Source organism: Pelobates fuscus, unplaced genomic scaffold, assembly GCF_036172605.1.
Source record: "Pelobates fuscus isolate aPelFus1 unplaced genomic scaffold, aPelFus1.pri scaffold_24, whole genome shotgun sequence".
Taxonomy (NCBI): domain Eukaryota; kingdom Metazoa; phylum Chordata; class Amphibia; order Anura; family Pelobatidae; genus Pelobates; species Pelobates fuscus.
In genome coordinates, this window is record NW_026961888.1 from 74,157 (window position 1) to 208,030 (window position 133,874).

The window sequence follows — 133,874 nt, forward strand, 5'->3', positions numbered from 1 at the left end:
ATGCATGTATGTAACTGGATGTATGTTTGTCTCTGAATGTCTGTATATATGTCTCTGTATGCATGTATGTAACTGTATGCCTTTATGTCAATGTATGTACGTATGTGTGTGTCTCTGTATGCCTGTATGTCTTTGTATGTATGTATGTATGTGTCTGTATGACGGTATGCCTCTGTATGTGTCTGTATGACGGTATGCCTCTGTATGTATGTATGTGTCTGCATGCCTGTATGTCTCTGTATGTATGTTTCTTTATGCCTGTATGTCTGTATGTATGTGCCTGAATGTCTTTGTATGTATGTTTCTGTATGTGTCTGTATGACGGTATGCCTCTGTATGCATGTATGTCTTTATATGCCTGCATGTCTCTGTATGCATGTATATCTCTGCTTGTATGTCTCTGACTGTATGTGTCTGTATGTCTCTGTATGATTATTTCTGTCTTTGTATGACAGTGTACCTGTATGACTTTGACTGTGTGACTGAAAAATGATGCCTGTGTGCCTGTCGCTTGGGAGGAAAGACACACAGGTGAAGATGCATTTTTTTTTTTTTTTTAATGAGGGTTGGGGGCGCCAAAATGCATCTTCGCCTGTGTAACTAAAAATCCTAGCACCGGCCCTGCCTACAGTCCACTCATAACTTACCACATCGAGATATATTCCTTTACTTAAGAATAAAACACATAATACACACGGCTAATATCACACGCCTCGATTTATCATCATTAAGCCTGATAGGCCACACTTGCTACATGTCTGACAAATCTCGTTTCCCTCAGAAATTCCTTAAACTATGCTACCTAGCACAAGCAGAGGCCCGTAACCCTGTTAAACTCCCCTATATGATCAAATGGGAACGAGAGCTGGGCGTAGAATTTCACACACAAGATTGGCTCACAGCTATTTCATCCACTAAAAGATCCACTAAATGCGTAACTCTATGGGAGGCGTACTTCAAAGTGCTAATGAGATGGTACCTAGTTCCTAACAGACTTACCAAGATTTACCCTACCTCCACACCCACGTGCTGGAGATGCAACAAAGGTACAGGCTCATTCCTACACATTTTTTGGGACTGCCCGAAACTTCAAACCTTTTGGTATTTTGTAAAAAAAATTATACACTCTTTGTATGGCATGCAATTAACTTTAAACCCAGCAGGTTGCTTACTCCACTTGCTACCTGAGTTGCTATGTACCCCTATGAAAGTAGCGATTATCAATATCTTAATAGCTGCTAAATCATGTATTGCTACTCATTGGAAAAGCAACATCTCCCCCTCTCTGCAAGAATTACTTAACAAAGTTAATACTATTTACTGTCATGAGAGAGAATGGGCCAAGAGAGTTGACTTGACCAATTTCAACGAACACTGGGAGAACTGGGAATCCATCTATAACCAATTTACCAAATTGATCTGATGCTCTTCACTACACCAACTACACTCCATAATTATGCATCACACTAGTGTGGCTCTCTAGCCTACTCCTCTTTTCACCCAATAACGCCTTGTTATTTTACACAACTGACACCCCCTACCTCCTATCCCTCTCACAAGTGAAGACGTACGCAACCTTGCAGCTGTGTGCAAACTTGCATTTAATTGAAGTTCTTTGTAAACGAGATACACTAAATGGCCCTATGTAATAGGTTATTGCACCCTCTACCTCTACCTGCTATTTATCCCTACTATTTGTCTCGGCAAAGACGTAAATGTACACACCAATATTATATCTTGCTGTGCTTCTACACATTACATCTTGACTGTGTTTATGATTACATATGTTTCTGTTTATATGTATAAGTTTATATGCATTTGCACAACCATAATTTTGGGTACATGGCCCTTGCAACCAACACACTGTGGTACAGTTTGCCATTACCTCCTATATGGCATAGTTGAAATCTTATCTGACGGTAAATGATGCTTAATCCTATATCTGCAAATATAATTAAGCGACGGTTTATATGCTATGCACACTGTTGTAACAGAATCTCTATGTTTTTATACCCACCTGTAACTAACCTGTAAAAGCGTAATATGACTGTGTCCGATCTCATCAATTATATCATAACGTACCTTTACCCCTTCCCCTTTTTCCTTTCTGTACCCCATTGTATGTTATTTCGAAGAAAATGTTAATAAAAATCAAACATTGAAAAAAAAAAGAAGTAGTGATACACTCCCTCCCACATGAAAGAGCCCGGGCCAAGATGTCTTCACGGCCAAATACTACAAGAGCTTTTCCATCCAGCTCATACCCCCACTCCTAGACGCACTCAACTCCCTACTTAAAGACAATTCCATACCCCCACAGGCATCGGAAGCCACTATTGCACTCTACCCAAACCAGGTAAAGATTTGACCCAATGTGGGAGTTATTGGCCTATCTCACTTAAAAATATTGATTTAAAAAATGTTCACTAAAACACTAGCTAACCGCCTACGCCTCAAGCTCCCAGAGCTAATTCACCCAGACCAGGCTGGATTTATACAAGGCCGAGAAGCTAAAAAATAATATCACCAAACTCATTAATCTCATGCATCACTCTGAACACACAAACACCCAGACACTGTTACTCTCCAGAGATGCCGAAAAGGCTTTCAACAGGGTGGACTGGTCCCTGATGCTTGCCACCCTGGAACAGATGGGCTTTGGCCCAAACTGGCTAAGGTGGATGGGAGCTATATACTCCAGACCAACGGCTAGGCTACTCGTGAACGGCCAACTCTCACTCCCAGTACCCATCTCCAATAGCACCCCTCTTTGTTTCGTCCTGGTCCTGGAGCCATTCCTCCAGGGAGTTAGAGAAAATCCTAACATCAAGGGTTTCAAATTTGGATGGGCAGAACACAAAATATCAGCATTTGCAGATGACATGCTATTCACGGTCTCCGAACCCAGCTCCTCACTCCCTCATATACTGGAGGAGATGTCTCTCTATAGCAAAGTGTTCACCTTTCATGCCACTCTAGGTAAATGTGAACTCCTCCCACTGAAAGTACTAAACTCGACCAAAACACATCTACAATCAAACTTCCCATTCTCCTGGGGAACAGAGCATATAACATATCTGGGGGTAGCACTACCATCCGTTATCTCACGACTATATGAAACCACCCCCCACCCCCCTGCTAATCCAAGCTAGAACCAAAGATCTTACTAAATGGCACACTTCGCAGTTCAGCTGGTTTTGCAGGATAAATATCCTGAAAATTAGTATTCTCCCAAGAATATTATACTTGCTGCAAGTTCTCCCGATCACTCTACCCACAACCTTCTTTGCTGCCATACAAAAACTATTTACGACATTTATTTGGTCCCACAAACGCCCCAGGCTAGCCTATCAGCTGCTCACAAGATCAAAGACGGAGGGGGGTCTGGGGCTGCCAGATGTGGAACGATACCACAGTGCAGTACTATTGGCCAGGATTTATGACTGGACAGGCAAGAACACGACCAAACAATGGGTAGATGTAGAGAATAACATCTTCCGTGTCCCCATACACACAATACCATGGCACAACTCTGGCCAATCCTTCCTTATGCACAAACAACACCCGACCATTACTCCGACACTGAGAATGTGGTCACACATGAGTCATTGGCGGCGGACATATCACCATACCCATCACCGCTATATCCACTGACTCACAATCCGCTCTTCAAGCCTGGTGAATCGGGAGCGGCATACAGATAATATCATACCACAGCATACCTACCTTCACGAGACCTCCTTGACAATGAGGGAGTTAGGCCCCTGTCGTCCCTACACCCGCAGGGAACTCCCACGACCCTTCAAAAATTTCTCTACGATCAACTCATTCACTTTTTGCGGACCAACAAATACCCCCAACAAGGTCACCGAGCACTGACCAAATTCGAACTTACGTGCACCCAATGCACACTCAAAAAGAAACAGGTCAAAACCACATATGCCTACTACAGGACACTAGCCAACCAATCAACCTACTCTACAAAAAACACTGGGAACAAGAACTGCACTTATCTTTCGCAGATAATGACTGGAAGCAAATATTCCTCCTGACACAAAAATCATCCACCAGCTTAGCGACACAAGAAAGTAACTATAAGAAGATAGCTAGATGGCACTACACCCCATCCAAACTCAAACGGGCATTCCCAGGCACGTCCAATAACTGCTGTAGATGACTAGAGGCCATTGGGGACACGGCTCACATCTGGTGGTCATGCACGGTGAACCAAAAGTTCTGGTCACGGATCTCCAGTCTCATACACCTCATATCGGGAACCACCATACCCTACCCACCTTAAACACTCCTATATCTTATATTGCCTCCCTCCATACCAAGGGACACTAGGACCCTAGACATACATCTGCTCAAAGCAGCAAATCTGCTTATCACCCTCCACTGGAAAAAAAAAAATATACATGACCTCCTGGGAACCCTAGTGTAACTTCATGAACACCAGTCAAACAGACCGATAGTGACACCCAGCTGGAGATAATATGAGACCTTGAACTACCAGCGAATCTATTTGAATATCAACACCCTTATTATTTTTGGTCTTCACTTCCCCTCTATGTCGACTACAAGTATTTCTGTTACTGAATGTGAACTTTGTACTAGACATTATGACTAAAGCAGCAATGTTATACACATTTTTGAAGTATCAATTGTTACATTTGCAAGAATTTTAAAATAAACAATTTCTAAAAAAAAAAGGAAAAAGGAAAAAAAGCCGAACAGACACTGCTTGATCCGTTTTAGGTCAGCTTTGGGATTTCTAGGTAGTCTCAGTAAAATCCATTCTGAGTTCTCCTTATAACCGGCAGAAAAAAAAAAAAAAAATATATATATATATATATATATATATATATCTGCGAGCGGTTCAACAGAACACTGCTTGCCGAGACTGGGAGCGACTCCTACCGCACTTCTTATGTGCATATTGGGAGGTGCCGCAGGAACTGCTTTGGACTATTATATGGGAGAAGATTACGAGGACCTCATCACAGTGCATTGGGATGGGGGAATGTGCTAAAACTCTGTGACCACATGGAACAGTTGGCTAAGTTGGTAAAAGAGAACCTCCAAGCTGACAAGGGGTGACAGAAAGTATGGTATGACCGGGGTACCCGACTGCGTAGTTTCCGTGTTGGACAAAAGATTAAACCGGTCTGACATGATTAATTACAGGCGGCATGGCAGGGTCCCTACAAGGTGGTGGAGCATATCTGCAATACCACCTATGTGGTAGCCAGCTGTGCAGATGAGAGAGTAAACTGCTCCTTCCACGTTAATATGCTTAAAGAGTACAAAAAAAGGAAGGACGATGTAACTGCAGTGTGCGCCCCAGCTTCTGAGGATCTAGACAGCCTCGCATTACCTGACTTGCTAGAGGGAGACTCCCAAGTTGACCTTATCGCTCAAGTCAAACTAGGAGACAAACTGACTGATAAAGAAATAGTTCAGGCCCACAAATTATTGAAAGCTAAACGAAAGACCTTCTCCCAAGACCCTGGGTACATCACCCTGGCTGTACACAACGTGGAAATCCCAGGACAAGCACCTATGAGGCAACCACCCCTACCACATTCTCGAGGCAGTCCGGTAAGAGATACGGAAGGATATACAGTAAATGCTGTGACTAGGAGTGATTGAGGCTTCAGACTTGGCTTGTAGTCCTAGTACCGAAGCGGGACGGAACAACACTCTTCTGCGTGGACTACAGGCGACTGAACGATCGGACTCTTACCAACTCTTATCCCATGCCCTGGAGGAACTATTTCATCATATAGCATGGGGACAGTATCTCGCCACAACAGACCTATGCAAGGGCTACTAGCAGATTCACCTGGCCGAGGAGGCTATCCCCAAGTCGGCATTCGTCACCCCGCTTGGCCTATTCCAATATCAGGTCATGCCGTTCTAGATGAAGAATGTCCCAGCCACCTTTCAACGTATGGTGGATAGGTTCCTCAATGGCTTCCAGGAATTTGCACGTGCGTACCTGGACAGCATAGCTATCAATTGTGACTCATAGGAGGAAGATTTCCCATGTAGGGAAGGTTATCGGCCGAATTAGAGCAGCTGGCTTAACTCTGAAGCCAGACAAGTGTCACATTGGTATGGCTGAAGTGCGGTATCTGGGACACAGAGTAGCTGGGAGACTTCTGCCCCTACCCGAGTGGCCACCACACACTGGATAACACAGTTCTACTTCACCCTTTACTAAGTCTTGGCTCGTGTTTTTTTTTAAATTCTTTATTTTATTTGTGCATGAAAAATCACATAAAGCACACAATGCCACAACAGCTAGAGCATGCAGAGCGTCATACATAGATTTACATTGGTTAGGCATTAAAACATAGCACAGTTTTATGGATTATTATCGCATGACAAAGAGTTATATCTAATAATATTATCAATAACAGCGTTAAACTAGGTTATCCAGGTTAGATTGTTATCAGCTATATATATATATCAGAGAATTTACAACATTGAAAACAGGTTAGACTACAATGTTAAACCGGTGAGCTATAAAACCACCTGGTAAGCACGTTAATAGAGGTGAGATATCCCCAGCAGTACCTTTCTACATTAGTAAGCATGTTGGTAGCCTGGCTGTAATCAGGCTAAGTTAAGTAATGACATGCAATTAGCCGGCATAGATGTATCTGTGCCATGGAGTAATAAAACGAAAAAAAAAAAAAACAAATAGATAATGCTGCTTCTATCTATAACAAGCTCGTGTTGGGATAAAGTCACCCTCACAGGCCAGCAGTATGCATAAGGGCTAGTACTCGTGTTCGCCAAGAGGGACAGTTAATGTCCAGGGTGTAGTAGCAGTTTGTGAGTACGTCTCTCAACAGTCATGCTGTCCCAGGGCCGGTCCGACCCTCAGCCTGTTCCCCGTCTGGGAGAGTGCAGCAGGTCTGTGCCAAGGTGCTGGTCATATCGGGTGTTGGGCAGTGCATGATGGGTGACTACCTTCGGGTGGGCCCGCTGAGTCTCCGATTTCTCCGATGTAGGAGCCGCTTTAGAGGCTGTTGGCGGTCCCCGCTGTTTGGTAGGCATGTAAGGGGTACGGATATGAGTGCACCCGCTTGTCAGCTCTGTGTCGGGACGCTTTGTGCGGCTTCCTCCTCCGCTTCCCCGCTTGTGTAGCGCCAGCTTTCCGCCCTGGCTGTGGTGGTTTGTCCCCGTTCTGTGGAGGGCTTGTTGCAGCCGTGGGTCTTGTTTGGCTCTGTTTAGCTTGTTCCCAGTATTGCTCCCAAAAGCGTTCAAATGCCAGGGCAATGGGATCCCTGGAGTCTGGGACACACTTGGTCACGTGTTGGCGGCCATCTTTGCCCACTCCAAGCCGCACTCTTGCTGGGCTCATGTTTGGGTGAGACAGCTATACTCTGTGCAAGAGAGCTTAATCACTAGGACCCTGTTACAGGTTAGGAAAGTTTGGATAGACCCCAGCCAAGCTGCAGCGGGTAGGGGCTATAGCACTACTGGTGTCCCAGTGATAGCTAGGAAGCAAGCTTGGCAGAGGTGCCCAGTCAGGGTACCATGCAGTCCATCAAAGTGTGTCCAGGATTGTGTGTCCATGAATGGAGACCCCATGCTGGGGGTCTGTGTATAAATTCTGTGTGCCTTGCCTGAATAAACCAGATCTACTCCCAGCACTGGCGTACATACCGCGGTCGCAGGGGTTGCAGCTGCGACTGGGCCCGGCCCACCAGGGGGCCCGGCCACCTAGCGACTCGGTATGTACGCCAGTGTGGGCAGACTCTTCTACTGGGGGGACAAGGAGCTGGCCACATCAGGGCCCCCGAGGCCGGCCCTGGTGTTACCGGGCGCGCGCGCGCGAGGGAGCACTCTCCCCTGAGCGCTCTCTGATCAGCTCCCTTGCGCGCCCCGCACTTATGCTGCAGCCGGAATATGAAGTTATATTCTGGCTCCGGCATCAGTAAAAATGTGCGAGGGAGCTGGGCAGAGAGCGCTCAGGGGACAGTGTTCCCTCACGAGCCAGCAGGACCGGCCGCCGGGCAGCCCCTGGACTGGACTGGAAAGGGAGGCTGCGGGATTAAACCAAAAAAAAAAAACACACAAAAAACGTGTGTATGTGTGTTAGTGCTACAGTGTGTGTGTGTGTGTGTGTTAGTGCACATTTTTGTGCCAGTGTGTGTGTTACTGTGTCTGCTAGTGAGTGTCAGTGAGTGTGTTAGTTTTTGTTTGCGTGTGTTACTGTGTGTTAGTTGTGTGTGTCTGTTATTGAGTGTGTGTCTGTTAGTGAGTGTCAGTGTGTGTGTCTGTGTGTGAGTGAGTGTGTGTGTCTGTTACTGAGTGTGCTAGTTTGTGTGTGTCTGTTAGTGAGTCTGTTAGTGAGTCTAGTGAGTCTTAGGTTAGTGAGTCTAGTGAGTCTTAGGTGTCTTAGTGAGTGTGTGTTTGTCAGTGAGAGTGTGTGTTTTATAAGTGAGTGTGTATGTGTCTCTGTCTGTCACTGAGTGTGTCTTTGGCAGTAAATTTGTGTGTCTGTTAGCTAGTGTGTATGCGTCTGTTCGTGAGAGTGTGTGTGTGTTTTAAACCCCTTAAGCACTTACCTTTCTCCAGCGCCGGACTCCCTTGGCGCTGGGGATCCCTCCGCCCCGACCTGCCTCTCAGCTCCCAATGCGCATGCGTGGCAAGAGCCGCGCGCGCATTCAAACCGCCCATAGAAAAGCATTACTCAATGTAATGTCGTGTGTACGCCACTGACTCCCAGCATTACGTTTAGACAAATGTATTTGTGGAAAGCTGTACTAGCTAATACAACGGGAAAGGGAATCCATGAAGGTGATACCCTGGTGGTCCGCCACACAGATCAACATGTTAGCTCCTAATTTGGTGCTAAAATCAGGACAATTTTTGCTGTCATGTTTTTATCATGATTTGAAATAGCATTGAAATGTTTTTGATGTTTTGGAAAAAAGTCCCTAGAGTGCGGAACTCATTGCTGTTGTTTACTGTGCCAGACCTACACCAGGCTTCATAAAGGATTTCCTGGAGAACACAGTGTGTGTGTTTTTTTTTTTTGAAACTTAAAGTTTATTTGTTTTTGTTTTTGTTTTGTTCACTTTTTCGCAAACATTGTGGGAGGGGGTAGGGTACAGAAAGGAAAAAGGGAAGGGTTCAGGTATAGGGATACATCAGTTGGTTTTATTTCAACTGTACAGGTAGTAATATTTCAACTTATTACAGCATTGTTCAGATCGACAGTGATGAGCATTGGTTTTGGTAGCATGGTTGTGTACTGCGGCGTACTTACGAGGTAATGTTTGTTTCTGGTTTGGTGTTATGTTGCTTTGCTCTGCGTCTTGGGGGGTTTTGTGCGTCTGAGGGCGGCTATGCCTTTACCAGTGTATGTACCTCTCCGGTGATTGCGGTCTAATGCTCGATACTCCTCCACGTATCTCTTTTTCTTTATTTATCAAGTAACTATTCAGTAATTATGTGATTTTGGGGACAGTCTCTCACCACACGGGCGTGTGGGGGTAGTTTGAGTCGGTGTCTCATTGGGTGTTGCTGAGCGTCCTAATTTTTCCCCACGTCTCGTGGGCCGTTCGGACGCTCGGGCGTGTGCCAAGCTGTGCCGTTGCCATTAGTTCATATGACCAGTTTTGATCAACCTGTTTCACCAGCTCGGTTATCGTTGGCGTGGTGGTTTTTTTCCAGAGCCTAGATATTAGTAGGTGGGCAGAAATCAGAGTGTGATATATAGTGATTTTAATATGTTTTGGGATGCCCCCTGGTATCATGAATAATAGGCATTCCTGTGGCTGGTCCAACCTTGTGTCAGGCAGTAATTTTTGGAGTAAATGAGTCACCGCTTCCCACAGTGGGCTTATTTTGTCACAGGACCACCAGACGTGGAGCATCGTGCCCACCGCCCTTCCGCATCTCCAGCATACATTGCTGGTGTGGGGCCATATTTTATGTAGCTTCGCTGGTACTAGGTACCATCGATACATGATTTTGCGTTGCAATTCTAGGTGGGTGGCGCAGGCAGTGAGCCCACGATGTGCCGAGTACGCCCTGTCCCACTCATCATTAGAAAATGTTTGGCCTATTTCCCCGTGCCATTCTCTTTTTATGTGCTCTAGTGTGTGTGTTTGTGCGGAGACTAGTTTTTGATACCCCCAAGACATTGTCTTTTTGAGAGGCGCCGCTCCCACGCATTGCCTTTCAAATATCGTCATTTCTTTACTGTCGCTGATACCTGTTTGGTGTTTCAGTTTGTCTGCTACATATGATTTGAGTTGTAGGTAGGAGAATGTGGTCTTGGTGGGCAGTGTGTATTCCTTCTGGATGTCTAGCAGTGTTTTTAGTTTTCCCCTGTCTATAACTTGGTATATGTGGTGTATACCCCCTTTCTTCCATGTTTCCCATGCGAATGTGGGGATTTCGATGCCTATTGTTTGTATTGGCGTGGCCATAGATAGTTTAGGGCTCGACATCATTTTATGTTTCATTGTGTCCCACATTCTTAACAGGTTCTGTGTGCTGGGTAGTAGGGCCTCACGTGTGTGCTTAGGGCATCTATGTAACCATAATATAGCTTTGAGGTCTTGTTGAGGTGCCCAGTGGGATTCTATTGTTACCCATTGTGGGGTTTGGGTCGGGAGGTTTATTTGTGCTATGTTATGGAGGTATGCTGCTCTACAGTACGCCGTTAGATTTGGCAGGCCCAACCCCCCTTTGCTCACTGGTTGTTGCAACGTTCCCGCTGCTACCCGTACCTTTTTTCCTTCCCATATGAATGTGTTAAGGGAATGTTGCATATTTTTTAGGAACTTTTTCGGGAAATGTTCGGGAGCAGCAGGAAATGTTACAAAGCATCCACTTATTGAAACAATGTTTTCAGCCGAGAGGCCAGGCTATTAAGGCTGCGTTAACTCATCCAGCAGCACAGACAACAGAGCTGTAGCGCCGCTAGGATTTGAACGCTCATAGTAGGTTTCACCCGGCATGTCCTCCAGACAGCGGGAGAGGGGGGAATCCTGAGAGTGAGCGACATGTAGAGATGCCCCGCTTAACAAAAGAGGACCTGTACACTATATACACTTGCCCCAATTGGTATTAATTTGCTGCTGCGTTTATCATAGACATGCATGGCAGCCATTGATTTTAACTAGTTCTATAGCTGGAATGTTGGACAGGATATGGACTGCAAATGGGACTCAGTCAGTGCTGTGACAGAAGCGCCCTAATATTTTAGCTTGCCTATGAGCTGCCAGCGTGGTGTGTGTGTGTGTGTGTGTGTAGATACAGGGAACGGTTTGCGCGCAGCAGAACAATTAATCGGCTCTTTGTGGAGAACGTGGGTGGCTCTTAAAAGAGCCTTTGTGTTTGGTAGGTGAGGGAGGCAGGTGCAGCAGCTGTCCGCTTTACTTGCTCTTGGGCTTGTGGCTCTCGGTCTTCTTGGGCAGCAGCACAGCCTGGATGTTAGGCAGGACACCTCCCTGGGCGATAGTCACTCCTCCCAGCAGTTTGTTGAGCTCTTCATCGTTACGGACAGCGAGCTGGAGATGGCGGGGAATGATGCGGGTCTTTTTGTTGTCTCTAGCGGCATTCCCTGCCAGCTCCAGAATCTCAGCGGTCAGGTACTCCAGCACTGCAGCCAGATAGACGGGGGCACCGGCTCCCACACGCTCTGCATAATTGCCCTTCCTCAGCAAACGGTGGACTCTGCCGACTGGGAACTGAAGTCCCGCTCGGGATGAGCGAGTCTTCGCCTTTGCACGGGTCTTTCCACCTTGCTTTCCGCGGCCAGACATGTTTGTTCTTGATTGAATGCAAGAAGATGAAAACTCCTCCCCTACCACAGGCTATTTATAAACACACTGTGCTCTGTGATTGGATGACTTTACAAGCAGCCAATTAGAGACACGTTATACAGGGAACCAATCTATTGCTGGAGCTAGTGTTAAACAGCCGCTTCCTTACGTCATCTGACTTTAGCAACCAATCGCAGGAAGGGAAGCGGAAGGGCCTCATTTACATGGTCCGCCTATAAATAGAACCGCCGGAGCAAGCAGCTTGCTATTCGCTCGCGAGCTAACAGCGTTAATCATGCCTGATCCAGCAAAGTCCGCACCAGCCCCCAAGAAAGGCTCCAAAAAAGCCGTCACCAAGACTCAGAAGAAAGATGGCAAGAAGCGTAGAAAGAGCAGGAAGGAGAGCTATGCCATCTACGTGTACAAGGTGCTGAAGCAGGTCCATCCCGACACCGGCATCTCCTCCAAGGCAATGGGGATCATGAACTCCTTTGTCAATGATATCTTTGAGCGCATCGCAGGAGAAGCTTCTCGCCTGGCTCACTACAACAAGCGCTCCACCATCACCTCCCGGGAGATCCAGACTGCCGTGCGCCTGCTACTACCCGGAGAGCTGGCAAAGCACGCCGTGTCTGAGGGCACCAAGGCTGTCACAAAGTACACCAGCGCCAAGTAAATGTCCGCCTCCCTGACCACCCGCTAACACAAAGGCTCTTTTAAGAGCCACCCACACTGTCTCTCTCAGAGCTGGCATCACACCCATGCATCAACTCTACAGCTTACTTGCTGCCCACCACAAGCTCACGCAAACGTGTAGCTTTCCTTTCACTTAACCCTTTCCATGCTGTCCTGTAACTCTGAAGATCTCGAGCTGCTCGTGTTTGCACATTTTAGACACTTGTATCACTCACATGCTGATTTAGCCACCTAATGCTCAGTTTGCTCCGCTCTATTACTTTCAAGTCTACCTAGATACCGGACTTGATCTTAGAAGATATTCGTTGGGCGGCTGTATATCTAGTAACTGTAGATTAGGGACAGGCTTCTTATTCAGGGTAGCGCTTGAAGTCGCATTAGGGATATTATAAAAGCTGCTACTGTAGGAGATCTTATACCTAATACTTTACCAAATGGCTACATGGCCAGGGATTTCACTCGATAAGTGTATCCGTTTCTTTCTCTTTTGTTATAGCCTATTGAAACAATGTTTCACTTCATCCTGATACTGTCTATTACTATGTTGCAACTCATAGGAACTTTTTCGGGATGGGTATTTGCAATGTACGAAAGAGATATTGAATTTTGGGTATAAGTGTCATTTTTACCGCAGCTATGCGGCCTGTCCAGGATAGAAACTTTCCCTTCCATTTTTGTATGGTGTCCATGATCACTGTTCGGAGACTTTCGTAGTTTAGTTTAAATAGTCGTGCTGGGTTTCTGGGAATCTTAAGTCCCAGAAACGACACGTAGTCGTCCCTCCAGTCCAGTTGAAATGCCATTTTCAGCCTGTCCACTAGGTCACTATCCAAATTTATCCCCAAAGCTTGCGTCTTAGTGACATTTAACTTGTAGTACGAGACTGCCCCATACTCATGTATTTGTGCCATCAGGTTTGGTAAGGATATTAACGGTTGTGTAATTGTTACCAGGATATCATCCGCGAAGAGGTTTAATTTGTACTCTCTCTCTCCCAGGGTTATTCCCCGTATGGATCGGTCTGCTCTTATGGCTGCTGCCAGTGGTTCCAGCGCTAGAATGTATAGTAACGGGGATAAGGGACATCCCTGTCTCGACCCATTAGTTATCGTAATTTGTTTAGACATGAATCCAGCATTCAGTACCCTTGCCGTGGGACGGGAATACAGTGCTTTTACTGCACTCAAAAACCCCTGGGGGAATTTGTATTTGCGGAGCACAGCTTCCAGAAACGGCCAGGCAAGCCGATCAAAAGCTTTTTCGGCATCCAGGGAGAGTAGAACACCCCCTCCCCGGATCCGAAGCAGGCTGTGCACAAGGTCCACTACCTTCCTTGTGTTGTCGGATCCCTGTCTACCCGTGGTGAAGCCCACTTGGTCGTCATGTATCAGTGTGGGGATGATGTGGGTGAGCCTGGTGGCTTGGACTTTAGCATATAACTTGGTGTCAGTATTGAGCAGCGATATCGGTCTAAAGTTTTGGCTACACGTGGGGGATTTCCCTGGCTTGGGCAATGTAACAATATGCGCTTCTAGCATATCTGCGGGGGTTTTCTCTTTCTGCGTGGATACATTAAACAGGTTGGCTAGGTGTAGGGTCAAGGTGCTGGCAAATTTCTTATAGTAGGCGTTCGTGAGGCCATCCGGCCCTGGTGCTTTCCCAGGAGGGAGATGTGTGATGGCCTGCAGAATTTCGGCCTCGGTTATAGGGGCCTGTAGTGTGTTTATTTGTTCCTCTGTTAGTGAGGGTAGGGTTATTTTTTCCAGGTAGCGTTCTATGTTCCCAAGGGTTGGCTGTATGGTGTTTGGATCTTGCCCTAAATTGTACAGGGTCGTATAGTAGTCTGCAAATATGTCGCTGATGTCTTTGGGCGTTACTCTTTTCTCCCCATTGGAGTTTAGTAGGTACGGGATCTTTGTGTTCATGCTTTTTTGTGTTAGTCTTCTGGCTAGAAGTTTGCTCGCCCTATTGCCTTGTGTATATTGCGTCGCCTTGAGTTTTCTAAGGCTAAATCCCATTACTGCCAGGTCGTGTTCCCTAATGTCATTTAGTTGTTCCTTTATTTTCGTCTGTAGCATTGGTGACGGGGTCAGTTGGTTTTGTTTGTTGAGGCTATACAGTGTTTTCAGCCAGCTTTTCATTTTTGCCTGAGATTTCTGTTTCAGTGCGCTAGCTTTCCCTATGATTAATCCTCTGATTACTGGTTTGTGTGCTTGCCAGAGGGTTTCTGGGGAAATGTCTGGGTGTGTGTTCGTCTCAAAATACTGTTTAATGTCTTCCCCTAAACGCTCGCAGAAACGCTCATCATGTAGTATGGACTCATTCAGGCGCCAAGGGCTGCGATGTTTGTAGTCATAGGCATCCTGTAGTTCTAGGGTTATGGGGGCATGATCGGACCACGTGATGGTACCTATGGAGCAGGCCTTAAGCTGATTTAGGAATGAGCCTTTTATGTAAAACCCGTCTATGCGAGAATACGTGTTGTGTGCTTGAGAAAAGAAAGTATAATCTCTCTCTTCCGGGTGTAGCACCCTCCATGCGTCGTATAAGTCATGGTCTCTAAATAGTCGCGTTAGAGGTTTACATTCTCGTGTCAGTGTTGTGGACCTGGGTGTGTGTGGGGGGACCGTGGTGTCCCATCGCGGATCCAGAATGTGGTTCAGATCTCCACATATGGTGGTAACGCCTCTTTGAACCGGTGTGATTTGTGCAATCAGTTTATGCAAAAAATTTCTCTGATTTGTGTTGGGTGCATACATGTTGATTATCGTGTGTTCCAGATTATTAATTTCACACACTAGTATTATATATCTCCCTTGCGGGTCTATAGATTCGTATAACAGCTTAAAGGACACATCTCTACTGATTAAGATAGATACTCCCCTAGTTTTTGATGTGTAGGTGCTATGGTACTGCGTGGGGAATTGTGCCCGTGCTATGGTTATGGTCTGTTTAAGGTGGGTTTCTTGTAGGCATACAACATCGGGGTGTATTTTGTGCAGATCTCTGGTCAGGCAGTGGCGTTTCACCGGGGTATTCAACCCCTTTACATTATGACAGTATATTCTCATGTTCTATTGGGTATACTGGCGGTTGTTTCGTGGGTCATTGGGTGGCAAGATTTGTCTGTAGGTGCTACCTTCTTTAGTGAGTATCCTGATCCTAAGGGCTCGTGTAGCAGTCCCGCTGCTCATTCCCCATGTGACCAACTTTATTCTCTGGAGGTTCCCTGACATAGGTGTATGCTCTCCCTGATTTGCGCTTGTCTTGTGCTTAAGGGTTGACCTGCGGACTGGTCCCTGTTTGGAGGGTGAGGGTTGGAGAGGTGGGTATAGGTAGGGTGCAACAGTAATGCAGTCTTTTTCCATAACATAGGAAGAAATCATTACAACATTTAACATATATACAGTAAAATCAAGATCAGTGTACATTTCCCAATGAAGGGTGAGGCACTAACTAGATAGTGCCGGGTAGGAGCGTGGTAGTCGTGTGCGTGTATAAGAAGTAGAGATCAGTGGGTGAGCTCGCTAGGCCCGATATGTGCTGTCATTCATCACATGACAGCCATGTCCGTGTCGTGTGTTGATTACTTATCGGTAGATGCGGGTGAAGCCTGGGTTCTTTCTTCCCTTACAATGGCAGCCTGCTTCTACCAGTGTGTGCAACTACTTTTTTTTTTTTTTGTTTTGTTTGTAACGTGTCTCTGCCCTATCAATAGGCACTTTTTTACCCACGGGAACTATCTCTCGTTCCCGGTATCGTCTATACGTTGTTTCATCTGTTTGCATGTGTGTGGTGCAGCCTCATGGTATAGCCTTGTGTTATGCGGATGTGTGGTGTAATTATACTTGCGACTCGTTGGATGACCAGTCTTGGTCGGGACCTCGTTTGGTACCGCAACAGAGTCCATATATTTGTCAGTCAGTTCATTTTTTTTGCTTTTTCCACTCCGGTGGCATTCTGGCTCGTGGTGCAGCGTTCTTTCCCTCTGGGTTCGTTGCAATGTTCCAGCTGCGCAGGATTTTCCGACCCTCCTCTGGTGTGCTGGCCGTCGTCACCGTACCGTTTCTCCTTATTAGAAGGCGGATTGGGTATCCCCATCTGTATTGCACATCGTTCTGTCGCAGTGCTTCCGTGATGTCTTTGAATTCTTTTCTCTTTTGAAGTGTGGCCGCTGATAGATCAGTGAATACTTTGATGTGTCTGTATTTCTGTGGCAATTCACGTTCTCCCCTTGTGGCTTGTAGTAGTGCCTCTTTTACATGGAAGTAGTGCAGATGTGTGAGCACATCCCTGGGGGTATCTTGTGGTAGGAACGTTGGCTTTTGGACCCTGTGGTACCTGTCTAAAAGTAGTACCTCTGCGGGCAGGTCTGGTGCTAGTTCTTTAAAGTACCCTATCAGGAACGCATGGAGCTCCTGCTGCTTCACTTCTTCAGAGATGCCTCTTATTCGTAAGTTCTGGCGCCTAGAGCGATCCTCTAGGTCCATTACCTTGCGCTGTGTGAATTCCAATTGTTGCTGTACATGCTGCATCTGGTCAGCCATGTCATTATGTGCTGCAGCTTGGTCTTCCACTCTCTGTTCCACATGTGTTGTCCTGTCTCCCAGTTCTTGCACTTCTTTGCGAAGTTCCCGCAGGGTGCTCTGGATTGAGGTGAGAATTTTGCTGGACATGTCGTCCAGACAGCTCTGCAGGAAATCCTGCGTGACAGGCAGGTTTTGCGGCCCAGGAGACGATTGCAGCGGCACTGTGTCATTCCCGCCGTCGCCATCTTGGTCCCGTTCCGTGAGGCCTGAAGTTTTAGGCGTCGATGTACGGGTCTGAAAAAAGTCGGATCGGTCCGTTTTTTCCGTTTGTTTTTTCTGCTTCGTGTTAGCCATGATGTTTCCCAGTAGTCAGGTCTTTTGGAGTCAGCGATAAGCTTTTTTCTTAGCTTTGTTGGGCCGGCGGCTTGCGGAGCTCAGATCAGTGCGACCATCCGCGTTGCTCGCTAGGCCACGCCCCCACAGTGTGTGTGTTTTAATATAACTGGTCTTAGTTGTTGTTAGAGGGTAAACATAGATATATAACATACAATTATGTAATTATGTAATTTAAAAATTGCCACGACTAAGAGCTCTTCTGCTATGATCTTACTACATCCTACCTGAGCTACCTGTCTGAACAAACGAGGATCAAAATCCCTTTTCTCTGTTTCTTTACGACACGAGCTTCAACCCACCTTGATAACACGGGCCCCTTCCCTTTCTTGCATAAGAGTGAGAAAGAAAACCTTGGAATATATTCTTTTAATAGTTATCACAGTAATGTTTGTGGAGAACATCAGGCTCATCCCAAAGGAGATGTGTCAGCTTTCACCGGCTCTGCTAGATCGTGACAACCCTCGGGACCCATGGAGCTGCTAATGAATTCTTGGTTAGATAGTTTAGTACATTCCACGATAGATGGCATCGACCTCCGTCCTCTTATTTTACCTAAATGTATTCGTTTTATCCATTCGGAAACACAGTGTGAGAGCAGAGTGTGAAAAGATGGAGTAGGGACAGTGGAGGGTGTGTCATAAGACTGTATCCAATCAGAGCGTGGTTAGATCAGCCAATAAGATGCTAGCTGGAGATGTATAATTTGGAGGCTGCTGCGGGCGCGTATTATTGCTTGATCTTCATAGAGAATAGTGACCATGTCTGAAGCCGCCCCAGCTCCCGCCGCCGCACCTGCGGTAGAAAGCGCCTCCAAGAAGAAGCAGCCCAAGAAAGCAGCCGGTGTCAAGAAAGCCGCTAAGCCCTCCGGTCCTAGCGTGTCCGAGCTCATTGTCAAAGCTGTGTCCGCTTCTAAAGAGCGCAGCGGGGTGTCCCTGGCAGCTCTGAAGAAGGCTTTGGCTGCTTCTGGTTATGATGTGGAAAAGAATAACAGCCGCCTCAAGCTGGCTCTCAAGGGCTTGGTGACTAAAAGCACTCTCGTCCAGGTCAAAGGAAGCGGAGCTTCCGGCTCCTTCAAGCTCAACAAAAAGCAGGCGGAGAGCAAGGACAAGGCTACCAAGAAAAAGGCACCGGCTAAAGTCAAGAAGCCTGCCCCGAAGAAAGCCACCAAGTCTCCAGCCAAACCTAAGAAGGTAGCTGCAAAGAGCCCGAAAAAGGCCAAAAAGCCGGCCGCCTCCGCTAAAAAGGCCACCAAAAGTCCGAAGAAAGTCAAAGCCGCCAAGCCCAAGAAGGTAGTGAAAAGCCCGGCTAAGAAGACCGTGAAGAGCCCTGCCAAAAAGGCAGCCAAACCCAAAGCCGCAAAGAGTCCTGCAAAGGCTAAAAAGGCAGCTCCCAAAAAGAAATAAGCCTTGCTCGCATTTAATTTTATTTTCCAAACCCCAAAGGCTCTTGTAAGAGCCACCACATTCTCATTTCAGAGCTATATATCAGTGATGGCAACGTGTTTGTTTTGGTGTCATGTCACACATATCGTTCCCCCTCCATCCCTCATTCTAAAGTCAGGAATAACCTAATGAATCCTGTAATCCCAGCATCTAGTGCTCGAAAAGATTACACAGGAATGTATCTTGTCGGTGTGGCTAAGTCCCCGTATACCAGTGCTACACTTGAGCGTTGATTTTTTTTATTTTTTTTTGGCTTAGAAATTCCCTCCGTTCTAAGATACTGAGGGTGTTTCTTCATTAAATTGCGAAAGGCCAGTTTTAGTGAGAAACGCATATAATATATAGAATATCACACAGTGTCCTTCCAGACTAGATTTAATGTTATTGCCTTTTTCAGTAAGATAATAAAGCAGAACATATTTTAGGGATTGCGATTTTGTACATGGTGATAATAAAAGGGACTGTCCTCGTCCTCTCTCCACGTGTGAAACGGGCGCTTATTTCGATATTCAAAGAGTGATAAAGCCCAAGAAATGATACCTTGTGCAGTAGCTAAGCCGACTATCAAAGAAACACTAAAGACATGATAAAATGATTATACTTCAAAAGACTTCACGATTGTGAAATCTTTTGAAGCATAAACAGCTTTGGTTTTAAAAGCCAGAACCATTTCGAGCACGGAAGGAGAGGGTTAAGCATATTATTGAGAGGAAAAAAAAAAGTGAAGGGGCGTGTTTAAAACGCCCGCCTCCTTTGCTGCAGGTCCCCATACGGTCCGTCCGAGGAGTATATAAGGAAGAGCTTTGCACAGCATCTCATATCGTTCGTGCAGAAAGAAGAGCAGAACCATGTCTGGCAGAGGCAAAGGAGGAAAGGGTCTCGGAAAAGGTGGCGCTAAGCGTCACAGGAAGGTTCTTCGTGACAACATCCAGGGCATTACCAAGCCTGCAATTCGTCGCCTTGCTCGCAGGGGAGGCGTGAAGCGTATTTCCGGCCTCATCTATGAGGAGACTCGCGGGGTGCTGAAGGTATTCCTGGAGAACGTCATCCGGGACGCCGTCACTTACACCGAGCATGCCAAGAGGAAGACTGTCACCGCCATGGACGTAGTTTATGCTCTTAAGCGCCAGGGCCGCACTCTCTATGGCTTCGGAGGTTAAAACTCGGGCTTGACTTTACCGCACACCCCATTAACCCAAAGGCCCTTTTCAGGGCCACCCACTTTTTCACTAAAAGACTGAACCTAATCACTTTAACCCCTTCCACACCTGATAAATTGCCTGCTATCTACATAGATACACCGAGAAGGAGATAGTAGTAGAGGCTGCTCCCAAACATCTAGACGGGAAAGGTTGCTAAACACTGTATTTGTAGACCGCATTTTTGAACCATCGGAGGATTTGGAGCCGCCTTCTGTTAATGGTAGGGGATGTAAAAAAATATGAGCAAGTACGTACACACACACTGTCAAGAAAGCTCTGGTTTTGGTGTATTGTTACTGTTGCCTACATTTAATACATGCTTGCAGCCACTTAAATAGAAACATTGTTACTAGCTTTGCATATGCACTCCTGTGTTAACTATGTATTCTCCTCTAAGCGAAAAAGTAGTCTTTTTCCTGCTGCCTCTCCACACGATGGATTCTAAATAGTGAAGTTATTGTAAAATCGCCAGTGAAATAGACCAGCAGAGATGATGGCTACATCGTTGCCTGACGTGAAAATGGGATATGTGGGGACATTTGAGCATTGTAGTGTGTGGGCTCCGTAGCTAGCCCGCTCAAAGTCACAGGCTAAAAGACACGTTTTTATGAATGTGTTGGAGCTCGTTCGAGTGCAGATTTGGTGGCTCTTAAAAGAGCCTTTGTGTTTTGTGTTAGCAGGTTTCAACTTAAGCACGTTCGCCTCGGATCCTACGAGCCAGCTGGATGTCTTTGGGCATGATTGTGACCCTCTTAGCGTGGATGGCGCACAAGTTGGTATCCTCAAAAAGACCAACCAGGTAAGCCTCGCTAGCCTCTTGCAGAGCCATGACAGCAGAGCTCTGGAAGCGCAGATCAGTCTTGAAATCCTGAGCGATCTCACGGACAAGGCGCTGGAAGGGCAGCTTGCGGATGAGCAGCTCGGTGGACTTCTGATAACGGCGGATCTCCCTGAGAGCCACAGTTCCTGGACGGTAACGGTGAGGCTTTTTCACTCCCCCGGTAGCTGGGGCGCTCTTTCTAGCAGCTTTGGTGGCTAGCTGCTTGCGGGGAGCCTTGCCTCCGGTCGACTTACGGGCTGTCTGCTTAGTTCTGGCCATTGTAGCAAAACGAAAGGGAATGAACGCTGCTCGCTGTAGCCTGGGCTTTATAGCCGATACGGCGTTTTCATTGGTTCATCAAGTGGGTGGTATGTTCTGATTGGCTGAAAACAAATAGTAAACCATTTCAAAATACCCGCTCAAATCAACTGCTTCTCATCCCCTCCCCCACATTCAAAATGCCCGCTCAAATCAACTGCTTCATCCCCTCCCCCCTCCTCCATCTATTGAGACCACGCGCCCAAAGAAGGGATCTAAGCCTTTAGTGACCCTTCCTGTCCTGACAGCATTTATTATAGACGCTACTAGTTGAAAGGAATGGCAGTGGGCAGTAATGGACGTATTCCTCCCAACATACTTATTAATAGCTGTATAGGCTTTATCGAGGGGGAGGGGTGCATGGGACATTGACCTCTTACACATGCAGAAAGGCCGCTTCTTTCGATGGGATAGAAGCCACGTCTGATAAAGGACTTTCACTCACAGGACGCTCAGTAGCCATACAAATGAGCTCCAGGAGACAGAGCAGCAGGAAATGTTACAAAGCATCCACTTATTGAAACAATGTTTTCAGCCGAGAGGCCAGGCTATTAAGGCTGCGTTAACTCATCCAGCAGCACAGACAACAGAGCTGTAGCGCCGCTAGGATTTGAACGCTCATAGTAGGTTTCACCCGGCATGTCCTCCAGACAGCGGGAGAGGGGGGAATCCTGAGAGTGAGCGACATGTAGAGATGCCCCGCTTAACAAAAGAGGACCTGTACACTATATACACTTGCCCCAATTGGTATTAATTTGCTGCTGCGTTTATCATAGACATGCATGGCAGCCATTGATTTTAACTAGTTCTATAGCTGGAATGTTGGACAGGATATGGACTGCAAATGGGACTCAGTCAGTGCTGTGACAGAAGCGCCCTAATATTTTAGCTTGCCTATGAGCTGCCAGCGTGGTGTGTGTGTGTGTGTGTGTAGATACAGGGAACGGTTTGCGCGCAGCAGAACAATTAATCGGCTCTTTGTGGAGAACGTGGGTGGCTCTTAAAAGAGCCTTTGTGTTTGGTAGGTGAGGGAGGCAGGTGCAGCAGCTGTCCGCTTTACTTGCTCTTGGGCTTGTGGCTCTCGGTCTTCTTGGGCAGCAGCACAGCCTGGATGTTAGGCAGGACACCTCCCTGGGCGATAGTCACTCCTCCCAGCAGTTTGTTGAGCTCTTCATCGTTACGGACAGCGAGCTGGAGATGGCGGGGAATGATGCGGGTCTTTTTGTTGTCTCTAGCGGCATTCCCTGCCAGCTCCAGAATCTCAGCGGTCAGGTACTCCAGCACTGCAGCCAGATAGACGGGGGCACCGGCTCCCACACGCTCTGCATAATTGCCCTTCCTCAGCAAACGGTGGACTCTGCCGACTGGGAACTGAAGTCCCGCTCGGGATGAGCGAGTCTTCGCCTTTGCACGGGTCTTTCCACCTTGCTTTCCGCGGCCAGACATGTTTGTTCTTGATTGAATGCAAGAAGATGAAAACTCCTCCCCTACCACAGGCTATTTATAAACACACTGTGCTCTGTGATTGGATGACTTTACAAGCAGCCAATTAGAGACACGTTATACAGGGAACCAATCTATTGCTGGAGCTAGTGTTAAACAGCCGCTTCCTTACGTCATCTGACTTTAGCAACCAATCGCAGGAAGGGAAGCGGAAGGGCCTCATTTACATGGTCCGCCTATAAATAGAACCGCCGGAGCAAGCAGCTTGCTATTCGCTCGCGAGCTAACAGCGTTAATCATGCCTGATCCAGCAAAGTCCGCACCAGCCCCCAAGAAAGGCTCCAAAAAAGCCGTCACCAAGACTCAGAAGAAAGATGGCAAGAAGCGTAGAAAGAGCAGGAAGGAGAGCTATGCCATCTACGTGTACAAGGTGCTGAAGCAGGTCCATCCCGACACCGGCATCTCCTCCAAGGCAATGGGGATCATGAACTCCTTTGTCAATGATATCTTTGAGCGCATCGCAGGAGAAGCTTCTCGCCTGGCTCACTACAACAAGCGCTCCACCATCACCTCCCGGGAGATCCAGACTGCCGTGCGCCTGCTACTACCCGGAGAGCTGGCAAAGCACGCCGTGTCTGAGGGCACCAAGGCTGTCACAAAGTACACCAGCGCCAAGTAAATGTCCGCCTCCCTGACCACCCGCTAACACAAAGGCTCTTTTAAGAGCCACCCACACTGTCTCTCTCAGAGCTGGCATCACACCCATGCATCAACTCTACAGCTTACTTGCTGCCCACCACAAGCTCACGCAAACGTGTAGCTTTCCTTTCACTTAACCCTTTCCATGCTGTCCTGTAACTCTGAAGATCTCGAGCTGCTCGTGTTTGCACATTTTAGACACTTGTATCACTCACATGCTGATTTAGCCACCTAATGCTCAGTTTGCTCCGCTCTATTACTTTCAAGTCTACCTAGATACCGGACTTGATCTTAGAAGATATTCGTTGGGCGGCTGTATATCTAGTAACTGTAGATTAGGGACAGGCTTCTTATTCAGGGTAGCGCTTGAAGTCGCATTAGGGATATTATAAAAGCTGCTACTGTAGGAGATCTTATACCTAATACTTTACCAAATGGCTACATGGCCAGGGATTTCACTCGATAAGTGTATCCGTTTCTTTCTCTTTTGTTATAGCCTATTGAAACAATGTTTCACTTCATCCTGATACTGTCTATTACTATGTTGCAACTCATAGGAACTTTTTCGGGATGGGTATTTGCAATGTACGAAAGAGATATTGAATTTTGGGTATAAGTGTCATTTTTACCGCAGCTATGCGGCCTGTCCAGGATAGAAACTTTCCCTTCCATTTTTGTATGGTGTCCATGATCACTGTTCGGAGACTTTCGTAGTTTAGTTTAAATAGTCGTGCTGGGTTTCTGGGAATCTTAAGTCCCAGAAACGACACGTAGTCGTCCCTCCAGTCCAGTTGAAATGCCATTTTCAGCCTGTCCACTAGGTCACTATCCAAATTTATCCCCAAAGCTTGCGTCTTAGTGACATTTAACTTGTAGTACGAGACTGCCCCATACTCATGTATTTGTGCCATCAGGTTTGGTAAGGATATTAACGGTTGTGTAATTGTTACCAGGATATCATCCGCGAAGAGGTTTAATTTGTACTCTCTCTCTCCCAGGGTTATTCCCCGTATGGATCGGTCTGCTCTTATGGCTGCTGCCAGTGGTTCCAGCGCTAGAATGTATAGTAACGGGGATAAGGGACATCCCTGTCTCGACCCATTAGTTATCGTAATTTGTTTAGACATGAATCCAGCATTCAGTACCCTTGCCGTGGGACGGGAATACAGTGCTTTTACTGCACTCAAAAACCCCTGGGGGAATTTGTATTTGCGGAGCACAGCTTCCAGAAACGGCCAGGCAAGCCGATCAAAAGCTTTTTCGGCATCCAGGGAGAGTAGAACACCCCCTCCCCGGATCCGAAGCAGGCTGTGCACAAGGTCCACTACCTTCCTTGTGTTGTCGGATCCCTGTCTACCCGTGGTGAAGCCCACTTGGTCGTCATGTATCAGTGTGGGGATGATGTGGGTGAGCCTGGTGGCTTGGACTTTAGCATATAACTTGGTGTCAGTATTGAGCAGCGATATCGGTCTAAAGTTTTGGCTACACGTGGGGGATTTCCCTGGCTTGGGCAATGTAACAATATGCGCTTCTAGCATATCTGCGGGGGTTTTCTCTTTCTGCGTGGATACATTAAACAGGTTGGCTAGGTGTAGGGTCAAGGTGCTGGCAAATTTCTTATAGTAGGCGTTCGTGAGGCCATCCGGCCCTGGTGCTTTCCCAGGAGGGAGATGTGTGATGGCCTGCAGAATTTCGGCCTCGGTTATAGGGGCCTGTAGTGTGTTTATTTGTTCCTCTGTTAGTGAGGGTAGGGTTATTTTTTCCAGGTAGCGTTCTATGTTCCCAAGGGTTGGCTGTATGGTGTTTGGATCTTGCCCTAAATTGTACAGGGTCGTATAGTAGTCTGCAAATATGTCGCTGATGTCTTTGGGCGTTACTCTTTTCTCCCCATTGGAGTTTAGTAGGTACGGGATCTTTGTGTTCATGCTTTTTTGTGTTAGTCTTCTGGCTAGAAGTTTGCTCGCCCTATTGCCTTGTGTATATTGCGTCGCCTTGAGTTTTCTAAGGCTAAATCCCATTACTGCCAGGTCGTGTTCCCTAATGTCATTTAGTTGTTCCTTTATTTTCGTCTGTAGCATTGGTGACGGGGTCAGTTGGTTTTGTTTGTTGAGGCTATACAGTGTTTTCAGCCAGCTTTTCATTTTTGCCTGAGATTTCTGTTTCAGTGCGCTAGCTTTCCCTATGATTAATCCTCTGATTACTGGTTTGTGTGCTTGCCAGAGGGTTTCTGGGGAAATGTCTGGGTGTGTGTTCGTCTCAAAATACTGTTTAATGTCTTCCCCTAAACGCTCGCAGAAACGCTCATCATGTAGTATGGACTCATTCAGGCGCCAAGGGCTGCGATGTTTGTAGTCATAGGCATCCTGTAGTTCTAGGGTTATGGGGGCATGATCGGACCACGTGATGGTACCTATGGAGCAGGCCTTAAGCTGATTTAGGAATGAGCCTTTTATGTAAAACCCGTCTATGCGAGAATACGTGTTGTGTGCTTGAGAAAAGAAAGTATAATCTCTCTCTTCCGGGTGTAGCACCCTCCATGCGTCGTATAAGTCATGGTCTCTAAATAGTCGCGTTAGAGGTTTACATTCTCGTGTCAGTGTTGTGGACCTGGGTGTGTGTGGGGGGACCGTGGTGTCCCATCGCGGATCCAGAATGTGGTTCAGATCTCCACATATGGTGGTAACGCCTCTTTGAACCGGTGTGATTTGTGCAATCAGTTTATGCAAAAAATTTCTCTGATTTGTGTTGGGTGCATACATGTTGATTATCGTGTGTTCCAGATTATTAATTTCACACACTAGTATTATATATCTCCCTTGCGGGTCTATAGATTCGTATAACAGCTTAAAGGACACATCTCTACTGATTAAGATAGATACTCCCCTAGTTTTTGATGTGTAGGTGCTATGGTACTGCGTGGGGAATTGTGCCCGTGCTATGGTTATGGTCTGTTTAAGGTGGGTTTCTTGTAGGCATACAACATCGGGGTGTATTTTGTGCAGATCTCTGGTCAGGCAGTGGCGTTTCACCGGGGTATTCAACCCCTTTACATTATGACAGTATATTCTCATGTTCTATTGGGTATACTGGCGGTTGTTTCGTGGGTCATTGGGTGGCAAGATTTGTCTGTAGGTGCTACCTTCTTTAGTGAGTATCCTGATCCTAAGGGCTCGTGTAGCAGTCCCGCTGCTCATTCCCCATGTGACCAACTTTATTCTCTGGAGGTTCCCTGACATAGGTGTATGCTCTCCCTGATTTGCGCTTGTCTTGTGCTTAAGGGTTGACCTGCGGACTGGTCCCTGTTTGGAGGGTGAGGGTTGGAGAGGTGGGTATAGGTAGGGTGCAACAGTAATGCAGTCTTTTTCCATAACATAGGAAGAAATCATTACAACATTTAACATATATACAGTAAAATCAAGATCAGTGTACATTTCCCAATGAAGGGTGAGGCACTAACTAGATAGTGCCGGGTAGGAGCGTGGTAGTCGTGTGCGTGTATAAGAAGTAGAGATCAGTGGGTGAGCTCGCTAGGCCCGATATGTGCTGTCATTCATCACATGACAGCCATGTCCGTGTCGTGTGTTGATTACTTATCGGTAGATGCGGGTGAAGCCTGGGTTCTTTCTTCCCTTACAATGGCAGCCTGCTTCTACCAGTGTGTGCAACTACTTTTTTTTTTTTTTGTTTTGTTTGTAACGTGTCTCTGCCCTATCAATAGGCACTTTTTTACCCACGGGAACTATCTCTCGTTCCCGGTATCGTCTATACGTTGTTTCATCTGTTTGCATGTGTGTGGTGCAGCCTCATGGTATAGCCTTGTGTTATGCGGATGTGTGGTGTAATTATACTTGCGACTCGTTGGATGACCAGTCTTGGTCGGGACCTCGTTTGGTACCGCAACAGAGTCCATATATTTGTCAGTCAGTTCATTTTTTTTGCTTTTTCCACTCCGGTGGCATTCTGGCTCGTGGTGCAGCGTTCTTTCCCTCTGGGTTCGTTGCAATGTTCCAGCTGCGCAGGATTTTCCGACCCTCCTCTGGTGTGCTGGCCGTCGTCACCGTACCGTTTCTCCTTATTAGAAGGCGGATTGGGTATCCCCATCTGTATTGCACATCGTTCTGTCGCAGTGCTTCCGTGATGTCTTTGAATTCTTTTCTCTTTTGAAGTGTGGCCGCTGATAGATCAGTGAATACTTTGATGTGTCTGTATTTCTGTGGCAATTCACGTTCTCCCCTTGTGGCTTGTAGTAGTGCCTCTTTTACATGGAAGTAGTGCAGATGTGTGAGCACATCCCTGGGGGTATCTTGTGGTAGGAACGTTGGCTTTTGGACCCTGTGGTACCTGTCTAAAAGTAGTACCTCTGCGGGCAGGTCTGGTGCTAGTTCTTTAAAGTACCCTATCAGGAACGCATGGAGCTCCTGCTGCTTCACTTCTTCAGAGATGCCTCTTATTCGTAAGTTCTGGCGCCTAGAGCGATCCTCTAGGTCCATTACCTTGCGCTGTGTGAATTCCAATTGTTGCTGTACATGCTGCATCTGGTCAGCCATGTCATTATGTGCTGCAGCTTGGTCTTCCACTCTCTGTTCCACATGTGTTGTCCTGTCTCCCAGTTCTTGCACTTCTTTGCGAAGTTCCCGCAGGGTGCTCTGGATTGAGGTGAGAATTTTGCTGGACATGTCGTCCAGACAGCTCTGCAGGAAATCCTGCGTGACAGGCAGGTTTTGCGGCCCAGGAGACGATTGCAGCGGCACTGTGTCATTCCCGCCGTCGCCATCTTGGTCCCGTTCCGTGAGGCCTGAAGTTTTAGGCGTCGATGTACGGGTCTGAAAAAAGTCGGATCGGTCCGTTTTTTCCGTTTGTTTTTTCTGCTTCGTGTTAGCCATGATGTTTCCCAGTAGTCAGGTCTTTTGGAGTCAGCGATAAGCTTTTTTCTTAGCTTTGTTGGGCCGGCGGCTTGCGGAGCTCAGATCAGTGCGACCATCCGCGTTGCTCGCTAGGCCACGCCCCCACAGTGTGTGTGTTTTAATATAACTGGTCTTAGTTGTTGTTAGAGGGTAAACATAGATATATAACATACAATTATGTAATTATGTAATTTAAAAATTGCCACGACTAAGAGCTCTTCTGCTATGATCTTACTACATCCTACCTGAGCTACCTGTCTGAACAAACGAGGATCAAAATCCCTTTTCTCTGTTTCTTTACGACACGAGCTTCAACCCACCTTGATAACACGGGCCCCTTCCCTTTCTTGCATAAGAGTGAGAAAGAAAACCTTGGAATATATTCTTTTAATAGTTATCACAGTAATGTTTGTGGAGAACATCAGGCTCATCCCAAAGGAGATGTGTCAGCTTTCACCGGCTCTGCTAGATCGTGACAACCCTCGGGACCCATGGAGCTGCTAATGAATTCTTGGTTAGATAGTTTAGTACATTCCACGATAGATGGCATCGACCTCCGTCCTCTTATTTTACCTAAATGTATTCGTTTTATCCATTCGGAAACACAGTGTGAGAGCAGAGTGTGAAAAGATGGAGTAGGGACAGTGGAGGGTGTGTCATAAGACTGTATCCAATCAGAGCGTGGTTAGATCAGCCAATAAGATGCTAGCTGGAGATGTATAATTTGGAGGCTGCTGCGGGCGCGTATTATTGCTTGATCTTCATAGAGAATAGTGACCATGTCTGAAGCCGCCCCAGCTCCCGCCGCCGCACCTGCGGTAGAAAGCGCCTCCAAGAAGAAGCAGCCCAAGAAAGCAGCCGGTGTCAAGAAAGCCGCTAAGCCCTCCGGTCCTAGCGTGTCCGAGCTCATTGTCAAAGCTGTGTCCGCTTCTAAAGAGCGCAGCGGGGTGTCCCTGGCAGCTCTGAAGAAGGCTTTGGCTGCTTCTGGTTATGATGTGGAAAAGAATAACAGCCGCCTCAAGCTGGCTCTCAAGGGCTTGGTGACTAAAAGCACTCTCGTCCAGGTCAAAGGAAGCGGAGCTTCCGGCTCCTTCAAGCTCAACAAAAAGCAGGCGGAGAGCAAGGACAAGGCTACCAAGAAAAAGGCACCGGCTAAAGTCAAGAAGCCTGCCCCGAAGAAAGCCACCAAGTCTCCAGCCAAACCTAAGAAGGTAGCTGCAAAGAGCCCGAAAAAGGCCAAAAAGCCGGCCGCCTCCGCTAAAAAGGCCACCAAAAGTCCGAAGAAAGTCAAAGCCGCCAAGCCCAAGAAGGTAGTGAAAAGCCCGGCTAAGAAGACCGTGAAGAGCCCTGCCAAAAAGGCAGCCAAACCCAAAGCCGCAAAGAGTCCTGCAAAGGCTAAAAAGGCAGCTCCCAAAAAGAAATAAGCCTTGCTCGCATTTAATTTTATTTTCCAAACCCCAAAGGCTCTTGTAAGAGCCACCACATTCTCATTTCAGAGCTATATATCAGTGATGGCAACGTGTTTGTTTTGGTGTCATGTCACACATATCGTTCCCCCTCCATCCCTCATTCTAAAGTCAGGAATAACCTAATGAATCCTGTAATCCCAGCATCTAGTGCTCGAAAAGATTACACAGGAATGTATCTTGTCGGTGTGGCTAAGTCCCCGTATACCAGTGCTACACTTGAGCGTTGATTTTTTTTATTTTTTTTTGGCTTAGAAATTCCCTCCGTTCTAAGATACTGAGGGTGTTTCTTCATTAAATTGCGAAAGGCCAGTTTTAGTGAGAAACGCATATAATATATAGAATATCACACAGTGTCCTTCCAGACTAGATTTAATGTTATTGCCTTTTTCAGTAAGATAATAAAGCAGAACATATTTTAGGGATTGCGATTTTGTACATGGTGATAATAAAAGGGACTGTCCTCGTCCTCTCTCCACGTGTGAAACGGGCGCTTATTTCGATATTCAAAGAGTGATAAAGCCCAAGAAATGATACCTTGTGCAGTAGCTAAGCCGACTATCAAAGAAACACTAAAGACATGATAAAATGATTATACTTCAAAAGACTTCACGATTGTGAAATCTTTTGAAGCATAAACAGCTTTGGTTTTAAAAGCCAGAACCATTTCGAGCACGGAAGGAGAGGGTTAAGCATATTATTGAGAGGAAAAAAAAAAGTGAAGGGGCGTGTTTAAAACGCCCGCCTCCTTTGCTGCAGGTCCCCATACGGTCCGTCCGAGGAGTATATAAGGAAGAGCTTTGCACAGCATCTCATATCGTTCGTGCAGAAAGAAGAGCAGAACCATGTCTGGCAGAGGCAAAGGAGGAAAGGGTCTCGGAAAAGGTGGCGCTAAGCGTCACAGGAAGGTTCTTCGTGACAACATCCAGGGCATTACCAAGCCTGCAATTCGTCGCCTTGCTCGCAGGGGAGGCGTGAAGCGTATTTCCGGCCTCATCTATGAGGAGACTCGCGGGGTGCTGAAGGTATTCCTGGAGAACGTCATCCGGGACGCCGTCACTTACACCGAGCATGCCAAGAGGAAGACTGTCACCGCCATGGACGTAGTTTATGCTCTTAAGCGCCAGGGCCGCACTCTCTATGGCTTCGGAGGTTAAAACTCGGGCTTGACTTTACCGCACACCCCATTAACCCAAAGGCCCTTTTCAGGGCCACCCACTTTTTCACTAAAAGACTGAACCTAATCACTTTAACCCCTTCCACACCTGATAAATTGCCTGCTATCTACATAGATACACCGAGAAGGAGATAGTAGTAGAGGCTGCTCCCAAACATCTAGACGGGAAAGGTTGCTAAACACTGTATTTGTAGACCGCATTTTTGAACCATCGGAGGATTTGGAGCCGCCTTCTGTTAATGGTAGGGGATGTAAAAAAATATGAGCAAGTACGTACACACACACTGTCAAGAAAGCTCTGGTTTTGGTGTATTGTTACTGTTGCCTACATTTAATACATGCTTGCAGCCACTTAAATAGAAACATTGTTACTAGCTTTGCATATGCACTCCTGTGTTAACTATGTATTCTCCTCTAAGCGAAAAAGTAGTCTTTTTCCTGCTGCCTCTCCACACGATGGATTCTAAATAGTGAAGTTATTGTAAAATCGCCAGTGAAATAGACCAGCAGAGATGATGGCTACATCGTTGCCTGACGTGAAAATGGGATATGTGGGGACATTTGAGCATTGTAGTGTGTGGGCTCCGTAGCTAGCCCGCTCAAAGTCACAGGCTAAAAGACACGTTTTTATGAATGTGTTGGAGCTCGTTCGAGTGCAGATTTGGTGGCTCTTAAAAGAGCCTTTGTGTTTTGTGTTAGCAGGTTTCAACTTAAGCACGTTCGCCTCGGATCCTACGAGCCAGCTGGATGTCTTTGGGCATGATTGTGACCCTCTTAGCGTGGATGGCGCACAAGTTGGTATCCTCAAAAAGACCAACCAGGTAAGCCTCGCTAGCCTCTTGCAGAGCCATGACAGCAGAGCTCTGGAAGCGCAGATCAGTCTTGAAATCCTGAGCGATCTCACGGACAAGGCGCTGGAAGGGCAGCTTGCGGATGAGCAGCTCGGTGGACTTCTGATAACGGCGGATCTCCCTGAGAGCCACAGTTCCTGGACGGTAACGGTGAGGCTTTTTCACTCCCCCGGTAGCTGGGGCGCTCTTTCTAGCAGCTTTGGTGGCTAGCTGCTTGCGGGGAGCCTTGCCTCCGGTCGACTTACGGGCTGTCTGCTTAGTTCTGGCCATTGTAGCAAAACGAAAGGGAATGAACGCTGCTCGCTGTAGCCTGGGCTTTATAGCCGATACGGCGTTTTCATTGGTTCATCAAGTGGGTGGTATGTTCTGATTGGCTGAAAACAAATAGTAAACCATTTCAAAATACCCGCTCAAATCAACTGCTTCTCATCCCCTCCCCCACATTCAAAATGCCCGCTCAAATCAACTGCTTCATCCCCTCCCCCCTCCTCCATCTATTGAGACCACGCGCCCAAAGAAGGGATCTAAGCCTTTAGTGACCCTTCCTGTCCTGACAGCATTTATTATAGACGCTACTAGTTGAAAGGAATGGCAGTGGGCAGTAATGGACGTATTCCTCCCAACATACTTATTAATAGCTGTATAGGCTTTATCGAGGGGGAGGGGTGCATGGGACATTGACCTCTTACACATGCAGAAAGGCCGCTTCTTTCGATGGGATAGAAGCCACGTCTGATAAAGGACTTTCACTCACAGGACGCTCAGTAGCCATACAAATGAGCTCCAGGAGACAGAGCAGCAGGAAATGTTACAAAGCATCCACTTATTGAAACAATGTTTTCAGCCGAGAGGCCAGGCTATTAAGGCTGCGTTAACTCATCCAGCAGCACAGACAACAGAGCTGTAGCGCCGCTAGGATTTGAACGCTCATAGTAGGTTTCACCCGGCATGTCCTCCAGACAGCGGGAGAGGGGGGAATCCTGAGAGTGAGCGACATGTAGAGATGCCCCGCTTAACAAAAGAGGACCTGTACACTATATACACTTGCCCCAATTGGTATTAATTTGCTGCTGCGTTTATCATAGACATGCATGGCAGCCATTGATTTTAACTAGTTCTATAGCTGGAATGTTGGACAGGATATGGACTGCAAATGGGACTCAGTCAGTGCTGTGACAGAAGCGCCCTAATATTTTAGCTTGCCTATGAGCTGCCAGCGTGGTGTGTGTGTGTGTGTGTGTGTAGATACAGGGAACGGTTTGCGCGCAGCAGAACAATTAATCGGCTCTTTGTGGAGAACGTGGGTGGCTCTTAAAAGAGCCTTTGTGTTTGGTAGGTGAGGGAGGCAGGTGCAGCAGCTGTCCGCTTTACTTGCTCTTGGGCTTGTGGCTCTCGGTCTTCTTGGGCAGCAGCACAGCCTGGATGTTAGGCAGGACACCTCCCTGGGCGATAGTCACTCCTCCCAGCAGTTTGTTGAGCTCTTCATCGTTACGGACAGCGAGCTGGAGATGGCGGGGAATGATGCGGGTCTTTTTGTTGTCTCTAGCGGCATTCCCTGCCAGCTCCAGAATCTCAGCGGTCAGGTACTCCAGCACTGCAGCCAGATAGACGGGGGCACCGGCTCCCACACGCTCTGCATAATTGCCCTTCCTCAGCAAACGGTGGACTCTGCCGACTGGGAACTGAAGTCCCGCTCGGGATGAGCGAGTCTTCGCCTTTGCACGGGTCTTTCCACCTTGCTTTCCGCGGCCAGACATGTTTGTTCTTGATTGAATGCAAGAAGATGAAAACTCCTCCCCTACCACAGGCTATTTATAAACACACTGTGCTCTGTGATTGGATGACTTTACAAGCAGCCAATTAGAGACACGTTATACAGGGAACCAATCTATTGCTGGAGCTAGTGTTAAACAGCCGCTTCCTTACGTCATCTGACTTTAGCAACCAATCGCAGGAAGGGAAGCGGAAGGGCCTCATTTACATGGTCCGCCTATAAATAGAACCGCCGGAGCAAGCAGCTTGCTATTCGCTCGCGAGCTAACAGCGTTAATCATGCCTGATCCAGCAAAGTCCGCACCAGCCCCCAAGAAAGGCTCCAAAAAAGCCGTCACCAAGACTCAGAAGAAAGATGGCAAGAAGCGTAGAAAGAGCAGGAAGGAGAGCTATGCCATCTACGTGTACAAGGTGCTGAAGCAGGTCCATCCCGACACCGGCATCTCCTCCAAGGCAATGGGGATCATGAACTCCTTTGTCAATGATATCTTTGAGCGCATCGCAGGAGAAGCTTCTCGCCTGGCTCACTACAACAAGCGCTCCACCATCACCTCCCGGGAGATCCAGACTGCCGTGCGCCTGCTACTACCCGGAGAGCTGGCAAAGCACGCCGTGTCTGAGGGCACCAAGGCTGTCACAAAGTACACCAGCGCCAAGTAAATGTCCGCCTCCCTGACCACCCGCTAACACAAAGGCTCTTTTAAGAGCCACCCACACTGTCTCTCTCAGAGCTGGCATCACACCCATGCATCAACTCTACAGCTTACTTGCTGCCCACCACAAGCTCACGCAAACGTGTAGCTTTCCTTTCACTTAACCCTTTCCATGCTGTCCTGTAACTCTGAAGATCTCGAGCTGCTCGTGTTTGCACATTTTAGACACTTGTATCACTCACATGCTGATTTAGCCACCTAATGCTCAGTTTGCTCCGCTCTATTACTTTCAAGTCTACCTAGATACCGGACTTGATCTTAGAAGATATTCGTTGGGCGGCTGTATATCTAGTAACTGTAGATTAGGGACAGGCTTCTTATTCAGGGTAGCGCTTGAAGTCGCATTAGGGATATTATAAAAGCTGCTACTGTAGGAGATCTTATACCTAATACTTTACCAAATGGCTACATGGCCAGGGATTTCACTCGATAAGTGTATCCGTTTCTTTCTCTTTTGTTATAGCCTATTGAAACAATGTTTCACTTCATCCTGATACTGTCTATTACTATGTTGCAACTCATAGGAACTTTTTCGGGATGGGTATTTGCAATGTACGAAAGAGATATTGAATTTTGGGTATAAGTGTCATTTTTACCGCAGCTATGCGGCCTGTCCAGGATAGAAACTTTCCCTTCCATTTTTGTATGGTGTCCATGATCACTGTTCGGAGACTTTCGTAGTTTAGTTTAAATAGTCGTGCTGGGTTTCTGGGAATCTTAAGTCCCAGAAACGACACGTAGTCGTCCCTCCAGTCCAGTTGAAATGCCATTTTCAGCCTGTCCACTAGGTCACTATCCAAATTTATCCCCAAAGCTTGCGTCTTAGTGACATTTAACTTGTAGTACGAGACTGCCCCATACTCATGTATTTGTGCCATCAGGTTTGGTAAGGATATTAACGGTTGTGTAATTGTTACCAGGATATCATCCGCGAAGAGGTTTAATTTGTACTCTCTCTCTCCCAGGGTTATTCCCCGTATGGATCGGTCTGCTCTTATGGCTGCTGCCAGTGGTTCCAGCGCTAGAATGTATAGTAACGGGGATAAGGGACATCCCTGTCTCGACCCATTAGTTATCGTAATTTGTTTAGACATGAATCCAGCATTCAGTACCCTTGCCGTGGGACGGGAATACAGTGCTTTTACTGCACTCAAAAACCCCTGGGGGAATTTGTATTTGCGGAGCACAGCTTCCAGAAACGGCCAGGCAAGCCGATCAAAAGCTTTTTCGGCATCCAGGGAGAGTAGAACACCCCCTCCCCGGATCCGAAGCAGGCTGTGCACAAGGTCCACTACCTTCCTTGTGTTGTCGGATCCCTGTCTACCCGTGGTGAAGCCCACTTGGTCGTCATGTATCAGTGTGGGGATGATGTGGGTGAGCCTGGTGGCTTGGACTTTAGCATATAACTTGGTGTCAGTATTGAGCAGCGATATCGGTCTAAAGTTTTGGCTACACGTGGGGGATTTCCCTGGCTTGGGCAATGTAACAATATGCGCTTCTAGCATATCTGCGGGGGTTTTCTCTTTCTGCGTGGATACATTAAACAGGTTGGCTAGGTGTAGGGTCAAGGTGCTGGCAAATTTCTTATAGTAGGCGTTCGTGAGGCCATCCGGCCCTGGTGCTTTCCCAGGAGGGAGATGTGTGATGGCCTGCAGAATTTCGGCCTCGGTTATAGGGGCCTGTAGTGTGTTTATTTGTTCCTCTGTTAGTGAGGGTAGGGTTATTTTTTCCAGGTAGCGTTCTATGTTCCCAAGGGTTGGCTGTATGGTGTTTGGATCTTGCCCTAAATTGTACAGGGTCGTATAGTAGTCTGCAAATATGTCGCTGATGTCTTTGGGCGTTACTCTTTTCTCCCCATTGGAGTTTAGTAGGTACGGGATCTTTGTGTTCATGCTTTTTTGTGTTAGTCTTCTGGCTAGAAGTTTGCTCGCCCTATTGCCTTGTGTATATTGCGTCGCCTTGAGTTTTCTAAGGCTAAATCCCATTACTGCCAGGTCGTGTTCCCTAATGTCATTTAGTTGTTCCTTTATTTTCGTCTGTAGCATTGGTGACGGGGTCAGTTGGTTTTGTTTGTTGAGGCTATACAGTGTTTTCAGCCAGCTTTTCATTTTTGCCTGAGATTTCTGTTTCAGTGCGCTAGCTTTCCCTATGATTAATCCTCTGATTACTGGTTTGTGTGCTTGCCAGAGGGTTTCTGGGGAAATGTCTGGGTGTGTGTTCGTCTCAAAATACTGTTTAATGTCTTCCCCTAAACGCTCGCAGAAACGCTCATCATGTAGTATGGACTCATTCAGGCGCCAAGGGCTGCGATGTTTGTAGTCATAGGCATCCTGTAGTTCTAGGGTTATGGGGGCATGATCGGACCACGTGATGGTACCTATGGAGCAGGCCTTAAGCTGATTTAGGAATGAGCCTTTTATGTAAAACCCGTCTATGCGAGAATACGTGTTGTGTGCTTGAGAAAAGAAAGTATAATCTCTCTCTTCCGGGTGTAGCACCCTCCATGCGTCGTATAAGTCATGGTCTCTAAATAGTCGCGTTAGAGGTTTACATTCTCGTGTCAGTGTTGTGGACCTGGGTGTGTGTGGGGGGACCGTGGTGTCCCATCGCGGATCCAGAATGTGGTTCAGATCTCCACATATGGTGGTAACGCCTCTTTGAACCGGTGTGATTTGTGCAATCAGTTTATGCAAAAAATTTCTCTGATTTGTGTTGGGTGCATACATGTTGATTATCGTGTGTTCCAGATTATTAATTTCACACACTAGTATTATATATCTCCCTTGCGGGTCTATAGATTCGTATAACAGCTTAAAGGACACATCTCTACTGATTAAGATAGATACTCCCCTAGTTTTTGATGTGTAGGTGCTATGGTACTGCGTGGGGAATTGTGCCCGTGCTATGGTTATGGTCTGTTTAAGGTGGGTTTCTTGTAGGCATACAACATCGGGGTGTATTTTGTGCAGATCTCTGGTCAGGCAGTGGCGTTTCACCGGGGTATTCAACCCCTTTACATTATGACAGTATATTCTCATGTTCTATTGGGTATACTGGCGGTTGTTTCGTGGGTCATTGGGTGGCAAGATTTGTCTGTAGGTGCTACCTTCTTTAGTGAGTATCCTGATCCTAAGGGCTCGTGTAGCAGTCCCGCTGCTCATTCCCCATGTGACCAACTTTATTCTCTGGAGGTTCCCTGACATAGGTGTATGCTCTCCCTGATTTGCGCTTGTCTTGTGCTTAAGGGTTGACCTGCGGACTGGTCCCTGTTTGGAGGGTGAGGGTTGGAGAGGTGGGTATAGGTAGGGTGCAACAGTAATGCAGTCTTTTTCCATAACATAGGAAGAAATCATTACAACATTTAACATATATACAGTAAAATCAAGATCAGTGTACATTTCCCAATGAAGGGTGAGGCACTAACTAGATAGTGCCGGGTAGGAGCGTGGTAGTCGTGTGCGTGTATAAGAAGTAGAGATCAGTGGGTGAGCTCGCTAGGCCCGATATGTGCTGTCATTCATCACATGACAGCCATGTCCGTGTCGTGTGTTGATTACTTATCGGTAGATGCGGGTGAAGCCTGGGTTCTTTCTTCCCTTACAATGGCAGCCTGCTTCTACCAGTGTGTGCAACTACTTTTTTTTTTTTTTGTTTTGTTTGTAACGTGTCTCTGCCCTATCAATAGGCACTTTTTTACCCACGGGAACTATCTCTCGTTCCCGGTATCGTCTATACGTTGTTTCATCTGTTTGCATGTGTGTGGTGCAGCCTCATGGTATAGCCTTGTGTTATGCGGATGTGTGGTGTAATTATACTTGCGACTCGTTGGATGACCAGTCTTGGTCGGGACCTCGTTTGGTACCGCAACAGAGTCCATATATTTGTCAGTCAGTTCATTTTTTTTGCTTTTTCCACTCCGGTGGCATTCTGGCTCGTGGTGCAGCGTTCTTTCCCTCTGGGTTCGTTGCAATGTTCCAGCTGCGCAGGATTTTCCGACCCTCCTCTGGTGTGCTGGCCGTCGTCACCGTACCGTTTCTCCTTATTAGAAGGCGGATTGGGTATCCCCATCTGTATTGCACATCGTTCTGTCGCAGTGCTTCCGTGATGTCTTTGAATTCTTTTCTCTTTTGAAGTGTGGCCGCTGATAGATCAGTGAATACTTTGATGTGTCTGTATTTCTGTGGCAATTCACGTTCTCCCCTTGTGGCTTGTAGTAGTGCCTCTTTTACATGGAAGTAGTGCAGATGTGTGAGCACATCCCTGGGGGTATCTTGTGGTAGGAACGTTGGCTTTTGGACCCTGTGGTACCTGTCTAAAAGTAGTACCTCTGCGGGCAGGTCTGGTGCTAGTTCTTTAAAGTACCCTATCAGGAACGCATGGAGCTCCTGCTGCTTCACTTCTTCAGAGATGCCTCTTATTCGTAAGTTCTGGCGCCTAGAGCGATCCTCTAGGTCCATTACCTTGCGCTGTGTGAATTCCAATTGTTGCTGTACATGCTGCATCTGGTCAGCCATGTCATTATGTGCTGCAGCTTGGTCTTCCACTCTCTGTTCCACATGTGTTGTCCTGTCTCCCAGTTCTTGCACTTCTTTGCGAAGTTCCCGCAGGGTGCTCTGGATTGAGGTGAGAATTTTGCTGGACATGTCGTCCAGACAGCTCTGCAGGAAATCCTGCGTGACAGGCAGGTTTTGCGGCCCAGGAGACGATTGCAGCGGCACTGTGTCATTCCCGCCGTCGCCATCTTGGTCCCGTTCCGTGAGGCCTGAAGTTTTAGGCGTCGATGTACGGGTCTGAAAAAAGTCGGATCGGTCCGTTTTTTCCGTTTGTTTTTTCTGCTTCGTGTTAGCCATGATGTTTCCCAGTAGTCAGGTCTTTTGGAGTCAGCGATAAGCTTTTTTCTTAGCTTTGTTGGGCCGGCGGCTTGCGGAGCTCAGATCAGTGCGACCATCCGCGTTGCTCGCTAGGCCACGCCCCCACAGTGTGTGTGTTTTAATATAACTGGTCTTAGTTGTTGTTAGAGGGTAAACATAGATATATAACATACAATTATGTAATTATGTAATTTAAAAATTGCCACGACTAAGAGCTCTTCTGCTATGATCTTACTACATCCTACCTGAGCTACCTGTCTGAACAAACGAGGATCAAAATCCCTTTTCTCTGTTTCTTTACGACACGAGCTTCAACCCACCTTGATAACACGGGCCCCTTCCCTTTCTTGCATAAGAGTGAGAAAGAAAACCTTGGAATATATTCTTTTAATAGTTATCACAGTAATGTTTGTGGAGAACATCAGGCTCATCCCAAAGGAGATGTGTCAGCTTTCACCGGCTCTGCTAGATCGTGACAACCCTCGGGACCCATGGAGCTGCTAATGAATTCTTGGTTAGATAGTTTAGTACATTCCACGATAGATGGCATCGACCTCCGTCCTCTTATTTTACCTAAATGTATTCGTTTTATCCATTCGGAAACACAGTGTGAGAGCAGAGTGTGAAAAGATGGAGTAGGGACAGTGGAGGGTGTGTCATAAGACTGTATCCAATCAGAGCGTGGTTAGATCAGCCAATAAGATGCTAGCTGGAGATGTATAATTTGGAGGCTGCTGCGGGCGCGTATTATTGCTTGATCTTCATAGAGAATAGTGACCATGTCTGAAGCCGCCCCAGCTCCCGCCGCCGCACCTGCGGTAGAAAGCGCCTCCAAGAAGAAGCAGCCCAAGAAAGCAGCCGGTGTCAAGAAAGCCGCTAAGCCCTCCGGTCCTAGCGTGTCCGAGCTCATTGTCAAAGCTGTGTCCGCTTCTAAAGAGCGCAGCGGGGTGTCCCTGGCAGCTCTGAAGAAGGCTTTGGCTGCTTCTGGTTATGATGTGGAAAAGAATAACAGCCGCCTCAAGCTGGCTCTCAAGGGCTTGGTGACTAAAAGCACTCTCGTCCAGGTCAAAGGAAGCGGAGCTTCCGGCTCCTTCAAGCTCAACAAAAAGCAGGCGGAGAGCAAGGACAAGGCTACCAAGAAAAAGGCACCGGCTAAAGTCAAGAAGCCTGCCCCGAAGAAAGCCACCAAGTCTCCAGCCAAACCTAAGAAGGTAGCTGCAAAGAGCCCGAAAAAGGCCAAAAAGCCGGCCGCCTCCGCTAAAAAGGCCACCAAAAGTCCGAAGAAAGTCAAAGCCGCCAAGCCCAAGAAGGTAGTGAAAAGCCCGGCTAAGAAGACCGTGAAGAGCCCTGCCAAAAAGGCAGCCAAACCCAAAGCCGCAAAGAGTCCTGCAAAGGCTAAAAAGGCAGCTCCCAAAAAGAAATAAGCCTTGCTCGCATTTAATTTTATTTTCCAAACCCCAAAGGCTCTTGTAAGAGCCACCACATTCTCATTTCAGAGCTATATATCAGTGATGGCAACGTGTTTGTTTTGGTGTCATGTCACACATATCGTTCCCCCTCCATCCCTCATTCTAAAGTCAGGAATAACCTAATGAATCCTGTAATCCCAGCATCTAGTGCTCGAAAAGATTACACAGGAATGTATCTTGTCGGTGTGGCTAAGTCCCCGTATACCAGTGCTACACTTGAGCGTTGATTTTTTTTATTTTTTTTTGGCTTAGAAATTCCCTCCGTTCTAAGATACTGAGGGTGTTTCTTCATTAAATTGCGAAAGGCCAGTTTTAGTGAGAAACGCATATAATATATAGAATATCACACAGTGTCCTTCCAGACTAGATTTAATGTTATTGCCTTTTTCAGTAAGATAATAAAGCAGAACATATTTTAGGGATTGCGATTTTGTACATGGTGATAATAAAAGGGACTGTCCTCGTCCTCTCTCCACGTGTGAAACGGGCGCTTATTTCGATATTCAAAGAGTGATAAAGCCCAAGAAATGATACCTTGTGCAGTAGCTAAGCCGACTATCAAAGAAACACTAAAGACATGATAAAATGATTATACTTCAAAAGACTTCACGATTGTGAAATCTTTTGAAGCATAAACAGCTTTGGTTTTAAAAGCCAGAACCATTTCGAGCACGGAAGGAGAGGGTTAAGCATATTATTGAGAGGAAAAAAAAAAGTGAAGGGGCGTGTTTAAAACGCCCGCCTCCTTTGCTGCAGGTCCCCATACGGTCCGTCCGAGGAGTATATAAGGAGGAGCTTTGCACAGCATCTCATATCGTTCGTGCAGAAAGAAGAGCAGAACCATGTCTGGCAGAGGCAAAGGAGGAAAGGGTCTCGGAAAAGGTGGCGCTAAGCGTCACAGGAAGGTTCTTCGTGACAACATCCAGGGCATTACCAAGCCTGCAATTCGTCGCCTTGCTCGCAGGGGAGGCGTGAAGCGTATTTCCGGCCTCATCTATGAGGAGACTCGCGGGGTGCTGAAGGTATTCCTGGAGAACGTCATCCGGGACGCCGTCACTTACACCGAGCATGCCAAGAGGAAGACTGTCACCGCCATGGACGTAGTTTATGCTCTTAAGCGCCAGGGCCGCACTCTCTATGGCTTCGGAGGTTAAAACTCGGGCTTGACTTTACCGCACACCCCATTAACCCAAAGGCCCTTTTCAGGGCCACCCACTTTTTCACTAAAAGACTGAACCTAATCACTTTAACCCCTTCCACACCTGATAAATTGCCTGCTATCTACATAGATACACCGAGAAGGAGATAGTAGTAGAGGCTGCTCCCAAACATCTAGACGGGAAAGGTTGCTAAACACTGTATTTGTAGACCGCATTTTTGAACCATCGGAGGATTTGGAGCCGCCTTCTGTTAATGGTAGGGGATGTAAAAAAATATGAGCAAGTACGTACACACACACTGTCAAGAAAGCTCTGGTTTTGGTGTATTGTTACTGTTGCCTACATTTAATACATGCTTGCAGCCACTTAAATAGAAACATTGTTACTAGCTTTGCATATGCACTCCTGTGTTAACTATGTATTCTCCTCTAAGCGAAAAAGTAGTCTTTTTCCTGCTGCCTCTCCACACGATGGATTCTAAATAGTGAAGTTATTGTAAAATCGCCAGTGAAATAGACCAGCAGAGATGATGGCTACATCGTTGCCTGACGTGAAAATGGGATATGTGGGGACATTTGAGCATTGTAGTGTGTGGGCTCCGTAGCTAGCCCGCTCAAAGTCACAGGCTAAAAGACACGTTTTTATGAATGTGTTGGAGCTCGTTCGAGTGCAGATTTGGTGGCTCTTAAAAGAGCCTTTGTGTTTTGTGTTAGCAGGTTTCAACTTAAGCACGTTCGCCTCGGATCCTACGAGCCAGCTGGATGTCTTTGGGCATGATTGTGACCCTCTTAGCGTGGATGGCGCACAAGTTGGTATCCTCAAAAAGACCAACCAGGTAAGCCTCGCTAGCCTCTTGCAGAGCCATGACAGCAGAGCTCTGGAAGCGCAGATCAGTCTTGAAATCCTGAGCGATCTCACGGACAAGGCGCTGGAAGGGCAGCTTGCGGATGAGCAGCTCGGTGGACTTCTGATAACGGCGGATCTCCCTGAGAGCCACAGTTCCTGGACGGTAACGGTGAGGCTTTTTCACTCCCCCGGTAGCTGGGGCGCTCTTTCTAGCAGCTTTGGTGGCTAGCTGCTTGCGGGGAGCCTTGCCTCCGGTCGACTTACGGGCTGTCTGCTTAGTTCTGGCCATTGTAGCAAAACGAAAGGGAATGAACGCTGCTCGCTGTAGCCTGGGCTTTATAGCCGATACGGCGTTTTCATTGGTTCATCAAGTGGGTGGTATGTTCTGATTGGCTGAAAACAAATAGTAAACCATTTCAAAATACCCGCTCAAATCAACTGCTTCTCATCCCCTCCCCCACATTCAAAATGCCCGCTCAAATCAACTGCTTCATCCCCTCCCCCCTCCTCCATCTATTGAGACCACGCGCCCAAAGAAGGGATCTAAGCCTTTAGTGACCCTTCCTGTCCTGACAGCATTTATTATAGACGCTACTAGTTGAAAGGAATGGCAGTGGGCAGTAATGGACGTATTCCTCCCAACATACTTATTAATAGCTGTATAGGCTTTATCGAGGGGGAGGGGTGCATGGGACATTGACCTCTTACACATGCAGAAAGGCCGCTTCTTTCGATGGGATAGAAGCCACGTCTGATAAAGGACTTTCACTCACAGGACGCTCAGTAGCCATACAAATGAGCTCCAGGAGACAGAGCAGCAGGAAATGTTACAAAGCATCCACTTATTGAAACAATGTTTTCAGCCGAGAGGCCAGGCTATTAAGGCTGCGTTAACTCATCCAGCAGCACAGACAACAGAGCTGTAGCGCCGCTAGGATTTGAACGCTCATAGTAGGTTTCACCCGGCATGTCCTCCAGACAGCGGGAGAGGGGGGAATCCTGAGAGTGAGCGACATGTAGAGATGCCCCGCTTAACAAAAGAGGACCTGTACACTATATACACTTGCCCCAATTGGTATTAATTTGCTGCTGCGTTTATCATAGACATGCATGGCAGCCATTGATTTTAACTAGTTCTATAGCTGGAATGTTGGACAGGATATGGACTGCAAATGGGACTCAGTCAGTGCTGTGACAGAAGCGCCCTAATATTTTAGCTTGCCTATGAGCTGCCAGCGTGGTGTGTGTGTGTGTGTGTGTAGATACAGGGAACGGTTTGCGCGCAGCAGAACAATTAATCGGCTCTTTGTGGAGAACGTGGGTGGCTCTTAAAAGAGCCTTTGTGTTTGGTAGGTGAGGGAGGCAGGTGCAGCAGCTGTCCGCTTTACTTGCTCTTGGGCTTGTGGCTCTCGGTCTTCTTGGGCAGCAGCACAGCCTGGATGTTAGGCAGGACACCTCCCTGGGCGATAGTCACTCCTCCCAGCAGTTTGTTGAGCTCTTCATCGTTACGGACAGCGAGCTGGAGATGGCGGGGAATGATGCGGGTCTTTTTGTTGTCTCTAGCGGCATTCCCTGCCAGCTCCAGAATCTCAGCGGTCAGGTACTCCAGCACTGCAGCCAGATAGACGGGGGCACCGGCTCCCACACGCTCTGCATAATTGCCCTTCCTCAGCAAACGGTGGACTCTGCCGACTGGGAACTGAAGTCCCGCTCGGGATGAGCGAGTCTTCGCCTTTGCACGGGTCTTTCCACCTTGCTTTCCGCGGCCAGACATGTTTGTTCTTGATTGAATGCAAGAAGATGAAAACTCCTCCCCTACCACAGGCTATTTATAAACACACTGTGCTCTGTGATTGGATGACTTTACAAGCAGCCAATTAGAGACACGTTATACAGGGAACCAATCTATTGCTGGAGCTAGTGTTAAACAGCCGCTTCCTTACGTCATCTGACTTTAGCAACCAATCGCAGGAAGGGAAGCGGAAGGGCCTCATTTACATGGTCCGCCTATAAATAGAACCGCCGGAGCAAGCAGCTTGCTATTCGCTCGCGAGCTAACAGCGTTAATCATGCCTGATCCAGCAAAGTCCGCACCAGCCCCCAAGAAAGGCTCCAAAAAAGCCGTCACCAAGACTCAGAAGAAAGATGGCAAGAAGCGTAGAAAGAGCAGGAAGGAGAGCTATGCCATCTACGTGTACAAGGTGCTGAAGCAGGTCCATCCCGACACCGGCATCTCCTCCAAGGCAATGGGGATCATGAACTCCTTTGTCAATGATATCTTTGAGCGCATCGCAGGAGAAGCTTCTCGCCTGGCTCACTACAACAAGCGCTCCACCATCACCTCCCGGGAGATCCAGACTGCCGTGCGCCTGCTACTACCCGGAGAGCTGGCAAAGCACGCCGTGTCTGAGGGCACCAAGGCTGTCACAAAGTACACCAGCGCCAAGTAAATGTCCGCCTCCCTGACCACCCGCTAACACAAAGGCTCTTTTAAGAGCCACCCACACTGTCTCTCTCAGAGCTGGCATCACACCCATGCATCAACTCTACAGCTTACTTGCTGCCCACCACAAGCTCACGCAAACGTGTAGCTTTCCTTTCACTTAACCCTTTCCATGCTGTCCTGTAACTCTGAAGATCTCGAGCTGCTCGTGTTTGCACATTTTAGACACTTGTATCACTCACATGCTGATTTAGCCACCTAATGCTCAGTTTGCTCCGCTCTATTACTTTCAAGTCTACCTAGATACCGGACTTGATCTTAGAAGATATTCGTTGGGCGGCTGTATATCTAGTAACTGTAGATTAGGGACAGGCTTCTTATTCAGGGTAGCGCTTGAAGTCGCATTAGGGATATTATAAAAGCTGCTACTGTAGGAGATCTTATACCTAATACTTTACCAAATGGCTACATGGCCAGGGATTTCACTCGATAAGTGTATCCGTTTCTTTCTCTTTTGTTATAGCCTATTGAAACAATGTTTCACTTCATCCTGATACTGTCTATTACTATGTTGCAACTCATAGGAACTTTTTCGGGATGGGTATTTGCAATGTACGAAAGAGATATTGAATTTTGGGTATAAGTGTCATTTTTACCGCAGCTATGCGGCCTGTCCAGGATAGAAACTTTCCCTTCCATTTTTGTATGGTGTCCATGATCACTGTTCGGAGACTTTCGTAGTTTAGTTTAAATAGTCGTGCTGGGTTTCTGGGAATCTTAAGTCCCAGAAACGACACGTAGTCGTCCCTCCAGTCCAGTTGAAATGCCATTTTCAGCCTGTCCACTAGGTCACTATCCAAATTTATCCCCAAAGCTTGCGTCTTAGTGACATTTAACTTGTAGTACGAGACTGCCCCATACTCATGTATTTGTGCCATCAGGTTTGGTAAGGATATTAACGGTTGTGTAATTGTTACCAGGATATCATCCGCGAAGAGGTTTAATTTGTACTCTCTCTCTCCCAGGGTTATTCCCCGTATGGATCGGTCTGCTCTTATGGCTGCTGCCAGTGGTTCCAGCGCTAGAATGTATAGTAACGGGGATAAGGGACATCCCTGTCTCGACCCATTAGTTATCGTAATTTGTTTAGACATGAATCCAGCATTCAGTACCCTTGCCGTGGGACGGGAATACAGTGCTTTTACTGCACTCAAAAACCCCTGGGGGAATTTGTATTTGCGGAGCACAGCTTCCAGAAACGGCCAGGCAAGCCGATCAAAAGCTTTTTCGGCATCCAGGGAGAGTAGAACACCCCCTCCCCGGATCCGAAGCAGGCTGTGCACAAGGTCCACTACCTTCCTTGTGTTGTCGGATCCCTGTCTACCCGTGGTGAAGCCCACTTGGTCGTCATGTATCAGTGTGGGGATGATGTGGGTGAGCCTGGTGGCTTGGACTTTAGCATATAACTTGGTGTCAGTATTGAGCAGCGATATCGGTCTAAAGTTTTGGCTACACGTGGGGGATTTCCCTGGCTTGGGCAATGTAACAATATGCGCTTCTAGCATATCTGCGGGGGTTTTCTCTTTCTGCGTGGATACATTAAACAGGTTGGCTAGGTGTAGGGTCAAGGTGCTGGCAAATTTCTTATAGTAGGCGTTCGTGAGGCCATCCGGCCCTGGTGCTTTCCCAGGAGGGAGATGTGTGATGGCCTGCAGAATTTCGGCCTCGGTTATAGGGGCCTGTAGTGTGTTTATTTGTTCCTCTGTTAGTGAGGGTAGGGTTATTTTTTCCAGGTAGCGTTCTATGTTCCCAAGGGTTGGCTGTATGGTGTTTGGATCTTGCCCTAAATTGTACAGGGTCGTATAGTAGTCTGCAAATATGTCGCTGATGTCTTTGGGCGTTACTCTTTTCTCCCCATTGGAGTTTAGTAGGTACGGGATCTTTGTGTTCATGCTTTTTTGTGTTAGTCTTCTGGCTAGAAGTTTGCTCGCCCTATTGCCTTGTGTATATTGCGTCGCCTTGAGTTTTCTAAGGCTAAATCCCATTACTGCCAGGTCGTGTTCCCTAATGTCATTTAGTTGTTCCTTTATTTTCGTCTGTAGCATTGGTGACGGGGTCAGTTGGTTTTGTTTGTTGAGGCTATACAGTGTTTTCAGCCAGCTTTTCATTTTTGCCTGAGATTTCTGTTTCAGTGCGCTAGCTTTCCCTATGATTAATCCTCTGATTACTGGTTTGTGTGCTTGCCAGAGGGTTTCTGGGGAAATGTCTGGGTGTGTGTTCGTCTCAAAATACTGTTTAATGTCTTCCCCTAAACGCTCGCAGAAACGCTCATCATGTAGTATGGACTCATTCAGGCGCCAAGGGCTGCGATGTTTGTAGTCATAGGCATCCTGTAGTTCTAGGGTTATGGGGGCATGATCGGACCACGTGATGGTACCTATGGAGCAGGCCTTAAGCTGATTTAGGAATGAGCCTTTTATGTAAAACCCGTCTATGCGAGAATACGTGTTGTGTGCTTGAGAAAAGAAAGTATAATCTCTCTCTTCCGGGTGTAGCACCCTCCATGCGTCGTATAAGTCATGGTCTCTAAATAGTCGCGTTAGAGGTTTACATTCTCGTGTCAGTGTTGTGGACCTGGGTGTGTGTGGGGGGACCGTGGTGTCCCATCGCGGATCCAGAATGTGGTTCAGATCTCCACATATGGTGGTAACGCCTCTTTGAACCGGTGTGATTTGTGCAATCAGTTTATGCAAAAAATTTCTCTGATTTGTGTTGGGTGCATACATGTTGATTATCGTGTGTTCCAGATTATTAATTTCACACACTAGTATTATATATCTCCCTTGCGGGTCTATAGATTCGTATAACAGCTTAAAGGACACATCTCTACTGATTAAGATAGATACTCCCCTAGTTTTTGATGTGTAGGTGCTATGGTACTGCGTGGGGAATTGTGCCCGTGCTATGGTTATGGTCTGTTTAAGGTGGGTTTCTTGTAGGCATACAACATCGGGGTGTATTTTGTGCAGATCTCTGGTCAGGCAGTGGCGTTTCACCGGGGTATTCAACCCCTTTACATTATGACAGTATATTCTCATGTTCTATTGGGTATACTGGCGGTTGTTTCGTGGGTCATTGGGTGGCAAGATTTGTCTGTAGGTGCTACCTTCTTTAGTGAGTATCCTGATCCTAAGGGCTCGTGTAGCAGTCCCGCTGCTCATTCCCCATGTGACCAACTTTATTCTCTGGAGGTTCCCTGACATAGGTGTATGCTCTCCCTGATTTGCGCTTGTCTTGTGCTTAAGGGTTGACCTGCGGACTGGTCCCTGTTTGGAGGGTGAGGGTTGGAGAGGTGGGTATAGGTAGGGTGCAACAGTAATGCAGTCTTTTTCCATAACATAGGAAGAAAACATTACAACATTTAACATATATACAGTAAAATCAAGATCAGTGTACATTTCCCAATGAAGGGTGAGGCACTAACTAGATAGTGCCGGGTAGGAGCGTGGTAGTCGTGTGCGTGTATAAGAAGTAGAGATCAGTGGGTGAGCTCGCTAGGCCCGATATGTGCTGTCATTCATCACATGACAGCCATGTCCGTGTCGTGTGTTGATTACTTATCGGTAGATGCGGGTGAAGCCTGGGTTCTTTCTTCCCTTACAATGGCAGCCTGCTTCTACCAGTGTGTGCAACTACTTTTTTTTTTTTTTGTTTTGTTTGTAACGTGTCTCTGCCCTATCAATAGGCACTTTTTTACCCACGGGAACTATCTCTCGTTCCCGGTATCGTCTATACGTTGTTTCATCTGTTTGCATGTGTGTGGTGCAGCCTCATGGTATAGCCTTGTGTTATGCGGATGTGTGGTGTAATTATACTTGCGACTCGTTGGATGACCAGTCTTGGTCGGGACCTCGTTTGGTACCGCAACAGAGTCCATATATTTGTCAGTCAGTTCATTTTTTTTGCTTTTTCCACTCCGGTGGCATTCTGGCTCGTGGTGCAGCGTTCTTTCCCTCTGGGTTCGTTGCAATGTTCCAGCTGCGCAGGATTTTCCGACCCTCCTCTGGTGTGCTGGCCGTCGTCACCGTACCGTTTCTCCTTATTAGAAGGCGGATTGGGTATCCCCATCTGTATTGCACATCGTTCTGTCGCAGTGCTTCCGTGATGTCTTTGAATTCTTTTCTCTTTTGAAGTGTGGCCGCTGATAGATCAGTGAATACTTTGATGTGTCTGTATTTCTGTGGCAATTCACGTTCTCCCCTTGTGGCTTGTAGTAGTGCCTCTTTTACATGGAAGTAGTGCAGATGTGTGAGCACATCCCTGGGGGTATCTTGTGGTAGGAACGTTGGCTTTTGGACCCTGTGGTACCTGTCTAAAAGTAGTACCTCTGCGGGCAGGTCTGGTGCTAGTTCTTTAAAGTACCCTATCAGGAACGCATGGAGCTCCTGCTGCTTCACTTCTTCAGAGATGCCTCTTATTCGTAAGTTCTGGCGCCTAGAGCGATCCTCTAGGTCCATTACCTTGCGCTGTGTGAATTCCAATTGTTGCTGTACATGCTGCATCTGGTCAGCCATGTCATTATGTGCTGCAGCTTGGTCTTCCACTCTCTGTTCCACATGTGTTGTCCTGTCTCCCAGTTCTTGCACTTCTTTGCGAAGTTCCCGCAGGGTGCTCTGGATTGAGGTGAGAATTTTGCTGGACATGTCGTCCAGACAGCTCTGCAGGAAATCCTGCGTGACAGGCAGGTTTTGCGGCCCAGGAGACGATTGCAGCGGCACTGTGTCATTCCCGCCGTCGCCATCTTGGTCCCGTTCCGTGAGGCCTGAAGTTTTAGGCGTCGATGTACGGGTCTGAAAAAAGTCGGATCGGTCCGTTTTTTCCGTTTGTTTTTTCTGCTTCGTGTTAGCCATGATGTTTCCCAGTAGTCAGGTCTTTTGGAGTCAGCGATAAGCTTTTTTCTTAGCTTTGTTGGGCCGGCGGCTTGCGGAGCTCAGATCAGTGCGACCATCCGCGTTGCTCGCTAGGCCACGCCCCCACAGTGTGTGTGTTTTAATATAACTGGTCTTAGTTGTTGTTAGAGGGTAAACATAGATATATAACATACAATTATGTAATTATGTAATTTAAAAATTGCCACGACTAAGAGCTCTTCTGCTATGATCTTACTACATCCTACCTGAGCTACCTGTCTGAACAAACGAGGATCAAAATCCCTTTTCTCTGTTTCTTTACGACACGAGCTTCAACCCACCTTGATAACACGGGCCCCTTCCCTTTCTTGCATAAGAGTGAGAAAGAAAACCTTGGAATATATTCTTTTAATAGTTATCACAGTAATGTTTGTGGAGAACATCAGGCTCATCCCAAAGGAGATGTGTCAGCTTTCACCGGCTCTGCTAGATCGTGACAACCCTCGGGACCCATGGAGCTGCTAATGAATTCTTGGTTAGATAGTTTAGTACATTCCACGATAGATGGCATCGACCTCCGTCCTCTTATTTTACCTAAATGTATTCGTTTTATCCATTCGGAAACACAGTGTGAGAGCAGAGTGTGAAAAGATGGAGTAGGGACAGTGGAGGGTGTGTCATAAGACTGTATCCAATCAGAGCGTGGTTAGATCAGCCAATAAGATGCTAGCTGGAGATGTATAATTTGGAGGCTGCTGCGGGCGCGTATTATTGCTTGATCTTCATAGAGAATAGTGACCATGTCTGAAGCCGCCCCAGCTCCCGCCGCCGCACCTGCGGTAGAAAGCGCCTCCAAGAAGAAGCAGCCCAAGAAAGCAGCCGGTGTCAAGAAAGCCGCTAAGCCCTCCGGTCCTAGCGTGTCCGAGCTCATTGTCAAAGCTGTGTCCGCTTCTAAAGAGCGCAGCGGGGTGTCCCTGGCAGCTCTGAAGAAGGCTTTGGCTGCTTCTGGTTATGATGTGGAAAAGAATAACAGCCGCCTCAAGCTGGCTCTCAAGGGCTTGGTGACTAAAAGCACTCTCGTCCAGGTCAAAGGAAGCGGAGCTTCTGGCTCCTTCAAGCTCAACAAAAAGCAGGCGGAGAGCAAGGACAAGGCTACCAAGAAAAAGGCACCGGCTAAAGTCAAGAAGCCTGCCCCGAAGAAAGCCACCAAGTCTCCAGCCAAACCTAAGAAGGTAGCTGCAAAGAGCCCGAAAAAGGCCAAAAAGCCGGCCGCCTCCGCTAAAAAGGCCACCAAAAGTCCGAAGAAAGTCAAAGCCGCCAAGCCCAAGAAGGTAGTGAAAAGCCCGGCTAAGAAGACCGTGAAGAGCCCTGCCAAAAAGGCAGCCAAACCCAAAGCCGCAAAGAGTCCTGCAAAGGCTAAAAAGGCAGCTCCCAAAAAGAAATAAGCCTTGCTCGCATTTAATTTTATTTTCCAAACCCCAAAGGCTCTTGTAAGAGCCACCACATTCTCATTTCAGAGCTATATATCAGTGATGGCAACGTATTTGTTTTGGTGTCATGTCACACATATCGTTCCCCCTCCATCCCTCATTCTAAAGTCAGGAATAACCTAATGAATCCTGTAATCCCAGCATCTAGTGCTCGAAAAGATTACACAGGAATGTATCTTGTCGGTGTGGCTAAGTCCCCGTATACCAGTGCTACACTTGAGCGTTGATTTTTTTTATTTTTTTTTGGCTTAGAAATTCCCTCCGTTCTAAGATACTGAGGGTGTTTCTTCATTAAATTGCGAAAGGCCAGTTTTAGTGAGAAACGCATATAATATATAGAATATCACACAGTGTCCTTCCAGACTAGATTTAATGTTATTGCCTTTTTCAGTAAGATAATAAAGCAGAACATATTTTAGGGATTGCGATTTTGTACATGGTGATAATAAAAGGGACTGTCCTCGTCCTCTCTCCACGTGTGAAACGGGTGCTTATTTCGATATTCAAAGAGTGATAAAGCCCAAGAAATGATACCTTGTGCAGTAGCTAAGCCGACTATCAAAGAAACACTAAAGACATGATAAAATGATTATACTTCAAAAGACTTCACGATTGTGAAATCTTTTGAAGCATAAACAGCTTTGGTTTTAAAAGCCAGAACCATTTCGAGCACGGAAGGAGAGGGTTAAGCATATTATTGAGAGGAAAAAAAAAAGTGAAGGGGCGTGTTTAAAACGCCCGCCTCCTTTGCTGCAGGTCCCCATACGGTCCGTCCGAGGAGTATATAAGGAAGAGCTTTGCACAGCATCTCATATCGTTCGTGCAGAAAGAAGAGCAGAACCATGTCTGGCAGAGGCAAAGGAGGAAAGGGTCTCGGAAAAGGTGGCGCTAAGCGTCACAGGAAGGTTCTTCGTGACAACATCCAGGGCATTACCAAGCCTGCAATTCGTCGCCTTGCTCGCAGGGGAGGCGTGAAGCGTATTTCCGGCCTCATCTATGAGGAGACTCGCGGGGTGCTGAAGGTATTCCTGGAGAACGTCATCCGGGACGCCGTCACTTACACCGAGCATGCCAAGAGGAAGACTGTCACCGCCATGGACGTAGTTTATGCTCTTAAGCGCCAGGGCCGCACTCTCTATGGCTTCGGAGGTTAAAACTCGGGCTTGACTTTACCGCACACCCCATTAACCCAAAGGCCCTTTTCAGGGCCACCCACTTTTTCACTAAAAGACTGAACCTAATCACTTTAACCCCTTCCACACCTGATAAATTGCCTGCTATCTACATAGATACACCGAGAAGGAGATAGTAGTAGAGGCTGCTCCCAAACATCTAGACGGGAAAGGTTGCTAAACACTGTATTTGTAGACCGCATTTTTGAACCATCGGAGGATTTGGAGCCGCCTTCTGTTAATGGTAGGGGATGTAAAAAAATATGAGCAAGTACGTACACACACACTGTCAAGAAAGCTCTGGTTTTGGTGTATTGTTACTGTTGCCTACATTTAATACATGCTTGCAGCCACTTAAATAGAAACATTGTTACTAGCTTTGCATATGCACTCCTGTGTTAACTATGTATTCTCCTCTAAGCGAAAAAGTAGTCTTTTTCCTGCTGCCTCTCCACACGATGGATTCTAAATAGTGAAGTTATTGTAAAATCGCCAGTGAAATAGACCAGCAGAGATGATGGCTACATCGTTGCCTGACGTGAAAATGGGATATGTGGGGACATTTGAGCATTGTAGTGTGTGGGCTCCGTAGCTAGCCCGCTCAAAGTCACAGGCTAAAAGACACGTTTTTATGAATGTGTTGGAGCTCGTTCGAGTGCAGATTTGGTGGCTCTTAAAAGAGCCTTTGTGTTTTGTGTTAGCAGGTTTCAACTTAAGCACGTTCGCCTCGGATCCTACGAGCCAGCTGGATGTCTTTGGGCATGATTGTGACCCTCTTAGCGTGGATGGCGCACAAGTTGGTATCCTCAAAAAGACCAACCAGGTAAGCCTCGCTAGCCTCTTGCAGAGCCATGACAGCAGAGCTCTGGAAGCGCAGATCAGTCTTGAAATCCTGAGCGATCTCACGGACAAGGCGCTGGAAGGGCAGCTTGCGGATGAGCAGCTCGGTGGACTTCTGATAACGGCGGATCTCCCTGAGAGCCACAGTTCCTGGACGGTAACGGTGAGGCTTTTTCACTCCCCCGGTAGCTGGGGCGCTCTTTCTAGCAGCTTTGGTGGCTAGCTGCTTGCGGGGAGCCTTGCCTCCGGTCGACTTACGGGCTGTCTGCTTAGTTCTGGCCATTGTAGCAAAACGAAAGGGAATGAACGCTGCTCGCTGTAGCCTGGGCTTTATAGCCGATACGGCGTTTTCATTGGTTCATCAAGTGGGTGGTATGTTCTGATTGGCTGAAAACAAATAGTAAACCATTTCAAAATACCCGCTCAAATCAACTGCTTCTCATCCCCTCCCCCACATTCAAAATGCCCGCTCAAATCAACTGCTTCATCCCCTCCCCCCTCCTCCATCTATTGAGACCACGCGCCCAAAGAAGGGATCTAAGCCTTTAGTGACCCTTCCTGTCCTGACAGCATTTATTATAGACGCTACTAGTTGAAAGGAATGGCAGTGGGCAGTAATGGACGTATTCCTCCCAACATACTTATTAATAGCTGTATAGGCTTTATCGAGGGGGAGGGGTGCATGGGACATTGACCTCTTACACATGCAGAAAGGCCGCTTCTTTCGATGGGATAGAAGCCACGTCTGATAAAGGACTTTCACTCACAGGACGCTCAGTAGCCATACAAATGAGCTCCAGGAGACAGAGCAGCAGGAAATGTTACAAAGCATCCACTTATTGAAACAATGTTTTCAGCCGAGAGGCCAGGCTATTAAGGCTGCGTTAACTCATCCAGCAGCACAGACAACAGAGCTGTAGCGCCGCTAGGATTTGAACGCTCATAGTAGGTTTCACCCGGCATGTCCTCCAGACAGCGGGAGAGGGGGGAATCCTGAGAGTGAGCGACATGTAGAGATGCCCCGCTTAACAAAAGAGGACCTGTACACTATATACACTTGCCCCAATTGGTATTAATTTGCTGCTGCGTTTATCATAGACATGCATGGCAGCCATTGATTTTAACTAGTTCTATAGCTGGAATGTTGGACAGGATATGGACTGCAAATGGGACTCAGTCAGTGCTGTGACAGAAGCGCCCTAATATTTTAGCTTGCCTATGAGCTGCCAGCGTGGTGTGTGTGTGTGTGTGTGTGTAGATACAGGGAACGGTTTGCGCGCAGCAGAACAATTAATCGGCTCTTTGTGGAGAACGTGGGTGGCTCTTAAAAGAGCCTTTGTGTTTGGTAGGTGAGGGAGGCAGGTGCAGCAGCTGTCCGCTTTACTTGCTCTTGGGCTTGTGGCTCTCGGTCTTCTTGGGCAGCAGCACAGCCTGGATGTTAGGCAGGACACCTCCCTGGGCGATAGTCACTCCTCCCAGCAGTTTGTTGAGCTCTTCATCGTTACGGACAGCGAGCTGGAGATGGCGGGGAATGATGCGGGTCTTTTTGTTGTCTCTAGCGGCATTCCCTGCCAGCTCCAGAATCTCAGCGGTCAGGTACTCCAGCACTGCAGCCAGATAGACGGGGGCACCGGCTCCCACACGCTCTGCATAATTGCCCTTCCTCAGCAAACGGTGGACTCTGCCGACTGGGAACTGAAGTCCCGCTCGGGATGAGCGAGTCTTCGCCTTTGCACGGGTCTTTCCACCTTGCTTTCCGCGGCCAGACATGTTTGTTCTTGATTGAATGCAAGAAGATGAAAACTCCTCCCCTACCACAGGCTATTTATAAACACACTGTGCTCTGTGATTGGATGACTTTACAAGCAGCCAATTAGAGACACGTTATACAGGGAACCAATCTATTGCTGGAGCTAGTGTTAAACAGCCGCTTCCTTACGTCATCTGACTTTAGCAACCAATCGCAGGAAGGGAAGCGGAAGGGCCTCATTTACATGGTCCGCCTATAAATAGAACCGCCGGAGCAAGCAGCTTGCTATTCGCTCGCGAGCTAACAGCGTTAATCATGCCTGATCCAGCAAAGTCCGCACCAGCCCCCAAGAAAGGCTCCAAAAAAGCCGTCACCAAGACTCAGAAGAAAGATGGCAAGAAGCGTAGAAAGAGCAGGAAGGAGAGCTATGCCATCTACGTGTACAAGGTGCTGAAGCAGGTCCATCCCGACACCGGCATCTCCTCCAAGGCAATGGGGATCATGAACTCCTTTGTCAATGATATCTTTGAGCGCATCGCAGGAGAAGCTTCTCGCCTGGCTCACTACAACAAGCGCTCCACCATCACCTCCCGGGAGATCCAGACTGCCGTGCGCCTGCTACTACCCGGAGAGCTGGCAAAGCACGCCGTGTCTGAGGGCACCAAGGCTGTCACAAAGTACACCAGCGCCAAGTAAATGTCCGCCTCCCTGACCACCCGCTAACACAAAGGCTCTTTTAAGAGCCACCCACACTGTCTCTCTCAGAGCTGGCATCACACCCATGCATCAACTCTACAGCTTACTTGCTGCCCACCACAAGCTCACGCAAACGTGTAGCTTTCCTTTCACTTAACCCTTTCCATGCTGTCCTGTAACTCTGAAGATCTCGAGCTGCTCGTGTTTGCACATTTTAGACACTTGTATCACTCACATGCTGATTTAGCCACCTAATGCTCAGTTTGCTCCGCTCTATTACTTTCAAGTCTACCTAGATACCGGACTTGATCTTAGAAGATATTCGTTGGGCGGCTGTATATCTAGTAACTGTAGATTAGGGACAGGCTTCTTATTCAGGGTAGCGCTTGAAGTCGCATTAGGGATATTATAAAAGCTGCTACTGTAGGAGATCTTATACCTAATACTTTACCAAATGGCTACATGGCCAGGGATTTCACTCGATAAGTGTATCCGTTTCTTTCTCTTTTGTTATAGCCTATTGAAACAATGTTTCACTTCATCCTGATACTGTCTATTACTATGTTGCAACTCATTGGAACTTTTTCGGGATGGGTATTTGCAATGTACGAAAGAGATATTGAATTTTGGGTATAAGTGTCATTTTTACCGCAGCTATGCGGCCTGTCCAGGATAGAAACTTTCCCTTCCATTTTTGTATGGTGTCCATGATCACTGTTCGGAGACTTTCGTAGTTTAGTTTAAATAGTCGTGCTGGGTTTCTGGGAATCTTAAGTCCCAGAAACGACACGTAGTCGTCCCTCCAGTCCAGTTGAAATGCCATTTTCAGCCTGTCCACTAGGTCACTATCCAAATTTATCCCCAAAGCTTGCGTCTTAGTGACATTTAACTTGTAGTACGAGACTGCCCCATACTCATGTATTTGTGCCATCAGGTTTGGTAAGGATATTAACGGTTGTGTAATTGTTACCAGGATATCATCCGCGAAGAGGTTTAATTTGTACTCTCTCTCTCCCAGGGTTATTCCCCGTATGGATCGGTCTGCTCTTATGGCTGCTGCCAGTGGTTCCAGCGCTAGAATGTATAGTAACGGGGATAAGGGACATCCCTGTCTCGACCCATTAGTTATCGTAATTTGTTTAGACATGAATCCAGCATTCAGTACCCTTGCCGTGGGACGGGAATACAGTGCTTTTACTGCACTCAAAAACCCCTGGGGGAATTTGTATTTGCGGAGCACAGCTTCCAGAAACGGCCAGGCAAGCCGATCAAAAGCTTTTTCGGCATCCAGGGAGAGTAGAACACCCCCTCCCCGGATCCGAAGCAGGCTGTGCACAAGGTCCACTACCTTCCTTGTGTTGTCGGATCCCTGTCTACCCGTGGTGAAGCCCACTTGGTCGTCATGTATCAGTGTGGGGATGATGTGGGTGAGCCTGGTGGCTTGGACTTTAGCATATAACTTGGTGTCAGTATTGAGCAGCGATATCGGTCTAAAGTTTTGGCTACACGTGGGGGATTTCCCTGGCTTGGGCAATGTAACAATATGCGCTTCTAGCATATCTGCGGGGGTTTTCTCTTTCTGCGTGGATACATTAAACAGGTTGGCTAGGTGTAGGGTCAAGGTGCTGGCAAATTTCTTATAGTAGGCGTTCGTGAGGCCATCCGGCCCTGGTGCTTTCCCAGGAGGGAGATGTGTGATGGCCTGCAGAATTTCGGCCTCGGTTATAGGGGCCTGTAGTGTGTTTATTTGTTCCTCTGTTAGTGAGGGTAGGGTTATTTTTTCCAGGTAGCGTTCTATGTTCCCAAGGGTTGGCTGTATGGTGTTTGGATCTTGCCCTAAATTGTACAGGGTCGTATAGTAGTCTGCAAATATGTCGCTGATGTCTTTGGGCGTTACTCTTTTCTCCCCATTGGAGTTTAGTAGGTACGGGATCTTTGTGTTCATGCTTTTTTGTGTTAGTCTTCTGGCTAGAAGTTTGCTCGCCCTATTGCCTTGTGTATATTGCGTCGCCTTGAGTTTTCTAAGGCTAAATCCCATTACTGCCAGGTCGTGTTCCCTAATGTCATTTAGTTGTTCCTTTATTTTCGTCTGTAGCATTGGTGACGGGGTCAGTTGGTTTTGTTTGTTGAGGCTATACAGTGTTTTCAGCCAGCTTTTCATTTTTGCCTGAGATTTCTGTTTCAGTGCGCTAGCTTTCCCTATGATTAATCCTCTGATTACTGGTTTGTGTGCTTGCCAGAGGGTTTCTGGGGAAATGTCTGGGTGTGTGTTCGTCTCAAAATACTGTTTAATGTCTTCCCCTAAACGCTCGCAGAAACGCTCATCATGTAGTATGGACTCATTCAGGCGCCAAGGGCTGCGATGTTTGTAGTCATAGGCATCCTGTAGTTCTAGGGTTATGGGGGCATGATCGGACCACGTGATGGTACCTATGGAGCAGGCCTTAAGCTGATTTAGGAATGAGCCTTTTATGTAAAACCCGTCTATGCGAGAATACGTGTTGTGTGCTTGAGAAAAGAAAGTATAATCTCTCTCTTCCGGGTGTAGCACCCTCCATGCGTCGTATAAGTCATGGTCTCTAAATAGTCGCGTTAGAGGTTTACATTCTCGTGTCAGTGTTGTGGACCTGGGTGTGTGTGGGGGGACCGTGGTGTCCCATCGCGGATCCAGAATGTGGTTCAGATCTCCACATATGGTGGTAACGCCTCTTTGAACCGGTGTGATTTGTGCAATCAGTTTATGCAAAAAATTTCTCTGATTTGTGTTGGGTGCATACATGTTGATTATCGTGTGTTCCAGATTATTAATTTCACACACTAGTATTATATATCTCCCTTGCGGGTCTATAGATTCGTATAACAGCTTAAAGGACACATCTCTACTGATTAAGATAGATACTCCCCTAGTTTTTGATGTGTAGGTGCTATGGTACTGCGTGGGGAATTGTGCCCGTGCTATGGTTATGGTCTGTTTAAGGTGGGTTTCTTGTAGGCATACAACATCGGGGTGTATTTTGTGCAGATCTCTGGTCAGGCAGTGGCGTTTCACCGGGGTATTCAACCCCTTTACATTATGACAGTATATTCTCATGTTCTATTGGGTATACTGGCGGTTGTTTCGTGGGTCATTGGGTGGCAAGATTTGTCTGTAGGTGCTACCTTCTTTAGTGAGTATCCTGATCCTAAGGGCTCGTGTAGCAGTCCCGCTGCTCATTCCCCATGTGACCAACTTTATTCTCTGGAGGTTCCCTGACATAGGTGTATGCTCTCCCTGATTTGCGCTTGTCTTGTGCTTAAGGGTTGACCTGCGGACTGGTCCCTGTTTGGAGGGTGAGGGTTGGAGAGGTGGGTATAGGTAGGGTGCAACAGTAATGCAGTCTTTTTCCATAACATAGGAAGAAATCATTACAACATTTAACATATATACAGTAAAATCAAGATCAGTGTACATTTCCCAATGAAGGGTGAGGCACTAACTAGATAGTGCCGGGTAGGAGCGTGGTAGTCGTGTGCGTGTATAAGAAGTAGAGATCAGTGGGTGAGCTCGCTAGGCCCGATATGTGCTGTCATTCATCACATGACAGCCATGTCCGTGTCGTGTGTTGATTACTTATCGGTAGATGCGGGTGAAGCCTGGGTTCTTTCTTCCCTTACAATGGCAGCCTGCTTCTACCAGTGTGTGCAACTACTTTTTTTTTTTTTTGTTTTGTTTGTAACGTGTCTCTGCCCTATCAATAGGCACTTTTTTACCCACGGGAACTATCTCTCGTTCCCGGTATCGTCTATACGTTGTTTCATCTGTTTGCATGTGTGTGGTGCAGCCTCATGGTATAGCCTTGTGTTATGCGGATGTGTGGTGTAATTATACTTGCGACTCGTTGGATGACCAGTCTTGGTCGGGACCTCGTTTGGTACCGCAACAGAGTCCATATATTTGTCAGTCAGTTCATTTTTTTTGCTTTTTCCACTCCGGTGGCATTCTGGCTCGTGGTGCAGCGTTCTTTCCCTCTGGGTTCGTTGCAATGTTCCAGCTGCGCAGGATTTTCCGACCCTCCTCTGGTGTGCTGGCCGTCGTCACCGTACCGTTTCTCCTTATTAGAAGGCGGATTGGGTATCCCCATCTGTATTGCACATCGTTCTGTCGCAGTGCTTCCGTGATGTCTTTGAATTCTTTTCTCTTTTGAAGTGTGGCCGCTGATAGATCAGTGAATACTTTGATGTGTCTGTATTTCTGTGGCAATTCACGTTCTCCCCTTGTGGCTTGTAGTAGTGCCTCTTTTACATGGAAGTAGTGCAGATGTGTGAGCACATCCCTGGGGGTATCTTGTGGTAGGAACGTTGGCTTTTGGACCCTGTGGTACCTGTCTAAAAGTAGTACCTCTGCGGGCAGGTCTGGTGCTAGTTCTTTAAAGTACCCTATCAGGAACGCATGGAGCTCCTGCTGCTTCACTTCTTCAGAGATGCCTCTTATTCGTAAGTTCTGGCGCCTAGAGCGATCCTCTAGGTCCATTACCTTGCGCTGTGTGAATTCCAATTGTTGCTGTACATGCTGCATCTGGTCAGCCATGTCATTATGTGCTGCAGCTTGGTCTTCCACTCTCTGTTCCACATGTGTTGTCCTGTCTCCCAGTTCTTGCACTTCTTTGCGAAGTTCCCGCAGGGTGCTCTGGATTGAGGTGAGAATTTTGCTGGACATGTCGTCCAGACAGCTCTGCAGGAAATCCTGCGTGACAGGCAGGTTTTGCGGCCCAGGAGACGATTGCAGCGGCACTGTGTCATTCCCGCCGTCGCCATCTTGGTCCCGTTCCGTGAGGCCTGAAGTTTTAGGCGTCGATGTACGGGTCTGAAAAAAGTCGGATCGGTCCGTTTTTTCCGTTTGTTTTTTCTGCTTCGTGTTAGCCATGATGTTTCCCAGTAGTCAGGTCTTTTGGAGTCAGCGATAAGCTTTTTTCTTAGCTTTGTTGGGCCGGCGGCTTGCGGAGCTCAGATCAGTGCGACCATCCGCGTTGCTCGCTAGGCCACGCCCCCACAGTGTGTGTGTTTTAATATAACTGGTCTTAGTTGTTGTTAGAGGGTAAACATAGATATATAACATACAATTATGTAATTATGTAATTTAAAAATTGCCACGACTAAGAGCTCTTCTGCTATGATCTTACTACATCCTACCTGAGCTACCTGTCTGAACAAACGAGGATCAAAATCCCTTTTCTCTGTTTCTTTACGACACGAGCTTCAACCCACCTTGATAACACGGGCCCCTTCCCTTTCTTGCATAAGAGTGAGAAAGAAAACCTTGGAATATATTCTTTTAATAGTTATCACAGTAATGTTTGTGGAGAACATCAGGCTCATCCCAAAGGAGATGTGTCAGCTTTCACCGGCTCTGCTAGATCGTGACAACCCTCGGGACCCATGGAGCTGCTAATGAATTCTTGGTTAGATAGTTTAGTACATTCCACGATAGATGGCATCGACCTCCGTCCTCTTATTTTACCTAAATGTATTCGTTTTATCCATTCGGAAACACAGTGTGAGAGCAGAGTGTGAAAAGATGGAGTAGGGACAGTGGAGGGTGTGTCATAAGACTGTATCCAATCAGAGCGTGGTTAGATCAGCCAATAAGATGCTAGCTGGAGATGTATAATTTGGAGGCTGCTGCGGGCGCGTATTATTGCTTGATCTTCATAGAGAATAGTGACCATGTCTGAAGCCGCCCCAGCTCCCGCCGCCGCACCTGCGGTAGAAAGCGCCTCCAAGAAGAAGCAGCCCAAGAAAGCAGCCGGTGTCAAGAAAGCCGCTAAGCCCTCCGGTCCTAGCGTGTCCGAGCTCATTGTCAAAGCTGTGTCCGCTTCTAAAGAGCGCAGCGGGGTGTCCCTGGCAGCTCTGAAGAAGGCTTTGGCTGCTTCTGGTTATGATGTGGAAAAGAATAACAGCCGCCTCAAGCTGGCTCTCAAGGGCTTGGTGACTAAAAGCACTCTCGTCCAGGTCAAAGGAAGCGGAGCTTCCGGCTCCTTCAAGCTCAACAAAAAGCAGGCGGAGAGCAAGGACAAGGCTACCAAGAAAAAGGCACCGGCTAAAGTCAAGAAGCCTGCCCCGAAGAAAGCCACCAAGTCTCCAGCCAAACCTAAGAAGGTAGCTGCAAAGAGCCCGAAAAAGGCCAAAAAGCCGGCCGCCTCCGCTAAAAAGGCCACCAAAAGTCCGAAGAAAGTCAAAGCCGCCAAGCCCAAGAAGGTAGTGAAAAGCCCGGCTAAGAAGACCGTGAAGAGCCCTGCCAAAAAGGCAGCCAAACCCAAAGCCGCAAAGAGTCCTGCAAAGGCTAAAAAGGCAGCTCCCAAAAAGAAATAAGCCTTGCTCGCATTTAATTTTATTTTCCAAACCCCAAAGGCTCTTGTAAGAGCCACCACATTCTCATTTCAGAGCTATATATCAGTGATGGCAACGTGTTTGTTTTGGTGTCATGTCACACATATCGTTCCCCCTCCATCCCTCATTCTAAAGTCAGGAATAACCTAATGAATCCTGTAATCCCAGCATCTAGTGCTCGAAAAGATTACACAGGAATGTATCTTGTCGGTGTGGCTAAGTCCCCGTATACCAGTGCTACACTTGAGCGTTGATTTTTTTTATTTTTTTTTGGCTTAGAAATTCCCTCCGTTCTAAGATACTGAGGGTGTTTCTTCATTAAATTGCGAAAGGCCAGTTTTAGTGAGAAACGCATATAATATATAGAATATCACACAGTGTCCTTCCAGACTAGATTTAATGTTATTGCCTTTTTCAGTAAGATAATAAAGCAGAACATATTTTAGGGATTGCGATTTTGTACATGGTGATAATAAAAGGGACTGTCCTCGTCCTCTCTCCACGTGTGAAACGGGCGCTTATTTCGATATTCAAAGAGTGATAAAGCCCAAGAAATGATACCTTGTGCAGTAGCTAAGCCGACTATCAAAGAAACACTAAAGACATGATAAAATGATTATACTTCAAAAGACTTCACGATTGTGAAATCTTTTGAAGCATAAACAGCTTTGGTTTTAAAAGCCAGAACCATTTCGAGCACGGAAGGAGAGGGTTAAGCATATTATTGAGAGGAAAAAAAAAAGTGAAGGGGCGTGTTTAAAACGCCCGCCTCCTTTGCTGCAGGTCCCCATACGGTCCGTCCGAGGAGTATATAAGGAAGAGCTTTGCACAGCATCTCATATCGTTCGTGCAGAAAGAAGAGCAGAACCATGTCTGGCAGAGGCAAAGGAGGAAAGGGTCTCGGAAAAGGTGGCGCTAAGCGTCACAGGAAGGTTCTTCGTGACAACATCCAGGGCATTACCAAGCCTGCAATTCGTCGCCTTGCTCGCAGGGGAGGCGTGAAGCGTATTTCCGGCCTCATCTATGAGGAGACTCGCGGGGTGCTGAAGGTATTCCTGGAGAACGTCATCCGGGACGCCGTCACTTACACCGAGCATGCCAAGAGGAAGACTGTCACCGCCATGGACGTAGTTTATGCTCTTAAGCGCCAGGGCCGCACTCTCTATGGCTTCGGAGGTTAAAACTCGGGCTTGACTTTACCGCACACCCCATTAACCCAAAGGCCCTTTTCAGGGCCACCCACTTTTTCACTAAAAGACTGAACCTAATCACTTTAACCCCTTCCACACCTGATAAATTGCCTGCTATCTACATAGATACACCGAGAAGGAGATAGTAGTAGAGGCTGCTCCCAAACATCTAGACGGGAAAGGTTGCTAAACACTGTATTTGTAGACCGCATTTTTGAACCATCGGAGGATTTGGAGCCGCCTTCTGTTAATGGTAGGGGATGTAAAAAAATATGAGCAAGTACGTACACACACACTGTCAAGAAAGCTCTGGTTTTGGTGTATTGTTACTGTTGCCTACATTTAATACATGCTTGCAGCCACTTAAATAGAAACATTGTTACTAGCTTTGCATATGCACTCCTGTGTTAACTATGTATTCTCCTCTAAGCGAAAAAGTAGTCTTTTTCCTGCTGCCTCTCCACACGATGGATTCTAAATAGTGAAGTTATTGTAAAATCGCCAGTGAAATAGACCAGCAGAGATGATGGCTACATCGTTGCCTGACGTGAAAATGGGATATGTGGGGACATTTGAGCATTGTAGTGTGTGGGCTCCGTAGCTAGCCCGCTCAAAGTCACAGGCTAAAAGACACGTTTTTATGAATGTGTTGGAGCTCGTTCGAGTGCAGATTTGGTGGCTCTTAAAAGAGCCTTTGTGTTTTGTGTTAGCAGGTTTCAACTTAAGCACGTTCGCCTCGGATCCTACGAGCCAGCTGGATGTCTTTGGGCATGATTGTGACCCTCTTAGCGTGGATGGCGCACAAGTTGGTATCCTCAAAAAGACCAACCAGGTAAGCCTCGCTAGCCTCTTGCAGAGCCATGACAGCAGAGCTCTGGAAGCGCAGATCAGTCTTGAAATCCTGAGCGATCTCACGGACAAGGCGCTGGAAGGGCAGCTTGCGGATGAGCAGCTCGGTGGACTTCTGATAACGGCGGATCTCCCTGAGAGCCACAGTTCCTGGACGGTAACGGTGAGGCTTTTTCACTCCCCCGGTAGCTAGGGCGCTCTTTCTAGCAGCTTTGGTGGCTAGCTGCTTGCGGGGAGCCTTGCCTCCGGTCGACTTACGGGCTGTCTGCTTAGTTCTGGCCATTGTAGCAAAACGAAAGGGAATGAACGCTGCTCGCTGTAGCCTGGGCTTTATAGCCGATACGGCGTTTTCATTGGTTCATCAAGTGGGTGGTATGTTCTGATTGGCTGAAAACAAATAGTAAACCATTTCAAAATACCCGCTCAAATCAACTGCTTCTCATCCCCTCCCCCACATTCAAAATGCCCGCTCAAATCAACTGCTTCATCCCCTCCCCCCTCCTCCATCTATTGAGACCACGCGCCCAAAGAAGGGATCTAAGCCTTTAGTGACCCTTCCTGTCCTGACAGCATTTATTATAGACGCTACTAGTTGAAAGGAATGGCAGTGGGCAGTAATGGACGTATTCCTCCCAACATACTTATTAATAGCTGTATAGGCTTTATCGAGGGGGAGGGGTGCATGGGACATTGACCTCTTACACATGCAGAAAGGCCGCTTCTTTCGATGGGATAGAAGCCACGTCTGATAAAGGACTTTCACTCACAGGACGCTCAGTAGCCATACAAATGAGCTCCAGGAGACAGAGCAGCAGGAAATGTTACAAAGCATCCACTTATTGAAACAATGTTTTCAGCCGAGAGGCCAGGCTATTAAGGCTGCGTTAACTCATCCAGCAGCACAGACAACAGAGCTGTAGCGCCGCTAGGATTTGAACGCTCATAGTAGGTTTCACCCGGCATGTCCTCCAGACAGCGGGAGAGGGGGGAATCCTGAGAGTGAGCGACATGTAGAGATGCCCCGCTTAACAAAAGAGGACCTGTACACTATATACACTTGCCCCAATTGGTATTAATTTGCTGCTGCGTTTATCATAGACATGCATGGCAGCCATTGATTTTAACTAGTTCTATAGCTGGAATGTTGGACAGGATATGGACTGCAAATGGGACTCAGTCAGTGCTGTGACAGAAGCGCCCTAATATTTTAGCTTGCCTATGAGCTGCCAGCGTGGTGTGTGTGTGTGTGTGTGTAGATACAGGGAACGGTTTGCGCGCAGCAGAACAATTAATCGGCTCTTTGTGGAGAACGTGGGTGGCTCTTAAAAGAGCCTTTGTGTTTGGTAGGTGAGGGAGGCAGGTGCAGCAGCTGTCCGCTTTACTTGCTCTTGGGCTTGTGGCTCTCGGTCTTCTTGGGCAGCAGCACAGCCTGGATGTTAGGCAGGACACCTCCCTGGGCGATAGTCACTCCTCCCAGCAGTTTGTTGAGCTCTTCATCGTTACGGACAGCGAGCTGGAGATGGCGGGGAATGATGCGGGTCTTTTTGTTGTCTCTAGCGGCATTCCCTGCCAGCTCCAGAATCTCAGCGGTCAGGTACTCCAGCACTGCAGCCAGATAGACGGGGGCACCGGCTCCCACACGCTCTGCATAATTGCCCTTCCTCAGCAAACGGTGGACTCTGCCGACTGGGAACTGAAGTCCCGCTCGGGATGAGCGAGTCTTCGCCTTTGCACGGGTCTTTCCACCTTGCTTTCCGCGGCCAGACATGTTTGTTCTTGATTGAATGCAAGAAGATGAAAACTCCTCCCCTACCACAGGCTATTTATAAACACACTGTGCTCTGTGATTGGATGACTTTACAAGCAGCCAATTAGAGACACGTTATACAGGGAACCAATCTATTGCTGGAGCTAGTGTTAAACAGCCGCTTCCTTACGTCATCTGACTTTAGCAACCAATCGCAGGAAGGGAAGCGGAAGGGCCTCATTTACATGGTCCGCCTATAAATAGAACCGCCGGAGCAAGCAGCTTGCTATTCGCTCGCGAGCTAACAGCGTTAATCATGCCTGATCCAGCAAAGTCCGCACCAGCCCCCAAGAAAGGCTCCAAAAAAGCCGTCACCAAGACTCAGAAGAAAGATGGCAAGAAGCGTAGAAAGAGCAGGAAGGAGAGCTATGCCATCTACGTGTACAAGGTGCTGAAGCAGGTCCATCCCGACACCGGCATCTCCTCCAAGGCAATGGGGATCATGAACTCCTTTGTCAATGATATCTTTGAGCGCATCGCAGGAGAAGCTTCTCGCCTGGCTCACTACAACAAGCGCTCCACCATCACCTCCCGGGAGATCCAGACTGCCGTGCGCCTGCTACTACCCGGAGAGCTGGCAAAGCACGCCGTGTCTGAGGGCACCAAGGCTGTCACAAAGTACACCAGCGCCAAGTAAATGTCCGCCTCCCTGACCACCCGCTAACACAAAGGCTCTTTTAAGAGCCACCCACACTGTCTCTCTCAGAGCTGGCATCACACCCATGCATCAACTCTACAGCTTACTTGCTGCCCACCACAAGCTCACGCAAACGTGTAGCTTTCCTTTCACTTAACCCTTTCCATGCTGTCCTGTAACTCTGAAGATCTCGAGCTGCTCGTGTTTGCACATTTTAGACACTTGTATCACTCACATGCTGATTTAGCCACCTAATGCTCAGTTTGCTCCGCTCTATTACTTTCAAGTCTACCTAGATACCGGACTTGATCTTAGAAGATATTCGTTGGGCGGCTGTATATCTAGTAACTGTAGATTAGGGACAGGCTTCTTATTCAGGGTAGCGCTTGAAGTCGCATTAGGGATATTATAAAAGCTGCTACTGTAGGAGATCTTATACCTAATACTTTACCAAATGGCTACATGGCCAGGGATTTCACTCGATAAGTGTATCCGTTTCTTTCTCTTTTGTTATAGCCTATTGAAACAATGTTTCACTTCATCCTGATACTGTCTATTACTATGTTGCAACTCATAGGAACTTTTTCGGGATGGGTATTTGCAATGTACGAAAGAGATATTGAATTTTGGGTATAAGTGTCATTTTTACCGCAGCTATGCGGCCTGTCCAGGATAGAAACTTTCCCTTCCATTTTTGTATGGTGTCCATGATCACTGTTCGGAGACTTTCGTAGTTTAGTTTAAATAGTCGTGCTGGGTTTCTGGGAATCTTAAGTCCCAGAAACGACACGTAGTCGTCCCTCCAGTCCAGTTGAAATGCCATTTTCAGCCTGTCCACTAGGTCACTATCCAAATTTATCCCCAAAGCTTGCGTCTTAGTGACATTTAACTTGTAGTACGAGACTGCCCCATACTCATGTATTTGTGCCATCAGGTTTGGTAAGGATATTAACGGTTGTGTAATTGTTACCAGGATATCATCCGCGAAGAGGTTTAATTTGTACTCTCTCTCTCCCAGGGTTATTCCCCGTATGGATCGGTCTGCTCTTATGGCTGCTGCCAGTGGTTCCAGCGCTAGAATGTATAGTAACGGGGATAAGGGACATCCCTGTCTCGACCCATTAGTTATCGTAATTTGTTTAGACATGAATCCAGCATTCAGTACCCTTGCCGTGGGACGGGAATACAGTGCTTTTACTGCACTCAAAAACCCCTGGGGGAATTTGTATTTGCGGAGCACAGCTTCCAGAAACGGCCAGGCAAGCCGATCAAAAGCTTTTTCGGCATCCAGGGAGAGTAGAACACCCCCTCCCCGGATCCGAAGCAGGCTGTGCACAAGGTCCACTACCTTCCTTGTGTTGTCGGATCCCTGTCTACCCGTGGTGAAGCCCACTTGGTCGTCATGTATCAGTGTGGGGATGATGTGGGTGAGCCTGGTGGCTTGGACTTTAGCATATAACTTGGTGTCAGTATTGAGCAGCGATATCGGTCTAAAGTTTTGGCTACACGTGGGGGATTTCCCTGGCTTGGGCAATGTAACAATATGCGCTTCTAGCATATCTGCGGGGGTTTTCTCTTTCTGCGTGGATACATTAAACAGGTTGGCTAGGTGTAGGGTCAAGGTGCTGGCAAATTTCTTATAGTAGGCGTTCGTGAGGCCATCCGGCCCTGGTGCTTTCCCAGGAGGGAGATGTGTGATGGCCTGCAGAATTTCGGCCTCGGTTATAGGGGCCTGTAGTGTGTTTATTTGTTCCTCTGTTAGTGAGGGTAGGGTTATTTTTTCCAGGTAGCGTTCTATGTTCCCAAGGGTTGGCTGTATGGTGTTTGGATCTTGCCCTAAATTGTACAGGGTCGTATAGTAGTCTGCAAATATGTCGCTGATGTCTTTGGGCGTTACTCTTTTCTCCCCATTGGAGTTTAGTAGGTACGGGATCTTTGTGTTCATGCTTTTTTGTGTTAGTCTTCTGGCTAGAAGTTTGCTCGCCCTATTGCCTTGTGTATATTGCGTCGCCTTGAGTTTTCTAAGGCTAAATCCCATTACTGCCAGGTCGTGTTCCCTAATGTCATTTAGTTGTTCCTTTATTTTCGTCTGTAGCATTGGTGACGGGGTCAGTTGGTTTTGTTTGTTGAGGCTATACAGTGTTTTCAGCCAGCTTTTCATTTTTGCCTGAGATTTCTGTTTCAGTGCGCTAGCTTTCCCTATGATTAATCCTCTGATTACTGGTTTGTGTGCTTGCCAGAGGGTTTCTGGGGAAATGTCTGGGTGTGTGTTCGTCTCAAAATACTGTTTAATGTCTTCCCCTAAACGCTCGCAGAAACGCTCATCATGTAGTATGGACTCATTCAGGCGCCAAGGGCTGCGATGTTTGTAGTCATAGGCATCCTGTAGTTCTAGGGTTATGGGGGCATGATCGGACCACGTGATGGTACCTATGGAGCAGGCCTTAAGCTGATTTAGGAATGAGCCTTTTATGTAAAACCCGTCTATGCGAGAATACGTGTTGTGTGCTTGAGAAAAGAAAGTATAATCTCTCTCTTCCGGGTGTAGCACCCTCCATGCGTCGTATAAGTCATGGTCTCTAAATAGTCGCGTTAGAGGTTTACATTCTCGTGTCAGTGTTGTGGACCTGGGTGTGTGTGGGGGGACCGTGGTGTCCCATCGCGGATCCAGAATGTGGTTCAGATCTCCACATATGGTGGTAACGCCTCTTTGAACCGGTGTGATTTGTGCAATCAGTTTATGCAAAAAATTTCTCTGATTTGTGTTGGGTGCATACATGTTGATTATCGTGTGTTCCAGATTATTAATTTCACACACTAGTATTATATATCTCCCTTGCGGGTCTATAGATTCGTATAACAGCTTAAAGGACACATCTCTACTGATTAAGATAGATACTCCCCTAGTTTTTGATGTGTAGGTGCTATGGTACTGCGTGGGGAATTGTGCCCGTGCTATGGTTATGGTCTGTTTAAGGTGGGTTTCTTGTAGGCATACAACATCGGGGTGTATTTTGTGCAGATCTCTGGTCAGGCAGTGGCGTTTCACCGGGGTATTCAACCCCTTTACATTATGACAGTATATTCTCATGTTCTATTGGGTATACTGGCGGTTGTTTCGTGGGTCATTGGGTGGCAAGATTTGTCTGTAGGTGCTACCTTCTTTAGTGAGTATCCTGATCCTAAGGGCTCGTGTAGCAGTCCCGCTGCTCATTCCCCATGTGACCAACTTTATTCTCTGGAGGTTCCCTGACATAGGTGTATGCTCTCCCTGATTTGCGCTTGTCTTGTGCTTAAGGGTTGACCTGCGGACTGGTCCCTGTTTGGAGGGTGAGGGTTGGAGAGGTGGGTATAGGTAGGGTGCAACAGTAATGCAGTCTTTTTCCATAACATAGGAAGAAAACATTACAACATTTAACATATATACAGTAAAATCAAGATCAGTGTACATTTCCCAATGAAGGGTGAGGCACTAACTAGATAGTGCCGGGTAGGAGCGTGGTAGTCGTGTGCGTGTATAAGAAGTAGAGATCAGTGGGTGAGCTCGCTAGGCCCGATATGTGCTGTCATTCATCACATGACAGCCATGTCCGTGTCGTGTGTTGATTACTTATCGGTAGATGCGGGTGAAGCCTGGGTTCTTTCTTCCCTTACAATGGCAGCCTGCTTCTACCAGTGTGTGCAACTACTTTTTTTTTTTTTTTTTTTTTTGTTTTGTTTGTAACGTGTCTCTGCCCTATCAATAGGCACTTTTTTACCCACGGGAACTATCTCTCGTTCCCGGTATCGTCTATACGTTGTTTCATCTGTTTGCATGTGTGTGGTGCAGCCTCATGGTATAGCCTTGTGTTATGCGGATGTGTGGTGTAATTATACTTGCGACTCGTTGGATGACCAGTCTTGGTCGGGACCTCGTTTGGTACCGCAACAGAGTCCATATATTTGTCAGTCAGTTCATTTTTTTTGCTTTTTCCACTCCGGTGGCATTCTGGCTCGTGGTGCAGCGTTCTTTCCCTCTGGGTTCGTTGCAATGTTCCAGCTGCGCAGGATTTTCCGACCCTCCTCTGGTGTGCTGGCCGTCGTCACCGTACCGTTTCTCCTTATTAGAAGGCGGATTGGGTATCCCCATCTGTATTGCACATCGTTCTGTCGCAGTGCTTCCGTGATGTCTTTGAATTCTTTTCTCTTTTGAAGTGTGGCCGCTGATAGATCAGTGAATACTTTGATGTGTCTGTATTTCTGTGGCAATTCACGTTCTCCCCTTGTGGCTTGTAGTAGTGCCTCTTTTACATGGAAGTAGTGCAGATGTGTGAGCACATCCCTGGGGGTATCTTGTGGTAGGAACGTTGGCTTTTGGACCCTGTGGTACCTGTCTAAAAGTAGTACCTCTGCGGGCAGGTCTGGTGCTAGTTCTTTAAAGTACCCTATCAGGAACGCATGGAGCTCCTGCTGCTTCACTTCTTCAGAGATGCCTCTTATTCGTAAGTTCTGGCGCCTAGAGCGATCCTCTAGGTCCATTACCTTGCGCTGTGTGAATTCCAATTGTTGCTGTACATGCTGCATCTGGTCAGCCATGTCATTATGTGCTGCAGCTTGGTCTTCCACTCTCTGTTCCACATGTGTTGTCCTGTCTCCCAGTTCTTGCACTTCTTTGCGAAGTTCCCGCAGGGTGCTCTGGATTGAGGTGAGAATTTTGCTGGACATGTCGTCCAGACAGCTCTGCAGGAAATCCTGCGTGACAGGCAGGTTTTGCGGCCCAGGAGACGATTGCAGCGGCACTGTGTCATTCCCGCCGTCGCCATCTTGGTCCCGTTCCGTGAGGCCTGAAGTTTTAGGCGTCGATGTACGGGTCTGAAAAAAGTCGGATCGGTCCGTTTTTTCCGTTTGTTTTTTCTGCTTCGTGTTAGCCATGATGTTTCCCAGTAGTCAGGTCTTTTGGAGTCAGCGATAAGCTTTTTTCTTAGCTTTGTTGGGCCGGCGGCTTGCGGAGCTCAGATCAGTGCGACCATCCGCGTTGCTCGCTAGGCCACGCCCCCACAGTGTGTGTGTTTTAATATAACTGGTCTTAGTTGTTGTTAGAGGGTAAACATAGATATATAACATACAATTATGTAATTATGTAATTTAAAAATTGCCACGACTAAGAGCTCTTCTGCTATGATCTTACTACATCCTACCTGAGCTACCTGTCTGAACAAACGAGGATCAAAATCCCTTTTCTCTGTTTCTTTACGACACGAGCTTCAACCCACCTTGATAACACGGGCCCCTTCCCTTTCTTGCATAAGAGTGAGAAAGAAAACCTTGGAATATATTCTTTTAATAGTTATCACAGTAATGTTTGTGGAGAACATCAGGCTCATCCCAAAGGAGATGTGTCAGCTTTCACCGGCTCTGCTAGATCGTGACAACCCTCGGGACCCATGGAGCTGCTAATGAATTCTTGGTTAGATAGTTTAGTACATTCCACGATAGATGGCATCGACCTCCGTCCTCTTATTTTACCTAAATGTATTCGTTTTATCCATTCGGAAACACAGTGTGAGAGCAGAGTGTGAAAAGATGGAGTAGGGACAGTGGAGGGTGTGTCATAAGACTGTATCCAATCAGAGCGTGGTTAGATCAGCCAATAAGATGCTAGCTGGAGATGTATAATTTGGAGGCTGCTGCGGGCGCGTATTATTGCTTGATCTTCATAGAGAATAGTGACCATGTCTGAAGCCGCCCCAGCTCCCGCCGCCGCACCTGCGGTAGAAAGCGCCTCCAAGAAGAAGCAGCCCAAGAAAGCAGCCGGTGTCAAGAAAGCCGCTAAGCCCTCCGGTCCTAGCGTGTCCGAGCTCATTGTCAAAGCTGTGTCCGCTTCTAAAGAGCGCAGCGGGGTGTCCCTGGCAGCTCTGAAGAAGGCTTTGGCTGCTTCTGGTTATGATGTGGAAAAGAATAACAGCCGCCTCAAGCTGGCTCTCAAGGGCTTGGTGACTAAAAGCACTCTCGTCCAGGTCAAAGGAAGCGGAGCTTCCGGCTCCTTCAAGCTCAACAAAAAGCAGGCGGAGAGCAAGGACAAGGCTACCAAGAAAAAGGCACCGGCTAAAGTCAAGAAGCCTGCCCCGAAGAAAGCCACCAAGTCTCCAGCCAAACCTAAGAAGGTAGCTGCAAAGAGCCCGAAAAAGGCCAAAAAGCCGGCCGCCTCCGCTAAAAAGGCCACCAAAAGTCCGAAGAAAGTCAAAGCCGCCAAGCCCAAGAAGGTAGTGAAAAGCCCGGCTAAGAAGACCGTGAAGAGCCCTGCCAAAAAGGCAGCCAAACCCAAAGCCGCAAAGAGTCCTGCAAAGGCTAAAAAGGCAGCTCCCAAAAAGAAATAAGCCTTGCTCGCATTTAATTTTATTTTCCAAACCCCAAAGGCTCTTGTAAGAGCCACCACATTCTCATTTCAGAGCTATATATCAGTGATGGCAACGTGTTTGTTTTGGTGTCATGTCACACATATCGTTCCCCCTCCATCCCTCATTCTAAAGTCAGGAATAACCTAATGAATCCTGTAATCCCAGCATCTAGTGCTCGAAAAGATTACACAGGAATGTATCTTGTCGGTGTGGCTAAGTCCCCGTATACCAGTGCTACACTTGAGCGTTGATTTTTTTTATTTTTTTTGGCTTAGAAATTCCCTCCGTTCTAAGATACTGAGGGTGTTTCTTCATTAAATTGCGAAAGGCCAGTTTTAGTGAGAAACGCATATAATATATAGAATATCACACAGTGTCCTTCCAGACTAGATTTAATGTTATTGCCTTTTTCAGTAAGATAATAAAGCAGAACATATTTTAGGGATTGCGATTTTGTACATGGTGATAATAAAAGGGACTGTCCTCGTCCTCTCTCCACGTGTGAAACGGGCGCTTATTTCGATATTCAAAGAGTGATAAAGCCCAAGAAATGATACCTTGTGCAGTAGCTAAGCCGACTATCAAAGAAACACTAAAGACATGATAAAATGATTATACTTCAAAAGACTTCACGATTGTGAAATCTTTTGAAGCATAAACAGCTTTGGTTTTAAAAGCCAGAACCATTTCGAGCACGGAAGGAGAGGGTTAAGCATATTATTGAGAGGAAAAAAAAAAGTGAAGGGGCGTGTTTAAAACGCCCGCCTCCTTTGCTGCAGGTCCCCATACGGTCCGTCCGAGGAGTATATAAGGAAGAGCTTTGCACAGCATCTCATATCGTTCGTGCAGAAAGAAGAGCAGAACCATGTCTGGCAGAGGCAAAGGAGGAAAGGGTCTCGGAAAAGGTGGCGCTAAGCGTCACAGGAAGGTTCTTCGTGACAACATCCAGGGCATTACCAAGCCTGCAATTCGTCGCCTTGCTCGCAGGGGAGGCGTGAAGCGTATTTCCGGCCTCATCTATGAGGAGACTCGCGGGGTGCTGAAGGTATTCCTGGAGAACGTCATCCGGGACGCCGTCACTTACACCGAGCATGCCAAGAGGAAGACTGTCACCGCCATGGACGTAGTTTATGCTCTTAAGCGCCAGGGCCGCACTCTCTATGGCTTCGGAGGTTAAAACTCGGGCTTGACTTTACCGCACACCCCATTAACCCAAAGGCCCTTTTCAGGGCCACCCACTTTTTCACTAAAAGACTGAACCTAATCACTTTAACCCCTTCCACACCTGATAAATTGCCTGCTATCTACATAGATACACCGAGAAGGAGATAGTAGTAGAGGCTGCTCCCAAACATCTAGACGGGAAAGGTTGCTAAACACTGTATTTGTAGACCGCATTTTTGAACCATCGGAGGATTTGGAGCCGCCTTCTGTTAATGGTAGGGGATGTAAAAAAATATGAGCAAGTACGTACACACACACTGTCAAGAAAGCTCTGGTTTTGGTGTATTGTTACTGTTGCCTACATTTAATACATGCTTGCAGCCGCTTAAATAGAAACATTGTTACTAGCTTTGCATATGCACTCCTGTGTTAACTATGTATTCTCCTCTAAGCGAAAAAGTAGTCTTTTTCCTGCTGCCTCTCCACACGATGGATTCTAAATAGTGAAGTTATTGTAAAATCGCCAGTGAAATAGACCAGCAGAGATGATGGCTACATCGTTGCCTGACGTGAAAATGGGATATGTGGGGACATTTGAGCATTGTAGTGTGTGGGCTCCGTAGCTAGCCCGCTCAAAGTCACAGGCTAAAAGACACGTTTTTATGAATGTGTTGGAGCTCGTTCGAGTGCAGATTTGGTGGCTCTTAAAAGAGCCTTTGTGTTTTGTGTTAGCAGGTTTCAACTTAAGCACGTTCGCCTCGGATCCTACGAGCCAGCTGGATGTCTTTGGGCATGATTGTGACCCTCTTAGCGTGGATGGCGCACAAGTTGGTATCCTCAAAAAGACCAACCAGGTAAGCCTCGCTAGCCTCTTGCAGAGCCATGACAGCAGAGCTCTGGAAGCGCAGATCAGTCTTGAAATCCTGAGCGATCTCACGGACAAGGCGCTGGAAGGGCAGCTTGCGGATGAGCAGCTCGGTGGACTTCTGATAACGGCGGATCTCCCTGAGAGCCACAGTTCCTGGACGGTAACGGTGAGGCTTTTTCACTCCTCCGGTAGCTGGGGCGCTCTTTCTAGCAGCTTTGGTGGCTAGCTGCTTGCGGGGAGCCTTGCCTCCGGTCGACTTACGGGCTGTCTGCTTAGTTCTGGCCATTGTAGCAAAACGAAAGGGAATGAACGCTGCTCGCTGTAGCCTGGGCTTTATAGCCGATACGGCGTTTTCATTGGTTCATCAAGTGGGTGGTATGTTCTGATTGGCTGAAAACAAATAGTAAACCATTTCAAAATACCCGCTCAAATCAACTGCTTCTCATCCCCTCCCCCACATTCAAAATGCCCGCTCAAATCAACTGCTTCATCCCCTCCCCCCTCCTCCATCTATTGAGACCACGCGCCCAAAGAAGGGATCTAAGCCTTTAGTGACCCTTCCTGTCCTGACAGCATTTATTATAGACGCTACTAGTTGAAAGGAATGGCAGTGGGCAGTAATGGACGTATTCCTCCCAACATACTTATTAATAGCTGTATAGGCTTTATCGAGGGGGAGGGGTGCATGGGACATTGACCTCTTACACATGCAGAAAGGCCGCTTCTTTCGATGGGATAGAAGCCACGTCTGATAAAGGACTTTCACTCACAGGACGCTCAGTAGCCATACAAATGAGCTCCAGGAGACAGAGCAGCAGGAAATGTTACAAAGCATCCACTTATTGAAACAATGTTTTCAGCCGAGAGGCCAGGCTATTAAGGCTGCGTTAACTCATCCAGCAGCACAGACAACAGAGCTGTAGCGCCGCTAGGATTTGAACGCTCATAGTAGGTTTCACCCGGCATGTCCTCCAGACAGCGGGAGAGGGGGGAATCCTGAGAGTGAGCGACATGTAGAGATGCCCCGCTTAACAAAAGAGGACCTGTACACTATATACACTTGCCCCAATTGGTATTAATTTGCTGCTGCGTTTATCATAGACATGCATGGCAGCCATTGATTTTAACTAGTTCTATAGCTGGAATGTTGGACAGGATATGGACTGCAAATGGGACTCAGTCAGTGCTGTGACAGAAGCGCCCTAATATTTTAGCTTGCCTATGAGCTGCCAGCGTGGTGTGTGTGTGTGTGTGTGTGTGTAGATACAGGGAACGGTTTGCGCGCAGCAGAACAATTAATCGGCTCTTTGTGGAGAACGTGGGTGGCTCTTAAAAGAGCCTTTGTGTTTGGTAGGTGAGGGAGGCAGGTGCAGCAGCTGTCCGCTTTACTTGCTCTTGGGCTTGTGGCTCTCGGTCTTCTTGGGCAGCAGCACAGCCTGGATGTTAGGCAGGACACCTCCCTGGGCGATAGTCACTCCTCCCAGCAGTTTGTTGAGCTCTTCATCGTTACGGACAGCGAGCTGGAGATGGCGGGGAATGATGCGGGTCTTTTTGTTGTCTCTAGCGGCATTCCCTGCCAGCTCCAGAATCTCAGCGGTCAGGTACTCCAGCACTGCAGCCAGATAGACGGGGGCACCGGCTCCCACACGCTCTGCATAATTGCCCTTCCTCAGCAAACGGTGGACTCTGCCGACTGGGAACTGAAGTCCCGCTCGGGATGAGCGAGTCTTCGCCTTTGCACGGGTCTTTCCACCTTGCTTTCCGCGGCCAGACATGTTTGTTCTTGATTGAATGCAAGAAGATGAAAACTCCTCCCCTACCACAGGCTATTTATAAACACACTGTGCTCTGTGATTGGATGACTTTACAAGCAGCCAATTAGAGACACGTTATACAGGGAACCAATCTATTGCTGGAGCTAGTGTTAAACAGCCGCTTCCTTACGTCATCTGACTTTAGCAACCAATCGCAGGAAGGGAAGCGGAAGGGCCTCATTTACATGGTCCGCCTATAAATAGAACCGCCGGAGCAAGCAGCTTGCTATTCGCTCGCGAGCTAACAGCGTTAATCATGCCTGATCCAGCAAAGTCCGCACCAGCCCCCAAGAAAGGCTCCAAAAAAGCCGTCACCAAGACTCAGAAGAAAGATGGCAAGAAGCGTAGAAAGAGCAGGAAGGAGAGCTATGCCATCTACGTGTACAAGGTGCTGAAGCAGGTCCATCCCGACACCGGCATCTCCTCCAAGGCAATGGGGATCATGAACTCCTTTGTCAATGATATCTTTGAGCGCATCGCAGGAGAAGCTTCTCGCCTGGCTCACTACAACAAGCGCTCCACCATCACCTCCCGGGAGATCCAGACTGCCGTGCGCCTGCTACTACCCGGAGAGCTGGCAAAGCACGCCGTGTCTGAGGGCACCAAGGCTGTCACAAAGTACACCAGCGCCAAGTAAATGTCCGCCTCCCTGACCACCCGCTAACACAAAGGCTCTTTTAAGAGCCACCCACACTGTCTCTCTCAGAGCTGGCATCACACCCATGCATCAACTCTACAGCTTACTTGCTGCCCACCACAAGCTCACGCAAACGTGTAGCTTTCCTTTCACTTAACCCTTTCCATGCTGTCCTGTAACTCTGAAGATCTCGAGCTGCTCGTGTTTGCACATTTTAGACACTTGTATCACTCACATGCTGATTTAGCCACCTAATGCTCAGTTTGCTCCGCTCTATTACTTTCAAGTCTACCTAGATACCGGACTTGATCTTAGAAGATATTCGTTGGGCGGCTGTATATCTAGTAACTGTAGATTAGGGACAGGCTTCTTATTCAGGGTAGCGCTTGAAGTCGCATTAGGGATATTATAAAAGCTGCTACTGTAGGAGATCTTATACCTAATACTTTACCAAATGGCTACATGGCCAGGGATTTCACTCGATAAGTGTATCCGTTTCTTTCTCTTTTGTTATAGCCTATTGAAACAATGTTTCACTTCATCCTGATACTGTCTATTACTATGTTGCAACTCATAGGAACTTTTTCGGGATGGGTATTTGCAATGTACGAAAGAGATATTGAATTTTGGGTATAAGTGTCATTTTTACCGCAGCTATGCGGCCTGTCCAGGATAGAAACTTTCCCTTCCATTTTTGTATGGTGTCCATGATCACTGTTCGGAGACTTTCGTAGTTTAGTTTAAATAGTCGTGCTGGGTTTCTGGGAATCTTAAGTCCCAGAAACGACACGTAGTCGTCCCTCCAGTCCAGTTGAAATGCCATTTTCAGCCTGTCCACTAGGTCACTATCCAAATTTATCCCCAAAGCTTGCGTCTTAGTGACATTTAACTTGTAGTACGAGACTGCCCCATACTCATGTATTTGTGCCATCAGGTTTGGTAAGGATATTAACGGTTGTGTAATTGTTACCAGGATATCATCCGCGAAGAGGTTTAATTTGTACTCTCTCTCTCCCAGGGTTATTCCCCGTATGGATCGGTCTGCTCTTATGGCTGCTGCCAGTGGTTCCAGCGCTAGAATGTATAGTAACGGGGATAAGGGACATCCCTGTCTCGACCCATTAGTTATCGTAATTTGTTTAGACATGAATCCAGCATTCAGTACCCTTGCCGTGGGACGGGAATACAGTGCTTTTACTGCACTCAAAAACCCCTGGGGGAATTTGTATTTGCGGAGCACAGCTTCCAGAAACGGCCAGGCAAGCCGATCAAAAGCTTTTTCGGCATCCAGGGAGAGTAGAACACCCCCTCCCCGGATCCGAAGCAGGCTGTGCACAAGGTCCACTACCTTCCTTGTGTTGTCGGATCCCTGTCTACCCGTGGTGAAGCCCACTTGGTCGTCATGTATCAGTGTGGGGATGATGTGGGTGAGCCTGGTGGCTTGGACTTTAGCATATAACTTGGTGTCAGTATTGAGCAGCGATATCGGTCTAAAGTTTTGGCTACACGTGGGGGATTTCCCTGGCTTGGGCAATGTAACAATATGCGCTTCTAGCATATCTGCGGGGGTTTTCTCTTTCTGCGTGGATACATTAAACAGGTTGGCTAGGTGTGGGGTCAAGGTGCTGGCAAATTTCTTATAGTAGGCGTTCGTGAGGCCATCCGGCCCTGGTGCTTTCCCAGGAGGGAGATGTGTGATGGCCTGCAGAATTTCGGCCTCGGTTATAGGGGCCTGTAGTGTGTTTATTTGTTCCTCTGTTAGTGAGGGTAGGGTTATTTTTTCCAGGTAGCGTTCTATGTTCCCAAGGGTTGGCTGTATGGTGTTTGGATCTTGCCCTAAATTGTACAGGGTCGTATAGTAGTCTGCAAATATGTCGCTGATGTCTTTGGGCGTTACTCTTTTCTCCCCATTGGAGTTTAGTAGGTACGGGATCTTTGTGTTCATGCTTTTTTGTGTTAGTCTTCTGGCTAGAAGTTTGCTCGCCCTATTGCCTTGTGTATATTGCGTCGCCTTGAGTTTTCTAAGGCTAAATCCCATTACTGCCAGGTCGTGTTCCCTAATGTCATTTAGTTGTTCCTTTATTTTCGTCTGTAGCATTGGTGACGGGGTCAGTTGGTTTTGTTTGTTGAGGCTATACAGTGTTTTCAGCCAGCTTTTCATTTTTGCCTGAGATTTCTGTTTCAGTGCGCTAGCTTTCCCTATGATTAATCCTCTGATTACTGGTTTGTGTGCTTGCCAGAGGGTTTCTGGGGAAATGTCTGGGTGTGTGTTCGTCTCAAAATACTGTTTAATGTCTTCCCCTAAACGCTCGCAGAAACGCTCATCATGTAGTATGGACTCATTCAGGCGCCAAGGGCTGCGATGTTTGTAGTCATAGGCATCCTGTAGTTCTAGGGTTATGGGGGCATGATCGGACCACGTGATGGTACCTATGGAGCAGGCCTTAAGCTGATTTAGGAATGAGCCTTTTATGTAAAACCCGTCTATGCGAGAATACGTGTTGTGTGCTTGAGAAAAGAAAGTATAATCTCTCTCTTCCGGGTGTAGCACCCTCCATGCGTCGTATAAGTCATGGTCTCTAAATAGTCGCGTTAGAGGTTTACATTCTCGTGTCAGTGTTGTGGACCTGGGTGTGTGTGGGGGGACCGTGGTGTCCCATCGCGGATCCAGAATGTGGTTCAGATCTCCACATATGGTGGTAACGCCTCTTTGAACCGGTGTGATTTGTGCAATCAGTTTATGCAAAAAATTTCTCTGATTTGTGTTGGGTGCATACATGTTGATTATCGTGTGTTCCAGATTATTAATTTCACACACTAGTATTATATATCTCCCTTGCGGGTCTATAGATTCGTATAACAGCTTAAAGGACACATCTCTACTGATTAAGATAGATACTCCCCTAGTTTTTGATGTGTAGGTGCTATGGTACTGCGTGGGGAATTGTGCCCGTGCTATGGTTATGGTCTGTTTAAGGTGGGTTTCTTGTAGGCATACAACATCGGGGTGTATTTTGTGCAGATCTCTGGTCAGGCAGTGGCGTTTCACCGGGGTATTCAACCCCTTTACATTATGACAGTATATTCTCATGTTCTATTGGGTATACTGGCGGTTGTTTCGTGGGTCATTGGGTGGCAAGATTTGTCTGTAGGTGCTACCTTCTTTAGTGAGTATCCTGATCCTAAGGGCTCGTGTAGCAGTCCCGCTGCTCATTCCCCATGTGACCAACTTTATTCTCTGGAGGTTCCCTGACATAGGTGTATGCTCTCCCTGATTTGCGCTTGTCTTGTGCTTAAGGGTTGACCTGCGGACTGGTCCCTGTTTGGAGGGTGAGGGTTGGAGAGGTGGGTATAGGTAGGGTGCAACAGTAATGCAGTCTTTTTCCATAACATAGGAAGAAAACATTACAACATTTAACATATATACAGTAAAATCAAGATCAGTGTACATTTCCCAATGAAGGGTGAGGCACTAACTAGATAGTGCCGGGTAGGAGCGTGGTAGTCGTGTGCGTGTATAAGAAGTAGAGATCAGTGGGTGAGCTCGCTAGGCCCGATATGTGCTGTCATTCATCACATGACAGCCATGTCCGTGTCGTGTGTTGATTACTTATCGGTAGATGCGGGTGAAGCCTGGGTTCTTTCTTCCCTTACAATGGCAGCCTGCTTCTACCAGTGTGTGCAACTACTTTTTTTTTTTTTTTTTTTTTTGTTTTGTTTGTAACGTGTCTCTGCCCTATCAATAGGCACTTTTTTACCCACGGGAACTATCTCTCGTTCCCGGTATCGTCTATACGTTGTTTCATCTGTTTGCATGTGTGTGGTGCAGCCTCATGGTATAGCCTTGTGTTATGCGGATGTGTGGTGTAATTATACTTGCGACTCGTTGGATGACCAGTCTTGGTCGGGACCTCGTTTGGTACCGCAACAGAGTCCATATATTTGTCAGTCAGTTCATTTTTTTTGCTTTTTCCACTCCGGTGGCATTCTGGCTCGTGGTGCAGCGTTCTTTCCCTCTGGGTTCGTTGCAATGTTCCAGCTGCGCAGGATTTTCCGACCCTCCTCTGGTGTGCTGGCCGTCGTCACCGTACCGTTTCTCCTTATTAGAAGGCGGATTGGGTATCCCCATCTGTATTGCACATCGTTCTGTCGCAGTGCTTCCGTGATGTCTTTGAATTCTTTTCTCTTTTGAAGTGTGGCCGCTGATAGATCAGTGAATACTTTGATGTGTCTGTATTTCTGTGGCAATTCACGTTCTCCCCTTGTGGCTTGTAGTAGTGCCTCTTTTACATGGAAGTAGTGCAGATGTGTGAGCACATCCCTGGGGGTATCTTGTGGTAGGAACGTTGGCTTTTGGACCCTGTGGTACCTGTCTAAAAGTAGTACCTCTGCGGGCAGGTCTGGTGCTAGTTCTTTAAAGTACCCTATCAGGAACGCATGGAGCTCCTGCTGCTTCACTTCTTCAGAGATGCCTCTTATTCGTAAGTTCTGGCGCCTAGAGCGATCCTCTAGGTCCATTACCTTGCGCTGTGTGAATTCCAATTGTTGCTGTACATGCTGCATCTGGTCAGCCATGTCATTATGTGCTGCAGCTTGGTCTTCCACTCTCTGTTCCACATGTGTTGTCCTGTCTCCCAGTTCTTGCACTTCTTTGCGAAGTTCCCGCAGGGTGCTCTGGATTGAGGTGAGAATTTTGCTGGACATGTCGTCCAGACAGCTCTGCAGGAAATCCTGCGTGACAGGCAGGTTTTGCGGCCCAGGAGACGATTGCAGCGGCACTGTGTCATTCCCGCCGTCGCCATCTTGGTCCCGTTCCGTGAGGCCTGAAGTTTTAGGCGTCGATGTACGGGTCTGAAAAAAGTCGGATCGGTCCGTTTTTTCCGTTTGTTTTTTCTGCTTCGTGTTAGCCATGATGTTTCCCAGTAGTCAGGTCTTTTGGAGTCAGCGATAAGCTTTTTTCTTAGCTTTGTTGGGCCGGCGGCTTGCGGAGCTCAGATCAGTGCGACCATCCGCGTTGCTCGCTAGGCCACGCCCCCACAGTGTGTGTGTTTTAATATAACTGGTCTTAGTTGTTGTTAGAGGGTAAACATAGATATATAACATACAATTATGTAATTATGTAATTTAAAAATTGCCACGACTAAGAGCTCTTCTGCTATGATCTTACTACATCCTACCTGAGCTACCTGTCTGAACAAACGAGGATCAAAATCCCTTTTCTCTGTTTCTTTACGACACGAGCTTCAACCCACCTTGATAACACGGGCCCCTTCCCTTTCTTGCATAAGAGTGAGAAAGAAAACCTTGGAATATATTCTTTTAATAGTTATCACAGTAATGTTTGTGGAGAACATCAGGCTCATCCCAAAGGAGATGTGTCAGCTTTCACCGGCTCTGCTAGATCGTGACAACCCTCGGGACCCATGGAGCTGCTAATGAATTCTTGGTTAGATAGTTTAGTACATTCCACGATAGATGGCATCGACCTCCGTCCTCTTATTTTACCTAAATGTATTCGTTTTATCCATTCGGAAACACAGTGTGAGAGCAGAGTGTGAAAAGATGGAGTAGGGACAGTGGAGGGTGTGTCATAAGACTGTATCCAATCAGAGCGTGGTTAGATCAGCCAATAAGATGCTAGCTGGAGATGTATAATTTGGAGGCTGCTGCGGGCGCGTATTATTGCTTGATCTTCATAGAGAATAGTGACCATGTCTGAAGCCGCCCCAGCTCCCGCCGCCGCACCTGCGGTAGAAAGCGCCTCCAAGAAGAAGCAGCCCAAGAAAGCAGCCGGTGTCAAGAAAGCCGCTAAGCCCTCCGGTCCTAGCGTGTCCGAGCTCATTGTCAAAGCTGTGTCCGCTTCTAAAGAGCGCAGCGGGGTGTCCCTGGCAGCTCTGAAGAAGGCTTTGGCTGCTTCTGGTTATGATGTGGAAAAGAATAACAGCCGCCTCAAGCTGGCTCTCAAGGGCTTGGTGACTAAAAGCACTCTCGTCCAGGTCAAAGGAAGCGGAGCTTCCGGCTCCTTCAAGCTCAACAAAAAGCAGGCGGAGAGCAAGGACAAGGCTACCAAGAAAAAGGCACCGGCTAAAGTCAAGAAGCCTGCCCCGAAGAAAGCCACCAAGTCTCCAGCCAAACCTAAGAAGGTAGCTGCAAAGAGCCCGAAAAAGGCCAAAAAGCCGGCCGCCTCCGCTAAAAAGGCCACCAAAAGTCCGAAGAAAGTCAAAGCCGCCAAGCCCAAGAAGGTAGTGAAAAGCCCGGCTAAGAAGACCGTGAAGAGCCCTGCCAAAAAGGCAGCCAAACCCAAAGCCGCAAAGAGTCCTGCAAAGGCTAAAAAGGCAGCTCCCAAAAAGAAATAAGCCTTGCTCGCATTTAATTTTATTTTCCAAACCCCAAAGGCTCTTGTAAGAGCCACCACATTCTCATTTCAGAGCTATATATCAGTGATGGCAACGTGTTTGTTTTGGTGTCATGTCACACATATCGTTCCCCCTCCATCCCTCATTCTAAAGTCAGGAATAACCTAATGAATCCTGTAATCCCAGCATCTAGTGCTCGAAAAGATTACACAGGAATGTATCTTGTCGGTGTGGCTAAGTCCCCGTATACCAGTGCTACACTTGAGCGTTGATTTTTTTTATTTTTTTTGGCTTAGAAATTCCCTCCGTTCTAAGATACTGAGGGTGTTTCTTCATTAAATTGCGAAAGGCCAGTTTTAGTGAGAAACGCATATAATATATAGAATATCACACAGTGTCCTTCCAGACTAGATTTAATGTTATTGCCTTTTTCAGTAAGATAATAAAGCAGAACATATTTTAGGGATTGCGATTTTGTACATGGTGATAATAAAAGGGACTGTCCTCGTCCTCTCTCCACGTGTGAAACGGGCGCTTATTTCGATATTCAAAGAGTGATAAAGCCCAAGAAATGATACCTTGTGCAGTAGCTAAGCCGACTATCAAAGAAACACTAAAGACATGATAAAATGATTATACTTCAAAAGACTTCACGATTGTGAAATCTTTTGAAGCATAAACAGCTTTGGTTTTAAAAGCCAGAACCATTTCGAGCACGGAAGGAGAGGGTTAAGCATATTATTGAGAGGAAAAAAAAAAGTGAAGGGGCGTGTTTAAAACGCCCGCCTCCTTTGCTGCAGGTCCCCATACGGTCCGTCCGAGGAGTATATAAGGAAGAGCTTTGCACAGCATCTCATATCGTTCGTGCAGAAAGAAGAGCAGAACCATGTCTGGCAGAGGCAAAGGAGGAAAGGGTCTCGGAAAAGGTGGCGCTAAGCGTCACAGGAAGGTTCTTCGTGACAACATCCAGGGCATTACCAAGCCTGCAATTCGTCGCCTTGCTCGCAGGGGAGGCGTGAAGCGTATTTCCGGCCTCATCTATGAGGAGACTCGCGGGGTGCTGAAGGTATTCCTGGAGAACGTCATCCGGGACGCCGTCACTTACACCGAGCATGCCAAGAGGAAGACTGTCACCGCCATGGACGTAGTTTATGCTCTTAAGCGCCAGGGCCGCACTCTCTATGGCTTCGGAGGTTAAAACTCGGGCTTGACTTTACCGCACACCCCATTAACCCAAAGGCCCTTTTCAGGGCCACCCACTTTTTCACTAAAAGACTGAACCTAATCACTTTAACCCCTTCCACACCTGATAAATTGCCTGCTATCTACATAGATACACCGAGAAGGAGATAGTAGTAGAGGCTGCTCCCAAACATCTAGACGGGAAAGGTTGCTAAACACTGTATTTGTAGACCGCATTTTTGAACCATCGGAGGATTTGGAGCCGCCTTCTGTTAATGGTAGGGGATGTAAAAAAATATGAGCAAGTACGTACACACACACTGTCAAGAAAGCTCTGGTTTTGGTGTATTGTTACTGTTGCCTACATTTAATACATGCTTGCAGCCGCTTAAATAGAAACATTGTTACTAGCTTTGCATATGCACTCCTGTGTTAACTATGTATTCTCCTCTAAGCGAAAAAGTAGTCTTTTTCCTGCTGCCTCTCCACACGATGGATTCTAAATAGTGAAGTTATTGTAAAATCGCCAGTGAAATAGACCAGCAGAGATGATGGCTACATCGTTGCCTGACGTGAAAATGGGATATGTGGGGACATTTGAGCATTGTAGTGTGTGGGCTCCGTAGCTAGCCCGCTCAAAGTCACAGGCTAAAAGACACGTTTTTATGAATGTGTTGGAGCTCGTTCGAGTGCAGATTTGGTGGCTCTTAAAAGAGCCTTTGTGTTTTGTGTTAGCAGGTTTCAACTTAAGCACGTTCGCCTCGGATCCTACGAGCCAGCTGGATGTCTTTGGGCATGATTGTGACCCTCTTAGCGTGGATGGCGCACAAGTTGGTATCCTCAAAAAGACCAACCAGGTAAGCCTCGCTAGCCTCTTGCAGAGCCATGACAGCAGAGCTCTGGAAGCGCAGATCAGTCTTGAAATCCTGAGCGATCTCACGGACAAGGCGCTGGAAGGGCAGCTTGCGGATGAGCAGCTCGGTGGACTTCTGATAACGGCGGATCTCCCTGAGAGCCACAGTTCCTGGACGGTAACGGTGAGGCTTTTTCACTCCTCCGGTAGCTGGGGCGCTCTTTCTAGCAGCTTTGGTGGCTAGCTGCTTGCGGGGAGCCTTGCCTCCGGTCGACTTACGGGCTGTCTGCTTAGTTCTGGCCATTGTAGCAAAACGAAAGGGAATGAACGCTGCTCGCTGTAGCCTGGGCTTTATAGCCGATACGGCGTTTTCATTGGTTCATCAAGTGGGTGGTATGTTCTGATTGGCTGAAAACAAATAGTAAACCATTTCAAAATACCCGCTCAAATCAACTGCTTCTCATCCCCTCCCCCACATTCAAAATGCCCGCTCAAATCAACTGCTTCATCCCCTCCCCCCTCCTCCATCTATTGAGACCACGCGCCCAAAGAAGGGATCTAAGCCTTTAGTGACCCTTCCTGTCCTGACAGCATTTATTATAGACGCTACTAGTTGAAAGGAATGGCAGTGGGCAGTAATGGACGTATTCCTCCCAACATACTTATTAATAGCTGTATAGGCTTTATCGAGGGGGAGGGGTGCATGGGACATTGACCTCTTACACATGCAGAAAGGCCGCTTCTTTCGATGGGATAGAAGCCACGTCTGATAAAGGACTTTCACTCACAGGACGCTCAGTAGCCATACAAATGAGCTCCAGGAGACAGAGCAGCAGGAAATGTTACAAAGCATCCACTTATTGAAACAATGTTTTCAGCCGAGAGGCCAGGCTATTAAGGCTGCGTTAACTCATCCAGCAGCACAGACAACAGAGCTGTAGCGCCGCTAGGATTTGAACGCTCATAGTAGGTTTCACCCGGCATGTCCTCCAGACAGCGGGAGAGGGGGGAATCCTGAGAGTGAGCGACATGTAGAGATGCCCCGCTTAACAAAAGAGGACCTGTACACTATATACACTTGCCCCAATTGGTATTAATTTGCTGCTGCGTTTATCATAGACATGCATGGCAGCCATTGATTTTAACTAGTTCTATAGCTGGAATGTTGGACAGGATATGGACTGCAAATGGGACTCAGTCAGTGCTGTGACAGAAGCGCCCTAATATTTTAGCTTGCCTATGAGCTGCCAGCGTGGTGTGTGTGTGTGTGTGTGTGTGTAGATACAGGGAACGGTTTGCGCGCAGCAGAACAATTAATCGGCTCTTTGTGGAGAACGTGGGTGGCTCTTAAAAGAGCCTTTGTGTTTGGTAGGTGAGGGAGGCAGGTGCAGCAGCTGTCCGCTTTACTTGCTCTTGGGCTTGTGGCTCTCGGTCTTCTTGGGCAGCAGCACAGCCTGGATGTTAGGCAGGACACCTCCCTGGGCGATAGTCACTCCTCCCAGCAGTTTGTTGAGCTCTTCATCGTTACGGACAGCGAGCTGGAGATGGCGGGGAATGATGCGGGTCTTTTTGTTGTCTCTAGCGGCATTCCCTGCCAGCTCCAGAATCTCAGCGGTCAGGTACTCCAGCACTGCAGCCAGATAGACGGGGGCACCGGCTCCCACACGCTCTGCATAATTGCCCTTCCTCAGCAAACGGTGGACTCTGCCGACTGGGAACTGAAGTCCCGCTCGGGATGAGCGAGTCTTCGCCTTTGCACGGGTCTTTCCACCTTGCTTTCCGCGGCCAGACATGTTTGTTCTTGATTGAATGCAAGAAGATGAAAACTCCTCCCCTACCACAGGCTATTTATAAACACACTGTGCTCTGTGATTGGATGACTTTACAAGCAGCCAATTAGAGACACGTTATACAGGGAACCAATCTATTGCTGGAGCTAGTGTTAAACAGCCGCTTCCTTACGTCATCTGACTTTAGCAACCAATCGCAGGAAGGGAAGCGGAAGGGCCTCATTTACATGGTCCGCCTATAAATAGAACCGCCGGAGCAAGCAGCTTGCTATTCGCTCGCGAGCTAACAGCGTTAATCATGCCTGATCCAGCAAAGTCCGCACCAGCCCCCAAGAAAGGCTCCAAAAAAGCCGTCACCAAGACTCAGAAGAAAGATGGCAAGAAGCGTAGAAAGAGCAGGAAGGAGAGCTATGCCATCTACGTGTACAAGGTGCTGAAGCAGGTCCATCCCGACACCGGCATCTCCTCCAAGGCAATGGGGATCATGAACTCCTTTGTCAATGATATCTTTGAGCGCATCGCAGGAGAAGCTTCTCGCCTGGCTCACTACAACAAGCGCTCCACCATCACCTCCCGGGAGATCCAGACTGCCGTGCGCCTGCTACTACCCGGAGAGCTGGCAAAGCACGCCGTGTCTGAGGGCACCAAGGCTGTCACAAAGTACACCAGCGCCAAGTAAATGTCCGCCTCCCTGACCACCCGCTAACACAAAGGCTCTTTTAAGAGCCACCCACACTGTCTCTCTCAGAGCTGGCATCACACCCATGCATCAACTCTACAGCTTACTTGCTGCCCACCACAAGCTCACGCAAACGTGTAGCTTTCCTTTCACTTAACCCTTTCCATGCTGTCCTGTAACTCTGAAGATCTCGAGCTGCTCGTGTTTGCACATTTTAGACACTTGTATCACTCACATGCTGATTTAGCCACCTAATGCTCAGTTTGCTCCGCTCTATTACTTTCAAGTCTACCTAGATACCGGACTTGATCTTAGAAGATATTCGTTGGGCGGCTGTATATCTAGTAACTGTAGATTAGGGACAGGCTTCTTATTCAGGGTAGCGCTTGAAGTCGCATTAGGGATATTATAAAAGCTGCTACTGTAGGAGATCTTATACCTAATACTTTACCAAATGGCTACATGGCCAGGGATTTCACTCGATAAGTGTATCCGTTTCTTTCTCTTTTGTTATAGCCTATTGAAACAATGTTTCACTTCATCCTGATACTGTCTATTACTATGTTGCAACTCATGGAAGCCTAGTATGTGGTTCTATCGTCTTTTTGCTCACGCTAGTATTTTACTAGACTTTAAAAGGTCTTTTTGACATATATACCTCAAAACAGCTAGTGTGCAATATCTAGCCTACCTACCCTATGTTCTATCATTTCCACTAGTTATGGGGAATGTGCGCAGGCTTACTTTGGAACATTTAGCAGGCTTTTCCCTTTATTGCACATTGGATATGTACGGATTTATTTTTGTAATTGTCTTTATTTTGTGTAAGTCTTGATATTGGTGACTTCTTTTGGGGTATCCCACCCCTTTAGCTTTATTCTTATTAAAGGTTTAGTTGTATCCATTTGTTCAGCCAACCCCCGACTGAATTAGATACCTGTCCTTAGAAAGTATCTACATTAGTCCACATACGATTGTTCATTACTTTTTGGATACATGGAAATCCTCCTTTTTTTTTTTTTTTTTTTTTTGATTTGGTGTTTGCCAGTAAAGAACAATTTAGACCATTGAGGCTTCATCTAAATATCAGCATGATGATTTCAGTGTCTGCAGACATGTTGAGCTTATTAAAGACAATCTGATAAGCCTGTTTTGATCTTAAAGACATAAGCATTTTATTTTTTTTGTAACTTGCCTTTTTTTCCTGTTTATTGCGCCAACACATTATACACTTTCTCACCAGATGTGCCTGTATACACTCAAACAGCGTTTTCCAATTGGTTTTCTGCAGGAACCTATGGTCCAGCGAGAACAAAACTGGAGTTCTGTAGTGATTTGCCCATTGGGTAGCCCATACACTTAAAGAAACCTGATGGGCATTGCTGCAGAGGGACTCGGTAAGCACTGTTTAATTGCCCAACGGAATCCCTGTAGCATGAGATGCTGGGAAGTGACTGACTATCATTACCTCCCAGCTTCAAATAGAAAATGCTGCACTGGAGGGAGAGAGACCGCAGTCGGCACTGAGCAGCGATTTAGGCGGCTGCCTAAGGCCTAACTCGCCATCGGGCAGGCATACTGTGTCAGGTACAAGGACCCCACACCTTGCCCGGTATGCTGCTGGTTGCGAGGTCCCTCCACTCTGTCCTGAGAAGCAGAAAGCCAGCACAGTCTGCAGCTCCGCTGACTATGCAGTGTCTCGCGATCTCTGGCCAATCAGACCGTCGCCGCGGGATACCACTTCAATGCTCTGTTTTCTGGATATTGTGAGGCACTGCACAATCTGCAGCTCACACCTGGTGGAGTTGCAGACTGTGCAGTCTCTCAGGGCAAATTGTAGAGAGAGCTTACTGGAGCACCAGGGATCAAAGACACCAGGGGCCACCAGTTGCAATCCCCTCCCTCACTTTCACACCACTGTGCAACCCGCTCCCTTACTGTGTCACCCCGTCTCTCCCTCAGGCACTCTACCACCGTTCAACCTCTACCACCGTGAGGTTGGAGTGCCTCGTGTCGCCTGCTGCGTTCAGATAGCTGGGGTGGTGATTGATGCCACAGTCTGTTCCCCCAGTGGGGACCGGGATAACCCCCACCGGTCCAGAGGGGGGGGGGGGGGGTAGGAGACCTGTAGAGACGCTTGGTGTGTCTGGCGTCGGGGTGAGCGGCCGTCTCTCCCCGGCTCCAACTTTAGTAGGCCGCACTCGGCGTTTCGGTTTCCCTGCCTCGACGGGTTTCAGAGGGGTGTCCTTCGGTTCCGCAGTGCATTCCCAGCATGGGTAGCACAACCCGGTGAGTCTGCGGTCAGTGTAGCCGTTGAGTTTGACCCAAATTTGGCCCGTCAGGCGAGAGCTCGTGGTGCCCACGTCTGTACTGCTTGGCGGTCAGGCTCCGCCCCCTGGGTACGGATTTTTATTTAGCTTTCGGGTATTCACCTTTTTTCTCTACTCGCTGACACATATCAAAGGTTTGGCTATATCCCTGTATGATCCGATGATTCGCTTTCCAAATGCCTAATTGCCCTGCAAGGGGAATATCATGGCTGAGCTTCAAAATGCCCATTTGGTATAGTAGTCTTTGTGCCCTTAACGTAATCCTCTAGTTTGTTTGTTTGTCCGGTAGGTTTCCGGGGTTATATTGTATTGAACCATTCATTTCTCCTTGACCTTCTCGTATAGATGCATTTCTGATACTGCTCGATATGCCTCTGCCGGACAATTTGCTAGTTAAAATAGGTGCCCGGTTGTTTGTTGAAACACTTGAATCCACAGACAAAAACAACCTAGACCTCACCACATATAAAACACTTTTGGATAAACGCTCAGAGCTAGCCACCCTTAATGGAACACAAATCAAGAAAAGTCTTCTTCTTACCAGACACCGGTACTATACCCAAGGGGGCAAAGGGGGACGACTATCAGCGCAAGCTCTAAAAACACAAAGACAAACCACATTTATCTCATCCATACAGACTCCACAAGGGACCAAGTCAAATCTGATGGCGGACATCATGCTAGCCTTCCAGGAGTTTTACCACAAACTTTACAACTTGAGGGACTCTCCCCCCAGATGTTACTGACATAAGAGCCTTCCTCAAACAAAGGATCGCCAAGACAATCCCACCCAACGTACAACAAAGACTTGACTCTCCCACAACTAAAGAGGAGTTAGAAGTAGTGATACACTCCCTCCCACTAGGAAAGAGCCCGGGCCCAGATGTCTTCACGGCCAAATACTACAAGAGCTTTTCCATCCAGCTCATACCCCCACTCCTAGACGCACTCAACTCCCTACTTAAAGACAATTCCATACCCCCACAGGCATCGGAAGCCACTATTGCACTCTACCCAAACCAGGTAAAGATTTGACCCAATGTGGGAGTTATTGGCCTATCTCACTTAAAAATATTGATTTAAAAAATGTTCACTAAAACACTAGCTAACCGCCTACGCCTCAAGCTCCCAGAGCTAATTCACCCAGACCAGGCTGGATTTATACAAGGCAGAGAAGCTAAAAAATAATATCACCAAACTCATTAATCTCATGCATCACTCTGAACACACAAACACCCAGACACTGTTACTCTCCAGAGATGCCGAAAAGGCTTTCAACAGGGTGGACTGGTCCCTGATGCTTGCCACCCTGGAACAGATGGGCTTTGGCCCAAACTGGCTAAGGTGGATGGGAGCTATATACTCCAGACCAACGGCTAGGCTACTCGTGAACGGCCAACTCTCACTCCCAGTACCCATCTCCAATAGCACCCCTCTTTGTTTCGTCCTGGTCCTGGAGCCATTCCTCCAGGGAGTTAGAGAAAATCCTAACATCAAGGGTTTCAAATTTGGATGGGCAGAACACAAAATATCAGCATTTGCAGATGACATGCTATTCACGGTCTCCGAACCCAGCTCCTCACTCCCTCATATACTGGAGGAGATGTCTCTCTATAGCAAAGTGTTCACCTTTCATGCCACTCTAGGTAAATGTGAACTCCTCCCACTGAAAGTACTAAACTCGACCAAAACACATCTACAATCAAACTTCCCATTCTCCTGGGGAACAGAGCATATAACATATCTGGGGGTAGCACTACCATCCGTTATCTCACGACTATATGAAACCACCCCCCACCCCCCTGCTAATCCAAGCTAGAACTAAAGATCTTACTAAATGGCACACTTTGCAGTTCAGCTGGTTTTGCAGGATAAATATCCTGAAAATTAGTATTCTCCCAAGAATATTATACTTGCTGCAAGTTCTCCCGATCACTCTACCCACAACCTTCTTTGCTGCCATACAAAAACTATTTACGACATTTATTTGGTCCCACAAACGCCCCAGGCTAGCCTATCAGCTGCTCACAAGATCAAAGACGGAGGGGGGTCTGGGGCTGCCAGATGTGGAACGATACCACAGTGCAGTACTATTGGCCAGGATTTATGACTGGACAGGCAAGAACACGACCAAACAATGGGTAGATGTAGAGAATAACATCTTCCGTGTCCCCATACACACAATACCATGGCACAACTCTGGCCAATCCTTCCTTATGCACAAACAACACCCGACCATTACTCCGACACTGAGAATGTGGTCACACATGAGTCATTGGCGGCGGACATATCACCATACCCATCACCGCTATATCCACTGACTCACAATCCGCTCTTCAAGCCTGGTGAATCGGGAGCGGCATACAGATAATATCATACCACAGCATACCTACCTTCACGAGACCTCCTTGACAATGAGGGAGTTAGGCCCCTGTCGTCCCTACACCCGCAGGGAACTCCCACGACCCTTCAAAAATTTCTCTACGATCAACTCATTCACTTTTTGCGGACCAACAAATACCCCCAACAAGGTCACCGAGCACTGACCAAATTCGAACTTACGTGCACCCAATGCACACTCAAAAAGAAACAGGTCAAAACCACATATGCCTACTACAGGACACTAGCCAACCAATCAACCTACTCTACAAAAAACACTGGGAACAAGAACTGCACTTATCTTTCGCAGATAATGACTGGAAGCAAATATTCCTCCTGACACAAAAATCATCCACCAGCTTAGCGACACAAGAAAGTAACTATAAGAAGATAGCTAGATGGCACTACACCCCATCCAAACTCAAACGGGCATTCCCAGGCACGTCCAATAACTGCTGTAGATGACTAGAGGCCATTGGGGACACGGCTCACATCTGGTGGTCATGCACGGTGAACCAAAAGTTCTGGTCACGGATCTCCAGTCTCATACACCTCATATCGGGAACCACCATACCCTACCCACCTTAAACACTCCTATATCTTATATTGCCTCCCTCCATACCAAGGGACACTAGGACCCTAGACATACATCTGCTCAAAGCAGCAAATCTGCTTATCACCCTCCACTGGAAAAAAAAAAATATACATGACCTCCTGGGAACCCTAGTGTAACTTCATGAACACCAGTCAAACAGACCGATAGTGACACCCAGCTGGAGATAATATGAGACCTTGAACTACCAGCGAATCTATTTGAATATCAACACCCTTATTATTTTTGGTCTTCACTTCCCCTCTATGTCGACTACAAGTATTTCTGTTACTGAATGTGAACTTTGTACTAGACATTATGACTAAAGCAGCAATGTTATACACATTTTTGAAGTATCAATTGTTACATTTGCAAGAATTTTAAAATAAACAATTTCTAAAAAAAAAAGGAAAAAGGAAAAAAAGCCGAACAGACACTGCTTGATCCGTTTTAGGTCAGCTTTGGGATTTCTAGGTAGTCTCAGTAAAATCCATTCTGAGTTCTCCTTATAACCGGCAGAAAAAAAAAAAAAAAAAATATATATATATATATATATATATATATATATATATATATATATATATATATCTGCGAGCGGTTCAACAGAACACTGCTTGCCGAGACTGGGAGCGACTCCTACCGCACTTCTTATGTGCATATTGGGAGGTGCCGCAGGAACTGCTTTGGACTATTATATGGGAGAAGATTACGAGGACCTCATCACAGTGCATTGGGATGGGGGAATGTGCTAAAACTCTGTGACCACATGGAACAGTTGGCTAAGTTGGTAAAAGAGAACCTCCAAGCTGACAAGGGGTGACAGAAAGTATGGTATGACCGGGGTACCCGACTGCGTAGTTTCCGTGTTGGACAAAAGATTAAACCGGTCTGACATGATTAATTACAGGCGGCATGGCAGGGTCCCTACAAGGTGGTGGAGCATATCTGCAATACCACCTATGTGGTAGCCAGCTGTGCAGATGAGAGAGTAAACTGCTCCTTCCACGTTAATATGCTTAAAGAGTACAAAAAAAGGAAGGACGATGTAACTGCAGTGTGCGCCCCAGCTTCTGAGGATCTAGACAGCCTCGCATTACCTGACTTGCTAGAGGGAGACTCCCAAGTTGACCTTATCGCTCAAGTCAAACTAGGAGACAAACTGACTGATAAAGAAATAGTTCAGGCCCACAAATTATTGAAAGCTAAACGAAAGACCTTCTCCCAAGACCCTGGGTACATCACCCTGGCTGTACACAACATGGAAATCCCAGGACAAGCACCTATGAGGCAACCACCCCTACCACATTCTCGAGGCAGTCCGGTAAGAGATACGGAAGGATATACAGTAAATGCTGTGACTAGGAGTGATTGAGGCTTCAGACTTGGCTTGTAGTCCTAGTACCGAAGCGGGACGGAACAACACTCTTCTGCGTGGACTACAGGCGACTGAACGATCGGACTCTTACCAACTCTTATCCCATGCCCTGGAGGAACTATTTCATCATATAGCATGGGGACAGTATCTCGCCACAACAGACCTATGCAAGGGCTACTAGCAGATTCACCTGGCCGAGGAGGCTATCCCCAAGTCGGCATTCGTCACCCCGCTTGGCCTATTCCAATATCAGGTCATGCCGTTCTAGATGAAGAATGTCCCAGCCACCTTTCAACGTATGGTGGATAGGTTCCTCAATGGCTTCCAGGAATTTGCACGTGCGTACCTGGACAGCATAGCTATCAATTGTGACTCATAGGAGGAAGATTTCCCATGTAGGGAAGGTTATCGGCCGAATTAGAGCAGCTGGCTTAACTCTGAAGCCAGACAAGTGTCACATTGGTATGGCTGAAGTGCGGTATCTGGGACACAGAGTAGCTGGGAGACTTCTGCCCCTACCCGAGTGGCCACCACACACTGGATAACACAGTTCTACTTCACCCTTTACTAAGTCTTGGCTCGTGTTTTTTTTTAAATTCTTTATTTTATTTGTGCATGAAAAATCACATAAAGCACACAATGCCACAACAGCTAGAGCATGCAGAGCGTCATACATAGATTTACATTGGTTAGGCATTAAAACATAGCACAGTTTTATGGATTATTATCGCATGACAAAGAGTTATATCTAATAATATTATCAATAACAGCGTTAAACTAGGTTATCCAGGTTAGATTGTTATCAGCTATATATATATCAGAGAATTTACAACATTGAAAACAGGTTAGACTACAATGTTAAACCGGTGAGCTATAAAACCACCTGGTAAGCACGTTAATAGAGGTGAGATATCCCCAGCAGTACCTTTCTACATTAGTAAGCATGTTGGTAGCCTGGCTGTAATCAGGCTAAGTTAAGTAATGACATGCAATTAGCCGGCATAGATGTATCTGTGCCATGGAGTAATAAAACGAAAAAAAAAAAAAAACAAATAGATAATGCTGCTTCTATCTATAACAAGCTCGTGTTGGGATAAAGTCACCCTCACAGGCCAGCAGTATGCATAAGGGCTAGTACTCGTGTTCGCCAAGAGGGACAGTTAATGTCCAGGGTGTAGTAGCAGTTTGTGAGTACGTCTCTCAACAGTCATGCTGTCCCAGGGCCGGTCCGACCCTCAGCCTGTTCCCCGTCTGGGAGAGTGCAGCAGGTCTGTGCCAAGGTGCTGGTCATATCGGGTGTTGGGCAGTGCATGATGGGTGACTACCTTCGGGTGGGCCCGCTGCGTCTCCGATTTCTCCGATGTAGGAGCCGCTTTAGAGGCTGTTGGCGGTCCCCGCTGTTTGGTAGGCATGTAAGGGGTACGGATATGAGTGCACCCGCTTGTCAGCTCTGTGTCGGGACGCTTTGTGCGGCTTCCTCCTCCGCTTCCCCGCTTGTGTAGCGCCAGCTTTCCGCCCTGGCTGTGGTGGTTTGTCCCCGTTCTGTGGAGGGCTTGTTGCAGCCGTGGGTCTTGTTTGGCTCTGTTTAGCTTGTTCCCAGTATTGCTCCCAAAAGCGTTCAAATGCCAGGGCAATGGGATCCCTGGAGTCTGGGACACACTTGGTCACGTGTTGGCGGCCATCTTTGCCCACTCCAAGCCGCACTCTTGCTGGGCTCATGTTTGGGTGAGACAGCTATACTCTGTGCAAGAGAGCTTAATCACTAGGACCCTGTTACAAGTTAGGAAAGTTTGGATAGACCCCAGCCAAGCTGCAGCGGGTAGGGGCTATAGCACTACTGGTGTCCCAGTGATAGCTAGGAAGCAAGCTTGGCAGAGGTGCCCAGTCAGGGTACCATGCAGTCCATCAAAGTGTGTCCAGGATTGTGTGTCCATGAATGGAGACCCCATGCTGGGGGTCTGTGTATAAATTCTGTGTGCCTTGCCTGAATAAACCAGATCTACTCCCAGCACTGGCGTACATACCGCGGTCGCAGGGGTTGCAGCTGCGACTGGGCCCGGCCCACCAGGGGGCCCGGCCACCTAGCGACTCGGTATGTACGCCAGTGTGGGCAGACTCTTCTACTGGGGGGACAAGGAGCTGGCCACATCAGGGCCCCCGAGGCCGGCCCTGGTGTTACCGGGCGCGCGCGCGCGAGGGAGCACTCTCCCCTGAGCGCTCTCTGATCAGCTCCCTTGCGCGCCCCGCACTTATGCTGCAGCCGGAATATGAAGTTATATTCTGGCTCCGGCATCAGTAAAAATGTGCGAGGGAGCTGGGCAGAGAGCGCTCAGGGGACAGTGTTCCCTCACGAGCCAGCCGGGCAGCCCCTGGACTGGACTGGAAAGGGAGGCTGCGGGATTAAATCTGAAAAAAAAAGCACACAAAAAACGTGTGTATGTGTGTTAGTGCTACAGTGTGTGTGTGTGTGTGTGTTAGTGCACATTTTTGTGCCAGTGTGTGTGTTACTGTGTCTGCTAGTGAGTGTCAGTGAGTGTGTTAGTTTTTGTTTGCGTGTGTTACTGTGTGTTAGTTGTGTGTGTCTGTTATTGAGTGTGTGTCTGTTAGTGAGTGTCAGTGTGTGTGTCTGTGTGTGAGTGAGTGTGTGTGTCTGTTACTGAGTGTGCTAGTTTGTGTGTGTCTGTTAGTGAGTCTGTTAGTGAGTCTAGTGAGTCTTAGGTTAGTGAGTCTAGTGAGTCTTAGGTGTCTTAGTGAGTGTGTGTTTGTCAGTGAGAGTGTGTGTTTTATAAGTGAGTGTGTATGTGTCTCTGTCTGTCACTGAGTGTGTCTTTGGCAGTAAATTTGTGTGTCTGTTAGCTAGTGTGTATGCGTCTGTTCGTGAGAGTGTGTGTGTGTTTTAAACCCCTTAAGCACTTACCTTTCTCCAGCGCCGGACTCCCTTGGCGCTGGGGATCCCTCCGCCCCGACCTGCCTCTCAGCTCCCAATGCGCATGCGTGGCAAGAGCCGCGCGCGCATTCAAACCGCCCATAGAAAAGCATTACTCAATGTAATGTCGTGTGTACGCCACTGACTCCCAGCATTACGTTTAGACAAATGTATTTGTGGAAAGCTGTACTAGCTAATACAACGGGAAAGGGAATCCATGAAGGTGATACCCTGGTGGTCCGCCACACAGATCAACATGTTAGCTCCTAATTTGGTGCTAAAATCAGGACAATTTTTGCTGTCATGTTTTTATCATGATTTGAAATAGCATTGAAATGTTTTTGATGTTTTGGAAAAAAGTCCCTAGAGTGCGGAACTCATTGCTGTTGTTTACTGTGCCAGACCTACACCAGGCTTCATAAAGGATTTCCTGGAGAACACAGTGTGTGTGTTTTTTTTTTTGAAACTTAAAGTTTATTTGTTTTTGTTTTTGTTTTTTTTTTTATGTAATTTCTTTTTATTTGGTTTTACAAATAAAGTATACATTTCACATTTCAATCTTGGTATGCATAGAAAGGTTTAGCAGTGTACAATCAAGATGTTTAGATGTAATAATAATACAAAAGTCTTTCAATATAAAATAATGGTGTTGTGAGACAATTCCCAACAGTTGTGGAGTAAACAAAGAAACAGAGCTGTTACAGACAAAACAATGTAGTTCCTGTCGACGTGTATATATATATGTATGGGCTCATGAGGGGGGGGGTGAAATTGAGCTTTTCTTGAACAATTGATACCCATCAATAAGTCTGTTGTCACTACTAGCTGCTGTCTTAGATTTAATTAAATTAAGTTAAATTAGCTAGGGTTTCTTAGAAAGGAGTTCCATGGGTCCCATATTGTGTAATAGGTGAGGTATTTGTCTAGTGCTGACAATCTCAATTCCTCCATTTTATTAATGTGTTCAATTTTTTGAAACCACTCCCGTCTTGAGGGTCTAACATCAGTTTTCCATAGCCCTGCTACCACAAGTTTGGCCGCGGTTAAAAGATAGAGTATTATTGAGTTTTTGAATTGTTTCAAGGAGATTGGGATGTGGAAGAAAAGGAGTGCTTCTGGGGTTAGTAGTATTGGGACTTTGCTTATTAGCTCTGTGATTCTCTGTACTTCTTTCCAGAATCCCTTGATTCTGCTGCAATCCCACCATAGATGGCGGTAGTTGCCCAGCGCCTTCATGCATCTCCAGCAATTCGTTGGAGCATTTGAATCATATTTGTTGATGTCAATTGGAGTGGTGTACCATTGAGATAGAAATTTATAGTTTATTTCTTGGATTGTTACGCTAGAGTGGGCTTTTATCATTTTCATAAAAATCGCTCTCCAAGTTTTGTCCTCCACTGGGGAGGGGAACCAGGAATTGTTTTTGATTGTGTACCAGGGGAGTGAACCATTTGTGTTATCTTGTAGTATTTTGTAGCATATGGAAATAGTTTTAGTTTTTGGCGGGCATGTGCATAGCTCTTCAAATCTAGTGGCCTCTCTGGGTTGCCAGTGTAGCAGGCCTTCTTTGGATAGAAAGTGAGTAATTTGGTGATATTGAAACGATTGTGATAGCGTAGGCTGATTTAAACCTATAATGTCAGTCAGTGGAATGAGTCCTTCTGTTGTGACTAGATCTTGTAGCATAACTTCTCTGTTTGCAGGTCTAAGTTGAAGTTTAGATAATAGGGTATTATTCCTGCCTGGGGGGAATCTAGGATTGTGGGATATTGGGAAGTAGGGTGAAGGTGTCGGGACAAAGTCTTTGTACGTGCGTATGGTTTTCCATACTTGGAGGGTAGTTGCGATGGTCGGTAGGTCTTTAGTTAAGTTCTCATTGTCTATGGGCAGGGACCAGGGGAGTGATCTTAATGGAATTTGTATTTGTGCTTGTTCAATGTGCACCCACGCCTTCCTAGATTTCCCCTCCCGTGACCACTCTAGGATTCGTCCCAGGTGAATTGCTTTGTGGTATCTTTGTATATTGGGGCATCCCAGCCCCCCCCCCCTCTTTAGGTTTGGTCAATAAATTGAAGGCAATCCTCGGACGTTTATGGGCCCATATGAATTTGGTGAGCAGCGATTGTATATTCCTGAAGAAAATCCCCGGGATATGTATAGGGATGGTGTTCAGGAGGTATAGAATGCGTGGTAGGACATTCATTGAAATGATGTTAATCCTACCCATCCATCTGAAATGTGGTTTGTCCCATCTATTTAAGTCCCTTTGGATTGCTGCTAATAGGTCCGGGAAATTTTCTTTATATAGGGTTTTATGTGTATTGGTAACTTTGATCCCTAGGTATGTAATGGAGTGGTTGGCCCATTGGAAGGGGTATCTTTGTTTTAATTTCTTTACTTGATCTGGAGGTGTAGTGATATTGAGGATTTCGCACTTGTCTGCGTTAATTTTGAAATTTGAGTGTGTACTGTATTCGTCTATGGTTTGAATTAATTTGGGTAGGCTGAGAATGGGGTGTTCTATGGTGAAGAGTAAGTCATCTGCAAATGCAGATACTTTATATTCCGTTTGTTGGACTGAGATACCTTTAATGTCGGGATGGTTTCTTACTGCTTGTAAAAGGGGTTCTAATGTTAGGATGAATAGTAGTGGGGATAACGGGCACCCCTGACGTGTGCCATTGCTTATCGTGAATGGTTTGGAAAGTTGGCCGTTTACTTTAAGTCTGGCTGTCGGGACGGAATAAATCGCCTTGATCCATTTTATCCATCTTTGCCCAAATCCCAGCATTTCTAGAGTATTGAACATGAAGGACCAATCGACTCTATCGAATGCTTTTTCAGCATCGATTGCTAGGAGCAGGGTTGGATTTTTGGTGTACTTCGTGTTATGTATTAAGTTTATAATTTTTGATGTATTGTCTTTTGCTTCTCTGGCTGGGACGAATCCTGTCTGGTCCGGGTGGATGAGGTTTTGTAGGAATGGTCTGAGTCTAGTTGCTAGCATTTTGGTGAAAATTTTTATATCTACGTTGATTAGGGATATTGGTCTATAGCTGGTGCATTTCTCAATGTCTTTCCCTGGTTTGGGTATGAGGGTTATTGTTGCCTCTAATGTCTGTTTTGGGATGTATTCTTTTTGTGGGATAGAGTTGATTGCCTCTAGTAGGTGTTGGGTTAGTTCTGTTTGGAATAATTTATAATATGAGGCTGAGAACCCATCGGGGCCTGGACTTTTATTATGTGGGGTCTGTTTTACAGCTGTGTTAATTTCGTCTATAGTGAATGGTTCTTCCAAGGACCTTGTAGCAGCTGCTGGGAGGATAGTGTCGAATTTGGTTTCTAGGTATGATTGAATTCTTTCTGTGTTGTTTTCCTTGTCTTTTAGGTTATATAGAGATGTATAGTAGGTATGAAAGGTGTCTGCTATTTCTTCCGTGGTGTGTGCGTAGGTCTCATCTGAGCGTTTGATTTTAGGTATGTATGTGAGCAGTTGTTTTTGTTTTAAGGCTTTTGCTAGAAATTTACCACTTCTGTCCCCGTGAGCGTAATGGAGCTGTTTTGTCCAGAGAATCGCTTTTTTCGCTTTATCTTGGAGGAGTGATTTTAAATCGGTTCTAAGGGCTAGGAGTTTGCAATAGGCCTTGTCTGTCATGTATAGTTTGTGTTCTTCCTCTAGTTTTGATATTTCTTTATGTAGGTCGTTGATTTTTTTGTTTTTCTCTCTTTTGAGTTGAGCGCCCCACTTGATCAGTTCCCCTCTAATTACTGCTTTGTGTGCTTCCCATTGTGTAAAAGCGGAGGTATCTGGGGTTTTATTTTCGTGGAAGTAATGTTTTATCGACTTTTCTATGGAGTCCTTCACTTTTGGTGTCTGTAACAAAAAGGGGTTTAATTTCCACGTTCCTTTGGGGCGTGGGAGTGAAGGGATAGATATTGTGAGATATATTGGCGAGTGGTCGGACCAGGTCATTGGGCCTATCGACGTGTCTGATATCAGACTTAAGTCTCTATGTTCTATGAGAAAAAAGTCTATTCTGGAGTATGATTTGTTCGGGATGGAGTAGTGGGTATAGTCTTTTGTCGTCGGGTGGAATACCCTCCAGCAGTCTGATAGTTGGTGGGTTTTGATGATGTGTTGCATTTGAAGTCTGGTGGCGTTAAGATGGGTACTATGTGTTGATGTGCTGTCTCTATTGGCATCTAGTGATATATTAAAGTCTCCTCCTATTATGAGGATGCCCTTAGTATTTTGCTTTATTTTTGCCATTATCTTCCTCATTGCCCCGCATTGATGTTTATTGGGTAGGTATATTGCCACAAGGGTTATAGGTTCCACCCCCACTGTGCCCTGTAGGATAATGAATCTACCTGATTCGTCCGTGATATGTGTTGAGTACGTGAATGGGACTTGTTTCCCAATTAATATTGCTACGCCTCGTGACTTACTCTGGTTGTAGTTATTGTAATACACATGGGGGAATTGATGATGCTTGAGTTTTGGGGCTTCTGCACCTTTTAGGTGTGTTTCTTCCAAGAACACTATGTCTGCTTTGGTTTTTGCTACGTCTGTTAGGACCATCTTCCTCTTCTCTGGCGTGTTTAGCCCCCTAACATTAATGGAACATATTTTCAGTGAGCCCATTGTTGAGTGTTGTATTGGCGTTTTGTCTCTTCGATAGTTGGGATGACTGTATGGGAGTCTATTACTGTGTAAATGCGTTGGGTTTGGTCGATTGGTGGAGTAAATGTTCGGGAATGTTCGTGTGTGTGTAACACTGCTAGTATACAGGCAAACAGAATAAGTACATTAACGAATAAACAATATAACATCAACTATTTACAGGTATTTTTCAATGAGGTCGCGGGTATGAAGTACTACGAAGGGGAGTTCTGGAGGAACTTTGGACCCTTCGTGTGGTTATAGAGATCTACCTTTAGATGGGTTGTGGTAAAGTGAGAAGTTAGAATATGGGTAAATCTCTAAATAGGAGACGGTACTCTCTTCTGGGTTAGTCTAGCAGTAGGTGCTAGCCCAGATGAATTTTAGAATTGTGGCTAGGTAGTGAAGTAAGTGTTGGTACCGCTCTTGGCCTTCAGGGCCGTGGGTTGTGTCCTAAGTGAACTGGAGCACTATATCACTGTGTACAGTGCTATTAATTCTTTGCCTCCGGTACTGAGTTAACTCTCCGGATGGCGGCCATTTTGACGCTTGTCGTCCTTAACTGGCTTTGAACAGGTGTAGTTTAGGCGGATGTTTTAGATAGGCATCAATGTGACAGGTACTAAAAATAATATGGAGTTTTGACCCTTCCGGTTGAAATTATATATCAAGTCATTTACTTAATAACAACATGTCAAATGCATACATTATAATCCATATACATATGGGTCAGCAGCTAATTATTTTATCATAGTGCAGTAACAAATGTATTCTTAATTGGCTGGTTGGTATAGTTATGATTTACATTTACATATCACATTACTTATCGGCATTATCTGAGTATAATTACCCTTCCCTTAGTCGATGATTAGGTGGGTGGGCAAGTCCAATAATACTTTAGGCAATTATATGTCTCTTTTAACTTTAGGAGTTGTGTCCTTTTTGCTTCTAGGCCTTGTTTCAGTTTATTTTCCTAGGAGTCATTGGATTTTTCCTTGATCTTAGGAATGGTGAGGCTGGCGGGGTCTTCCATGAAGTTCTTCTCCGCGTGTCCAATACTTGTCCCGTCTGTCTTATGTTTTGCGGTTTGGTCTTTTCAGGTTCCGATATATCGTACCAGTCCGGTATCTCTATGTTAGGTATGTTTAGGCGTTGGGTGAAAGCTTCTACTTCTGCTGCTGAAGTTAGGGTGGCTTGAATTCCTTGGTGGGAGGCCGTGAGTGCAAAGGGGAATCCCCATCTATATTTTATATTAGCTTGTTGCAGAGCTAACGTTAATGGTCTCAGCGCTCGTCTGCCCCTTAGGGTTAGCCATGCCAGGTCAGGGAGAATCAGTATTTTCGCATTGTTAAACATTATGTCTGAAGATTCTCTGGCGTTTCTCATAATGTCCTCTTTTTCAGTGTAATAGTGAACTCTGCATATTATGTCCCTGGGGGAGTCTTGTGGTAAGCCTTTGGGTCTTAAGGCCCTGTGCGCTCTATCTAATAGAATTGGGGTATCTTCTGGCCTCTGTAGAATCTTGTTAAACAGAGATTGTAGTATATTATGTAGGTTTTCAGGGTTTTCCTGTGATTCTGGTAACCCTCTTATCCTAATATTGTTTCTTCTGCCTCTATTGTCGAGGTCTTCAGTGTTCCTCATAATGTATAGGGTTCTGGTGTCTCTGTTTTTTTGTTGATGTTCTAGGGTGAGGAGTCTGTCTAAAATTTGATCTCTGTCCTCTTCCAGGTCTCCCACCCTCGTGTTTACTTGCCTGATGTCTGCAGAAATGGCGGATACTTGATCTTGCACGGAGGATTCGAGCTTCGCTATCATGCTAGCCAGTTCCTCCCTGGAAGGTAGATGTGCGAGAGTTTCTCTAATGTTTGCTAGTCCATCTGCGATGCTGGTTGATGGGGAGATCCCTTCTCCTGTCTCGCTGGGGTCAGGCGTTTTGCGCGGGCAAGATGGCGTCACCATGTTGTCCGTTAGGCCTTCTCCGAGTACTTTTACTGTATCTCGGAAATACTTATCGAGACCGCTCGAGTTTCTTGGCGTGCCCGATTCTTGGGTGTATAAGGGCTGAGTCTGTTTCCTTTTGTTGCCCATTAAATAGATAATATCAGTTTTTTATGCCAGTATTGTTGCCGCCGGCCGGGAGCTCACAGCACTTGCGACCGTTCACATCGGATGTCAGGACACGCCCCTTTGTTTTTGTTTTGTTCACTTTTTCGCAAACATTGTGGGAGGGGGTAGGGTACAGAAAGGAAAAAGGGAAGGGTTCAGGTATAGGGATACATCAGTTGGTTTTATTTCAACTGTACAGGTAGTAATATTTCAACTTATTACAGCATTGTTCAGATCGACAGTGATGAGCATTGGTTTTGGTAGCATGGTTGTGTACTGCGGCGTACTTACGAGGTAATGTTTGTTTCTGGTTTGGTGTTATGTTGCTTTGCTCTGCGTCTTGGGGGGTTTTGTGCGTCTGAGGGCGGCTATGCCTTTACCAGTGTATGTACCTCTCCGGTGATTGCGGTCTAATGCTCGATACTCCTCCACGTATCTCTTTTTCTTTATTTATCAAGTAACTATTCAGTAATTATGTGATTTTGGGGACAGTCTCTCACCACACGGGCGTGTGGGGGTAGTTTGAGTCGGTGTCTCATTGGGTGTTGCTGAGCGTCCTAATTTTTCCCCACGTCTCGTGGGCCGTTCGGACGCTCGGGCGTGTGCCAAGCTGTGCCGTTGCCATTAGTTCATATGACCAGTTTTGATCAACCTGTTTCACCAGCTCGGTTATCGTTGGCGTGGTGGTTTTTTTCCAGAGCCTAGATATTAGTAGGTGGGCAGAAATCAGAGTGTGATATATAGTGATTTTAATATGTTTTGGGATGCCCCCTGGTATCATGAATAATAGGCATTCCTGTGGCTGGTCCAACCTTGTGTCAGGCAGTAATTTTTGGAGTAAATGAGTCACCGCTTCCCACAGTGGGCTTATTTTGTCACAGGACCACCAGACGTGGAGCATCGTGCCCACCGCCCTTCCGCATCTCCAGCATACATTGCTGGTGTGGGGCCATATTTTATGTAGCTTCGCTGGTACTAGGTACCATCGATACATGATTTTGCGTTGCAATTCTAGGTGGGTGGCGCAGGCAGTGAGCCCACGATGTGCCGAGTACGCCCTGTCCCACTCATCATTAGAAAATGTTTGGCCTATTTCCCCGTGCCATTCTCTTTTTATGTGCTCTAGTGTGTGTGTTTGTGCGGAGACTAGTTTTTGATACCCCCAAGACATTGTCTTTTTGAGAGGCGCCGCTCCCACGCATTGCCTTTCAAATATCGTCATTTCTTTACTGTCGCTGATACCTGTTTGGTGTTTCAGTTTGTCTGCTACATATGATTTGAGTTGTAGGTAGGAGAATGTGGTCTTGGTGGGCAGTGTGTATTCCTTCTGGATGTCTAGCAGTGTTTTTAGTTTTCCCCTGTCTATAACTTGGTATATGTGGTGTATACCCCCTTTCTTCCATGTTTCCCATGCGAATGTGGGGATTTCGATGCCTATTGTTTGTATTGGCGTGGCCATAGATAGTTTAGGGCTCGACATCATTTTATGTTTCATTGTGTCCCACATTCTTAACAGGTTCTGTGTGCTGGGTAGTAGGGCCTCACGTGTGTGCTTAGGGCATCTATGTAACCATAATATAGCTTTGAGGTCTTGTTGAGGTGCCCAGTGGGATTCTATTGTTACCCATTGTGGGGTTTGGGTCGGGAGGTTTATTTGTGCTATGTTATGGAGGTATGCTGCTCTACAGTACGCCGTTAGATTTGGCAGGCCCAACCCCCCTTTGCTCACTGGTTGTTGCAACGTTCCCGCTGCTACCCGTACCTTTTTTCCTTCCCATATGAATGTGTTAAGGGAATGTTGCATATTTTTTAGGAACTTTTTCGGGATGGGTATTTGCAATGTACGAAAGAGATATTGAATTTTGGGTATAAGTGTCATTTTTACCGCAGCTATGCGGCCTGTCCAGGATAGAAACTTTCCCTTCCATTTTTGTATGGTGTCCATGATCACTGTTCGGAGACTTTCGTAGTTTAGTTTAAATAGTCGTGCTGGGTTTCTGGGAATCTTAAGTCCCAGAAACGACACGTAGTCGTCCCTCCAGTCCAGTTGAAATGCCATTTTCAGCCTGTCCACTAGGTCACTATCCAAATTTATCCCCAAAGCTTGCGTCTTAGTGACATTTAACTTGTAGTACGAGACTGCCCCATACTCATGTATTTGTGCCATCAGGTTTGGTAAGGATATTAACGGTTGTGTAATTGTTACCAGGATATCATCCGCGAAGAGGTTTAATTTGTACTCTCTCTCTCCCAGGGTTATTCCCCGTATGGATCGGTCTGCTCTTATGGCTGCTGCCAGTGGTTCCAGCGCTAGAATGTATAGTAACGGGGATAAGGGACATCCCTGTCTCGACCCATTAGTTATCGTAATTTGTTTAGACATGAATCCAGCATTCAGTACCCTTGCCGTGGGACGGGAATACAGTGCTTTTACTGCACTCAAAAACCCCTGGGGGGATTTGTATTTGCGGAGCACAGCTTCCAGAAACGGCCAGGCAAGCCGATCAAAAGCTTTTTCGGCATCCAGGGAGAGTAGAACACCCCCTCCCCGGATCCGAAGCAGGCTGTGCACAAGGTCCACTACCTTCCTTGTGTTGTCGGATCCCTGTCTACCCGTGGTGAAGCCCACTTGGTCGTCATGTATCAGTGTGGGGATGATGTGGGTGAGCCTGGTGGCTTGGACTTTAGCATATAACTTGGTGTCAGTATTGAGCAGCGATATCGGTCTAAAGTTTTGGCTACACGTGGGGGATTTCCCTGGCTTGGGCAATGTAACAATATGCGCTTCTAGCATATCTGCGGGGGTTTTCTCTTTCTGCGTGGATACATTAAACAGGTTGGCTAGGTGTGGGGTCAAGGTGCTGGCAAATTTCTTATAGTAGGCGTTCGTGAGGCCATCCGGCCCTGGTGCTTTCCCAGGAGGGAGATGTGTGATGGCCTGCAGAATTTCGGCCTCGGTTATAGGGGCCTGTAGTGTGTTTATTTGTTCCTCTGTTAGTGAGGGTAGGGTTATTTTTTCCAGGTAGCGTTCTATGTTCCCAAGGGTTGGCTGTATGGTGTTTGGATCTTGCCCTAAATTGTACAGGGTCGTATAGTAGTCTGCAAATATGTCGCTGATGTCTTTGGGCGTTACTCTTTTCTCCCCATTGGAGTTTAGTAGGTACGGGATCTTTGTGTTCATGCTTTTTTGTGTTAGTCTTCTGGCTAGAAGTTTGCTCGCCCTATTGCCTTGTGTATATTGCGTCGCCTTGAGTTTTCTAAGGCTAAATCCCATTACTGCCAGGTCGTGTTCCCTAATGTCATTTAGTTGTTCCTTTATTTTCGTCTGTAGCATTGGTGACGGGGTCAGTTGGTTTTGTTTGTTGAGGCTATACAGTGTTTTCAGCCAGCTTTTCATTTTTGCCTGAGATTTCTGTTTCAGTGCGCTAGCTTTCCCTATGATTAATCCTCTGATTACTGGTTTGTGTGCTTGCCAGAGGGTTTCTGGGGAAATGTCTGGGTGTGTGTTCGTCTCAAAATACTGTTTAATGTCTTCCCCTAAACGCTCGCAGAAACGCTCATCATGTAGTATGGACTCATTCAGCCGCCAAGGGCTGCGATGTTTGTAGTCATAGGCATCCTGTAGTTCTAGGGTTATGGGGGCATGATCGGACCACGTGATGGTACCTATGGAGCAGGCCTTAAGCTGATTTAGGAATGAGCCTTTTATGTAAAACCCGTCTATGCGAGAATACGTGTTGTGTGCTTGAGAAAAGAAAGTATAATCTCTCTCTTCCGGGTGTAGCACCCTCCATGCGTCGTATAAGTCATGGTCTCTAAATAGTCGCGTTAGAGGTTTACATTCTCGTGTCAGTGTTGTGGACCTGGGTGTGTGTGGGGGGACCGTGGTGTCCCATCGCGGATCCAGAATGTGGTTCAGATCTCCACATATGGTGGTAACGCCTCTTTGAACCGGTGTGATTTGTGCAATCAGTTTATGCAAAAAATTTCTCTGATTTGTGTTGGGTGCATACATGTTGATTATCGTGTGTTCCAGATTATTAATTTCACACACTAGTATTATATATCTCCCTTGCGGGTCTATAGATTCGTATAACAGCTTAAAGGACACATCTCTACTGATTAAGATAGATACTCCCCTAGTTTTTGATGTGTAGGTGCTATGGTACTGCGTGGGGAATTGTGCCCGTGCTATGGTTATGGTCTGTTTAAGGTGGGTTTCTTGTAGGCATACAACATCGGGGTGTATTTTGTGCAGATCTCTGGTCAGGCAGTGGCGTTTCACCGGGGTATTCAACCCCTTTACATTATGACAGTATATTCTCATGTTGTATTGGGTATACTGGCGGTTGTTTCGTGGGTCATTGGGTGGCAAGATTTGTCTGTAGGTGCTACCTTCTTTAGTGAGTATCCTGATCCTAAGGGCTCGTGTAGCAGTCCCGCTGCTCATTCCCCATGTGACCAACTTTATTCTCTGGAGGTTCCCTGACATAGGTGTATGCTCTCCCTGATTTGCGCTTGTCTTGTGCTTAAGGGTTGACCTGCGGACTGGTCCCTGTTTGGAGGGTGAGGGTTGGAGAGGTGGGTATAGGTAGGGTGCAACAGTAATGCAGTCTTTTTCCATAACATAGGAAGAAAACATTACAACATTTAACATATATACAGTAAAATCAAGATCAGTGTACATTTCCCAATGAAGGGTGAGGCACTAACTAGATAGTGCCGGGTAGGAGCGTGGTAGTCGTGTGCGTGTATAAGAAGTAGAGATCAGTGGGTGAGCTCGCTAGGCCCGATATGTGCTGTCATTCATCACATGACAGCCATGTCCGTGTCGTGTGTTGATTACTTATCGGTAGATGCGGGTGAAGCCTGGGTTCTTTCTTCCCTTACAATGGCAGCCTGCTTCTACCAGTGTGTGCAACTACTTTTTTTTTTTTTTTTTTTTTTTTTTTTTTTTGTTTTGTTTGTAACGTGTCTCTGCCCTATCAATAGGCACTTTTTTACCCACGGGAACTATCTCTCGTTCCCGGTATCGTCTATACGTTGTTTCATCTGTTTGCATGTGTGTGGTGCAGCCTCATGGTATAGCCTTGTGTTATGCGGATGTGTGGTGTAATTATACTTGCGACTCGTTGGATGACCAGTCTTGGTCGGGACCTCGTTTGGTACCGCAACAGAGTCCATATATTTGTCAGTCAGTTCATTTTTTTTGCTTTTTCCACTCCGGTGGCATTCTGGCTCGTGGTGCAGCGTTCTTTCCCTCTGGGTTCGTTGCAATGTTCCAGCTGCGCAGGATTTTCCGACCCTCCTCTGGTGTGCTGGCCGTCGTCACCGTACCGTTTCTCCTTATTAGAAGGCGGATTGGGTATCCCCATCTGTATTGCACATCGTTCTGTCGCAGTGCTTCCGTGATGTCTTTGAATTCTTTTCTCTTTTGAAGTGTGGCCGCTGATAGATCAGTGAATACTTTGATGTGTCTGTATTTCTGTGGCAATTCACGTTCTCCCCTTGTGGCTTGTAGTAGTGCCTCTTTTACATGGAAGTAGTGCAGATGTGTGAGCACATCCCTGGGGGTATCTTGTGGTAGGAACGTTGGCTTTTGGACCCTGTGGTACCTGTCTAAAAGTAGTACCTCTGCGGGCAGGTCTGGTGCTAGTTCTTTAAAGTACCCTATCAGGAACGCATGGAGCTCCTGCTGCTTCACTTCTTCAGAGATGCCTCTTATTCGTAAGTTCTGGCGCCTAGAGCGATCCTCTAGGTCCATTACCTTGCGCTGTGTGAATTCCAATTGTTGCTGTACATGCTGCATCTCGTCAGCCATGTCATTATGTGCTGCAGCTTGGTCTTCCACTCTCTGTTCCACATGTGTTGTCCTGTCTCCCAGTTCTTGCACTTCTTTGCGAAGTTCCCGCAGGGTGCTCTGGATTGAGGTGAGAATTTTGCTGGACATGTCGTCCAGACAGCTCTGCAGGAAATCCTGCGTGACAGGCAGGTTTTGCGGCCCAGGAGACGATTGCAGCGGCACTGTGTCATTCCCGCCGTCGCCATCTTGGTCCCGTTCCGTGAGGCCTGAAGTTTTAGGCGTCGATGTACGGGTCTGAAAAAAGTCGGATCGGTCCGTTTTTTCCGTTTGTTTTTTCTGCTTCGTGTTAGCCATGATGTTTCCCAGTAGTCAGGTCTTTTGGAGTCAGCGATAAGCTTTTTTCTTAGCTTTGTTGGGCCGGCGGCTTGCGGAGCTCAGATCAGTGCGACCATCCGCGTTGCTCGCTAGGCCACGCCCCCACAGTGTGTGTGTTTTAATATAACTGGTCTTAGTTGTTGTTAGAGGGTAAACATAGATATATAACATACAATTATGTAATTATGTAATTTAAAAATTGCCACGACTAAGAGCTCTTCTGCTATGATCTTACTACATCCTACCTGAGCTACCTGTCTGAACAAACGAGGATCAAAATCCCTTTTCTCTGTTTCTTTACGACACGAGCTTCAACCCACCTTGATAACACGGGCCCCTTCCCTTTCTTGCATAAGAGTGAGAAAGAAAACCTTGGAATATATTCTTTTAATAGTTATCACAGTAATGTTTGTGGAGAACATCAGGCTCATCCCAAAGGAGATGTGTCAGCTTTCACCGGCTCTGCTAGATCGTGACAACCCTCGGGACCCATGGAGCTGCTAATGAATTCTTGGTTAGATAGTTTAGTACATTCCACGATAGATGGCATCGACCTCCGTCCTCTTATTTTACCTAAATGTATTCGTTTTATCCATTCGGAAACACAGTGTGAGAGCAGAGTGTGAAAAGATGGAGTAGGGACAGTGGAGGGTGTGTCATAAGACTGTATCCAATCAGAGCGTGGTTAGATCAGCCAATAAGATGCTAGCTGGAGATGTATAATTTGGAGGCTGCTGCGGGCGCGTATTATTGCTTGATCTTCATAGAGAATAGTGACCATGTCTGAAGCCGCCCCAGCTCCCGCCGCCGCACCTGCGGTAGAAAGCGCCTCCAAGAAGAAGCAGCCCAAGAAAGCAGCCGGTGTCAAGAAAGCCGCTAAGCCCTCCGGTCCTAGCGTGTCCGAGCTCATTGTCAAAGCTGTGTCCGCTTCTAAAGAGCGCAGCGGGGTGTCCCTGGCAGCTCTGAAGAAGGCTTTGGCTGCTTCTGGTTATGATGTGGAAAAGAATAACAGCCGCCTCAAGCTGGCTCTCAAGGGCTTGGTGACTAAAAGCACTCTCGTCCAGGTCAAAGGAAGCGGAGCTTCCGGCTCCTTCAAGCTCAACAAAAAGCAGGCGGAGAGCAAGGACAAGGCTACCAAGAAAAAGGCACCGGCTAAAGTCAAGAAGCCTGCCCCGAAGAAAGCCACCAAGTCTCCAGCCAAACCTAAGAAGGTAGCTGCAAAGAGCCCGAAAAAGGCCAAAAAGCCGGCCGCCTCCGCTAAAAAGGCCACCAAAAGTCCGAAGAAAGTCAAAGCCGCCAAGCCCAAGAAGGTAGTGAAAAGCCCGGCTAAGAAGACCGTGAAGAGCCCTGCCAAAAAGGCAGCCAAACCCAAAGCCGCAAAGAGTCCTGCAAAGGCTAAAAAGGCAGCTCCCAAAAAGAAATAAGCCTTGCTCGCATTTAATTTTATTTTCCAAACCCCAAAGGCTCTTGTAAGAGCCACCACATTCTCATTTCAGAGCTATATATCAGTGATGGCAACGTGTTTGTTTTGGTGTCATGTCACACATATCGTTCCCCCTCCATCCCTCATTCTAAAGTCAGGAATAACCTAATGAATCCTGTAATCCCAGCATCTAGTGCTCGAAAAGATTACACAGGAATGTATCTTGTCGGTGTGGCTAAGTCCCCGTATACCAGTGCTACACTTGAGCGTTGATTTTTTTTATTTTTTAGAAATTCCGTTCTAAGATACTGAGGGTGTTTCTTCATTAAATTGCGAAAGGCCAGTTTTAGTGAGAAACGCATATAATATATAGAATATCACACAGTGTCCTTCCAGACTAGATTTAATGTTATTGCCTTTTTCAGTAAGATAATAAAGCAGAACATATTTTAGGGATTGCGATTTTGTACATGGTGATAATAAAAGGGACTGTCCTCGTCCTCTCTCCACGTGTGAAACGGGCGCTTATTTCGATATTCAAAGAGTGATAAAGCCCAAGAAATGATACCTTGTGCAGTAGCTAAGCCGACTATCAAAGAAACACTAAAGACATGATAAAATGATTATACTTCAAAAGACTTCACGATTGTGAAATCTTTTGAAGCATAAACAGCTTTGGTTTTAAAAGCCAGAACCATTTCGAGCACGGAAGGAGAGGGTTAAGCATATTATTGAGAGGAAAAAAAAAAGTGAAGGGGCGTGTTTAAAACGCCCGCCTCCTTTGCTGCAGGTCCCCATACGGTCCGTCCGAGGAGTATATAAGGAAGAGCTTTGCACAGCATCTCATATCGTTCGTGCAGAAAGAAGAGCAGAACCATGTCTGGCAGAGGCAAAGGAGGAAAGGGTCTCGGAAAAGGTGGCGCTAAGCGTCACAGGAAGGTTCTTCGTGACAACATCCAGGGCATTACCAAGCCTGCAATTCGTCGCCTTGCTCGCAGGGGAGGCGTGAAGCGTATTTCCGGCCTCATCTATGAGGAGACTCGCGGGGTGCTGAAGGTATTCCTGGAGAACGTCATCCGGGACGCCGTCACTTACACCGAGCATGCCAAGAGGAAGACTGTCACCGCCATGGACGTAGTTTTTTTTTTTTTTTTTGAATTCTTTATTTTTGTAGTGCATGAAAGTATAACAAGAGGGCTTGCCATGCCCCAACAGTATTGAGAAGTATATAACCAGACATATGTTAACAGTTGGTCAGCATGTGGAAAGATCAGCACAATTTTTTCATTATAGTCCCAAATAACAATCATGAAGATAGAAAATATAAACAGTACATACATAGATATTTTGATTAGAGAGTTCGTACATGAACATTTCTGTAAACTTTGTTTGGCGAATTCCATAACCCACGGTTTGATCAGATTAGGTTAGATAAAGTGACAATTTGAATATAGAAATTCGGTATATAACATTGTAAAACTTAATGTGTAAATCATAATAGCGGTTGCACTGTTTAGTAAGTTGCCTGCAAATACTTGTGAGGTCATAGAGGTATAGGTAACTTTACATGTCTTATACCTATTCCGAACTTTATAGGCATATTCACATCATCTAGTCCTTAGTTGCCTCTGTCAGAGAGACCGTTGTCTAAGTCGTTCGTTTAAGTACGTTATCGTCTTTGCAAATCAAATACTGCGCCACCAGCCGCCCGTGGATAGTGTCCAGAAGGCTCCTCCCCCACTTTTCAGTTGGTTATCATGGAAATGGTATGATTGGTTGTCTATAGAGTTCCCAGTCTCGTGAAATTATTCCACGGAGCCCAAACTTTGGTATATCTCATATAGTTCCCTGCTTTAGCATGTGTTATTCCTTCAAGTTGTTTTGTGTCCTCAACCCTCTGAATCCACTCCCTGAGCGAGGGAGGGTTTGGCTTTTTCCAGTGTTTGGGGATTAGTTGCGTGGCAGCCATGACTAAGTGGCGGAGAAGGGCAGTTTGCATTTTTGTAAAACCCTGAGGAGGCATGAGGAAGATGTATTGATCTGGGGCTAGTATGAATTTGGTTTGGAAAATGCTTTGTATAATAGTATGTATCCTGTTCCAGAATTTAACTACTTGCGGGCATTGCCACCAAATGTGAGCATGAGTTGCTCCTGTTTGGCAGCATCTCCAGCACTGATCTGGAGAGGTGGTGTGTATCATGTGGATCTTCGCTGGGGTATGATGCCACCTCGTTAATCTTTTATAATTGCTCTCCTGTGCTGATAGGGAAATAGTAGATGTGTGTGCTGCTTTGAATATGCGGTGCCATTGTAGGCCTGTTAAGTTTACCTTCAACTCTTCTGTCCATTTAACTGTATACCCTGGAAGAGTATTCTCTTGAGATTCTCTAAGCAGCGTGTACATTGATGATAAGATTTTCTTAGTGAGCGGGTGTGAGGAGCATAGTTGTTCTAATTTTGTGAGTGGTCTGTTCCCCAAGGGTAGTAGGTTTTGCGTCTTGATGAAGTGTTTCAGTTGGTGGTAGTGTAAGAGTTGTATTACCGTCGGATTTTCGTGCGGTAAAATTTGGAGTAAAGTCTTAATTTTGCCGTCCTGTAGCACATCACGTAATTGTAGAGTCTCGTTTTTGTGATAAAGATCAAAAGATTTGCCCGAGTTCCCCTGTTGAAAGTAGGGATTGTGAGTGATGGGATATAGCGGAGAGGGGATTGGGGAGATGTCAAGCTTTTTTCTAAGTTTGTGCCACAGTTTGAGGGTTGTGTCAATCGTCGGGTGGGATTTGTGGGTTCCCTTAATGGGAAGAGTAGGATTGGAATGGAACCAAACGCATGTATGTAGTGGGGAGCTGTGGAGGGCATTTTCAATGGTAACCCATTGTTGGGTTTGTGTGTTTTTGGTCCATTCATAAACCCTTTGTAGATGTAATGCCTGGTGGTATAACTCAATATCAGGGAGATTTACTCCCCCATTTCCTTTGTTTCTCGTCAGAATGGAGTGAGCTAGCCTTGGTGGTGTGTGTGCCCATAGAAATTTTGTGATTATGGATCTGCTTGTGTTGAAAAAGGTGTGTGGGATTGCGATGGGCAGAGTTTGCAGAAGATACAAAAGTCGTGGTAGCACATTCATTTTAATTATATTGATTCTGCATAGCCAGCCAAAGCAAGGTTTGTGCCAGTTCTGCAAATCTTTAGTGATGTTAGCTAGCAGAGGAGGGAAGTTTAATGTATAAATCAATTCCAATTTGTTTGGAATGTGCACCCCTAGATATTTAATCGACCCTGGGGCCCAGTTGAATTTGAATTTGGACTGTAGTAACATATTGGTGTTTCCCGTTGTGTGAATTGGTAGAATGTCACATTTTGTTAGGTTCGCCTGGAAGTTGGATATTCTGCCATATGCTTCCATCTCCAACATTAAGTGAGGTAAAGTTGAGAGTGGATTAGTGATCGTGAATAAGAGGTCATCTGCAAAAGCAGTGACCTTGTATTCCTGTTTATCAATCTTAAAGCCCTGAATATGTTTGTTGTCTCTGACGCCCTGAAGGAACGGTTCTAAGATTAATATGAATAGGATAGGGGAAAGAGGACACCCCTGTCTCGTCCCATTAGTGATGGTTACTGGTTGGGATAACTGGCCATTGACCCTCAGTCTGGCTGTCGGTGCAGAATATATAGAGTTTAGCCATTCTTGCCAGCGTGGTCCAAAACCTAACTGTTGAATTGTGTGATGTAGTAACGCCCAACTGACTCTATCAAATGCTTTCTCCGCATCGATAGCTAGGAGAATGCTTTCTATTTTGCGCGATTGGGCCCAATGTACAAGATTAATAATTTTAGTTGTGTTGTGTTTTGCTTCTCTGCACGGAACGAAACCGGCTTGGTCTTGGTGGATAAGGCCGGGTAGTAGAGGTTTCAATCTATTGGCCATTATTTTGGTGAGTATTTTGATGTCTGCATTTATCAAAGAAATAGGTCGATAGCTGCCACATGCCTTATGATCTTTACCTGGTTTCGGTATTAAAGTGATGGTTGCCTCTAGTGCAGACTTGGGGATGATAGATGACAAGTTTTGGGCGTTAAAAGCAGTAGTGAAGGGTTGTGCTAGGATTTGAGACAGTAATTTATAGTATTTCCCAGTGAAGCCGTCTGGGCCTGGGCTTTTACCAATGGGGATAGTTTTAACTACCTGAAGGAATTCGTCGATGGAGATGGGTTCGTCAAGAAATGCTTTATCTATGGGTGGTAAAGTATGTTTAATCCTGGGTGTTAGGAAATCTAGTATATCTTGTGAGGTGGGTTGGGAGGTTTTCAAGTTGTATAAGTTAGTATAAAATTTATGGAAAGCTTTGAGTATGTCTGGCATGTGGCTGGTAGGATCGCCATTCTCCATATTAATTTCGGAGACAAAGCTGGATTGTCTTTCTGCCTGAAGTGCCTGAGCAAGGAATCTCCCCGCTTTGCCTCCCTGTGTGTAGTAAGATCCCTTGGTGAGTGAGAGCTTACGTTTTGCGTTTAATGTAAGGATCGATGTGAGTTCAGACCTTTTAGAGAGCAGAAGATTGTAATTTTCTAGGGAAGAGGCGCCCCGGTGTTGGCTTTCCAGATTTTTAATATCTTGTGTGAGTTTGGTAATTGTTTGTTCCCTCTTACGTTTTAGTTTTGATGCTATTCTAATTAATTCTCCTCTAAGTACAGCTTTATGTGCTTCCCATGTCATGATTGGCGTCGTGTCTGGGTTGGTATTTTCTTTAAAGTAATTCGTGACTGTTTCTTTTATTTGAGAAACAGCTTCCTCATTGTTCAGTATCATGTCATTAAGTTTCCATTGAGGAGCCGACTTAGGGATTGAAGGTATGGTCAGCTTGAGTGTAAGTGGTGCATGGTCTGACCACGTGATCGGGCCATAAGAGGCTGATGTAATCAGGGGCAGATGTCTATGATGGAGAAAAATTGTGTCTATTCGTGTGTAAGTGCCAGTGGGAGGTGAGAAGAAGGAGTAGTCTTTTGTTTTAGGATTGACTGCTCTCCAGCTATCAAATAGTTGAGCTTCATAGAGGATATTTTTCATATGTAGTCTCGTTTGCGTCAGATAGCCCTGCGATGAGGAAGTAGTGTCAAGGATTTCATCTAGGGATATGTTGATGTCTCCCCCCATGATAAGTATTCCTTCATAAAAGGAGGATAATTTGTGTAATATTTTATTGAGGGAGTGTGGTTGTTTTTTGTTTGGTAGGTAGATATTTGCCAATGTGATTTGAGTGTTTCCTAATTTGCCCTTCACAAATATATATCTACCAGCATCGTCTAGTAATTGATCCTGAAAAATGAATTGTGTCTGACGGCTGACCAGGATGGCCACACCCCTCGCTTTAGCCTCAGTGTAGTTGCTAAAGTAACCTCTTGGATAGTCCCTATTCTGAAGTCTGGGAGGAGCATCTTTACGAAAATGTGTTTCTTGTATATAAACAAAGTTTGCCCTATGTTTGTGGAAATCTGTTAGAGCTATGGACCGTTTCTCAGGAGTATTTAGTCCCCTAGCGTTTTGTGTGACAATAATTATATTGGACATTGCTATGGTGCGGTTGTTAATATGGTGCTTGGATTGTGTTCAATGCTAGTGTATTTTGGAGATTCAAATGGGTGTTATTGGTGCGATAACCTCCCAAGCCTTCCTGGTTTTTTAAGGAAGTTTGGAGTATGGATGGGGTGAGGTGGTGATACTGGTTACCTTGCAGATAGGATGTTCTGTAGGAGACCAGAGATTCCTCCCGGTCGGCCCCGGGCAGCTGGCTGCGCAGTAGATTTAGTGTTCACAGTCGATGATATGTCTCAGTCACAGAAGCACAGGTGTGCGGTATAAGCTGTCCGTGGAGTAATTTGTCAGGCACTAAGCGAGCACCACTGTATATATATTACAACAACGATAAGAAAAGAGAAGTTAATACATAGAAAAATAACACGTATAAAATGTATCACTAACAATAGCAATAACAACAAAGCCCTTCAGTATATTTAGATTGACCTCTCGATATTATGAATACAAAGGTTATTCCACAGGTAAGTCGTAATTTCAAACGTAGATGTGAATATATTGTATCTGAAAAGTATTTCTCTCTGTGTTGTGAACGCTCTATCTCATAAAGAGTTGTCTGTACTGTGTAGTAATACTATGAAAGATTAGATGGAGATTAAACCCAACAATGTGGGTAGTCTGTTTTCCCTTAAGGGGAATAAAGTTCAGTCTCTTTATCAGAGAGAGAACCGTAGTTTATTTGGGGTTGTGTGCTACGGGTGTGTATCTAGGACCCGGGGCTTATCGATCCTATTTGCTTAAATAACCTTTAGGAGAGAAGGTCAGGGGACCTATATTTAATAGAACAGGTAGTATAAACAGTGTGTGAGAAGATCTCAATTAACCAGTTAATGGGATCCTAGTCCGCGTTGTGGGGTGATTCCAGTTACTCTTTATTTTTTTTTTTTTTATTTTTTTTTTTTTTTTTTATTTTTTTTTTTTTTTAATTATTTAAAAAATTTTTAATTTGTTTTGAAATTTTTATATATATATATATATATATTTTTTTTTTTTTTTTTTTTTATGAAATAACGTTTACGTCCAATTGTCATCTAGCCGGTCTCAAAGTATGAGCCTTAATCCCTTATCTAATCAAAGTGTAAAGTACATAAATAGCTGAAGTTAAACCAGTTTAGTGTGGTTTCTCATCTATAGTTACTCTAGGGAGTCTCGTATGAATGACCCAGTTTTATTTCCACTATTAGATTAGAAAATCCTGGAGTCCCTGATTTGTTGTGCTACTAATGGACTTGCTTGGCTTAAGGACTTATTACGGGTATATTAACAGTAAACATTAGACAATAAAACCTATAGATATATATAGAAAGCTGTACAAAATGTGTAAAACTTAGGAATTGTGAACACAGCGTATGTGTCCGGACTGTCTTTGGGTATACGACCTGATAGCGCAAGTCATTAATCTCCCAGCATAAAGGTGGTTGCTTCAAAGGCTCAACGACTTTGTCCGATCAGGTTTAGGTGAAAGTCTTGATGTCCAGTGCTTACATGCGTCTCAAAAAGCTACAAACGAGGCATGTGCAAGATAGATAGAGATTTGGGTTGTATGTGGCTGGTATCAGTGGATTTTAGATGAAAGAGAACCCCTATCGTCATCGTCCATTACATGTAGAGTAGACATAGAGGATTAATCGTTGGAGATTAGTCTCATGTGGTTTTGAGTGTTCAGCTGCCTTTCTCTTTGAAGATGCGGTGAGATGAATCTGTTCGGTGGTTTCCTTGGTTTCGCTGGGGTGGTCCATTTCTGTCTTTGTGATATTTGAAGGCTTTCTTGGTTCGGTATTGGATAGTTCCAGTCCATTATAACTGTGTCTGGCAGGTCCATAGCTCTTAGAAATGGGGGGACGTCCATGATCGAGGCAATTTGGTGGATGTTACCTTTGTTATTTACAATCAGCGCAAAGGGGAAACCCCAACGATATCTAATGCTCCTATTGCGTAGCAGTTCCGTGATTGGTTTAAGTGCCCGTCTGGCCTGTAAGGTGTACCAGGAAAGATCCGGATAGATCTGTATTGGATTTCCATGAAATAAAAGTGGTTGTGTTGTGTCCCTCAATGATCTCAGAATTGAATCTTTAGTGTTAAAATAATGCAGCCTGCAAATGACATCTCTGGGGGAATCCTGGGATAGTCCCCTGGGGCGCAACGAACGATGGGCCCTATCTAGGAGCATTTGGCTTGCGTTGGAGTCTCCTAATATGAGGGTGAATAGCTCAGTTAATACCCCTGGTAAATCTTCATTTAGGGTTTCTGGGATCCCCCTTATGCGTAGATTATTTCTTCTCCCACGATTATCCAAATCATCAATATGTCTCTGGGTGGCTGACATGAAGTGTATGTGAGATTCCAGAGTTGAGGAAATATTAACTATTTGGGCCTGCATTACATCCTTTTCTTCTTCCAGGTCAGTGACTTTTAGGTTAATTTGTTGAATTTCTGAGCCCATCTCCGCCATTTTAGCATGAAGTGTGGACTCTAATTTCCCAATTATATTCTGTATATCTGATTTAGATGGGAGATTCTGGATATCAGACTTAGATGGGAGATTTCTTAGCATATCTTTTATATCTAAATCCTCACTAATGTTTGGTGAGTTACTTGAACACTCCGACATGTGGGGGCTTTGTGGCTGTGATTCTATTACAGAATCAGTGTCCGCCATCTTGGAGAGCGCGGCCGCGGTCTCCGGCTCTCGATCGAGATTATCTTTAAAATATCGGGTGAGAGTGCCCGATTTAGCTGTGGGGGTCTTCCCTTGTTGCCCCTGTACCTGATTTTGTTTCCTGGGATTGCCCATGTCACTCACTTCTCTCCGATTGCAGCGGATTGTGCCCGGGTCTGGAGGAGCTGAATCAGAACGCGTCCATCAGGCTTCCCGGTTAGCCACGCCCCCTCCCATGGACGTAGTTTATGCTCTTAAGCGCCAGGGCCGCACTCTCTATGGCTTCGGAGGTTAAAACTCGGGCTTGACTTTACCGCACACCCCATTAACCCAAAGGCCCTTTTCAGGGCCACCCACTTTTTCACTAAAAGACTGAACCTAATCACTTTAACCCCTTCCACACCTGATAAATTGCCTGCTATCTACATAGATACACCGAGAAGGAGATAGTAGTAGAGGCTGCTCCCAAACATCTAGACGGGAAAGGTTGCTAAACACTGTATTTGTAGACCGCATTTTTGAACCATCGGAGGATTTGGAGCCGCCTTCTGTTAATGGTAGGGGATGTAAAAAAATATGAGCAAGTACGTACACACACACTGTCAAGAAAGCTCTGGTTTTGGTGTATTGTTACTGTTGCCTACATTTAATACATGCTTGCAGCCGCTTAAATAGAAACATTGTTACTAGCTTTGCATATGCACTCCTGTGTTAACTATGTATTCTCCTCTAAGCGAAAAAGTAGTCTTTTTCCTGCTGCCTCTCCACACGATGGATTCTAAATAGTGAAGTTATTGTAAAATCGCCAGTGAAATAGACCAGCAGAGATGATGGCTACATCGTTGCCTGACGTGAAAATGGGATATGTGGGGACATTTGAGCATTGTAGTGTGTGGGCTCCGTAGCTAGCCCGCTCAAAGTCACAGGCTAAAAGACACGTTTTTATGAATGTGTTGGAGCTCGTTCGAGTGCAGATTTGGTGGCTCTTAAAAGAGCCTTTGTGTTTTGTGTTAGCAGGTTTCAACTTAAGCACGTTCGCCTCGGATCCTACGAGCCAGCTGGATGTCTTTGGGCATGATTGTGACCCTCTTAGCGTGGATGGCGCACAAGTTGGTATCCTCAAAAAGACCAACCAGGTAAGCCTCGCTAGCCTCTTGCAGAGCCATGACAGCAGAGCTCTGGAAGCGCAGATCAGTCTTGAAATCCTGAGCGATCTCACGGACAAGGCGCTGGAAGGGCAGCTTGCGGATGAGCAGCTCGGTGGACTTCTGATAACGGCGGATCTCCCTGAGAGCCACAGTTCCTGGACGGTAACGGTGAGGCTTTTTCACTCCCCCGGTAGCTGGGGCGCTCTTTCTAGCAGCTTTGGTGGCTAGCTGCTTGCGGGGAGCCTTGCCTCCGGTCGACTTACGGGCTGTCTGCTTAGTTCTGGCCATTGTAGCAAAACGAAAGGGAATGAACGCTGCTCGCTGTAGCCTGGGCTTTATAGCCGATACGGCGTTTTCATTGGTTCATCAAGTGGGTGGTATGTTCTGATTGGCTGAAAACAAATAGTAAACCATTTCAAAATACCCGCTCAAATCAACTGCTTCTCATCCCCTCCCCCACATTCAAAATGCCCGCTCAAATCAACTGCTTCATCCCCTCCCCCCTCCTCCATCTATTGAGACCACGCGCCCAAAGAAGGGATCTAAGCCTTTAGTGACCCTTCCTGTCCTGACAGCATTTATTATAGACGCTACTAGTTGAAAGGAATGGCAGTGGGCAGTAATGGACGTATTCCTCCCAACATACTTATTAATAGCTGTATAGGCTTTATCGAGGGGGAGGGGTGCATGGGACATTGACCTCTTACACATGCAGAAAGGCCGCTTCTTTCGATGGGATAGAAGCCACGTCTGATAAAGGACTTTCACTCACAGGACGCTCAGTAGCCATACAAATGAGCTCCAGGAGACAGAGCAGCAGGAAATGTTACAAAGCATCCACTTATTGAAACAATGTTTTCAGCCGAGAGGCCAGGCTATTAAGGCTGCGTTAACTCATCCAGCAGCACAGACAACAGAGCTGTAGCGCCGCTAGGATTTGAACGCTCATAGTAGGTTTCACCCGGCATGTCCTCCAGACAGCGGGAGAGGGGGGAATCCTGAGAGTGAGCGACATGTAGAGATGCCCCGCTTAACAAAAGAGGACCTGTACACTATATACACTTGCCCCAATTGGTATTAATTTGCTGCTGCGTTTATCATAGACATGCATGGCAGCCATTGATTTTAACTAGTTCTATAGCTGGAATGTTGGACAGGATATGGACTGCAAATGGGACTCAGTCAGTGCTGTGACAGAAGCGCCCTAATATTTTAGCTTGCCTATGAGCTGCCAGCGTGGTGTGTGTGTGTGTGTGTGTGTGTAGATACAGGGAACGGTTTGCGCGCAGCAGAACAATTAATCGGCTCTTTGTGGAGAACGTGGGTGGCTCTTAAAAGAGCCTTTGTGTTTGGTAGGTGAGGGAGGCAGGTGCAGCAGCTGTCCGCTTTACTTGCTCTTGGGCTTGTGGCTCTCGGTCTTCTTGGGCAGCAGCACAGCCTGGATGTTAGGCAGGACACCTCCCTGGGCGATAGTCACTCCTCCCAGCAGTTTGTTGAGCTCTTCATCGTTACGGACAGCGAGCTGGAGATGGCGGGGAATGATGCGGGTCTTTTTGTTGTCTCTAGCGGCATTCCCTGCCAGCTCCAGAATCTCAGCGGTCAGGTACTCCAGCACTGCAGCCAGATAGACGGGGGCACCGGCTCCCACACGCTCTGCATAATTGCCCTTCCTCAGCAAACGGTGGACTCTGCCGACTGGGAACTGAAGTCCCGCTCGGGATGAGCGAGTCTTCGCCTTTGCACGGGTCTTTCCACCTTGCTTTCCGCGGCCAGACATGTTTGTTCTTGATTGAATGCAAGAAGATGAAAACTCCTCCCCTACCACAGGCTATTTATAAACACACTGTGCTCTGTGATTGGATGACTTTACAAGCAGCCAATTAGAGACACGTTATACAGGGAACCAATCTATTGCTGGAGCTAGTGTTAAACAGCCGCTTCCTTACGTCATCTGACTTTAGCAACCAATCGCAGGAAGGGAAGCGGAAGGGCCTCATTTACATGGTCCGCCTATAAATAGAACCGCCGGAGCAAGCAGCTTGCTATTCGCTCGCGAGCTAACAGCGTTAATCATGCCTGATCCAGCAAAGTCCGCACCAGCCCCCAAGAAAGGCTCCAAAAAAGCCGTCACCAAGACTCAGAAGAAAGATGGCAAGAAGCGTAGAAAGAGCAGGAAGGAGAGCTATGCCATCTACGTGTACAAGGTGCTGAAGCAGGTCCATCCCGACACCGGCATCTCCTCCAAGGCAATGGGGATCATGAACTCCTTTGTCAATGATATCTTTGAGCGCATCGCAGGAGAAGCTTCTCGCCTGGCTCACTACAACAAGCGCTCCACCATCACCTCCCGGGAGATCCAGACTGCCGTGCGCCTGCTACTACCCGGAGAGCTGGCAAAGCACGCCGTGTCTGAGGGCACCAAGGCTGTCACAAAGTACACCAGCGCCAAGTAAATGTCCGCCTCCCTGACCACCCGCTAACACAAAGGCTCTTTTAAGAGCCACCCACACTGTCTCTCTCAGAGCTGGCATCACACCCATGCATCAACTCTACAGCTTACTTGCTGCCCACCACAAGCTCACGCAAACGTGTAGCTTTCCTTTCACTTAACCCTTTCCATGCTGTCCTGTAACTCTGAAGATCTCGAGCTGCTCGTGTTTGCACATTTTAGACACTTGTATCACTCACATGCTGATTTAGCCACCTAATGCTCAGTTTGCTCCGCTCTATTACTTTCAAGTCTACCTAGATACCGGACTTGATCTTAGAAGATATTCGTTGGGCGGCTGTATATCTAGTAACTGTAGATTAGGGACAGGCTTCTTATTCAGGGTAGCGCTTGAAGTCGCATTAGGGATATTATAAAAGCTGCTACTGTAGGAGATCTTATACCTAATACTTTACCAAATGGCTACATGGCCAGGGATTTCACTCGATAAGTGTATCCGTTTCTTTCTCTTTTGTTATAGCCTATTGAAACAATGTTTCACTTCATCCTGATACTGTCTATTACTATGTTGCAACTCATGGAAGCCTAGTATGTGGTTCTATCGTCTTTTTGCTCACGCTAGTATTTTACTAGACTTTAAAAGGTCTTTTTGACATATATACCTCAAAACAGCTAGTGTGCAATATCTAGCCTACCTACCCTATGTTCTATCATTTCCACTAGTTATGGGGAATGTGCGCAGGCTTACTTTGGAACATTTAGCAGGCTTTTCCCTTTATTGCACATTGGATATGTACGGATTTATTTTTGTAATTGTCTTTATTTTGTGTAAGTCTTGATATTGGTGACTTCTTTTGGGGTATCCCACCCCTTTAGCTTTATTCTTATTAAAGGTTTAGTTGTATCCATTTGTTCAGCCAACCCCCGACTGAATTAGATACCTGTCCTTAGAAAGTATCTACATTAGTCCACATACGATTGTTCATTACTTTTTGGATACATGGAAATCCTCCTTTTTTTTTTTTTTTGATTTGGTGTTTGCCAGTAAAGAACAATTTAGACCATTGAGGCTTCATCTAAATATCAGCATGATGATTTCAGTGTCTGCAGACATGTTGAGCTTATTAAAGACAATCTGATAAGCCTGTTTTGATCTTAAAGACATAAGCATTTTATTTTTTTTGTAACTTGCCTTTTTTTCCTGTTTATTGCGCCAACACATTATACACTTTCTCACCAGATGTGCCTGTATACACTCAAACAGCGTTTTCCAATTGGTTTTCTGCAGGAACCTATGGTCCAGCGAGAACAAAACTGGAGTTCTGTAGTGATTTGCCCATTGGGTAGCCCATACACTTAAAGAAACCTGATGGGCATTGCTGCAGAGGGACTCGGTAAGCACTGTTTAATTGCCCAACGGAATCCCTGTAGCATGAGATGCTGGGAAGTGACTGACTATCATTACCTCCCAGCTTCAAATAGAAAATGCTGCACTGGAGGGAGAGAGACCGCAGTCGGCACTGAGCAGCGATTTAGGCGGCTGCCTAAGGCCTAACTCGCCATCGGGCAGGCATACTGTGTCAGGTACAAGGACCCCACACCTTGCCCGGTATGCTGCTGGTTGCGAGGTCCCTCCACTCTGTCCTGAGAAGCAGAAAGCCAGCACAGTCTGCAGCTCCGCTGACTATGCAGTGTCTCGCGATCTCTGGCCAATCAGACCGTCGCCGCGGGATACCACTTCAATGCTCTGTTTTCTGGATATTGTGAGGCACTGCACAATCTGCAGCTCACACCTGGTGGAGTTGCAGACTGTGCAGTCTCTCAGGGCAAATTGTAGAGAGAGCTTACTGGAGCACCAGGGATCAAAGACACCAGGGGCCACCAGTTGCAATCCCCTCCCTCACTTTCACACCACTGTGCAACCCGCTCCCTTACTGTGTCACCCCGTCTCTCCCTCAGGCACTCTACCACCGTTCAACCTCTACCACCGTGAGGTTGGAGTGCCTCGTGTCGCCTGCTGCGTTCAGATAGCTGGGGTGGTGATTGATGCCACAGTCTGTTCCCCCAGTGGGGACCGGGATAACCCCCACCGGTCCAGAGGGGGGGGGGGGGGGGTAGGAGACCTGTAGAGACGCTTGGTGTGTCTGGCGTCGGGGTGAGCGGCCGTCTCTCCCCGGCTCCAACTTTAGTAGGCCGCACTCGGCGTTTCGGTTTCCCTGCCTCGACGGGTTTCAGAGGGGTGTCCTTCGGTTCCGCAGTGCATTCCCAGCATGGGTAGCACAACCCGGTGAGTCTGCGGTCAGTGTAGCCGTTGAGTTTGACCCAAATTTGGCCCGTCAGGCGAGAGCTCGTGGTGCCCACGTCTGTACTGCTTGGCGGTCAGGCTCCGCCCCCTGGGTACGGATTTTTATTTAGCTTTCGGGTATTCACCTTTTTTCTCTACTCGCTGACACATATCAAAGGTTTGGCTATATCCCTGTATGATCCGATGATTCGCTTTCCAAATGCCTAATTGCCCTGCAAGGGGAATATCATGGCTGAGCTTCAAAATGCCCATTTGGTATAGTAGTCTTTGTGCCCTTAACGTAATCCTCTAGTTTGTTTGTTTGTCCGGTAGGTTTCCGGGGTTATATTGTATTGAACCATTCATTTCTCCTTGACCTTCTCGTATAGATGCATTTCTGATACTGCTCGATATGCCTCTGCCGGACAATTTGCTAGTTAAAATAGGTGCCCGGTTGTTTGTTGAAACACTTGAATCCACAGACAAAAACAACCTAGACCTCACCACATATAAAACACTTTTGGATAAACGCTCAGAGCTAGCCACCCTTAATGGAACACAAATCAAGAAAAGTCTTCTTCTTACCAGACACCGGTACTATACCCAAGGGGGCAAAGGGGGACGACTATCAGCGCAAGCTCTAAAAACACAAAGACAAACCACATTTATCTCATCCATACAGACTCCACAAGGGACCAAGTCAAATCTGATGGCGGACATCATGCTAGCCTTCCAGGAGTTTTACCACAAACTTTACAACTTGAGGGACTCTCCCCCCAGATGTTACTGACATAAGAGCCTTCCTCAAACAAAGGATCGCCAAGACAATCCCACCCAACGTACAACAAAGACTTGACTCTCCCACAACTAAAGAGGAGTTAGAAGTAGTGATACACTCCCTCCCACTAGGAAAGAGCCCGGGCCCAGATGTCTTCACGGCCAAATACTACAAGAGCTTTTCCATCCAGCTCATACCCCCACTCCTAGACGCACTCAACTCCCTACTTAAAGACAATTCCATACCCCCACAGGCATCGGAAGCCACTATTGCACTCTACCCAAACCAGGTAAAGATTTGACCCAATGTGGGAGTTATTGGCCTATCTCACTTAAAAATATTGATTTAAAAAATGTTCACTAAAACACTAGCTAACCGCCTACGCCTCAAGCTCCCAGAGCTAATTCACCCAGACCAGGCTGGATTTATACAAGGCCGAGAAGCTAAAAAATAATATCACCAAACTCATTAATCTCATGCATCACTCTGAACACACAAACACCCAGACACTGTTACTCTCCAGAGATGCCGAAAAGGCTTTCAACAGGGTGGACTGGTCCCTGATGCTTGCCACCCTGGAACAGATGGGCTTTGGCCCAAACTGGCTAAGGTGGATGGGAGCTATATACTCCAGACCAACGGCTAGGCTACTCGTGAACGGCCAACTCTCACTCCCAGTACCCATCTCCAATAGCACCCCTCTTTGTTTCGTCCTGGTCCTGGAGCCATTCCTCCAGGGAGTTAGAGAAAATCCTAACATCAAGGGTTTCAAATTTGGATGGGCAGAACACAAAATATCAGCATTTGCAGATGACATGCTATTCACGGTCTCCGAACCCAGCTCCTCACTCCCTCATATACTGGAGGAGATGTCTCTCTATAGCAAAGTGTTCACCTTTCATGCCACTCTAGGTAAATGTGAACTCCTCCCACTGAAAGTACTAAACTCGACCAAAACACATCTACAATCAAACTTCCCATTCTCCTGGGGAACAGAGCATATAACATATCTGGGGGTAGCACTACCATCCGTTATCTCACGACTATATGAAACCACCCCCCACCCCCCTGCTAATCCAAGCTAGAACTAAAGATCTTACTAAATGGCACACTTTGCAGTTCAGCTGGTTTTGCAGGATAAATATCCTGAAAATTAGTATTCTCCCAAGAATATTATACTTGCTGCAAGTTCTCCCGATCACTCTACCCACAACCTTCTTTGCTGCCATACAAAAACTATTTACGACATTTATTTGGTCCCACAAACGCCCCAGGCTAGCCTATCAGCTGCTCACAAGATCAAAGACGGAGGGGGGTCTGGGGCTGCCAGATGTGGAACGATACCACAGTGCAGTACTATTGGCCAGGATTTATGACTGGACAGGCAAGAACACGACCAAACAATGGGTAGATGTAGAGAATAACATCTTCCGTGTCCCCATACACACAATACCATGGCACAACTCTGGCCAATCCTTCCTTATGCACAAACAACACCCGACCATTACTCCGACACTGAGAATGTGGTCACACATGAGTCATTGGCGGCGGACATATCACCATACCCATCACCGCTATATCCACTGACTCACAATCCGCTCTTCAAGCCTGGTGAATCGGGAGCGGCATACAGATAATATCATACCACAGCATACCTACCTTCACGAGACCTCCTTGACAATGAGGGAGTTAGGCCCCTGTCGTCCCTACACCCGCAGGGAACTCCCACGACCCTTCAAAAATTTCTCTACGATCAACTCATTCACTTTTTGCGGACCAACAAATACCCCCAACAAGGTCACCGAGCACTGACCAAATTCGAACTTACGTGCACCCAATGCACACTCAAAAAGAAACAGGTCAAAACCACATATGCCTACTACAGGACACTAGCCAACCAATCAACCTACTCTACAAAAAACACTGGGAACAAGAACTGCACTTATCTTTCGCAGATAATGACTGGAAGCAAATATTCCTCCTGACACAAAAATCATCCACCAGCTTAGCGACACAAGAAAGTAACTATAAGAAGATAGCTAGATGGCACTACACCCCATCCAAACTCAAACGGGCATTCCCAGGCACGTCCAATAACTGCTGTAGATGACTAGAGGCCATTGGGGACACGGCTCACATCTGGTGGTCATGCACGGTGAACCAAAAGTTCTGGTCACGGATCTCCAGTCTCATACACCTCATAACGGGAACCACCATACCCTACCCACCTTAAACACTCCTATATCTTATATTGCCTCCCTCCATACCAAGGGACACTAGGACCCTAGACATACATCTGCTCAAAGCAGCAAATCTGCTTATCACCCTCCACTGGAAAAAAAAAATATACATGACCTCCTGGGAACCCTAGTGTAACTTCATGAACACCAGTCAAACAGACCGATAGTGACACCCAGCTGGAGATAATATGAGACCTTGAACTACCAGCGAATCTATTTGAATATCAACACCCTTATTATTTTTGGTCTTCACTTCCCCTCTATGTCGACTACAAGTATTTCTGTTACTGAATGTGAACTTTGTACTAGACATTATGACTAAAGCAGCAATGTTATACACATTTTTGAAGTATCAATTGTTACATTTGCAAGAATTTTAAAATAAACAATTTCTAAAAAAAAAAGGAAAAAGGAAAAAAAGCCGAACAGACACTGCTTGATCCGTTTTAGGTCAGCTTTGGGATTTCTAGGTAGTCTCAGTAAAATCCATCCTGAGTTCTCCTTATAACCGGCAGAAAAAAAAAAAAAAAAAAAAATATATATATATATATATATATATATATATATATATCTGCGAGCGGTTCAACAGAACACTGCTTGCCGAGACTGGGAGCGACTCCTACCGCACTTCTTATGTGCATATTGGGAGGTGCCGCAGGAACTGCTTTGGACTATTATATGGGAGAAGATTACGAGGACCTCATCACAGTGCATTGGGATGGGGGAATGTGCTAAAACTCTGTGACCACATGGAACAGTTGGCTAAGTTGGTAAAAGAGAACCTCCAAGCTGACAAGGGGTGACAGAAAGTATGGTATGACCGGGGTACCCGACTGCGTAGTTTCCGTGTTGGACAAAAGATTAAACCGGTCTGACATGATTAATTACAGGCGGCATGGCAGGGTCCCTACAAGGTGGTGGAGCATATCTGCAATACCACCTATGTGGTAGCCAGCTGTGCAGATGAGAGAGTAAACTGCTCCTTCCACGTTAATATGCTTAAAGAGTACAAAAAAAGGAAGGACGATGTAACTGCAGTGTGCGCCCCAGCTTCTGAGGATCTAGACAGCCTCGCATTACCTGACTTGCTAGAGGGAGACTCCCAAGTTGACCTTATCGCTCAAGTCAAACTAGGAGACAAACTGACTGATAAAGAAATAGTTCAGGCCCACAAATTATTGAAAGCTAAACGAAAGACCTTCTCCCAAGACCCTGGGTACATCACCCTGGCTGTACACAACGTGGAAATCCCAGGACAAGCACCTATGAGGCAACCACCCCTACCACATTCTCGAGGCAGTCCGGTAAGAGATACGGAAGGATATACAGTAAATGCTGTGACTAGGAGTGATTGAGGCTTCAGACTTGGCTTGTAGTCCTAGTACCGAAGCGGGACGGAACAACACTCTTCTGCGTGGACTACAGGCGACTGAACGATCGGACTCTTACCAACTCTTATCCCATGCCCTGGAGGAACTATTTCATCATATAGCATGGGGACAGTATCTCGCCACAACAGACCTATGCAAGGGCTACTAGCAGATTCACCTGGCCGAGGAGGCTATCCCCAAGTCGGCATTCGTCACCCCGCTTGGCCTATTCCAATATCAGGTCATGCCGTTCTAGATGAAGAATGTCCCAGCCACCTTTCAACGTATGGTGGATAGGTTCCTCAATGGCTTCCAGGAATTTGCACGTGCGTACCTGGACAGCATAGCTATCAATTGTGACTCATAGGAGGAAGATTTCCCATGTAGGGAAGGTTATCGGCCGAATTAGAGCAGCTGGCTTAACTCTGAAGCCAGACAAGTGTCACATTGGTATGGCTGAAGTGCGGTATCTGGGACACAGAGTAGCTGGGAGACTTCTGCCCCTACCCGAGTGGCCACCACACACTGGATAACACAGTTCTACTTCACCCTTTACTAAGTCTTGGCTCGTGTTTTTTTTTAAATTCTTTATTTTATTTGTGCATGAAAAATCACATAAAGCACACAATGCCACAACAGCTAGAGCATGCAGAGCGTCATACATAGATTTACATTGGTTAGGCATTAAAACATAGCACAGTTTTATGGATTATTATCGCATGACAAAGAGTTATATCTAATAATATTATCAATAACAGCGTTAAACTAGGTTATCCAGGTTAGATTGTTATCAGCTATATATATCAGAGAATTTACAACATTGAAAACAGGTTAGACTACAATGTTAAACCGGTGAGCTATAAAACCACCTGGTAAGCACGTTAATAGAGGTGAGATATCCCCAGCAGTACCTTTCTACATTAGTAAGCATGTTGGTAGCCTGGCTGTAATCAGGCTAAGTTAAGTAATGACATGCAATTAGCCGGCATAGATGTATCTGTGCCATGGAGTAATAAAACGAAAAAAAAAAAAAAAAAAAATAGATAATGCTGCTTCTATCTATAACAAGCTCGTGTTGGGATAAAGTCACCCTCACAGGCCAGCAGTATGCATAAGGGCTAGTACTCGTGTTCGCCAAGAGGGACAGTTAATGTCCAGGGTGTAGTAGCAGTTTGTGAGTACGTCTCTCAACAGTCATGCTGTCCCAGGGCCGGTCCGACCCTCAGCCTGTTCCCCGTCTGGGAGAGTGCAGCAGGTCTGTGCCAAGGTGCTGGTCATATCGGGTGTTGGGCATTGCATGATGGGTGACTACCTTCGGGTGGGCCCGCTGCGTCTCCGATTTCTCCGATGTAGGAGCCGCTTTAGAGGCTGTTGGCGGTCCCCGCTGTTTGGTAGGCATGTAAGGGGTACGGAGATGAGTGCACCCGCTTGTCAGCTCTGTGTCGGGACGCTTTGTGCGGCTTCCTCCTCCGCTTCCCCGCTTGTGTAGCGCCAGCTTTCCGCCCTGGCTGTGGTGGTTTGTCCCCGTTCTGTGGAGGGCTTGTTGCAGCCGTGGGTCTTGTTTGGCTCTGTTTAGCTTGTTCCCAGTATTGCTCCCAAAAGCGTTCAAATGCCAGGGCAATGGGATCCCTGGAGTCTGGGACAAACTTGGTCACGTGTTGGCGGCCATCTTTGCCCACTCCAAGCCGCACTCTTGCTGGGCTCATGTTTGGGTGAGACAGCTATACTCTGTGCAAGAGAGCTTAATCACTAGGACCCTGTTACAGGTTAGGAAAGTTTGGATAGACCCCAGCCAAGCTGCAGCGGGTAGGGGCTATAGCACTACTGGTGTCCCAGTGATAGCTAGGAAGCAAGCTTGGCAGAGGTGCCCAGTCAGGGTACCATGCAGTCCATCAAAGTGTGTCCAGGATTGTGTGTCCATGAATGGAGACCCCATGCTGGGGGTCTGTGTATAAATTCTGTGTGCCTTGCCTGAATAAACCAGATCTACTCCCAGCACTGGCGTACATACCGCGGTCGCAGGGGTTGCAGCTGCGACTGGGCCCGGCCCACCAGGGGGCCCGGCCACCTAGCGACTCGGTATGTACGCCAGTGTGGGCAGACTCTTCTACTGGGGGGACAAGGAGCTGGCCACATCAGGGCCCCCGAGGCCGGCCCTGGTGTTACCGGGCGCGCGCGCGCGAGGGAGCACTCTCCCCTGAGCGCTCTCTGATCAGCTCCCTTGCGCGCCCCGCACTTATGCTGCAGCCGGAATATGAAGTTATATTCTGGCTCCGGCATCAGTAAAAATGTGCGAGGGAGCTGGGCAGAGAGCGCTCAGGGGACAGTGTTCCCTCACGAGCCAGCAGGACCGGCCGCCGGGCAGCCCCTGGACTGGACTGGAAAGGGAGGCTGCGGGATTAAATCTGAAAAAAAAAACACACAAAAAACGTGTGTATGTGTGTTAGTGCTACAGTGTGTGTGTGTGTGTGTGTGTTAGTGCACATTTTTGTGCCAGTGTGTGTGTTACTGTGTCTGCTAGTGAGTGTCAGTGAGTGTGTTAGTTTTTGTTTGCGTGTGTTACTGTGTGTTAGTTGTGTGTGTCTGTTATTGAGTGTGTGTCTGTTAGTGAGTGTCAGTGTGTGTGTCTGTGTGTGAGTGAGTGTGTGTGTCTGTTACTGAGTGTGCTAGTTTGTGTGTGTCTGTTAGTGAGTCTGTTAGTGAGTCTAGTGAGTCTTAGGTTAGTGAGTCTAGTGAGTCTTAGGTGTCTTAGTGAGTGTGTGTTTGTCAGTGAGAGTGTGTGTTTTATAAGTGAGTGTGTATGTGTCTCTGTCTGTCACTGAGTGTGTCTTTGGCAGTAAATTTGTGTGTCTGTTAGCTAGTGTGTATGCGTCTGTTCGTGAGAGTGTGTGTGTGTTTTAAACCCCTTAAGCACTTACCTTTCTCCAGCGCCGGA

The 133,874-nt window shown here is 46.8% G+C and overlaps 35 protein-coding genes across 35 annotated transcripts; 23 read left to right on the forward strand and 12 right to left on the reverse strand.

Annotated features, from left to right (window-relative positions):
* Positions 1–11,408: 11,408 nt before the first annotated feature.
* LOC134584738 (histone H2A type 2-B-like) lies at positions 11,409–11,798 on the reverse strand. The gene has a single exon (XM_063440571.1). It carries the CDS (start codon positions 11,796–11,798, stop codon positions 11,409–11,411), a length of 390 nt encoding a protein of 129 aa, XP_063296641.1.
* A 295-nt stretch (positions 11,799–12,093) lies between these two features.
* LOC134584741 (histone H2B 1.1-like) lies at positions 12,094–12,474 on the forward strand. Its single transcript, XM_063440574.1, has one exon. It carries the CDS (start codon positions 12,094–12,096, stop codon positions 12,472–12,474), a length of 381 nt encoding a protein of 126 aa, XP_063296644.1.
* A 5,700-nt stretch (positions 12,475–18,174) lies between these two features.
* LOC134584747 (histone H1B-like) lies at positions 18,175–18,822 on the forward strand. The gene has a single exon (XM_063440579.1). The coding sequence runs from the start codon at positions 18,178–18,180 to the stop codon at positions 18,820–18,822; it is 645 nt and encodes a 214-aa protein (XP_063296649.1). The 5' UTR covers positions 18,175–18,177.
* An 884-nt stretch (positions 18,823–19,706) lies between these two features.
* Positions 19,707–20,021, forward strand: LOC134584751 (histone H4). Its single transcript, XM_063440581.1, has one exon. It carries the CDS (start codon positions 19,710–19,712, stop codon positions 20,019–20,021), a length of 312 nt encoding a protein of 103 aa, XP_063296651.1. The 5' UTR covers positions 19,707–19,709.
* Positions 20,022–22,257: 2,236 nt separating this feature from the next.
* On the reverse strand, positions 22,258–22,647 carry LOC134584739 (histone H2A type 2-B-like). The gene has a single exon (XM_063440572.1). It carries the CDS (start codon positions 22,645–22,647, stop codon positions 22,258–22,260), a length of 390 nt encoding a protein of 129 aa, XP_063296642.1.
* A 295-nt stretch (positions 22,648–22,942) lies between these two features.
* Positions 22,943–23,323, forward strand: LOC134584742 (histone H2B 1.1-like). Its single transcript, XM_063440575.1, has one exon. The coding sequence runs from the start codon at positions 22,943–22,945 to the stop codon at positions 23,321–23,323; it is 381 nt and encodes a 126-aa protein (XP_063296645.1).
* A 5,700-nt stretch (positions 23,324–29,023) lies between these two features.
* Positions 29,024–29,671, forward strand: LOC134584746 (histone H1B-like). The gene has a single exon (XM_063440578.1). The coding sequence runs from the start codon at positions 29,027–29,029 to the stop codon at positions 29,669–29,671; it is 645 nt and encodes a 214-aa protein (XP_063296648.1). The 5' UTR covers positions 29,024–29,026.
* Positions 29,672–30,558: 887 nt separating this feature from the next.
* LOC134584805 (histone H4) lies at positions 30,559–30,870 on the forward strand. Its single transcript, XM_063440628.1, has one exon. It carries the CDS (start codon positions 30,559–30,561, stop codon positions 30,868–30,870), a length of 312 nt encoding a protein of 103 aa, XP_063296698.1.
* A 2,238-nt stretch (positions 30,871–33,108) lies between these two features.
* LOC134584785 (histone H2A type 2-B-like) lies at positions 33,109–33,498 on the reverse strand. Its single transcript, XM_063440611.1, has one exon. The coding sequence runs from the start codon at positions 33,496–33,498 to the stop codon at positions 33,109–33,111; it is 390 nt and encodes a 129-aa protein (XP_063296681.1).
* A 295-nt stretch (positions 33,499–33,793) lies between these two features.
* On the forward strand, positions 33,794–34,174 carry LOC134584787 (histone H2B 1.1-like). The gene has a single exon (XM_063440613.1). The coding sequence runs from the start codon at positions 33,794–33,796 to the stop codon at positions 34,172–34,174; it is 381 nt and encodes a 126-aa protein (XP_063296683.1).
* A 5,700-nt stretch (positions 34,175–39,874) lies between these two features.
* Positions 39,875–40,522, forward strand: LOC134584790 (histone H1B-like). The gene has a single exon (XM_063440615.1). The coding sequence runs from the start codon at positions 39,878–39,880 to the stop codon at positions 40,520–40,522; it is 645 nt and encodes a 214-aa protein (XP_063296685.1). The 5' UTR covers positions 39,875–39,877.
* Positions 40,523–41,406: 884 nt separating this feature from the next.
* Positions 41,407–41,721, forward strand: LOC134584791 (histone H4). Its single transcript, XM_063440616.1, has one exon. It carries the CDS (start codon positions 41,410–41,412, stop codon positions 41,719–41,721), a length of 312 nt encoding a protein of 103 aa, XP_063296686.1. The 5' UTR covers positions 41,407–41,409.
* A 2,236-nt stretch (positions 41,722–43,957) lies between these two features.
* LOC134584784 (histone H2A type 2-B-like) lies at positions 43,958–44,347 on the reverse strand. Its single transcript, XM_063440610.1, has one exon. The coding sequence runs from the start codon at positions 44,345–44,347 to the stop codon at positions 43,958–43,960; it is 390 nt and encodes a 129-aa protein (XP_063296680.1).
* A 295-nt stretch (positions 44,348–44,642) lies between these two features.
* Positions 44,643–45,023, forward strand: LOC134584786 (histone H2B 1.1-like). Its single transcript, XM_063440612.1, has one exon. It carries the CDS (start codon positions 44,643–44,645, stop codon positions 45,021–45,023), a length of 381 nt encoding a protein of 126 aa, XP_063296682.1.
* Positions 45,024–50,723: 5,700 nt separating this feature from the next.
* On the forward strand, positions 50,724–51,371 carry LOC134584788 (histone H1B-like). The gene has a single exon (XM_063440614.1). The coding sequence runs from the start codon at positions 50,727–50,729 to the stop codon at positions 51,369–51,371; it is 645 nt and encodes a 214-aa protein (XP_063296684.1). The 5' UTR covers positions 50,724–50,726.
* Positions 51,372–52,258: 887 nt separating this feature from the next.
* Positions 52,259–52,570, forward strand: LOC134584807 (histone H4). The gene has a single exon (XM_063440630.1). It carries the CDS (start codon positions 52,259–52,261, stop codon positions 52,568–52,570), a length of 312 nt encoding a protein of 103 aa, XP_063296700.1.
* A 730-nt stretch (positions 52,571–53,300) lies between these two features.
* Positions 53,301–53,711, reverse strand: LOC134584806 (histone H3). The gene has a single exon (XM_063440629.1). The coding sequence runs from the start codon at positions 53,709–53,711 to the stop codon at positions 53,301–53,303; it is 411 nt and encodes a 136-aa protein (XP_063296699.1).
* Positions 53,712–54,808: 1,097 nt separating this feature from the next.
* On the reverse strand, positions 54,809–55,198 carry LOC134584850 (histone H2A type 2-B-like). The gene has a single exon (XM_063440667.1). It carries the CDS (start codon positions 55,196–55,198, stop codon positions 54,809–54,811), a length of 390 nt encoding a protein of 129 aa, XP_063296737.1.
* Positions 55,199–55,493: 295 nt separating this feature from the next.
* LOC134584770 (histone H2B 1.1-like) lies at positions 55,494–55,874 on the forward strand. Its single transcript, XM_063440598.1, has one exon. It carries the CDS (start codon positions 55,494–55,496, stop codon positions 55,872–55,874), a length of 381 nt encoding a protein of 126 aa, XP_063296668.1.
* Positions 55,875–61,574: 5,700 nt separating this feature from the next.
* On the forward strand, positions 61,575–62,222 carry LOC134584837 (histone H1B-like). The gene has a single exon (XM_063440656.1). The coding sequence runs from the start codon at positions 61,578–61,580 to the stop codon at positions 62,220–62,222; it is 645 nt and encodes a 214-aa protein (XP_063296726.1). The 5' UTR covers positions 61,575–61,577.
* A 1,929-nt stretch (positions 62,223–64,151) lies between these two features.
* On the reverse strand, positions 64,152–64,562 carry LOC134584771 (histone H3-like). Its single transcript, XM_063440599.1, has one exon. It carries the CDS (start codon positions 64,560–64,562, stop codon positions 64,152–64,154), a length of 411 nt encoding a protein of 136 aa, XP_063296669.1.
* Positions 64,563–65,657: 1,095 nt separating this feature from the next.
* Positions 65,658–66,047, reverse strand: LOC134584772 (histone H2A type 2-B-like). Its single transcript, XM_063440600.1, has one exon. It carries the CDS (start codon positions 66,045–66,047, stop codon positions 65,658–65,660), a length of 390 nt encoding a protein of 129 aa, XP_063296670.1.
* A 295-nt stretch (positions 66,048–66,342) lies between these two features.
* On the forward strand, positions 66,343–66,723 carry LOC134584774 (histone H2B 1.1-like). The gene has a single exon (XM_063440601.1). It carries the CDS (start codon positions 66,343–66,345, stop codon positions 66,721–66,723), a length of 381 nt encoding a protein of 126 aa, XP_063296671.1.
* Positions 66,724–72,431: 5,708 nt separating this feature from the next.
* On the forward strand, positions 72,432–73,079 carry LOC134584775 (histone H1B-like). Its single transcript, XM_063440602.1, has one exon. It carries the CDS (start codon positions 72,435–72,437, stop codon positions 73,077–73,079), a length of 645 nt encoding a protein of 214 aa, XP_063296672.1. The 5' UTR covers positions 72,432–72,434.
* A 3,438-nt stretch (positions 73,080–76,517) lies between these two features.
* Positions 76,518–76,907, reverse strand: LOC134584829 (histone H2A type 2-B-like). Its single transcript, XM_063440649.1, has one exon. It carries the CDS (start codon positions 76,905–76,907, stop codon positions 76,518–76,520), a length of 390 nt encoding a protein of 129 aa, XP_063296719.1.
* A 295-nt stretch (positions 76,908–77,202) lies between these two features.
* LOC134584830 (histone H2B 1.1-like) lies at positions 77,203–77,583 on the forward strand. Its single transcript, XM_063440650.1, has one exon. It carries the CDS (start codon positions 77,203–77,205, stop codon positions 77,581–77,583), a length of 381 nt encoding a protein of 126 aa, XP_063296720.1.
* A 5,708-nt stretch (positions 77,584–83,291) lies between these two features.
* Positions 83,292–83,939, forward strand: LOC134584831 (histone H1B-like). Its single transcript, XM_063440651.1, has one exon. It carries the CDS (start codon positions 83,295–83,297, stop codon positions 83,937–83,939), a length of 645 nt encoding a protein of 214 aa, XP_063296721.1. The 5' UTR covers positions 83,292–83,294.
* An 883-nt stretch (positions 83,940–84,822) lies between these two features.
* On the forward strand, positions 84,823–85,137 carry LOC134584832 (histone H4). The gene has a single exon (XM_063440652.1). The coding sequence runs from the start codon at positions 84,826–84,828 to the stop codon at positions 85,135–85,137; it is 312 nt and encodes a 103-aa protein (XP_063296722.1). The 5' UTR covers positions 84,823–84,825.
* Positions 85,138–87,377: 2,240 nt separating this feature from the next.
* LOC134584851 (histone H2A type 2-B-like) lies at positions 87,378–87,767 on the reverse strand. Its single transcript, XM_063440668.1, has one exon. It carries the CDS (start codon positions 87,765–87,767, stop codon positions 87,378–87,380), a length of 390 nt encoding a protein of 129 aa, XP_063296738.1.
* Positions 87,768–88,062: 295 nt separating this feature from the next.
* LOC134584769 (histone H2B 1.1-like) lies at positions 88,063–88,443 on the forward strand. The gene has a single exon (XM_063440597.1). It carries the CDS (start codon positions 88,063–88,065, stop codon positions 88,441–88,443), a length of 381 nt encoding a protein of 126 aa, XP_063296667.1.
* Positions 88,444–111,771: 23,328 nt separating this feature from the next.
* LOC134584836 (histone H1B-like) lies at positions 111,772–112,419 on the forward strand. Its single transcript, XM_063440655.1, has one exon. It carries the CDS (start codon positions 111,775–111,777, stop codon positions 112,417–112,419), a length of 645 nt encoding a protein of 214 aa, XP_063296725.1. The 5' UTR covers positions 111,772–111,774.
* An 875-nt stretch (positions 112,420–113,294) lies between these two features.
* On the forward strand, positions 113,295–114,372 carry LOC134584808 (histone H4-like). The gene is made up of 2 exons (XM_063440631.1): positions 113,295–113,552; positions 114,295–114,372. The coding sequence occupies exons 1-2, from the start codon at positions 113,295–113,297 to the stop codon at positions 114,370–114,372; spliced, it is 336 nt and encodes a 111-aa protein (XP_063296701.1).
* A 7,323-nt stretch (positions 114,373–121,695) lies between these two features.
* Positions 121,696–122,106, reverse strand: LOC134584809 (histone H3). Its single transcript, XM_063440632.1, has one exon. The coding sequence runs from the start codon at positions 122,104–122,106 to the stop codon at positions 121,696–121,698; it is 411 nt and encodes a 136-aa protein (XP_063296702.1).
* A 1,099-nt stretch (positions 122,107–123,205) lies between these two features.
* Positions 123,206–123,595, reverse strand: LOC134584852 (histone H2A type 2-B-like). Its single transcript, XM_063440669.1, has one exon. It carries the CDS (start codon positions 123,593–123,595, stop codon positions 123,206–123,208), a length of 390 nt encoding a protein of 129 aa, XP_063296739.1.
* Positions 123,596–123,890: 295 nt separating this feature from the next.
* On the forward strand, positions 123,891–124,271 carry LOC134584768 (histone H2B 1.1-like). Its single transcript, XM_063440596.1, has one exon. It carries the CDS (start codon positions 123,891–123,893, stop codon positions 124,269–124,271), a length of 381 nt encoding a protein of 126 aa, XP_063296666.1.
* The last annotated feature ends 9,603 nt before the right edge of the window (positions 124,272–133,874 follow it).

What these genes read in the sequence shown, in the direction of transcription:
- LOC134584751 (XM_063440581.1), top strand. Translation starts at nt 19,710, where the DNA reads ATGTCTGGCAGAGGCAAAGGAGGAAAGGGTCTCGGAAAAGGTGGCGCT.
- LOC134584768 (XM_063440596.1), top strand. Translation starts at nt 123,891, where the DNA reads ATGCCTGATCCAGCAAAGTCCGCACCAGCCCCCAAGAAAGGCTCCAAA.
- LOC134584852 (XM_063440669.1), bottom strand. Translation starts at nt 123,595, where the DNA reads ATGTCTGGCCGCGGAAAGCAAGGTGGAAAGACCCGTGCAAAGGCGAAG.
- LOC134584832 (XM_063440652.1), top strand. Translation starts at nt 84,826, where the DNA reads ATGTCTGGCAGAGGCAAAGGAGGAAAGGGTCTCGGAAAAGGTGGCGCT.
- LOC134584741 (XM_063440574.1), top strand. Translation starts at nt 12,094, where the DNA reads ATGCCTGATCCAGCAAAGTCCGCACCAGCCCCCAAGAAAGGCTCCAAA.
- LOC134584829 (XM_063440649.1), bottom strand. Translation starts at nt 76,907, where the DNA reads ATGTCTGGCCGCGGAAAGCAAGGTGGAAAGACCCGTGCAAAGGCGAAG.
- LOC134584739 (XM_063440572.1), bottom strand. Translation starts at nt 22,647, where the DNA reads ATGTCTGGCCGCGGAAAGCAAGGTGGAAAGACCCGTGCAAAGGCGAAG.
- LOC134584747 (XM_063440579.1), top strand. Translation starts at nt 18,178, where the DNA reads ATGTCTGAAGCCGCCCCAGCTCCCGCCGCCGCACCTGCGGTAGAAAGC.
- LOC134584788 (XM_063440614.1), top strand. Translation starts at nt 50,727, where the DNA reads ATGTCTGAAGCCGCCCCAGCTCCCGCCGCCGCACCTGCGGTAGAAAGC.
- LOC134584786 (XM_063440612.1), top strand. Translation starts at nt 44,643, where the DNA reads ATGCCTGATCCAGCAAAGTCCGCACCAGCCCCCAAGAAAGGCTCCAAA.
- LOC134584771 (XM_063440599.1), bottom strand. Translation starts at nt 64,562, where the DNA reads ATGGCCAGAACTAAGCAGACAGCCCGTAAGTCGACCGGAGGCAAGGCT.
- LOC134584785 (XM_063440611.1), bottom strand. Translation starts at nt 33,498, where the DNA reads ATGTCTGGCCGCGGAAAGCAAGGTGGAAAGACCCGTGCAAAGGCGAAG.
- LOC134584790 (XM_063440615.1), top strand. Translation starts at nt 39,878, where the DNA reads ATGTCTGAAGCCGCCCCAGCTCCCGCCGCCGCACCTGCGGTAGAAAGC.
- LOC134584850 (XM_063440667.1), bottom strand. Translation starts at nt 55,198, where the DNA reads ATGTCTGGCCGCGGAAAGCAAGGTGGAAAGACCCGTGCAAAGGCGAAG.
- LOC134584787 (XM_063440613.1), top strand. Translation starts at nt 33,794, where the DNA reads ATGCCTGATCCAGCAAAGTCCGCACCAGCCCCCAAGAAAGGCTCCAAA.
- LOC134584746 (XM_063440578.1), top strand. Translation starts at nt 29,027, where the DNA reads ATGTCTGAAGCCGCCCCAGCTCCCGCCGCCGCACCTGCGGTAGAAAGC.
- LOC134584851 (XM_063440668.1), bottom strand. Translation starts at nt 87,767, where the DNA reads ATGTCTGGCCGCGGAAAGCAAGGTGGAAAGACCCGTGCAAAGGCGAAG.
- LOC134584805 (XM_063440628.1), top strand. Translation starts at nt 30,559, where the DNA reads ATGTCTGGCAGAGGCAAAGGAGGAAAGGGTCTCGGAAAAGGTGGCGCT.
- LOC134584837 (XM_063440656.1), top strand. Translation starts at nt 61,578, where the DNA reads ATGTCTGAAGCCGCCCCAGCTCCCGCCGCCGCACCTGCGGTAGAAAGC.
- LOC134584774 (XM_063440601.1), top strand. Translation starts at nt 66,343, where the DNA reads ATGCCTGATCCAGCAAAGTCCGCACCAGCCCCCAAGAAAGGCTCCAAA.
- LOC134584807 (XM_063440630.1), top strand. Translation starts at nt 52,259, where the DNA reads ATGTCTGGCAGAGGCAAAGGAGGAAAGGGTCTCGGAAAAGGTGGCGCT.
- LOC134584830 (XM_063440650.1), top strand. Translation starts at nt 77,203, where the DNA reads ATGCCTGATCCAGCAAAGTCCGCACCAGCCCCCAAGAAAGGCTCCAAA.
- LOC134584770 (XM_063440598.1), top strand. Translation starts at nt 55,494, where the DNA reads ATGCCTGATCCAGCAAAGTCCGCACCAGCCCCCAAGAAAGGCTCCAAA.
- LOC134584831 (XM_063440651.1), top strand. Translation starts at nt 83,295, where the DNA reads ATGTCTGAAGCCGCCCCAGCTCCCGCCGCCGCACCTGCGGTAGAAAGC.
- LOC134584738 (XM_063440571.1), bottom strand. Translation starts at nt 11,798, where the DNA reads ATGTCTGGCCGCGGAAAGCAAGGTGGAAAGACCCGTGCAAAGGCGAAG.
- LOC134584742 (XM_063440575.1), top strand. Translation starts at nt 22,943, where the DNA reads ATGCCTGATCCAGCAAAGTCCGCACCAGCCCCCAAGAAAGGCTCCAAA.
- LOC134584808 (XM_063440631.1), top strand. Translation starts at nt 113,295, where the DNA reads ATGTCTGGCAGAGGCAAAGGAGGAAAGGGTCTCGGAAAAGGTGGCGCT. An exon ending in AGACTGTCACCGCCATGGAC is followed by an intron (nt 113,553 to 114,294) that starts GTAGTTTTTTTT and finishes TATTCCTTCAAG; the next exon opens with TTGTTTTGTGTCCTCAACCC.
- LOC134584772 (XM_063440600.1), bottom strand. Translation starts at nt 66,047, where the DNA reads ATGTCTGGCCGCGGAAAGCAAGGTGGAAAGACCCGTGCAAAGGCGAAG.
- LOC134584769 (XM_063440597.1), top strand. Translation starts at nt 88,063, where the DNA reads ATGCCTGATCCAGCAAAGTCCGCACCAGCCCCCAAGAAAGGCTCCAAA.
- LOC134584806 (XM_063440629.1), bottom strand. Translation starts at nt 53,711, where the DNA reads ATGGCCAGAACTAAGCAGACAGCCCGTAAGTCGACCGGAGGCAAGGCT.
- LOC134584791 (XM_063440616.1), top strand. Translation starts at nt 41,410, where the DNA reads ATGTCTGGCAGAGGCAAAGGAGGAAAGGGTCTCGGAAAAGGTGGCGCT.
- LOC134584775 (XM_063440602.1), top strand. Translation starts at nt 72,435, where the DNA reads ATGTCTGAAGCCGCCCCAGCTCCCGCCGCCGCACCTGCGGTAGAAAGC.
- LOC134584784 (XM_063440610.1), bottom strand. Translation starts at nt 44,347, where the DNA reads ATGTCTGGCCGCGGAAAGCAAGGTGGAAAGACCCGTGCAAAGGCGAAG.
- LOC134584809 (XM_063440632.1), bottom strand. Translation starts at nt 122,106, where the DNA reads ATGGCCAGAACTAAGCAGACAGCCCGTAAGTCGACCGGAGGCAAGGCT.
- LOC134584836 (XM_063440655.1), top strand. Translation starts at nt 111,775, where the DNA reads ATGTCTGAAGCCGCCCCAGCTCCCGCCGCCGCACCTGCGGTAGAAAGC.